Source organism: Amblyomma mixtum, chromosome 9 (assembly GCF_055824585.1).
Source record: "Amblyomma mixtum isolate Tamu chromosome 9, ASM5582458v1, whole genome shotgun sequence".
In the NCBI taxonomy this organism is placed as follows: domain Eukaryota; kingdom Metazoa; phylum Arthropoda; class Arachnida; order Ixodida; family Ixodidae; genus Amblyomma; species Amblyomma mixtum.
Window position 1 is genome coordinate 45,045,562 of NC_143020.1, and position 144,179 is coordinate 45,189,740.

Sequence of the window (144,179 nt, forward strand, 5' to 3'; positions counted from 1 at the left end):
ACGACTGTTCAAACAAACTAATTAGATCTCGGAAACAGCAAAAAGTAAGAAGAAAACCAGGTAGTCAGCGACTGCTATCAAAACGTCACCACCAGAATTGTCCCATATTCACACCTGTAGAAATCGTATTTTCTCGCGCAATTGAAAATTTCTTCGTCATCAGTTTTCCTGGCCAGCCAAGCTTCTGTAATGTTCAGCACGTCAGCTGGACAACATCTATTAATGCGGATTGATTATCCCGTTTGTTACTAATGCTCCTTATACAGCAAAGACGAAAAAAAACAGCTGCGTCCTCGCGATCGTTGTCCGACAAACCTGCGGTATGGTTCGTTTTCATTAATCTCAATATCAGCGATCTGGAGGCCCATGCATTGCAATGAACAGCCGATGCATGAACCGCTAAACAAAGCAATACGTAGAAGAAAATGATTAATTTTGGGGAAGCCGTACACCTGTAGTTCCCGCAACGGTAAAACTAGCAGACAACAGCAGTAGTGCAGGCAACGCGTCTGAGTTCGAAAACAGTCTGATAATTGATAACACAAGAACCTAATACACAAAGAAACCTCACGCATCTTCACTTGTCTCTTTAGTACCAAACTTTTAAAAAAAATTCCGAATTTGAAAGCAGAAGCCTCAGGTGGGGTTCGGTTGCTTCATGACGTCGCTAACGCCGAAGTGGGCGTGGAAGTCCCAGCACCTGTCTTAGGTCTGAATCAGCCTGATACCTTTTGCCTTCCGCCTAAATGACGGATAGCGGGACTACCTGCTGGGGGCAGTCCGACATCAAGAAACGAGCTTAGCCGCTGGACAGGTTTGCAGAGGTTTATTAGGAACACCCACTACGGAAGTAATCGCAGGCCACACTAAACACAAGCGGATGAAACCATCGCAGCTCTTTCAAACTTTCACTGCTTTCTATTTTTGGTCGTTTCTACCTTAAAACTGTAGAATTTGAAGTTTACGCACGCGTGTGTTAAATTCCTGCACTAAATTCCCCACAGACGCACGTCCTGTGCATGAGCAAATGCGTCTAACATCCACCTATTTCTTACTAACATGCTCAGCAGGGAGGAACCGCTCGTAGCCACGCTAATAACATCGGCGAGTAATCAGTGCCTAATAAATAATTTCGATTTACTCTCGAAAGCAGACGTAAATATGGCACAGATAGAACGCTCACCAACCGCGCTGCGAGCTTGTCAAACATTTAGTTAGTCTTTGTTGAGCATCCAAATAACTTCTCTTATAGCATCATCATATATAGGAAAAGTTATTTCAGTAGGTGGGCACAAAAATAGAACTCTGAACTCTGGTTATTCCCATAAGTGCACGCAAAATAAAATCCCGCCTACAGTCGCAACAGTTCTATGTTTATGAACTTCAGTAGAGGTTGCAATGCCGGCTTCTGTCGGTTGAGAACGATACAAGGCCATCTCATAACGCATATATGCAGAGGTACATAAATCGAACAACACGTTGTCGATTGAAAACCCTTCGTAACGGCACGGTTAAGTCCAAGAAACTTAAAACTTGAAACTAGAAACTCAAAATAAACCTTTCCAATAAAGCACTTGCGATTGATGTGCCTACATAGTGGTTGGTCGATAGAAACACTTGACGTTAAAACAATTGCCAAGAGCAGTTTCACATGCGGCGTACCCTTGTTCAACTTGCACGCTAAACCGGAGGCTACCTTTGCGTTTTGTTTTCTTCATATATACTTGGTGTAATGGTTTGGTTTCGCAAGAATCAATTGCGGCAGAAAATATACGCTCCATGCACCTACGATTTATTATTCACGCTCTCAACGCCTTCCCTCAGACGACGTCAACAACAGATCGATAGAAGCTCCTGGGCAACATTGGGAGGGGCGCCGACTCTGCAGGTGCACTGACCTTGCAAGCATCTGCTCAAGGAGATTGGAACATATAGGCGCGGCACGGACCGCCCAGATAGCCACGGCACAGACACACACGAAAAACACTAAAGTACCTGAGTAGCAGACTTTGATAGACTTATGCGTTTACCGTTTTGGTCATTGTTGCTTTGCAGAATTCTCTGTCTGCAAGAGTTACTCTCCGCGAAATGCCTGACAAATATTAGAAACAGTAAAAAAAAAGCAACGCAAAATGTAAGGGCCTTAACACATTGCGTCGTTGAAGCCAAACTGCAAAATAAATCACGTTCCGTGGCATTCACCTGTGCTTTATTGCTTGAGTCCAGTCCGGCTTGTTGTCTGGTTGCTTTCTGGTGCCCACCCCTCCCTCTTCACCTCTAGACAGAACGCGAATGTTTGTTGGTACACTTGTTCCACGGTTCTTCGAGATATGTGGAAGTGATGATAATGTTTGTTCAGAATAGCCTACAGGTGCCGTGTCCTGCAATTGTGCGCTTTGCTACTGGACAGTTCGGGTTTATGCCTGTCCTTAGAGCGTCCGTTGTCGGCGCATAGATGCACAGATTACATAGAAAAAAAGAAGAGGCTTTATCAAGGCTATTTCCAGATACCTGGGATCAGCTTGTATGCAATGCATAAAGTGTTCAGCGGGGAGGAGTATACAGGCAGGTAATAATTTCTGCTGTATCAGGCCTTTCGTTTATGAATGAGCGTGTTTATGAGAAAAAGGCGAGATAGATGTTGAACACACAGATCAGAAGAAGTGTGCAGTTTCTTCAAAATGCATATCCACTCCGAGCTTTGACCTAAGACCAACAAGGAAACAAAAGCCAGTGAAGAGAAGTAAAGGTATTCTATAGTCAGGTGCAAAATAATCCGTGACAGCGTTGTTGTGTCTTGCGCGGTTGTCATTTCGCAGCGGGTTATCAAATTGATGATTTCGTACTCATCATTTTGTTAGCCAATGATGAAGTTTTTTTTTCGAAGATTTCACTGCTTTCAGATGCACATTATATTGATTTTTTTCGAATAATACATCACTGTTTTGGTGGCATAGTCACACTCTGGTATAAGTAAACAAAAACATGGTTAAGTCGTGTTTACTTAAGGGACCAAATGAGTCTAAAGGTTCACACTCCATATGTCACATGTACTCGACATTTTTAATAGCATTTTTTGTGAAAGTGGTCAGTGCGGCACACTGACTCATATTGAATTGCTCATTGAGCACTTTAGATACCTTTAAACCGGTTGAAAGACTACGACGAGAATCTTTGTTCTAGTGCCATTTACAGCTGGACGAGACGTTTGAACGCTCGGCTCAACGGTTTAAAAGCAAGCATAGTAAAAAAATTGCGCAGAAGCACAAGGACTAAGCCGAGACAACAACGAGGACACAAGGAAGGCTGCTAAGTCCTCGCGTTGCTGCGCAATTTTTTCAGTATCCATGTCAACCCAAATGCACAACTATCTGCTCTCTTAAAAGCCATTCCTGAGGCCTTATCTGCTTTTACTTGCAGTACACTTATCACGAATGAAGGAAGCCATATATATGTAAATGCAGTGGATTGCGAACTCTCCACAAGAGGCTTAGGAAGCTACTCCGGAATGCACATAAATTCATGCAAGAATGCGGTTCTTTGTCAATGGTTACCTCCAGTTTGTTGTTTAATTGTGATAACTGCAAATCGTTTGAAAGTTGTAGATTTTAATAAATTCCAGTTATTTTGTGTGGTTGTGCATAAAAATAAAAGAACTGAAATCAAGTAAAAAAAAACGCAGTATGGAAGGGAAGAATTTGCTGAAGGTGGAAGCACACAGTACTCGGCGGCAGTGGAATGAAATGGCCATAACTTCCGGCTTCCAGTTTTACTTTGTCGACTCGTTCCACACTTTTCCACATGCATCATAGCACTTCTGAAAAATTATGCGTAAAGGTTTCAGAAACGATTTTCTGTAAGAAATAAAATGTCCATGTCATTAGCGTGTTAAAATTTTCCTTGTCAATTATGCAGTCTGAACAATCCGCTGAAAAAGATTTTAGTATACTTAGCTTCAACGAAATGCACAGGTGTTAGTGTTCAGATTATATGTATTATGATTTCACAACTATTGGAGAAGCCTGGGTACATCAGACGACAAAATTCCTCCTTTCTTTAGCTGCACCTTAACTAGTATTTTTGTAAGGGTATCAGTACGACTACATTTTTTTGTGGTGGTATATCTTCCTGTTGTTAAGCCGCTTTACCCGTAATTTTCGGTATTGATTGAATTTGTTTCAGGCACTACCATTTGTGAGCTTTTGCTTTGAATTATGGTACGAGTGCACATATTACAGCAAATGCGAAGAGCTACATGTTACCTTCCTGAACTCGGGCCATGCTGCCTCTACCGGCGTAAAAACCGTACTCGCACTCGCACTAACTACGGAAAGCAAATGCTTCATTTTCTGCTTACCAGTTATTGAAATAGCATTATGTCAGCTGATTTCTCTTTGTGAATTTGTATTTCCTTCTTTTTGGTTTCAATTTTATATTCCTGCTTGCATGCGGGCAGTGTGTGTAAATTCCTGCACTGTATACGATTTCCTGCTGTGTCAGCCTATGTCAGGTGTAGAGGGCCGTGGGCCTCGTCAAGCCGTTTGTGTGCCTTTTAGTCTACGGCCCCCTAGTATCGATGTAAACGATGCTGAAATAAAGAAAATTTGAATTTGAATTGAATACATTGAAAATAAATAAAAACTAGGAGGACGCCTAGAAGTGATAGCGCCTTCTCCTTCTTTTTCCTCTTATTGTGTCTTTCCTTTCTTATTTTCCGCTCATTGCCAATCCACAATCAGATTAATGTTTATGGTCAGCAGTTAGAATCACAATTGCCAATCACATTACCGATTACCATTTACCAAACACAATTGCCAATTACCAATCACCGATAAGTATCTAGCTTCCGTTGCACGACATTCTGTGCCGCTATGTACACACATACATACCTTTAGTTTCAGTAATATGCACCATAACACCTTTTTTTCCTTTGACACAATATATGATGCGTAGTTAGCATGTTATCATTTGGTTTTATTTTCTAGTTACTCTACGATCAGTCCAGATCCCAAACACACGTTGCTAAGCCACACACCGCACAACGCGTTCACTAGGTGCCCATCTTGCATGCTTGAACCAACGACCTTCGGAGCCTCTGCGTTTCCTGCCCGCTTGGCACGTAGAGGGCCTGATCGCGAATGCCGTTTATTTTAGCTTTGTATTTTCGTATTTCAGGTATTCTGAGATTTTTTCTAAATTACACTGGGCGGCGTATGACGCCACGTTTTCTGCAGAACAAGCTCCTTAGGTATGGCGTGAAGAATACAAGTCATGTAACCGTATTATGTACGCAACTGAACACGGATCCTTCCACCAGTTTCCTTTTACGCCTGCCTGACAAGATGACATGGGATACAGCCTTAAAACACTTGCAGACGTTGCAATTAGCTTAGCCTCTAAATACCTTAATGGCTGTGCCATTTTCCGTCAGCATGCTTTTCCGTCAGCTTTCGACATCGTTGGTGAAACCAGCTGGGAATCAAGTTTTGTTTTTTTACCTTTCTGACGCGAAAACAAATGGTCTTATAAATAGGAGAACGTGAAAGTAAATTTACGGTAAAGGGCGTTCAGAAACGTCCTGCTGAAAAACTGGTTCTTCCACTATATCTCGGTAGGTTCTTCGAATGAGTTGAAGAAACACAAAAGCGCGCCTCAGTCGAGCAGCGCCTCTGAAAAATTAATACGAAGATACGCCAGATTGCAGCATGAGGTTGCTACGGCCTAAATTTAGGGTTCAGTTCTGACAGCTGCGAAAAGAGGATTTTTGAAGGATTACTCGAACGAACTACCCGTGAACTCTCGGATTTGGCTGCCCATGGATACTTGATGAGGGAAGAGGCACGAACAGTTGATCCATATTTGAATCAAACAGGATCATATGATTCGTCGTGTATTTTATCCTCTTTCGTTGCTTTTCTCGAGCTGCAGATTTCCCCCGAGATCCTTGTTTGCCTTTAGGCCATATCCTATCTCCGAGAAGAAAGCGCCGCTTTTGTTTCCTGGGGTCCAAGTTTGTTTCCAAAGCTGTCTGGCTTTCGGCTAGGCGGTTTTATTTAGCACACAGCTCTTGTATGAAAAAGAACATAATAATGCTTTCTATCAAATTCAGTTTAATATGCTTAGTGCTTCGTTGTTCTCAACGCGACAACAAGTGGTTCGTTAGCGTGTCCATACATACAATGGGAAACGCAAGAACTTCTTTTAAACCTTTTTTTTTCGAACCCGCTGTTTGCTTGTATTACAAAACTTTGTAAACTAAGTAATACATGGTTTACGTGCTTTATTACCTATCACTTATCAGGCTCATTCAGAAAAGTTTGACCAACCTGCGGGCTCATTCAAACTGAGACTCACGCAGTCCCCAGCGCACTCGAACTCATGAACTCACACTCATTTATGCTTACAGCTGATGTGAACTCTCTCTAACTCACGGCTCATCCGGGCTCAGTTATTTGTAACGACAAGCAACTCACTTCGGCTCACAACTCATTAGGGCTCACTTGCTAATTTGTAAACGACTCGTCTGGCCTCACTAATGCTTTTCGTCTCACGACTCATTTGAGCTCACTGCCTCATCTTAACATAAGGATTTTTTGGCTCACTCAGTCGTTTCGATTCAAAAGACATATAGTCTGACTGAAGTGCTCAAGTGGCATGCCCTGGAGCCGACTGAGACGAGCGAGTGACAAAGGACCTCCTCCCCTCGTGCAGAGATATGGTGAAACTCGGAAAAAGCTTCCGAAACATCCCCATGCGGCTCATTACCGCACCAATACCCACGTAAGCTAGCACTTGGGTAAGCCCACGATGCCGTCTTTCTCATTTCTGTGTAGTCCTTTTTTGTCTGCCACTGACTCAGACAAGCTGCCTCGCCCTCAAGCGTGATTGGTCGCGGCAGTAAATTGTTCCTCCCTTCCGGGGCCAGCCGACGAGGATAAAAAATCTAAGCACATGCTGTCTTCACGAAAGCAAAGACCATGATCATGACTATGATCAGACCATAATCTGAGCCTGAGCCCGGGCTCACTCACGACTCAGATCATCATCATAGTGCGAGCTCGGACTCATTATAACTCAGACCATGACCTGCATTTGAGGCCGAATTCACTCACGACTCCTATCATAACCTGAATGTGAGTATGCGTAAGCACCAGAAAGTCGACTGATTAGTGAGCTAACCACCTATGGTCGATCTGCTCTTTCTTCAGCTGCTGACAGAGTGCGTGAATCGGTCTGCACAAAAAAACTAAAACATTCTATGATGCAGCAAAGAAACTATTATTGGTTCTTACTTGCTGACGTAAAGCGAAAGCCCTAAATGCAGCTATCACATTTCGCAGGTCCTACAACAGGATTTCAAATCATGTGTTTCTGTTAAAAGATTCAGTGTTTGTAAACCTTCGCTTAACCAGCGGCGTTGTTGAATGTGGCGTTTCCTGGACCACCTCCGAAATGCCAGATAGAGGAAGAGCGCTGGCGGATTCTGGCGCTTCTCTGCTTAAGGCCGATTCACACGACGGACCGTTCGTCCGCGGCCCGCGCAGTACGTGTGCATACGTCAGCACTTTGAGAGGCGCGCTAGATGCATGGATGGATGGCGGCCGACAGCGCGCCTCTCAAAGTGCTGACGTATGCACACGTACTGCGCGGGCCGCGGACGAACGGTCCGTCGTGTGAATCGGCCTTTAGCTGCTTCCCTGAGCGGACTTCCAGTGTACTCTGGTTTCGGGGATATGCTAGGCAGATTCAGTTGTTTCCATATTTGTTGCCGGTAAGGATGCACTGGGGAGACTAGTAATGAAGTTTTTTCATTAAATGATTCAGTTAAAGAATATAAATATTTATCGTAATTTTCACACTCACTTTTGTTTTCTGTGCCCGGCACACCGACTCTCTCAATGAAATTGTCCAGTTTTTTTTTCTTTTTGGGGCAAACTCTCGTCTTGTTCTGTTTGCAAAGAACTAATATTGGTCTTACCAGTGGGTGGATACGATAATCTATAAGCAACTTGTAGATAAACTAATAAACTAATAAAACCGGTGTTGTTTTGTTACTTGATGATTCTACTTACAAAGTTTATATGGTCGCTTTATCTACCCAGATAAGCAATGAGCAGTTGCCAACGTAACGGTGTCCGAATCTTCACTTGAGAAAATGCGAAATTCCAAGATATGCCGATATAACTTTTACAAAGGCGTGGCCGTTCATGTAACATGGAAACTTTATTGAGTTTCTTCTTAGTTTGTTCAAAAGCTTACTCAAGCGACTACATTCGCGGCAGCTGCTATTAGATGATTTTGTAACATAGACCACTGTTTCCTCAGAATAACGACTCCATCGTTTTACGCCAGCACTCTTCGCCGACGAAGTGCAGAGGCAGAACTCTAAATAAAACATTGCAACTTACCTTAAAATAGTTAAGTGTACACAAACCCAATTGAGTGCTGACGGCCCTGTAGTTTTCGAGTTATAAGATTGGGGTGACGCAAAAGATGACGCAAAACATCAAGAAAAGTCTCAGACGTAAGTTCCTACTTTGTCGATAAAGTTCGCAGAAGGTTGCATGAACAAAACATCCCAAGAAATATTTTCAGTTCTTTATACGGGCATGCCATTCAAGGCCACTTCACTTACCTCAGGAAGCACGTAAGGGCAATAGGTTCTCCTCCTTTTTTTCAATCCGCTTTGCACACACCGACGGCCAACTGTCATGAAGAGTACGTTTTCTAACGAGCTAGTTTGGGCTTCATAACAGCATACATGGCGCTCGTGGAATGATTCAAAGGAAAAAAAACACGAAGTGGCCACGCATTGACGTGCGCGACCATCGGTCCGCTTCCCAAGACTGGGCTACGCCAAATTCCAAACCCCCGACAGCGCTTATAGCTTTTAGCGAGTGTTTTTGTCGAAAGATGTGCTGAATGCTGGCTAGCGCTACAAAACCCGACCGGAGCAGCTGTAGGTGGTTAGGGAGCATCGACAGAAAATAAAAAAGCTTCCTATGGACATAGTAAGAGCCTCCATTTCCTAACGGAAAGTAAACTTGATCATATTAAGCCATATGGAGCTACAGATTCTTTTTGAGGGTAGCCGCATCATTATCGCAACTCATTTGAGATTGATGCATCCATCACTACTTTTTTTCCGAGTGCGTTAATATACATGCTATTGTTTTTTACTTAAACTTAAATCTCTTTCCAACCGAATAGACATCGAATGTTTTTGTTCCGAGCCTAACTGTCCTCATTTAATAAAGGAAGCGATTGCTTGTTTGCGTCACTAAATAAATTATCCTGAAGTCTAGTTAGGGAAGCATCATGGCGAGGGTAGGGTTCTTTATTTAAGACCATTTTTGTTAATATTTTTCATTTTTAGAGGTGTTATTGGGAACAGAGTACCCAAACTACGTTGTTCACGATCGCATGAGATGAGTTAATGCGCTTTAATTGCAATAGAATAAGCCACAGAAACAAAGATGATTGTTTTCTAAATAAAAGGTGAGCGGGAACATGGGGAATATATGATTATCAAATATGAGCAGCGCGTTGGTTTTCGTTCTCTGGTGAGCGGTCAATATAGAGGCTACGTTTCAATTCACAGATGCTAAATGCGAATAAACCTGGACGCATTTTTCAATATTGCCTATGAACAACAGAAAACTCCCGAGAGCGTCGAGTTCTAATATTGATCGAATTGTAATGACTGACTCAGCCAGTTTCCGCCAATATAGGCATGTGAGACGGACTTCAAATATGCTGTGTAATATGCCCATTAAGTGATCCTTTAATAAGCAATGTTGCTTGAAATGGAATCATTAGAGATTGTCGGTTCAACATGCACAGTTTAAATTGTGACATCATTAGTGTTCCAAAAGCAATGGTAAAGATACTCAAAAATTAACACGATGATAAATATGTCCTACTGAAATCGGCACTACAGTTGCCTGAGTTTTGGACGGACACCTTTATTTTTTGGGGGGCTAACATGAGTGCTGCCTTAATTAGTCTTCTTAAGAGCATTCCCAACGTAATACGTAGGCTGCCGCAACAAAAGCGTGAGAAACAAGTTATTATTAATAAGTGCTGGCGTATTGAGTGGACGTGGACACTAAGGTGACCTAGGATACACCGATTGCAAAAACAAGAACTAATCGAAAAGCGTGTGCAACATCTGTAGCAGGTGGTGAAGAAACTACACATACAAAACGAAAATTTCATATGGAAATCCAGAACTATTGAGAGAACGGACTTCCGCCGGGGAACAGGGCCGGAGCAGCTTCATGACACCCAAAAAATCGATCGGCTAAGGCCTCTGAGAAGCCGCAGTGAGCAAGGTCAGGGTCACTGCTCCTCTTGCAGGCCAGTGTTTACGGCTACCAGCATAAGGAAGATTTAGGTGTTTTGTCCCCTTGGCGACCCTGGCCATCGATCTCAAGAGGACACGGACACTTCTTGGCCGGTATTCCACAACGAATGTGATTCTTATGGTTCTTGTAGACATGTATTCAACACAAACACAAACAAATCATTTGCTCGCCGCGCTCACTGACTAATGTTTTTTCTCCTTACTCTTGTGCTGCGCAATGGTTGTTATAGAGCCCTCGCAGGCACTGCGGACAGAAAAAAATCTAACGGTGCTCTATGCTTCTCGTACTCCGGTTTATAAACACGGAGCGAAATCATACATAGGCCAGACACTCAAAGCTTTACACGCTTACTGCAGCGCCTTAGGCGTTGGAGTTGGCATTTGTCAGGGCCTCTTTGGCACACTGTTGATCATAGTAGAGAAGCAAGCTGGTCTATTTGATGCAGCTACATCTTTGGAGCTGGGCATACTGCGAAAAGAGACAAAGAGAAGACTGCAGGGCGCGAGTCTAGTATACGCTTGTTTTTGATGTTTGTTGCCCAGTCAGCGCAGTCCAAGAAGTTCCAAATATGGTAATGGTATTATTGTTCAGCTGAAACCGTCACTGTAAACCTATGCTTGGGGAGATCGAGATATCTGTCGATTCACGGCTAAACCAGCGGCATCACCAAAATTGTGGCGGTATTTATGTAGCACAAACATTTCCTTTAATTTTGTTTTTAAATATAATGTGGTAAAAATTAGTTGTGATAAAATTGAGAATTGCGATCAAGTTCTAACAATCGGAGATAAGGGGAGCGTTCAATAAGGTTCATCCAGCATAGCATCATGAACGCTGGGACTAAGAGCTGAATATACTTTGAAATTTATTAATCGTCTCGAGCAATAGCCCTTCGCTGAATCGTTTTCCTAACTTCTCTGTTTCCTAACGATGCACAAACTTCGTTTAAACACAGAAAATAATACTCTGTGGCTATAGTGGCCATCGTCGTTGCGAAAAATAATTTCTGAATAGGCAGTTTATTAAACGTCTGAATTAAAAGCCAGATGCATGAAGGAAGTTACGAAAAAAATGTTGCTGAGATTGATACCTCCACAATCCTGTACGTCTTACACAATGTTTGATGATTTGGCTGATGAATTATAGCTAAGACAAGAATTTTTTATTTAGATTTCACCCCAATTTTTATCAAACCGTGACGAAAACAAAACTACAGGAGGGCTCATTTTGCTTCCGTTCAAGTTGTTCTTGTTGATAGATATTTATTACTAGAATATTATCGCTATCCATAAGTTGACTCAATATGGTTCTCTCAAGTTCCTCTAAAGTGAACTTCCGAAGAGAAGTACAGTGTTTCAACGTCATTATATGCTTGCTGTTTTGGTGTCACTGGCACCTCCATGTAGAAGCTCATGAGTGCTCTGAGCTCATCTAGATTATTCTGAGCAACATTTAAAATCCCAAATCCAGACAACTATAATTTTATCCATTTTGAGGGCCAGCTTTGTCGAGATACCGACCGAAGCCACTTGCATCACCCCCAAACATTCCTTTTAGTTTGCAACTGAATATCCAATGCTAAAGCTCGCTTGCAGAAAGCTTAAGAAACATAACACAACTAATAATCTGGTTATTCAAACAGAGCCTTATGGATTATCCCTGCAAACTTTAGAATAATCGTCGCATTTAGGGTGAGAGCTTTACTCCTCGGGGCACAACTTCCGGTTGTAATGTGGATGCGACAATGACCCTAAATGCTTCACAAGATCAAACCGAACTTAACTCCGTGGTTGTATGGCCCAAGCTATGGTAGTATGACCACGTTATAATAAGATTATGACCATTGGGTAACTGACCTTGATGTTTGACCTTGACATGGACATTTGATTCGAGAGAGTGGAGACCATGATTAACTGGGATATCGCTCTCATAATTATGTGCAAGTGAACAACAGCAATTTTTTTTCTTCAACATTTTCTGATGACTAAAAACAGACTGAACACAGTGGGGTTTTGTTAACGTCAAAAATAAAGAGCATATTTTATTGTTCATGTACGGCAAGTACATACACTTTAGTGGATATTCACACAGTGGGAGTGCAAGCACTGGTTGAAGATTTTTGCAACAATATCTCCCCAACAGTCAACCATTTCGGCGCGTTCTTGTCTGAAAAATATACATCAGTGTCAGCAAGCAACCAACGCGTGCCTGTGTACACACGAATACATCTTATTGGAAAGCGCACTCAATCATACACTCCCATCGAATCTGTACATAGTGTTGCTAACGGCGCATTCAGTTTTGTACCGAGTAGCCAAGTATTATGCACAAACCATACCGACTTGCTGTAGTGGGAGGGGTTTTCTGCATCTTGCAAGAAATGGATGCTGGGGCGGGTACGGACTTACTTTTTATGGGGGGAACAAAATACGTGCAACATCGAATCCACCCAATATGCAGAATCTATTTCCCATCGAGCACAATGGTAGCAGGCCTGAACTAGTTGAACTCCGCCGGCATTTTAACGCAAAAGGGCGTGCAAAAAAGATTTGGTGATCCTAAATGCAGAAAATGCACACATTGCGTCGCCACAAACGGGTGTGCGCATTTAGGTCAGTGGTGCGCTGTTTCTGCAGACTGCTTTACACAAACGCAGCATGACGTTTTCAGGGCTTAACTCACAATGTTCTGATGCTGTCAACTGAAAGTCAAGCAAGAAGAGCGTTTATTAAGAAAGAGATACATCGCCGATCTGTACAAGAAATGTGGCCTTCAGGTTCGCAGGATGCATTACGCGCGAGCAGCATATATACACCGATAGGACCCCAAGTGGCGAGGTTTGTACGCAGAGTGCAGGAACACACAATAACTGGACTGGACAGAGGTATTCCGGTTATGAAGAGCTGAAAAATATCCCACACCCGACAATAATATTTGTAAAGCCTTACTTTTTAAAAAAAATTCGTAACGGATGACAATGTCTGAGTGCTGCGATATACAGCAAACTTTTTTCTCTTTCATGTGGACTCTCTGCCACTTTAATCTCTCCGGCACCGTCGCAGGAGGCATCTGAGCAAGCCTAGTATGCTCAAAAAATGTATGGTATTTATTTGAGTAACAATGGGCTGCAAAAGGGCATTATCTTTCTGTGGGTAATCTCCTTGCAGCTATGTTGTTGCCATAGTTTTGTGTTGGGGTTTACATTCCACGAGCCAAAGATCCAACTCTCCGCGCGAGATTCACAAAACTGAGCTTATCGGAGGCATCTGCGCTGTTGAAGTGCAGAGAAACATTGATAAATGTTGCGTGTTTCTAGCAAAGCCTACTATAGAAGATGCATTCACTCTTCTTGAAGTTGGTACACACCGTGTAGTAGCATTTGTGTTATTTTGATTGATTCGAATGTCTCTGATAACGGTGGGGCTGCAATTAACATTAGCTGAAGAATAATCGCTGCTAATAACAGTAGCGAGACGTTCTAGTTTGTAGTTAAATTGCAAGAGGCGTAAATAAGCAACTATACAAAATGCTCTTTCGAATTCTTTTCCATTACATCAGAAGATGGCGTGAATGGCGGTACAGGTCGCCTCTAAGAGATGAATTAGAAAATCCGTAAAAAAAATGAAACATGCATTCAAATCGGCTCTGGTGCTGACCACAAATATGGATTCCACAAATTCCACAAATGCGTGGATTCCAGTGCACTGGGGGAGTGATGCACAAAAGAACTCAGCCTATGGGAATGTTCTAGAAATTGGTGTTGGAGAAATGTACTTTCGCAACTCAAGATGAATTTTCTGCTCGAGAACTCTTTGTGAAAGGTGAGCTCTGTCGGCTGGTTGCAACGAAATTACACCTTGTCACGCGTTCTGGTGCAGAGAAGTAAGTTTCAAAATATAAGCATACAATATGTCATCAGCCTTCACATATAACTGCACTGAAGTCTTGTTTAGGGCGAGAATGAAGAGGTATCTTTTACAGCGAATCTATTGCTCGAATAACACCACCCACCACACTTCCGGAAACCGGCCTTTTACTCTTCTTTTTTGCAATAGTATTGAATATCAGGGTTAGTTTAAAATATGGAGTGTTTCACTGAGGGCCCTGAAAATTAAGAGTCCAATAATAATAACAACACCATGTTACAACCAACGATACAGCCGCGGTAAGGCGAGAATATACTGCACACAGATCTCTAAGATGTCACGCTATTCATCTTTATCTCTTTAGACAGATGTGATACAGCGGCGTCCTGTCTGCACGCAATGTGCCTACCGACGCGCGCTCTATATTTTAATGCCTCTATATTTCCATATTACCGTATGTATGTGAAATCTTCTTCCCCGCTACTTACGACATAATACCGTAACAGAGGCTTTGCCGGCAGCGAGTGATGTTCTAAGCTGCAAGCTAGTGCTGCGAGACCACCCACATGCATAAACAGCCGGAAAAAAGTCATGATAGCGCTAGATGAAGGCGAAGCCATTAAAAAGGGGAAAGACTGTCACCAGCTTTCCTCTGACAAGAAGAAATAAAATAAGTGATCGTCTCATTTCTTCTCCAAAATTACAGCTGTCGAAGCGCCAAGTCTATATCTGGATTGATGCATCAAATGTATCAGGTGAATGCGACGTGAAATCAACCTTTCATGACAACACACCACAATATCTAAACTACACAACGGAAGTTCAAAATACAGGCATCACTACTACTAGTCGCTACACACATAAAATTGAAAAACTAAAAGTAACCTTAGCACAACGCTGAAGTATAACAGCACAAAATTGTTTCGCCGTTTTCATTTACAATTGTGCCACTCAACATCACTTGGCTTGCTCTGAGATCACACCTCTTACATATGTACAAATGTGCATACAAGTACCCCAGAATTTGGGTGTGTCACAAAAAATTAAGCAATTGTTTTAATACTCCCAATAAGGCCATTAATAAGTGTTGTTAGAGGTGTCTAAATTTTATGTCATATAGCAGTGAGTTCCTCTTTTGTATTGCAAGCCTACGCGCCAGCGCATACCACAGTCAACCATGTCATTCACTAGCTTGCACTTGTGACATGAAGAACCATCTATAACTAAAGCTACAGCACCCAGGTGTACAAGAAGAAGAATAATTAGCAAGAATAAAAGCATTTAAACTTGTCTGATGTGTTTGTCTTTAGATGCCAGCTAAACACTGAGTTCTTCGCAGAAATTAACTCTGCAGCTTTCTGCTTTTTGTTGGCAGATTCATTTCATCAAAATCTGAATTTTATTGTATCATTTGCAAAAGCTGCACTCTCACATATTCACAAACCAGACCATGTATGAATAGAACTTCTTATTAAGTTTTTGCATACTCTCAAGTATACTAACACGCCAATATGTAGCGTTCGAAATTAAAGGCATGAACATTTCTCTGTACACAACACGCAACACAATGAAGCTTAGGACTGTGCAAACAGTGACAACAAACCGGGCCATTAGAGCAGATAGCGTATTCATCAGCTTCGGGCCCATGCTCTCTAGTGACTACACTGGAAGACATTTATATAATAATCATTTTTCTTGCGTTTCTTCTGTAAATTCTGCACCGCACAATGCATCATTCACTGAAAATCAAAAACATGAAAGAAAGTTTCTCCAACGAATAACTTGCGTGATGAAACTGAAAGATCTTTAGGCATTCCATTTAAACGTAGCACATAATTTTTTTGGTCCTTACTTTGTTTAGAGAAAACAAATCAAGTGCATCACGCTTTCGCCTGAACAACTGGCAATGATTCCGCATCAAAGAAAAAGGTTATCTCTTTGTCTTGATTGGCGTCTGGTATGTGACGATGTCAGACAGGAATGTGCAAACACGGAAGAAGGCAGCATGTACATATTTCTGGGTAAAAGTTCACCTACATGCACAAAGAGCTAAAACTATGTGCCAGAGGGAACACCACACCAAATGACGACGAAAGGACGTCATCGTGATCATTCATTCGTTAAGCTCACTTGTCGTCAAAAAAAAAAAAAAACCAAGACATCTCCTGTGGAGAATATCAACACCATGCTTAGGTGCCAGGGCTAAGAACACAAAAATACAGCAGGGAAACGCTGCGACATTTCAGTTTTCAGTGGCATCTCAGGACAGGTAGAGATGGGACACAACTTGTGGAACATGCTGTGTTTACATGTACACGAGGTCTAGGTGACGTTACTGTTTCATACTATAACAAGAATAGTGCTTACAAAATGGTTTAAATGCTTGAGTGTGCTACATTCAAAAACATATTCTCTCTGGTGTCTACATATCACAATGTATACGATCACTGACAGATGTACACGTAGGCCTTAGGTATATTCAGCGCGCAATTGCGGTACCGGTACCACTTGTACCCAGGACACATCCTGATGGTCCAAAATCATTGACAAGGAAGGCCACAGCTCAAACAAAGTTATTAAAAATATTGTTCAACTCGAAAGCGGCCACTCTAAGCACTTCATTTTTCAATGACCTCTCAATAACTAGAGTTTACGCTTGCACATCTTCATTATGGCTGCTCGATCAGCATAGCGAATGCTACTTGTGCGTATAGTTTGAGAAAGCATAAGCTTTGGATATATTGAACTTTTCTCTACATTTGTTGTAAGTTTAACTAAGCTGATTGCAAGCGAGTAAATGAAACCGAAACCTGCGCACGAACCGTGGGCACCTGACAGCGCTCGTCATCGGTAACCCTGGCTCCTCAAGAAGTGCTACAACAGTCTTCGCACTTTGGTCTCTCCCTTGATTACAACATGCACATGTCCCACTGATGAGTGTCAGTGGCGGAATAAAGGTTACACCGAAGTAGATTGTTATACTTGTCATCTGTCTTCGTTAGCCAAAAAAACGCTTTAAACGAGCAGCTCGTGGTATTGTCAAATGCATTAATTAAATCAGACAAGGCATCTTTAGTTTACCTCTGATCAGAACGCCGTTACAACCACACAAATGTGCGAGATATTCAAATTAACAGAAAAAAAAATCTTTACAAGTACAGAGGTAACAAATAAGCCATGATCAGCTCGAAGTGCAGGACATGTTTGTTGCTCGTCATAAAAGTAGGCCGACGAAAGGGTAGGGTACGTTACCCCAGCCTAGACATGCATCGCTCCCGCCTTTGTATGCTTGAGTTTTACGCTGCAGCCTGCAGGTCAGGCTGTTATTTCGCTCCAAATATTGCAGGACGAGAACTTGGGATGTTCGCTGCAACAGGGCCATGAGGTGTGTGTGGAGATGTCATGTGCGGTCTATCACAATTTGCGCGAACATTACGATAATCGTCTAATAGTCAACGGAAGTAGGGCGCTTTTTCATGATCAGATAGGATCCTCTAGCAAAAAGTATAACCGCTGGGAGGATTTGTATTCCTTTATTGCCCTACGTTTTGACAAGATGAATGCACTGCGCACTCTCTTCAGATTAAACTCCAGCAATCAATAGGACATAATGAAACACCGTTTTAGAGCTAAAAATGTCATCTCAGGAATCATGCAAAGCACCGTACGTAACCTTACAGCTTCATCTGGTTTCGGAGCTATGAATATGTTTCTGACTTTAAGAAGCATATGTTCTAGAACGCACTTTAATGGGTCTCGAAGACGATAAAAACAAGTGTACTTTTCACGCGTCATACGATTCTAGCGCGAACACGATTTGACATTTCATTATCGTATCACCACTTGTACTCTCAAAATTATTGTTTAAAGGATCATCAAGGCCTGTGTTAAGCAAACAGAACCTCAGCTTCTAGTAAACCATGAACCATGACTTTCTGGGAACAGCGTCTAGTCCAGGATTCATCTCGTCTGCTGATCACATTCCGCTCTCGAACTTTGCATTGCTCACTCCGTAAAGTGTTCGCCGAAGAGTCGGCGGTTTTAACAGCACTGCGAGTGATGCCCCGTTCTGGACATTCACACAAAACTCCGTCCTTCCCACGTAGATGGACTCATGGAAGAAGACGTGACCAGCATGTCGAAGTAACACCACGTCGCCCCTCAAGGGCACACCTAGGAAAACAATCATCACCATATGCGCACTGGGACAACAGCTGGACAAGTAACAGTTGGTCATTCATGTTTCTCTCTCATGTTGTCTTCGCCAACTCTTCACTTTAAGCAGGTAACCGACGGCGTCCGCGGGGGATCCAGTTCGGCTGGGAGGCTGTCAACCAGAGGATACCACTGGGCAGTGGGTTTCCGGGGGTTGTCCATTACGGCAAGCCAATGGTCCCGCCCAACACCCGCGGCCAACTGTCCGACGGCGCAGCAACCCATGAGTTCATTAGGTCCGACCCTGGAATAGAATGGACATGCCGGAAAACACTCACACCTTTAAGATATAACTTGTATATTACATAAATAATAATAAGTACTCAATAATATATACACGAAATACATTCACTGCTTATGCGATTCAGAAGGTATTGGATCAGATATATGTAATGAAAACTGTTCTCTCTTCAATACTTGTACTGCATACATTTGCGGCTCCTTTTGAACTTTGAAAGTAAGTTAAATACGCTTCATTTTCGCCATGAAAGCAATTGAGCTAGGAGAGTTTATTGGCGGTACTTTTTTCCCGGTCTAATCCATAAACTTGAGCTGTCGCGTAGCCTCCTCCGTTCATTCGTCCATTCTGCGCATTTCCAGTGCGTCAACACTATGCTCTTCTCAAAATCATGGGACCAAGAATCAAAGAAGAAGAAGCGAATCCGAAAGATTTTAGTGGGGAGAGAGACAAGAAATTTAGCGATGTAGCAGAGAAAGCACAACTTACATGAACAAAACATTACCTACAGATAACAGTATTTTTGCAAGCACCGGCGAAGGCATCAGGGGAGTGGGTGCAGGAAGCGAAAACACAGAGCATGAGTCTTTCACGCTCGTCAACGTGTTTCGCTTTTGACGCAAAGCTCGACGATTAGCATGTGCCTGATCGGTACAACATTGCAGCGAAGTCGTTAAGAAAAATTTGTCTCCCGCAAACATGTTTTCATTGTTAGCCTGGTCTGCCTGTTGGCCTTTCCACACCAAGCGGAGCGTTCTGGTAGAAAACCAACGAGCACATTGAATGCTATAGTGGTGGTGAGCTCATGCAAACGCTGAAGCGGTTGCACAGTATGCTCTTTCTCAAACCACATGCCCTTAGCACACTTCTAGGTTTCATAACGCGCTCCGGTCGACCATTAAAATTACATGAAAAATTCAGATTACACATTCCTTGTATTTGCGAATTTCTATCCGTGTACTATGGCGATTTAACTTGACTAGATTTTCGCAGTTGTTACTTTTGTATCTTTTGTCGGAAGTAATTTGCGTGCGTGTTTATTTACCATGGAGCCATTGAATTATCATATTACTTCTGTCGTTTTTGTGCATCTGTTTCCTTACTGGGTATTTGGTAAACTAACACGGGCGTGTCATTTCTAGAGCTTGCTGACTTTGATCCATGCCAATGCAGTGACGCCTACTCACTAGTTATTAGTTTGAAAAAAAGAAAGGTGAGTGCCGCTACAATGCGCTTGCAACTTCAGCCCTTCTCCTGTCTTGAATAAAGTAAACCTGGAACTGAAATGTGCAGAGAACTGCAACCGACCAGCTGAAATTTTTGGTCTTATGTGCGGTGACAGCGCGCTGAGTGATGACCAGGCACAACCAATTCCCCTCTGAATTTAATAGATTATGTATGCGGCACCAATCGACCGCTAATATACATGTATATTAGCCCTCCTCTCTGGCCACAGAAGATACGGAGCCGGCACCTAGGAGTTATGGTATGCGTGTACTGGAGTGCGTCGCTGGTGAGAGGGAACCTTCGAATATCAATCGTCAATTACTTCCTCACCTGTATATCTATGTCCGTTTACGATCGATTAGATGTGTTACTGATAGCTTTTCAAATCTTAGTAATTGCAGAAAATATCAAAGTGTATGCGTAATCCGGCTTACTATGTATTCTGCCACAGATAAAGATTAACGAGGACGACATGAAATCCTTGCCATTAGAAGGTGTTGTGTAAGCCGAATTCCGCAACCCCCCCTGAAAAGATGGGCCGTACTCACCGGTCATAGTCGACAACCTTCACTGCGAGGTTGACGTCATCGACGTTCTCGGGGGGTACGTCGAAGACGAGAGCCTCGTTGAACACTGGGTTGAGCGTGGACTTTTTCACGCTCGTCTTTTTCTTCTTGATCCGCTTTCCTTCGCAGACGAGTATGACTTTGATGTACGGGTCTGCGTCACATAGAGCAGCGGAGGAAAAGAAGGCCCGTATGATAATCGTAAGGAGGCCACGGCAAGATGGGTAATTACATTTACCTCGCTTTTAAAATTTCTCAATGTAGCTTCTCAGCAGAGCGTTTTTGGGTATTACTTACTCATAAGCATCTAGAATTTGGGTCATTGGAAAACTGTTCTTAATAGTAACTTCTTTCGTTATATTTCTTTCGTAACAGTATTTACTTTATAGTAATTTGAGCTGCCTCAACAATGCCACCGCTCCGCTTACGCTGACTTAATTCTGTTCGAAATTTCCCTGTGCCTAGCTGCATTTAATGAAAAGCTCAATGTTTCTTTTCTGGTTGAATGAAGAGTTTGTTTTGGAACTGTACAACTTTAGTCGTATTGCAAAATAATTACGCGCTAATACTGTCGCTTGTAACAAATTTCGAGAAGTCGAAAGAGTGGGTGCAATATGGTGAAAACAGCCAGCTCCTCGATTACTGCAGCCCATGGGCCAAAGCACAATCTCAAATTAATCAGCGCTGAGTAATTATGACCAAGAGTGGAGGTTGCCTATTTCATCCCCCTTACGTGTATGGTATACCTGCAAGTGAACCAAAAGAGCTAAGAGATAAAATGATTCATTTAAGCATCAGGCAGCTACGCTACGATTAGTGGGCAACATTCAGAAATGCCTGCGTATTCGTGGCTAGAGATCAAGCTACAATATAAAAATTCAGTGGTACTGTCTAGATAGCAACCTACTTGTGACGTAGACTCTGTGACGCCGAAAATTCTGTTGTTTTCAAGTACATTCTAAGTTGCCTTAATGGACTGCTGTAAAAGACCTGCCTGTTGTGGCAGGAACTTTTGAGAAAAACTTGTGCTCACATTTAAGTTTTCAAGCCAATTGCTGTGATGCAGTAGCCTGCGGAATATTTCTTAACGGCAAAATTTTGCTGCCTGCACGTAACCTTAAGTCATGCTCAACACACCAAGAATCCTACACTGTGTGCTAAATATTTAGTGCGATATTAGCCATTTTTCTTCCAATAGATTGAGTCTTCCTTGACAGCATGGAAGCAAGTACACAATTGCTGCCGCTTAGCGGTAGAGTTTCAAAAGCTCAAACCCTGAAATTCTCATAAATAATTCTAAAGAAAACCTCAGTCGCGTTCTATTCAAATGCCCAGAGGACCAGCCACATCTGAGCTTCGAAATCTCGAATCAATCTCACTGGGAAACTGCGTTGCTCAGCCCTTACCTGGAGGGCCCAACTGGGAGTGGGGTGGGTCCTGGAGGTCTCAATGAAACACGGACTTCAGGCCTCCTAGCTCTGTCGAGAGGGCCAGAAATCTGTCTATCCTTTATCCCTTACCTCTGCCCTCTTTATCTTAAGATAATTAACAATTTGTTCATCCTCCTCCCCACTGAAACTTTAAGCTGTATCAACGCACTGAAAAACATTGCCGTCTCCCCAGTGTTCTATTCCGTGGCGGGGATGAAGTTACATACCTGATGAGCCGCTGATGTCCATAGGTTTGAGATTTCGGGCTTTGATAACAGTAACTGTAAGCCTTCCGGCTGTTGGCAGGTAGCACAGCGACAGCATCACTTCTCCCAGCTTGTCCATTTTTTCCTGCAAAGAAAAAGAAGGTTCCAATAACTTAAAGGGAAGCTGAAACGGTTTTTTGAGAATTCGAGGTTATTCAAGAATTCGAATATATAAAGCATCTAGATAAAGCATGAAAAGTATTTTTGCATTACCATTTAAAATGGTGTCATAATCATCGAATAAAACCGCAACGATGTTTAGGCTTCTTCTCACTACGTTGAAGGAGTGCGGGGAAACTCGGCAGTGATGTCATTGTTGCCGATATTTCAGATGTCCGCTGCTTACGCCTGCATGCTGCTGTGTGTCGTCAGATGGCGGCCAAACAATGCATCGTCAGCTTCACCTTCAATGGTGTCGGTTTTCTTTCATGGAATAACCATTTCTTCCCTGGAAACGCACTGCTGTCATGTGTGACGTCATTATCGGGGCCTTTGCTCGTCGCTGTGCACTTCAGCGAAGCCTGAACGCCGATGACGACTTTATTCTGCGATTACGCCACCATTTCAAAGGCAAGAGGAAAACGATTTAGGAGGCTTTACCAGCACATTTCGCACATTCGGCAACCTTAAACTCATCGAATTCTAAAACCGCTTCAGTAGCCCTTTAAGCATCGTTAAGGTGATCACTACGAAAAGAAAGATGGCCTACTTAAATGCAAAAACTTAAACATCAATTTGTTACGGCTAACGTATTAAGCGCGAACTCAAGGCATTATTTCCTACTTAAGGGATTTATAGCTGAAATCTAAAGGGTTCGCTATCTGTAGGCGCATTGAGTAGTGATAATCATCGCAGTAGAAGTAGAAATAATAGGAATAAGGATAAAATGAGAAGTACTACTGTGTTGATAGGAGCAGAAAAAGTATTATTGTACTGCTAGTGGTAGCAGTATGTTTAAAGAACTAATCATTTAGAATAACCGCAGTACATATATGCGCACGAAGGACAGGGCGATAGGTTCCTTATCGCTACAATTCGCCAGTATAATTTGTATAACAACGGCACCACTGCTATTTGTTTAGGTTTCCGTACTTACACCTTAATGCCTAAGCAAGGTTCGAAACACTTTCTAAGGTCTCATTTTCATCATCAGTGTGACTACCCCCCCCCCTCGCCCCCCTGCAGGACGAAAGCCCCATTCATGTCTTTCCAATTAACCCTGTCCTCTGTCGACCACGAGCACTTTATCCGAGCAGGCTTCTTAGTATCATTTTTCCAGGTACATTTCTGCCGACCTTCTCTTGGAATCCAGTCCGTTACCCTAACGACCATCAGACATCTTTCCTTCGCCTTGGACGCCCTGACGAATCCGATATGTTCTTGATTTCAATTCGGATGGCATTATGCCGTGTTTTTCCCTTAAGAACATTCCTGTCTTCCTCCCTCTTAACGTGACAAATGCCGTTTTACATTCCGTGGTTCGCAGTGAAGTCCGCAGTTTAAGTTTAAGCCTTTTCACTAGCTACCATGCCTCTCCCTGAGTGGTGGGCACTCGAACGATTCAGCTGTTATGTTTTCTTTTTCTTGAGAGATATTGGTTAACTGCAATACCCAGCCTGAAAGTACAGGTGCCCACAAAGGTTTTCGGAATACGGAACTTGCAACAAAGCGTGATTATTGGTGGTGGTGAAAAACTTTAATATTCAAAGATAGTTTGAGGGACAAAAAACCCTGCTGCATGGTCGGTATCCTTAGTCCGGAACACCCCACGACGAGGCCCCGTCTCGCGCCCGCTTGACCAGAGCCCTTTGAGACTCCAGTGTGGATCAGTTGAGGAGGGCAGTCTCCCATGCCTCTCGGATGGGGGTGGAGGAAGGGGGAAGGTGAGGATTCTGAGTACATGCCCACACCATCTGAAAGATATCGCAGATCTCTCCAGAGTGCGGGCAGCGCCCATCTGTGTTCGGATCGAAGTGTTTTGCTATGGCAGGACAGAGAAGGGTTCCTGTCTGCAGGCGCCGCAGAGTTCGCTCCTCCGCCTTACTCAGCCCCTTGGCAGGTACTGGGTAGAGACGGTGGCTGTCGCAATAATGAATTAGGATTTCGCGAAACCGCAGAAGCGGTTTATGAGCTTCTGAGCCAGGAGAGCTAGGATTAGGAGCCCGGTGTGTGAGCGCTCGGGCGGCCGCATCAGCGGCCTCATTGCCTCGTAGACCCTGGTGGCCAGGAGCCCAGATCACTTGTGTGTGAGTTGGATCGGCGGGAGCGTGTCTTAGAATTTGGGAGGCAAGAGGTGATATTTCGCCTGCAAGATGATGTTCACAGGCCCGGCGAGAGTCTTTGATAACCGTTCTCGATTTTGGATCGATTGGGCAGCCTAAGCACGCAGCCATGAAGTGAACTGTTTGCTTGGCAGTTCACAGTGAGACTTGGAGAATGCATCCCTCAGTGCTTGGCAGCACTTCTAGGCAGCGAGGAAATTTGTTTTTCGTGATATGGGTGCTCCGAAAACTTTTGTGGGCATCTGTAACTTCTTAATGCGCTCTATCCCATTGTTATCTCAATTAAAATCTTCTGGTACAGATTGCCGACGCTACCTGCCAAAAAGGTTTACTCCACTTCAAAAGGTAGACGGGGTCTGAGGAAAAAAAAACAGCTCAATTATAGAGCCATAATCTCGAAAAGCGCCGGATCGGAGAGAATCGGTAGCAGAAGAAAGAAATTTTGTGACTTAACCAAACCCTATTTCTTTCCCTGCATGCTTCATTTGCGTTTCCTGCTGCTTTCATCGCAATTGCCGCGAATTCGCCTCCTAGCACTTGCTTCATTATACTCCTTCCTACAAGAGATCGAATGGTACTTTTCACGTCAATATGTCCTCAGTAGAACGCGCTTTTCAGTCTGAATGGTATGCGGCACTCTGAGTATGGTTGTCGGAGAGAAAAACCTGAAAGCACGCCTCCACACCGCGTTGAATAACTACTTGTCTCTAATTTTTCACAAACTGCTCAGGGGCGAATACGATTACATTTTTTAGCGAACAAATTTTTTTCTTTGCCTGGGTCTTAGTTCAGTGGAGGCCTTCGATTTGGTATTTCATGCAACTCGTACTAGTTCCACAAAACTGGAGGAAATGCCGAATTCTGCTAACTGGAGTGGTACTGATTATGTCATATTTTATCGCTGCTAGCAAAGCTTTTATATTTGCTTTTGAATGTGTGCATATCATATAGCAGTATATAAACCTATATAAAGCGACTGCTCCTGTGAAGCGGCGGTCCCGCGTTCGGACCCCGGACCAGGACGAATTTTTCGTTAACTGCGAAGTTTCTGAGAAAACTGTATAGCTTTCTTTTGTAGCCGTCTGGCTGCGCTTACGTGGACGTCAATGAGTAATTGCTCCCTTATTATATAAACCTAAAGATATGGTTCCTTCAGGCTTCTTCAATTTGAACAATGGACGATTAATTATGTTTAATTATGGGCCTCACCTGCGTGCTCGCCCGATAAAAAACTGGTAGAACCAACGGACATGACAACCTTGAAGTGCACAAAGGGAAAAAGCTATACCAGCATTTTCTTTCGTGACAGGCAGCCTTCAGCTCGCCACGCCTAGTAATAAGGTTTCACTGAGAAAGTGCGCACCGACAAAAGTTATGACACGTTCGCTGGCTTTCGCTTTCGCGTGCAGCCCAGAGGCATCCACATTATTACCATGAATAAGCGCCGGGCGTGTCTGCGTGCCTGGCATGAATAATTAGCGTTGATAAAGACGCGGACACGGGTTCGCTAATTTGCGGCGCAGGTCCTAGTTATGCTACCTGCATCACACAGCGCGACTGTCTTCCCATCGTGGCACTTCACATGGAAGGGTTGATACCTCGGCACTCTATGGAAGAAAGCTAAAACTGAACCGACGCAAGAAAACCTGCAGTGGTAACTAGCATCGCACCCGAGATAGACCCTTCACATTTATTCAATAGAATGGTACAACGCAATCAGTATCATCCTTCAATGAAGGCACAAAGAAACAACTTCCAATATTTCTTGAAAACAGAACAAATGACTGAAGGAATCTGAAAGATCTATGCTTTAGTAAAACACGTTTTTGGGCAAGTTGGTAACATTCTTGTTTCATATTGCAGCGAAGAAGCACACACACACAGAGAAGGAACACGCAAAAAAACACGGACGAACGCTGCACTCACAACTGGTTTACTGCGAAAAGATTTCGAGCTTAAAATGGCTCACGCATCTGCGAACTACAGAAATAAAACCATAACAAACACGTGCTAAGAACACGGCTAGGGGAGCACCAAAGGAATTTAAATAACAAAGAGAATGTGCACTTTTTTAGGCACTGCCAGTCATGCGTGACATGTTCGCCACGTTTCGATAGTGTTCGAATCCTAGGCAGAAGCAAGTATAAAACGGCACGTGAACTCCTGGAGGCCTTTCACATACAGGAAAAAGCAGATTGCTGCATTAGTGATGCATCCTTTTTTTGTACGCTTCGGAATTCAACCTTTTTGCGGCAATATGATAAGATGTTATTTCTTGGCACGTGTTTGTTATGGTTTTCTTTTTGTATTGCGCAGATGCGTGAGCCATTTTAAGCTCGAAATCTTTTCGCAGTAAACCAGTTGTGAGTGCAGCGATCGTCCGTGTTTTTAGCGTGTTCCTTCTCTGTGTGTGCGTGCTTCTTCGCTGCAATATGAATCAAAAATCTATGCTTTGCTCATGACATGCATCAGCGTAAGAGCCAGAATTCTTGAGTACTTGAAGAAATATTTCATAGATATGGTTTTCTTTTGGATCTCGAAGCTCCACATTGAAGTATATCCTGTAAGTTATTACATTAAACAGTTTGTGACAGTGAGATCACGTTCCCCATCAATTTTACTGGAGAGTTTCACTCCGTTAATGCAGATCGGCCACCTAAAAGTAACTAGCCGACTGGGTCACAATACTGACTCCCTGTTTAGCTAATGCAGTTGCTTTTTCTGGATGCTCTTCTCGTTGCCGTAATGTTGTATTTCCTTTTGATTTTTTAAAATTTGTTGCAAAATATTTTACCAAATTCATGAATTAAGCATGAAACAATGCTAAATTGTAACGAAGTAGAAAATAATATTTACTTTGCGAAAGAATCATTAGCTACATCTGAATGCTCTTCGCTTCTAGTATAGCAAACCTTTTTACAGAAGACGATTTACGTGAATTTACGCATTCTAACATTCCTCTTTGTGAAAAATGTCTCCATGCACAAAACTACTAGCTCTGTCTTTATTATAACAGCGTGACACTTTTCACACCTGCCACTACTTTCCAAATGCTCCTTGCAAAACTTTATAGCGTGAAATTAGGAATCTGGGGTTCAGGTACACATCCACAGCACGGTATTTCAAGCGTCACAACCTGCGACGAGAAAAAGCACTGTAAACGAATTGAACTAACTAAAAACACTAATCGTGCTCACCTGTGGGACGCCCACGATGTCCATAGTGTATTCCAGCTCGTGCCCTAGGTCACACAGCTCGTGCAGGTGCTTCACGATCACGTGACCGATGAGGTCATTGCGCGAGAAGCGGTCGAAGTCGTAGACAGAGAACTGCAGGGTTCTCTGCCGGAGTTCCTCATAGGGCATGGCGAAGACGAATGACTCGTTGAACACCGGGTTCAGATTCTTGCGATGAACCTGAGGTACGGGACATGAAAGTTCGGCACTTTTCTCATTTCTAGTTCAGTGCACAAGATAATTAAAATAAAATTATATACGTGGTATATTGTATATACGCCTTCTCTCCCCATTACAGCAGCAGGCAGATGGAATTAATTTTTTGTTTTAAAGTGAACGTCACATACTCTGTTCTCAATCTTGCCTGAGTGATTAAGCTTCATGTTTATTTCAAAAACGCAGCATTTTCTCCACCGCCTTTATTGGCAGAAACAAAAGTGGACGCCTTGTAAAAGAATCAAAGAATACTCCTGGACGTTTCATGTAAAAAAACTAATACCGCAAAAAAAAACGCAGCACATAAGGCAACCGTTCTTATGCCAGAGCACGCACGTCCATGCTTTATTTCACCGCGACATAACTATCTTGTATACTACGGCATTCCCCGATATCATATTTTCTAGCAACCAGCAATATGAGATCGGAGACAGGAAAGATAAAATATACCGAGGAGCTTGCACTGCATAACCTAAACATTTTTTGCTATAGCCTACTATGCAGCTGCCTCTATTTTCAAGTGTATGACTAGTAATGTATAGATTCAGTCAATTTGATACAGGATGGTCATTTTGCGGCACTACAGGAAGACACAGACTATAAAAACATGACAGCGGTAACTTTAAGCAACGTTTCATTCGAAGAAAATGTACATTTCTAAAGCGCGAAAAACAAAGGCATGACCATGCGGTAAATTATGGGATAGATTTGTATCTAGCAAATAGGGGCCTAATGCCCGAGTTGTGTTCAGTTATTTCTAAAAAAAAATCACCACCCTCCTCGTACAATACAGAAGAATACCGCGCTTGCCAAGATAATGCTTATATGAGAATCACCGTGTGCTTAGCGCGTTTTGATGAAATAAGCAAATGTTGATTATTTGCTCTCTTCTTGGCTTGCTCTTGGGATGTGTACAAACCAAGACGCCAATATAAAATGGTGGTACGATTCTAGAAACTAGTTAGCACACATGTGATCTGCCGGAAAAAAAATGTTTAAGACAAACCACATCTTCGAAGCACCAGCACAGTTTGAATCATTTGCTTACGCGAGTTTGGAACTTCTTCCGCCGCTCAGGAAGAAGGTAAAGCTTGATGTAGGGATCTGACGAGCCCAGGAAGTCCTTGGAAGGCAAATCTTTGGCCTGGATGATCTAGAAGGAAAGAAAAAAAAATGAGTCAAGTTTTGTCACAATGAAAACTGGAAAGCTTTCAAAGAAACACCCGTAACTTGTGAGATTCGTGATGACGTCTTATTTGTGGCTGCAAAAACTTGTATGCCAGTATATCTGTTCAGTTCTAAACGCCTTTACTCTTGAATTACTAGGTGGAATGATTCCCCCAATAAAAGATAAAGGGCATTTGACATTTATTTTCGCATATGTCGGTGAATCTTACATTCTGTGTTCTAATTTAAGCAATAATAAGGTACGTGCTACTCTGCCAGGTGCACTTGTGCAAAATTACAAGCTAATTTCGGCTGCCGACCCTTTTCTTATTTTCCCATCCTGCTTATCATTAACAATATCAGAATATAGAGCTTCAAAATAGAACAATTTTGCAGTGAAACATCGCCCTGCTAGTAAAACTAGCGGAGAAGAAGTAGCAGATAAAGTATACCATTGCTAATCAGTATGAGTGAAGTTTCTGAGTAGTCTTTAATCCGCTTGTGAAATGAGCCAATATTGCCGAAAAAAGATTCTCAGAAAGAACACACAGTGGATCACTAGGCATTGATCATCGCTTTTCTAGTTTTCGACTTCTCACCTCTTGTCCCATTGTGACTCTATTTGCAAAGAGTGAAACTTGCTCAAGAAACAAACGAAACACTTTCCTTCTTGACGCAAGCTCAGAGCCGCCTGGCAAAGAAATTGCGCAAGACGCTCACTAATCTGCAGCTTCCTGCATAAAATAGCCTCCTTTCAGCAGTATTCTTGCTTTCCGCCACACAGAGGAGGAATAAATATAGAAAGCAAGACGCCATGAGGGCGACGACGTTCTGTCGCATTTGTTGGGCTAGTTTCTGCACTGCGTCTTCTACTCATCACGGCTCAGTAGCTCACATTGCCTCCTTATGGCATGCTTTCTTTGGGCCAAGAAGCCAAGGCAAATCAGTTGATGCGAGAAATCCGGCCTCAGACTCGGGTACCCATACATGAAGCTGACATTAGCGTTAAAGAAGTGAGAAAACAAAATAGAAAAGATGATCCTTGATAGAAGCCTCTGGAGGAAATGTTCGGCCACGCGAAAGACCTGAGTAGAGGACAACGACACATTGCCTCACGCGCCTGTTTAAGGTGTAGATTAATGACTGCACCTCCGGATCCTTTCACCCCGTCTACCGGTATTGGCGAGAACACTCTGTTGAGTAGCACTTGGAAAAGTACACAGAGCACTAGAGCGGAATGACGGAGGGTGGTAGGGAAAACGAAAGCAAGGACTTGGCCGTAGCTAAAAGCACATATATATAAGTTTGCTTCCCTGCATGGCATAATTTTTGCTTTTATAGAAGGCAGTGTTCGCAACCACCGGCGCGGAACGGATTCAGTTGAAGGCGCCGTACTGTCTCAGCGCAATGCCTTGAAGGCTTTCGGTCGAGCGTAACGGTGACGATAAGTGTAAGGGTAGCTGTAATACAAAACCTCACTGATCTATAAGAAGGCCAGTGGCCTTCATGGTTGGAACCTGTAAGGGCAATACAAGAGACAGTAGCCGGAACATCAACAGTTACAAAGGAACTTTTGAAGCACGGATATAAACTGCATGAAAAGAACCACGTGCTATGTAGCAGCTTAATCATTACTCCAAAACATTTCAAGATGTATGCGGAAATTCGCTCAGTCTCCTCATGAGGCGTGTATCACGATTCCGACATAACTCTGTGCATCGAAATAACTTACTCAATCGCTTAGTTTAATACAGTGCAGCTGTTAATGGCTCGTATTCTGATTGAATGGCATCGTTGGCGCCGATTCAGCAGAACACATGACTCTTACACATGTACTTCGCCATACTTTTGTCATGTTTGACAAAGGCATGCGTACACACCTAATCATGTGAACACGCTGAGCGTTCCCCATTTTCAGATGACTACCTCTTGTACGCAGGCCGCGTCCCCGGATGTCAGAAAACATCTGTTGTTATCGCTTAGGTGGCGCTGTCGTAGACGGCCGTGAAACGCATAAAACGCGCCTTGGATGCTCTCTGAGCGTCGGTCGGATTTACACACCTTATGGACACCCGGACAATACCGCGAAGGAAGACAATACGGAAATGGTGACAGGGGGCAGGATTACGGTACTCGTAAATTTCTTATTACAGGGCAAGTGTTTTGAACTCAAAGACCATGACGGTATTCGGTAAAGCAAACCGTAAACGTGTGTCACGGGCAGCAGGGCAGCGCCGTCACAGCAAAGTTCCAGCTGCTTAAGCGAGTCGATTTGTTAATTATAAATGAAGAGAAAGAAGAACAAGACAGTGTTTTTTAACAGGAGAAATGAACCCGAGCAACTCCGTTTTGATAGGTCATCAACTAGTGTCATAATGGTTCAATCATAGACAAGGCACATGTATTTTTATTTACTTGTCTCAGACAGCTTTTCTTTTTTTTGTTCCCTGTGGCCAAAAATGCGCTGGCAGAGTCATTTCCCCCGCTTTCTTTCCCTTTCGTTTTGGCGCGCCTACGGTATGCAATGTCGCAGTAGTCGCTCACATGCCACGTACGAGGGCAGCTGTAGTGAGCCTGACGTTGAGGGACGTCAGGAAGTTGACGCGTCTTTCGGGTTAGCAACGAGCGCCTTAACCATTGAGCCTCCGCGGCTGCCAAGGTAGAGGGCTCCCTGATGAATTATTAAAAGCAAAGTGCAATAGTTCCAAGACACATGTCAGTAACTTACTTTTGTCATGTGTTAGCTGCTCTCACGACGGGCTGTTGTCGTAGAGCGCGTGCATATTCCTTAATTAGAAAAGCACAAATCAGGAAGACACCACGTCAAGGGGGAATGTGGCCTACTAACAGAGGAAAAACCGTTTGTATTGTTGCTACTCTATATCTTGTACACTTATCTAAAATTCTTTGTAACCAGCCAAGGAGCTCTTAAATAATATTTACAATACACGCTTGCCAGAAACGAGAATGTTTTCAAATTCAGTGTGAATTTGTGTAGTTTTCTTGAACTGCGTCTTAATAAAGGGCAATTTCTCACACTACGCCGCCATACGTTTATACTGAATGAAAAATAGCAAGCTCTACGGCTCATGTAACCATAGGAAAAAGCGTTTTTGCGAAGGCACACCTTATATATCTTCAAGCTGTCAAGTTTCAATCTCTTATTTTTATCAATTCGAGTTCACTGTAATCCTCAAAGATTTCTTCCTTGTGATGCCTACTTTGATATTTATTCCACAAGGAAACTAAGGATTGTTATTAAAGAGAAGCGATAATTTTCTTCACAAAATCACGCCACTCATTAATGTAGAAATTCAAATTTGCTTCCATTAGATCCTCTAATGGATGAACAATGTAGCTGCTAGCAATTAGGGTTGATGATGCATGGATAATGGAGGCTGTATCGCAGCTGCGGTATTAAAGCAATGCTATGCGTGAATACCCCCAGTGCAGAGTAAATTTTATTCAGCGAGCCATTGCTGATTCGCCTTTATTTGAGTAAGTATTGATAAATAGTCACCTTTACCTACCCATTTATTTAGCTCACTATTTAGGCCACTATATATCAACACTTACTCAAATAAAGGCCAATCAGCAATAGCGCGCCGAATAAAATTTACTCCGCGCTGGGGGTATTCACGCACAGCATTGCTTTAATAACGTAGCTGCGATACAGCCTCCATTATTCATGCATCATCTAGCCTAATTGCTAGCAGCTACAGTGTTCATCAATTAGAGGATCTAATGGAAGCAAATTTAAATGTGTTCATTAAAGACTGGAGTGATTTTGTGAAGAAAATTATCGCTTCTCTATATGACCAATCCTTAGTTTCCCTGTGGAATAAATACCAAAGTAGTAATCACAAGGAAGAAGCTTTTGAGAATTACAGTGAACTTGAATTAATAAAAATAAGAGATTGAAACTTGAGAGCTTGAAGATATCTAAAGCGTGCCTTCGCAAAAATGCTTTTTCCTAATGGTGACATGGCTCATAGAGCTTGCTATTTTTCATTCCGTATAAACGTATGGACGTGTAGTGTAAGAAATTGCCCTTTATTAAGACGAAGTTCAAGAAAACGGTACAAATTCACACTGAATTTAAAAACATTCTCGCTTCCGGCAAGGGTGTACTGTAAATACTATTTAAGAGAAAAACTGGTTATCTGGTCGAAGGATGAGCTGCTTGGCTGGCTACAAATAATTTTAGATAACTGTACAAGGTATACAGTAGCAACAGTACAAACGGTTTTTCCTCTGTTAGTAGGTCACATGCCCCGCAGACGTGATGTCTTCCTGATTTGTGCTATTCTAATTAAGGCATCAGTGCGCGCTCACGAGAACAGCCCATCGTGAGAGCAGCTAACACATGAACTAAAAATACTGACATCTGTCTTAGAAACATTGCACTTTACTTTTAATAATTCATCAGGGAGCCCTTTACCTTGCCAGCCGCAGTGACTCAGTGGTTAAGGCACTCGTTGCTAATCCGAAAGACGCGTCAACTGTCGTTCACAAATGAGCTAGCGTCCCCCGAGGAAAAAAAGGACGAAAGAGCTCGCATTTACTAATAACTGCCCATTTAAAGCAGCTGTTCTTAATAGCATCATTGCCGGGCAATCGCTTTTACTCCGGCCAGAATCCGCGCCTTGATGCCAGGCCTAAAATTTCGGATAGTGTCGTTTTCTGTCCGTATTTTTTTTTATGAGGGAGCCTGGGATGCACGCATCAAGCGCCTCCTGCGTGCCAGAATGCGGGTAGGCTACCCGATTACCTAACCTGTCAGCGCGCACCTGTTCCTTCCACTGCTAGAATAGGATTCGGGCCTAGAAAACGACCCGTAGTGATGGTTCAATAATTAAGGAGCTCGTCTACCGACCCGTAGTAGCTGGGTTCAATTGCAACCGCGGCGGCATCGCTTCGATGAAGGTAGAACGGAAAATGCGCCCGTGTGCTGTGCGATGTCAGTGGACGTTAAAGATTCCCAGGTTGTCGAAATCATTCTGGAGACCCCAATACGGCACCTCTATCTTTCCTCTTTCACTCCCACCTTCCTCTCATCCCTTACGGCTCGGCTGAGGTCTCAGAGATATGCGAGACAGATACTGCACCATTTCCTTTCCTCAAAAACCAATTAATCTATATAAAAAACGTTGTTGTAGGAACGGTAGAGTAGGGGAGGGGATATACCTATTAGTTGTCTTTAGCTTCGTTTTCTTGATATTGAAGCTGATACAGGCCTCAGTACTGACGGACTGCGGGTACCGATTTCGGTTCGCTTCCTCACATGACGGGAAGACACGCTGGCCGCAAGAGAGCGGCTACAAGGCACCGCCTCGTAACCGAACTGTCTTGTGGTAGAGGATATGTGGTGTTTAACCCAAGATTTTTATAAAATATTTAAATTTAGTGTTTGTGAGTTCGAAGAGCGCTTTTTTCAGCATAGCATTATCAGTGGTGCAATACATCATAATACAGCTAAGATGTGCGAAATAGACAATGGTTAATATTGAATGGTTAAGCTTTTAACTATTACTCTTATGTACTAATTATTGAGAGGTGTGCAGCACATCATAAAAAACACTCATATCAGTTTATAGAATTTCGAAAACGCCGTTACCATTGGCACTGTGGACCAACAAATTTTGTCTATCTCGACGAGTTACGTGCAAGGTTGTCGAAAGTGCATGTATAGGTTTGGTTTATATGGTTTAACGTGGCAAAGCGGATAAGGCTATGAGAGACGCCATACTGAAGGACTTCGAAAAATTCTACAACCTGGGGTTCTTTAACCTGCACTGACATTGCACAGTACACGAAAATTGTGCAAAATCTTAGGTGGAGCACCGTGTTTATTAGACCACATTTTGTTAAACGGAAATAGTGATGCGTTGCAGTTTTACACCTTTGTGTCTCATCATGACTTTGTTAGATTATTGGGATTCAACAGTGTCAAGTGCACTACACGTACCTCCAATCAGTCACACCACGCTGTCACATCACCCCTGTGATGAACCATGAGCTAGCTTTTTTTAGTTTTTCCAATTTCATGCTACAAGTATTAAACAAAAATAGCGGCTATAAAGTGCTTACCTACACAGCCCTTAACAATTAGATTCTGAAAATATTTTGTAAAAAGCGGTAATTTCATTAATGATTTCAGGGCACGCGGGATGCATTACTTTGTGCGTTGTGCAGCGTCATTGCGTTCCGCAGCATTCGCTTCTTTTTTTCAGTAGAAGATAACCTCATCAGTGATTTCTAATAAAGCTCTGCAGTAGGGAGATTGAAGATAGCTGGTAGCCTCGTTTTACTTGAACAGAAGTTATTGTAACTGCAGCCAATATTTTTTTTTCTCGAACTCAGGAGCACAGTAAGCATTTAAAAACATGCGGAGGGAATGTCGCCATATCATCCTCTTCGGCACGGATATTGTTTACTCACTCAGTAAATAAGGGTAGAAAATCTAAGTAATGTGAGTTTATTCTCACGTCGTACTCTTGTTGCTACAAATATTGCGCTGACATGCCACATTTTACTTCAAGCTTGGCAGGAGGAACTTTTGAGTGCCTAAAGATTCTCTCGGAGAGATTGCCTCGAAGGAGTTGTAAAACACAACTACCACTACATTCTCTCGTATCTCGAGGTACTGAAGGTCTTCTTTTAGCCTGCTCCACAGAGAAAGAAAGAAAGAAAGAAAGAAAGGAAGAAAGAAGGAAAGAAAGAAAGACAGAAAGAAAGAAAGAAAGAAAGAAAGAAAGAAAGAGAGAGAGAGAAAGAAAGAAAGAAAGAAAGAAAGAAGGAAAGAAAGAAAGAAAGAAAGAAAGCAAGAAAGAAAGAAAGGAAGAAAGAAAGAAAAAAAGAAAGGCAAAAGACAGCATTGGCACGAAAAGCATACTCAGCCTAACGCACTGTTTCCCGAAACTGCTCCAAACGTTTTTTCCACAAACAAAAAAGCTCGCATAACACCGCAGACGAAAACAGCACTGTCGCCACCATCTATCGCTTCCGATGGCCGTCGTCTCCGTAGACTGGTATCTTTCGGTGCATCCTCAGAAACCCCTCACAGACCAGTGTGTCTGATATATTACTGGCTTTAGTTGTTGGTCATGCTCTTGAATTTCGTATACCTCGACGTATCTCGCCCTAAGTGTTGATGTACATGTTGGGCGACTCATCTGGCAAGAAAATCAACACGATATATTTTTGGGGGTCCCAAAGCATAAAATTGACTTCGAGGTTTCAACTTTAGATTGCAGCCGCTTGCATAACGTCAAACTATATCCTTCGAACACCCTTAGATCATATAGTTACTCATGTCGACTAAAATTGATTTCACAACAGTTTTGAATAACCAATATACCCACTAGGTCTACCATTCAGGATATTTTTTCTTGCATTGGCATTCCCTTCAAAGTAGACTTAAAACTATCCATTCCTTACCGGCAAAAAAAAAAAAACAGTGGAGAGGCTTATTTGCTATTTTTCTCTTGCGATTTCTTTCCCCTGTTAAAGAAAATCATGACTTCCATTTCTTTTTTGCAACCAGCATGAAAGCAGCTTTTAGTATCGTTGACTTGTAAGCCCTCCTTTGTACGCCGACTAAAAAGTAAAATACGCGAATAAAATTGTCTGCATCAGCCTGACTACGCCTACTAGAGGACAAAGGCATCTCCTGCATCTTTCCAACTGACCATATCCTATAATAACAACACAAAAACATACAATAAAAGTCATTTAGGTCAATGTATGCTACCTCCCTGTTCTCCTTGACCGGTCATTAATGAAGGTCCAAAATAAACCCTCAGTTGTGCACTGGCCTGTAGTCTTGGTTCTCGCAGTACAGTAGTAGAAACATGATTTGGCTAGAAGTAAAAAAATGCCCCTATTCTTTTCGAAAAAGAAGGTCAGCGAAGTCCCCAAGCCTTCGGCTCTGTAATACCTGTATACCTATCACATATGCTGTCTTGTCTTGATCTGCACTACACCGCGCTTGACTGGCTTCCATCGTACGTTCAGGGCCACACACAGCGTAATTTGATTACTGCAACTTCGGGTCCATTGCAAAGGTCAGGTCTGGGAGCTCTTCTGTTCTTTATTTTTATCAAGGACATTGCTTTGTGTGTTACCCTGAGAAGTTGAGCTTGGTGGTGAAGTTTGTGCGAAGTACATTACCATTCGGGGTTCCTGTTATGTACTGAGCCTTCGGGCTAACTTATATTCGTTTCAGTGCTAGAGCTCTAAATATTCAGATTCCTAATTTATCTCGCTCACAAAGAAACGCAACAAATTCGAAACTCGCCGTCATTATGTAACCGTACTTTAAAAATCTGTTCAATGAAAAGGATGTCGGCATCCTCTGCTCGTCGAACGGTAGATGGCAAGGCATATTGAGTACATTCCGTCGAAAGCTTACCGAATTCTCAATATCGTAAATTGTGATTTCAATAAAGCAGTACTTAGGTTCAATTTATTTAGTCTGCTCACATCAAACCTATTTTTGAAAATTACTGTGTAGTGTGAGCCCCAACCCCCCCCCCCCCCCCCATTCCCCCCTTCTACTTCATATGCTTGAACACTTCCGTAGCAGAACTGCCAGACTTGGATCTGGCGGTCACAACTTTTTAAATAGTGTCACCTTCAGCTTGGACATTATTTATACTACCTCTTTTCAAATGCTGAACATTGACAAAGACCGCCGTTTTCTACAACAAAACTTCATCGGTGGAAAGTCTGTGTGAATATACGTTGAACGGATATAGCTAGAAGTTCACTTTGTTCACTCGCTCAAGATGTGTCATTGCGATAGGTTTTTTGTTGAGAACAGTTTTCGGTTGGCTTCGTTAATGTTCAACTAAACATCAGTTCCATACAGGCGGACCAGATGTCTGACGTTGCGCACAGTAGTCGTCAACTCTATGCTTTTTAGTCTTTCTGTCATTGCATTTTTGCTTCTTATTTCTAAAAGAACTACAATAAAGTAAAGGCACCATTATTAAAAGTGCAAAACGTCGACTCTTATTCAAGTCGCCGCTGAGCTCCATACTGGCTACCGCGAAGACATCCCTATGTTCCCACTTTAGAATGACATGCGTACATTTGGATTTACATGCCAGTAAAAAAACACCGACGACCAGAGAAGTTTACGCTGTAAGCTGACAAAGCGCTGCTACATGATTTCCACAGTTTTTTGAAAATGTGAAAAAAATATTTTGATCTTCTTGAATACAGAACCCACATTCGCCTCTATGGACGTCGCTTCTGGTCCTGTACGCCAGATATGCAGATTGTCCACTAATCCTCGAACATGGCAGTTAGGCTAGCAGCCATGAAAAGTTTTCACGAAGCCACAATGCGCCATCATTACATGGAAGGTGTAAGTTCTATATGAACAGCTGGAAGCATATGTTCACATATCCTCGAAAAGCATTACATATTGCCGTAATTTCGCCAAAAAATAACAAAAAATTAATCTACGAAAACGCGGCGCGTGATCTGAAAGCGAAAATAACCATCATAAGGATGCCCAACATGGAAACAAGCCGTGCGACCGAAACGCAGGAAATCAAAAGAAGTGGGAGTTCGCTGGCCTCTGATGCTTCCTGGGGAATATTTCGCAACGCTTTCAACTTCTTTAAACGCGCTTTTCAGACGACGTACAGATCATTTCTCTTCTCCCAACTCTATATAGACTCTAAGGGCGACAGCTGGAAAGATCTCACGGGGCAAAGAGTATAATAAATGTAAACGACACCATTTAAAAGGCGAGCAAAGAAAGTAACCGCTTGTAGATGAATGCACCGGTTTAAATGGTATATCAGAGCTCGAGAGGTTTCATAGGCAGCAATCATCACTGATCAACTTCCAGAAAAACTAGCTTTGATAATATCGCGCTTATAATTTTTCTTTCCAATTTTTCGCCACTTTAACCGTAAGAGCTGCTCTTGAAAATAGCCAGTCTTGGTTGCATGACAAAACAAATACACATTTCAATTGCAAGGAACATGTCTTCAAGGCGGTTGAAAAATAAGATTACCCTGTCCATGAAATAGCTACCAAGACAGAGTATGTTATTATAAACGCCAAGCAGTGCAAAAAGTCGTGATTAAAAGGCGCGGAGCGCATACGCGTTTGTGCAGGGAAAGCAATCAACTATTTCAAAGATCGTTGTCATGTGACGTTTTCTTAGAGTTTGAGAGGTTTTTCAGAATGGTTGCCTGGTTCACCAAGCTTCAGAAATCCGGCCCAAAAATTTCATAATCAGAGTTTCCTTATTTCATAAATAAAGGACTAATTTCCCTTGAGCCGTAGTACCGAGATCAATTTCGCTTCAAACATTTCGAAAATAATGCCGCTTATATTAACTGTCAGCTACATACTCGCAAATATATTAACGATCCAAAGAAATTCACCAAGTGTGCTTTTAATTATAAACAGTTACAAATTGATGTCTCTTTTGACTTTCGTCCAGACCAACAGAAATTACAAAATTAAACTGAAGACACCATATCATTGAAAAATAATGCCCTTCGGCCGTCCTCTCTACATCTCTCTAAAGAAAAAGCTCCCTGAAACAAAGTAGGTTCGAAATGCGCTCCAAATGACTACCTACAGTTTCCGGCCCTCTTGCTATGAGCATATTTCCAAGCAAAGAAATAACTTCCTTTACAAGCTTTCGTTTTCTTTCAAAGCTGATTTTATTTTTTTTTATTCACTGGCTCAGCGCAGCACACGATATAAGAATTGTTCCGTAGATTTATTTTTCAACAAGTACGCCTCGTTCGCAAAACTTTGCAGTGTACTCGCATGAAAACTCGAAAAAAAACACAGAAATTGGATTTCAACACTTGTGGCCTGGCGTTTACTTAAATATGTGTTTCGATGGCTGCTTCTATGAGTTCTTTAGATAGGGAACCAGATTGTATAACAACATCAACAACACTGCGTTAATCAAGAGCTGTCTAGACTATTTTGTGAAGGCGGCCGCCGCGGTGGCTCAGTGGTTATGGTGCTCGGCTCCTGACCCGAAATGACGCGGGTTCGATCCCGGCCGCGGTGGTTGAATTTCTTTGGAGGAGAAATTCCAGAGGCCCGTCTACTGTGCGATGTCAGTGCATAAGAACCCCAGGTGGTCGAAATTTCCGCAGCCCTTCACTAACGCGTCTCTCATAGCCTTAGTCGCTTTGGGACGTTAAACCCCATAAACGAAACCAAACCATTTTGTGAAGGCAGAACGCATAATGTTTCTTAGATAAATGAGAGCGAGAACTTTCGGTAACTCTCAATACTATGGACCATGACTTCAACGCAGGATGTTCTTTTGAAAACTCGCGTGTTGAGCTGGGAACGTTAAGTTATGCATGAGAGTGTGCCAGCGAGGCATTAGCATATATTGCAAGACTCCGATGAGCGTAGCGCATCTGAAGTAAACCTCTACTTAGCGCTATGGAAATTCCTCCTTATGTTGAGCAAAGATTATCGGCACATCACAGGCCGAGATGGAAATGAAGCTCTTATCCTAAAATGCCACAGTAATGCGCGTTATCTGACATGGCGATATCTTAATGGATGGGCTTCGAGAACGTACAACTGTCGAAAAATAACCGATGGAGCTCAGTAACGTGAAAGACGATGCGCAGTGATCCATTTTCCTTTTTCCCGTATAATATAAAACTTGAGAGCACTCAGCGATATAGCTTGCTATACAAGGCAAGCTTTTCCTGCAACAATAGCTCCCTTTCATCCCCAAAAACCGAAAAAGGAAGCTTTGGAGGGTATTCAACAAGGGGAACAAAAAGCAAACCAATACGCTGCAACGCAGCGCACAAGGGGAGCAAAGAAAACAAAAGCACTGTAAACTGGGGTTTCTATGGCTTCGAACGATAAAAGATGCGGTTCTTTCAACAAGGCAGCTGAAGGAAACAGTGATGCCCTCAAGAAAACAGGAAACTAATAAATGTGATTTATTCGCACGTTGCAGAGCTATGGCTGCTAAGGAGCCAGTTCTGGCATAGTGGTTAACTGAATTTCTTTATTCCATAAACCATAGCAAGTCGTCGTACTTTTAGCAAATGAGAAATGACGGAGTCAGTGAATCTTGTTAGTAATTTTTCAAGTATTTCGGAAAAGCGCATCTCTCAATCGCTGCGAGACCTGGAATCCGTAGAAAAACAGAAGGTAGTGGTCACTTTTACCTCTGAACTCGCTTCAAGTTACCGTGTGCACTTGCTACATGTAAAATGTAGATTTCAGATGTGATGCACGGAAAAGCGGTAAGGTATGCCGAAGTATGCGAGTTTGAACGCCTCGAAGCTTAGCGTTTCTTATGATACGGAATAGTGGAGGGTGCCGTAAAAGCATTCTGTACGCCTGATGTTCTTTCATGCGCACTGATTTTCACAGTGTATGAGTATGTTTGCATTCGTTTCACCTTCATCGCAGTGGAGTCACGAAAGGAGGGATTCAATCCTGCTATCTTTAACACATCAGCCTAGGGCTATACCAGCAAATGTACCTCTAAAGGTGATATATTCGACGGGAGTGTTTGCTGAAGACTTTTATTCAACCAAGTCCATACCACTGTTTTGAAGTGAAGATCGGTGGGAAACAAGTGTTGCATTCATAACCTCAGATGGTCGGCCATTCGATATTGCTTTCAAAGAGCACTTTACCATCACGACATTTTACAACACTAGTCTCTCCAGGTCCGCCTAGTTGTATTTATTCATTAGCTGAGTTTAGCTTGTGCTGTTTTGGGGTTATGTTCCTCTTTTCGACAGGTAGTATAAAACTGCTATTCTTAACATCGAGTTATGTCGTTGCATACCCAGAACTACGCTGCTTGTTCTTTATAGTTTGTTTTCTTTTCCACCTAGATATCTAGTTTCCTGAAAAATTAAAAGCAGGCACCCAAGAGTACTGAGCCCGCCTCATCCCCTTTAGCGGTGTTTCGTGGACCGTCTGCAGTGTGGAGGCCTAAAACACTTAGCACACCCTGGCTCCAAGACAAACTTTCGCAGAAGACAGACAATGCATGTGTACAAACGTGCTCCCTTCTTCACTCACAGCATGCATAAATAGTAACTGGCGGCAGTCATTCGGACATAATTGAACTATTGGGAGCATTTGGCATGTTTACGAAGCGTGCCACTTGCACCGGCAATCTATGTATGCCGTACGCTTAGCAGGAAATTTTCTTTTGGTTACTTCTTCGGCGCTTTGTATGGAATCAGCACTTCATTATTGTAGCAGAGGCGTTTTAGGTGAAAATATGTGATTGAAATTTACGACAGGAATAGCCATCCGATGAAAGGAATTTGTTTATTTAGCACACCTGAAGAAATGCCGAAGCTCACGTAAGACATATCGTTAACACTTGGCTGGCCTTAGTCTTGTATACCCACAAACCAGTTTCAAACCGCGAGGACTAAGGAAGCGAGTTCATCTGTATGCAGTCACAGAAATCATTTACAAATGATATATTCTCGCAAAATCTCGCAGACTGGCAGACATAACGGTTTACTTTCCTAATTGCTCAACCGTTATGCATCTTGCCACATTCGTAGTGCTTTAGAGAGGCGGCATTACGACAAGCTTCCAGGACTCCGCCGTCTTGAAACAAAGTTTTGCAGAGTTAGGTAGCCGGCATTGGGACATGCTTCTAGGACGCCGCCGTCTTGGAAGAAAGTTTCGCACAACCACCTCATGTTAGCCCGTAGAGTGGACATTTGCGATACACTGTTGAATAATGGCGCGAGGCAGCGAGATCGGGAGGACTTAGTGAACTTCTGAAATGCTGGACAAGAGCTGCCACGTTCTCGAAAATAGCTTCAGTGCGTGCGTGATCGAAGTTACTCCCGAAAGTATCTACGACTGAATAGATGAGTACGGAAAGCAGGGGCACATGGAAAGCGTTGTTGTCAGGTCTAGAAAGCTGCTTGCTCAATTACGAATCAATAATACCTTGCCCTGCCCTGCCGCGATAGCTGAGTGGCTACTAGATTGGGCTGCTGATAAAAAGTTTATGTATCGATCTGCGCCTCCCTTTATAAATAAAGTCTGCAGAGTGTCAATAGAGTGCTTACAGACTCTATTGCCTTCCTATAGATATTTCCGTTCGTCTGTTCATAGTCACTAGACTGTCTGTAGAGACAAATTTACTAAACGTGTTAGGTCATAAACCTATTGATCGTCTTAAGACTTTGTATAGGATTTCGATTGCCTATCGACTAGTCCATAGAATTTGTTTACAGAAATTCTAAGACAGTCAGTAAAGCACATAAAAAATTTCTAAGGGGCGGCGCCACATTTTGACCGAGATGAAATACAAAAATGACTATGTGTTGAGCTGTGGAAATGTGCGTTAAGGAATACAAGGAGGTTTAAATTAATCGCGCACCAACCGCTACGACGTGCCTTACAACCAATGTGCGTTGCTTCTAAAGGTGACTGCCGGTAAGTTACAGTATACAGGCCGTATGCGGCCGTTCACTTCGGCCGGTCAGCGGGCACGCTCCGTTTGCTCGAAACGCCGTTGGTAGCGCTGCAATATGGTAGCGCACGAGCGCAGTCACGTGGCATTTTTTTTATATTTCGCGGGCTTTCTTTAGATGCCGGAAAAAAAGGACACCGCAGGAGATACGATGCTAGAATAAACTAAATCAGTTCTTTCTAAACCTTCTCTACAGCCTAACTTAACGCTCTTGGCACTAAAATGAATATTTTAAAATTTGCATAATTCATCTTAGTTAGTTAACTAGTTAAGCGGAATGTAAAAAATATTCGGAGGAGCGCCACATTATGGCAAACATGTTATCGCTTGTTTCAGTGGGCTGCGGTTTACCGCTTCTTTTAAATCCTTGGTTCAAGCTACGTGAAACGCTCTGTATAATATTAAATTTCTTGCTAAACGCTCCGCGGTTGATGCCACTCACCATTTGATCGCACTCACAATTGTTTCGAGTGCGCGCCTTTCATTTTAGAAACCAATCTCAGAGGTGCTTATGCGAAATGTGGATAGTTTTCTTTCGAGGGAAGGAAGCTGAGAGATGAGGAAAGAGCCGTAGAACAATGAAACAACGCATCTGAGCATTGCAACTGGTAAATTGCAGAGATATCAAACGTTCCTACACTCACCAGTTTAAGTTTCGAAGCATAAGCGTGTCTGTGCTTGTTTCTCTGCGTCCGTGCCGGCTCACGCGCGTGCGCATGTGTGTGTGTAGGGGGGGGGGGGGGGGGGGAGTGTGTTTCTCCTGGCCTGTGTTTACAATCGTAATTAGTTCGATAAGCCAAAAAACTGACGTAGCCTGAAGATTTGAAGGTGCCCGTTTTTGAACAGCGCTATTTATATGCATGTTGCTGGAACGAACAGGAAAAGTGCAGCGCAGATGCTGTCTACCCGTCCAAGCCAATAGCATATTCTAAGCGAGACATTTGCGAAGAAAATTCTGGAAGAAAGAGGCACAATTCAGTACGTAGTGACCAGCCTACAAGGAAAATTTTTTGGAATCCCTGCTGCTTCTCTGCTGTCTACTGCAGCATCGTCATTCCCTTGGCCAAGCTTTCTTTTGCGCGGTCATGGGAGCCTGGTTACTTTCAACAAACACGGCAGAGCTAAATTGCCGGGTGTTCATGTTTCAAGACATAAGCACCAAAAAAAAAAAAGAATTGCAGTGCAGAGCAGTTTCCAGCGCAGACTCCGATGTGTTTAGTTTTCTCGGTTGCTTTATATCTTACGCGAGGAAAAGTGGTCAGGTCCCAAGATTTCTAACCCGATTAAACAGGACGCTGAGAGTACCTGACCTGCTTAACGAAGATAAAGTATTCTTTCATACACTAGACGGACAAGGCACTAGGGTGAAGCGCTCACAAGGCGCTCTACCGCAAATCGCCTTGATGCGTTATGGCAACATTTTTTTCTCCCTTCGTGGTAACTCTACTAAATTGCACAGTGTGAGATATTTTCGCTATCTCCTGTGTGCATTCTGCCATCTGCCGCGACAGACTACCCCTAGTTTGAAATAGTAAACACGCTCCGCAAAAATATATATGGTAAGAGAAAGCAGTACGGATAGCAGGCACTTTCACCAAACCTGTCAAGAAGAGTGCGTACTCTCGGTTTATTTACCAGGGGTAAACAAAACGCGGAATAGCAGTGACATTTAAGTGTCCTTGTAGCTGCCGGTCACTCGGCATGCCTCCCTTGGGTACGTGGTTCGCAGAAACCCTGGCTACATGGTGAACGGTTCTCTGCGTATTTCTTATCTGGGGACAGGCGGCAATTATTTTTTTTTATTTTCTTGTCTCCCATTCTCACTCATCACCCTCTCACACACTCCGATTACTGTAACTCAGATACTGTTTTCGCTGAGCTTACTGAACAAGACATAGAGGAACAGGGGCCCACAATATTTTATTTGTGCTTTCAATTGATGTAAACCCTATCTAAATAAGTGAAAGAGAAAGTGCCTGCGGCTGCTTTCCGTCTTTTTTCTAATGTATCCAGCAGGCAACAGAGGCGGAGGCCAACGAAAACATCAAGTCAAAGATAAAAAAAAAAACTAAGAGCTACAACAGTAAGAAAAAAACAAAAACTCATAACATATATCTTGACGTTGTATTATGAGATTTTTTTGCGCGAAAGAATTGTCAAAATGCATTTTCTATTAGTGCCGCAATGGTGCCATCAAGAGAGTAGACTTGTTTCTCTTTTTTTTTTCAGAGGCCTCTGATTTTGACGACAAAGACAGCGGCATTCTTTCCTGCCAATGATACATATAAATTCGCACGCCAATTCGTACTTTCAGAACTTTTCTAAACGCTTGTCCTAGCTAGTCTGCATTTATCATAATGAAGGCAGTACCGTGCGTCGACGTGAAACCATCGTGCCCAATGCACTAAAATTGTGAAAAGCGAAGAAATTTTCAGTTTGCATGCGTAATCATAGTTGCCATGAGCAGTAAACACACATAAAGCTCCAAAAGTTGTGTTAACAAACAACAAAAAGAATTCCTGAAAGAATTTTGAACCCGCAGATATTAGTATCACATGCTGTAGGACTTTCTTACCTTCGCCAGCGATAAAGTACGGTGGTATAATGAAGGCGTGAGCCTATAGCTCCCATTAAAAGTCGGCTGCTTTAACGCATTTCAAAAGAATACTGTTCACATTGAATAGAAAGGAAAAATGTATTCGCCGAAGATGTGCTCTATTTTTGTGATATATTTTTGTGAACGGCGTCAGGCAGATTGTAAATAGAAGAGCGACAGTTTCTGTGTCCCCAGAGCGTGTTACCGCGTGCGGATCACCCCTAGGCAGCACTCAGAATAGCTTGGCACGAATTCCCTCAAGCTTTCGGCAAGCAAACGCGAACCGGAAACGCCGTTCAGAAATCGATAAAAGATTCTTTCTTTCTCTCCGTATGCACGGACCGACGAACATGTACCCCAGGGATGTCAGCGCCGAGTTATGTTTTGAGGCGTTTACCCCCCGAGAACTCAAGCGGGCTTTCAAAGACTCGAGATGAAATTCCGGACCGCTTTTGATGCATGATAAAGTAAAATGGCTCTAACTCGTAAGTCCCATAGAGCATCCAAGTGTGGCACATAAATACGAAATTCGAATTTCCTTCTCTACAGGACAACCGGACGATTTGTTATCCAAGCTTGGCAGCATGAATATAGTAAAGAACGACTTGAGCGTATTTTGTTCTTTTCTTCTCATTATATGTGAGTTCCTTCTGTTTATCGCGTTGGCTGCGACGCTTAAAGAAAAGGAGCACATTTAAGCGAATAATAAATCAGGGCTATCCCCTTAAGCATGCTATCTAAGGCAGAATGCTTTGTTGCGTTGCCTCGAACTCGAATGCCCTTAAGAGGATATATTCTCGATGCAGTGGCTTAAATTCTTGGGCGTGGAAAATGAATTTATGCAGAAAAATACGTTTCAATTGAACTTCGAGAAGAAGCGAACAAGAAAAAGGTGGGTGAAATGCATTACTATTGAAAGGTGATGTGAGCCTTACACATGCGAAGGCATACTGCCTGGTTCAAGAGCTAAACGATATGTTTGACGTCAGATTACTTACTTTTGCAGTAAATACTTTTGGGGGACCAAAGTAAAGATTAGTATTAGCAATAGCATATAAACAAGCATATCTGCACAATTGCCAGTTGGTCAGAGAACCATTATTGTTGATTTATTCGGCATTTAGAGGAAACACTTTTTTTTTTCACATGAATGTTTTTTTTTTCTTATCTTACGAAAAGTGCGTATGACGGTCTTCTAGCTTATGACACGTTTCACAGATGGTATACAATGCGAACTCCATTCAGCTATTACCGAATACCTCAATATTTTCCCGCCACTCGCTTCGTTTGCGAAGAATTCTAAATAGTAAGTTTGAAATTCTGCATATTGTTCTACAGCCTAACCTACTTGCAGATTTGTACATATCTAAATGTTGTTTATCGAATTCGACGCTAAACTGCAGATTCAAATCAAAGGCAATTGAATGTCGCTACTTCAAGCGCAGAACAGTTTTCCTCGATTTGTAACATCGGTTCTAACTTATTTTTCCTAAAGAACGTTTGATTAAGAAATACCTGAAGGATTTTTATTTACACGCAGATGTTATACAAGCCTGTCCAAGAAACTTTAGCGAGGTCACATATAAATTAACAAAATTATTTTTGTATTTCAAAAAGCAAGCATCGCCAGGAAAATAATGTTGTGGGAGTTAGAGAGCCTGATTTTTAAAGTTTATTTCTGCTATTGAGTTTATTTGGTGAATAATCTTATTCAAATTAGCCAGGAAACTTAATGCCATTGCACCTCCGTGCTACATGGCCCTGACAGAGGCTGGAAAGTTCGCCTCCGTTCTTTATTCATCCCCCGTGAAACAGGAGATGTAGCGAGTTTTTGCTGGTGGTGAAGACTGAGGTTTATTTTAGAAGCCATAAAAAAATAAATACGTGTTATTGACATATAGTAAAGGACGATTAGTCAACATAATTCTAAATTATGAACTTTTTATTTGTGATTTAAGGCGGAAAACATGTTGCTAAATGCATGCACCTCAGCACCGAAGGATTTTACATAATAATTTTAAGTGGATTTCCTACATTGCAGAAGCATAAAATGGTGGCACTTAATACGCTCTGTTCATCAGAACCATGTCACCATCTTCTACATTATAAGAAACAGAAGTTCGTCTGCACTTCCTGCATTCAGAATGCTAACGCGGCATGGGAGCATGTGACTTGCAGCAACGCCTAGGCTTTCGATGTGAGGCTTGTTTTTTGCAATACACATCTCCATTAACGATGCCGTTTCAGAACTTTTTTAAGCGGACCTTGCATTGGATGTTGCCGGTCTTAAATTTGGCTACATATTTTTGCACTCCGAAACAAAAAAATTCGATGACTACTGAATCCACATTTCAATTACGGCTGTCACTCATATAACGCCCTATCTGCAAGGCATCCAAAGCGCTGGCTTCATTAGGCGCAACTTGCATCTGGCCAACTCGTCTACAAAACTTACGCCATACACTGCATTAATCCGCTCAAAACTCGAATACGCGTCGCTTATATGGAATCCACATCAGACCTATCTAATAAATAAAGTTGAATCTCTTCAAAACAAAGCTGTCCGGTTCATCGTAAAGAACTACTCACGCACAGCAAGCGTATCTGAAATGAAAAGGTGTCTTAACTTATCTCTGCTCGAGAAACGCAGGTTGCTTCAGCTCATGTCCTTCTTTCACAAACTTTACCATAGTCATTCACCCTTTTCTGAGCTACACGTAGTACCAGCTAACCAAGTATTTCCGCGACTGGATCACGAACAAAAAGTACAGCCCATTTTCGCCCGCACAAATCTGTTTTTTCAGTCTCCGCTTCTTGTTGCCATTCGCAACTGGAATCAGCTCCCGGAAAACGTGGCGTCCATCACTGACCACGTCACATTTGTCGACAGTCTGAAGTGCTTCCTGGGGCTGTGAATGTTGTTGAGCCGCATATATCTAGCTACAATGAGGTATTTGCTTCATGTTCGAATTTTGTGTGCACTCGCCTGTTTGTGTATTTTCTCCGTATTCTAAACTTTTATTGTACCCCCCCCCCCCTATGTAATGCCCACACGGGCCTTTAGGGTAACTGAATAAAGCTCACTTCGCGTAAATCCCACCTGCCCACGAATCTTTCTCGGATTTCGAGAGATAGATCAGCATACAAGAATAAAAAATCTGGGCCGGCTTGCACGAAACAAATAAGACCGGCTTATTTCCAGTCTAATCTTATTCGCGGTCTAAAAGCTCTCTCGATTTTGAGAAAAGAAGATGCGCATTGATGGTTCACTTTGTCGCTGAGTGCCTCAAGTGCGCACGACGCCGACTAAAACATTGAGTTACCGAACTTTCAGTCGGAGTTCGTGGGGCATTTGAGGTGTCCACTGACAAAATGAACCAGCTATGCGCCTTTCCTTTCTTCAAAACCGAGAGAGCTTTTAGACCGCGAATAAGATTAGACTGGAAATAAGCCGGTCTTATTTGTTTCGTGCAAGCCGGCCCACTATCTTACTTCGAATTGAAGTTTAGTCAAGCTGGAGCCAAAATGTACAGCAAATGAAAGCACTAAAATTCGCAGTCTACTCACCCTTACGACGAGGCCTTCTATGTCGACGTCGTATTTGAGGGTGAAGTGCAGCTTTCCGCATGTGGTGGCTGTGAGATCAGTGGAGTCCCGACCAGACTCGCCGGATGCGACCCCTTCCTGGTCGTACAGTTCGGGTTGTATGTTGCCCACGGTTCCATGACTTTCACGTTGTTGCATGTTGCATACTGCGAGGAAGGAATTTCGAGATTTTGGAGTCTAAGCTCGAGAATGCGAAAAACACATCTTTGCAACTCCTACCTAAAACTGCTTCACGTCTATCGTTCTTGCGAAATGAGCCTTATAGCTCTCTGCGTAAGCAACCATTTTCAGCCTGCATCTTTCTTCTACGTAGAACAAAGTGAGGTTATTTTCTTATTAATGACTGCCCGACATCCTTGCAGTCTCCTCCATTTTTTTAGAGCTGGAATCAGAGCCATAACTTCAAAATCTAGAGAATACTTATTAAGTGATGTAAACGTACGAAGGCTCGCAGTCAGTAGCCAAAACTTTTTCCTTCTGGCTTGATATTAACCTACCTGACTATGCACACTTAATTTTACTTGTAGGCTCTCTTCCTTCAAATGATTCGTTAGGTTTTATAGTAATGTTGAACCTCTTTATAGCGAAGGGGCAGGGCGATTACTCCGTTATAGCCATACCTTCATTATAGCCCGTGTTGAACAGGATTCTAAGAGGAATCATCATTTCTTCATTATATCCAATATTTCGCTATAACGACGTTCCACTTAGATATATCACTGAGGTATTCACTGTGGACAGATAAACTATCTATAACTGAATTACTTTTCTCATTCTACTTCAGTTTCAGTTGCATCAGCCGAACGATGGTTCTAACGTGCAGTTCACACTTCGGCAACACGAGGCGCGGATAAACCTTCAAGATATGGGCAGTTACGTAGTTTTAATTCCTACGAACATTTAAAAAAGCATACTTCAAGAGCTGAAAGGACAACAAACGACATAGCAGCAGTTATAATGCTTTTTTATTCCTACAGAATTACTGGCTGCGGTGAGCAATTCAAGCCATATGTGTGTCGTCCTTCAGCTCGCAGAAACACCCCCCCCCCCCCAAAAAAAAAAAAAAAGTTCATCGGGTCGGACCTAAAACCAAGAATTTTACGCGGGAACATAGGACGGAACCTCGTAGCCCCGACGAGTGCCGTGTTGCTTGATGGGTAGAGGTGAATATAGTACGTGCGGCAAGGCAGCAACAATTAAAAATAAAGAAAATAAAAGCAACAAGTGAAGAAGCATGATGCATTGTGAATAAGACGGTGGTGGCAGCTATTTAGTCGTACTGAAACGAGTTTAGAAGTCTTTAGTGCGGTAAACTGTGGACTAACACATTCAAAGTTTATTTTCTTGCAGAGCATGACCTGTCAGTTTTTTTCGTGCCTCATAAGACCTTAGTGTCAACTGCACGTCTCAGCCATCGATTGGTTGACGAATCCGAAACCAAAGAAGCGTCGAGAAAAAAGTTCACCAGTAATTTTCTACCAGCCGTAGGCGAATACAACGCGATGATACACGTATTCTAGTGTTTAACGCATCACTTCAACTAAGACGCAAACAAAAATTGTGTTTATTGCCCTTTAATAATAAGTCCAGGTTATCATTAGTTTGGTTATCTTTTTTACAGCCGATGGGCTCTATTCTCTGTCTTTCTTTCTTCGTCCACAAGCGCAACTGCTAATGTGTGCTCGACATAAAAAGTTTCTTACTTTTCATGCCAAGGCTTTTAAGTCCCAATGAACTTGCCGTTACTAGAGACAGTGGAACTTCTCTGAACTTCACCTGAACTGAAAAACCCATCGGAGATACTGAGAAAAGCATTGCGCTACATTATTGAAGAAAAGTCAGACGATATACTGGGATCTTAACAATGACCTGAGAGCAAAAGGGGAGAATACGAGTCTTCCTAATGCGAGCCGTGCCAGAAGGTGCGTTCCGGCAGTCTTATACTATAATTTTTTGTGAGTGAATCCGGGCCACCATATTGCTGTATCATTTCCATCCTTTACTCCCACTTATTAATTCGCAAGGCGGCACATCAAACCTGGGCCTTCTCCTTACCTCGGTTCATTAAAGCGATAAATAGAACTTTAGCGACCTTTAGATTCAATCGATGCTTGCCTTTACCGCGTTATTCGAGTATAAAAACTTGCTTTACCTCTTACTAATTGTCTCGAGAGAGATTAACCTATAACCATGTGAAAGGCTGCTGAGCTGCCGTTCACCTCTGAGTAGGCCGCAAAATGGAGGCCTCAAAATCTGAGGCCGCAAAATGGAAGCGGCGCTGGCGCCTGGCGCAGTTTACCTTCGCAGTTTGCTAAGCAAAGCCGACGCTCACGATATGCCACTTACTCTGCCCGCGACCTTTGATGAAAGCCGCATAGCGTAACAATAATTAGGTCTTTTAGATCTGCCTCCTGGTCGCGCTCAAAAGAAGGCCGTCAAAGGAGGAGATAGAAGCTCACCTTCGAAGGGCACCGTGGTGGATAGGTCCAGCCGATGCGACAGCTGCCTCTGAAAGGTGAGGTGTCGAGTGGGTACCGCTGGAAGAGTGATCTGCCGCAGAGGAGCCACCTTCTTGCCCGCACCATCGGGAACCGCCTCCGACACTACGTCCTTCATCTCGGGAAGGCTGTGGCTGATCTTGATAGATGGAACGTTCGAAGAGCTCGGGGACCTGCGAAGAAAAGACCGGGACAAAGCTGGTGTTGTCGCGTGAAAAAGTACCATTAGGGATCCCCGACATCCGCCCTCTCCGATCGCTTTCAGTGTTTCGCTGTAGTAACCTTTTTTTGTGACGAAATGAAGGCAAAGCGTTGAAAACGGCACTGACTGAGCCGAAGATGGTAATGAAATGAGGGGGCTGGTTAACACATACATATAAAATAAGCACCCACTGAAACCGAAGAAAGCTTAAGAAATATTTTTATTTTTGCCTACTCCCACTCTGGATCTTTAATAAATAGGTAGTCCGTTGTATCTTTCTACACAATTCACTATTTCAAAAAGTCGGAGTTTTCTGCCTGTCCACTGCAAACAGCAAGAGAAGAACCTTGGGCCAATAACATTGTTTAGGAAGTCGTAAAAACTAAGTTTCGTTGAGAACTTCTTCAGGGAGAAACAGTGTAAGTGCATTTTCGGATGTACAGTCGGGGACAAAAGTCTCCGGACCACGTATCCTTCAAACGAAGCTTATAGCTCTACTATCAGACAGCGTCTGGAGACCGCACTTGAGGAGATGAAAGAACAAAAATTTAACATTTACCTCCACAAATGTGGTCTCCAGCCGCCGACTAATAACAGAGCTATCGGCTTCGTTAGAGGAACACGTGGTCCGGAGACTTTTGTCCCTGACTGTACACTTGCGGAGTATATGCAGCGTTGAACTTTTATGCTCATAGACCAGCCTTAAATTACTTTTACCCCCCGCTGCTGTGAAGGCATTCAGATTCATCTCGCGTGTACGATCGGACAGACACTTCTCAAACAGCACAGGTAATCGGCCCAATACTTGAAATATCTTGGCAAACACCGGCCCTGTAAAGAACCAGAGTGAAGCCAATCATTTCCAATATTTGGCAAATTAACTGTGTTGCTTGGGTTCCGGTCTCATTTGTGGGAAACATGTAGGAGCCTTTCGCATGCCTCTTTGTGATTTTATTCATTGCTTACCTCGGTGCGATCTTGACGTGGACGGGACTGTCGTTCAGCACTTTCGGCTTGAACTGCAGGTTGTCGTAGAGGCGCCTGTACGTGAAGTACGTCACAACGAGCACCACGGCGAAGACAAATATGGCCGCCAGAAGAAGCAGGAGCAAAGACATGTCCTCCGTTTCTGCACCCATAAAGGAAGAGAGAAAAAAATTGCATTGATTTCGATTTCAAGTAAGCTATTTGATAAATTTATGGAAAGAGAACGGTGATATTAATCATCATTCAATTTATTGACGCAATCCCACCATTACCAAAGGGCGCCACAGCAAATGTCTTCGGTATACACGTGGTAATGATGTGAAGCAGATGTGAATAAAAAGGCAGTTTAATGACTTGTCCTTCTGGATGGGAATGTTGGAACTTCAAAAGAAGGAATGAAACGTGAAAACGCAGCAGCACTAATCTAGATCTATGGCATAGAGAAGAGAAGGCAAAGTGCAATTTATGTGCAAGGGATTACATTTCTCGGAAATTAATCGTTGCAATTTTTTCAAGTGTTCAGAAGAGTTTATGCAGAATGTTTCTTAAGAGACTACGGCCATTCTCCTAAATATCGCGTTTCCTTTTCAAAGCACTGGCAGTGCTAAGCTGAATGAAGTTTTATTGGAAAGAAGAAAACGCAGTGAATATAAGAGTTCTTCGTTCTGCAATTTCACATTCTTGGGTAGCGCAGTCAAGCAATTCCGCACAAGGAAGACCTTAATTTTGCTCGGGTAATAATATTTTTTTATTGCCGTTTTACGCAACGGCAGAGGAAATAAACCGTGGTACATTTTACGGTTGGAATGATTGATATTAGAGGCGAAGGTTGGAAAAAAAAGGAAATTAAAAAATTAGACCCAACCATTGACGTCCTTTCTACATATGACAGATACCTTTCTTCGCACTATATTATTCTCCTAAATGGAATACAACAGCGCCGGACTAAGAGCTTTGGTCGCGGTATGCAGGCCGTTAAATAATAAAAACCACGCAACATTTTGGATAGGTGAATTAAACCAGTTGGGCTATAGAACATCCACTTGTGAACATATTGTTATTTACAGCCAGGAAACTCTTCCAGCGACAATGCCGTAGACAAGGCAGATATTTTCCAGCTCAAAGGGCATGGCGATTGGCGAGGAAAGAAAAAAAAAACGAGATCGCCAAGATCCGAGCCGAAAGTTATTTTTTTTTTCTAGATAGCATTGCACGGTGTGAAACGCTGCCTCATACGAAGAAAATTTGTTGGAAGGTGCAGTCTTGTATGACGCCTGCCGAAGAGTCGACAGAGAGAACTGAGAACATTGTTGCACTGAATTTTTGTTTTGGAGGTATAATATTAGGTTAGAGGTGCACTGAAGAGGAATCTGAACTCGTCTTTTTGCCGCGGGAACTCAATCTACACGTTCCGAGTATTCTTAGAAACTGCGATTTATTGCTCTGTGTGGCCTATGTCCCTAATTAAATCGAATTAACGTCCGGCTCCCGCCTTATTTATTTGAATTCTCCAAATACGGAGGGCGGAGTCGACCAACGCGTGGAGTGCCTTTCAGCCAGTCCCGTGGCGGCTTGCCGCTCTGCTATCAGCGGAGTAATGCGTAGTAATCCGTAGAAGCAAATAGTCCGAGCGTATTTTTATTTCTGCGGGCTTATTTTGAGGCTATATTAGCTCCGAATTAAAGTATTTGTTCACGTAAACATAAAAAACAAAATAAAGCGAAAGCAAAGCCTCTACGGAGCTGGCTGAAAGGCACTCCACGCGTTGGTCGACTCCGCCCACCGTACGGGGAGAATTCAAAAATAAAGGCGGGAGCCGGACATTAATCGAATTAATTAGAGAAATCGGCAATACAGGGCAATAAGTCGAAGTTTCTAAGAATGCTCGGAACGTGTACATCGAGTTCCCGCGGCAAAAAGATGAGTTCAGATTCCTCTTCAGTGCACCTTTAAGGGCGCCAGAAGGTCCGTGTTGTCAAGCAAAACCCGAAGTAAGAATAGACCACAGGCGTAAGCAGGAAGTTATATTGAAATCCAAAGAGCTGGAAAGGCACATTTTTTTGCATTTTGCGCTGACTTCACAATGCCGCGATCTCGATGCGTTTCTCTTGCTAGATGATGAGAGTTATATGAATTCTGTTCGACACGCTCAACACGCTTACCAATGGAGACGTAGGTCACGAAAGAACCGGAGCCACTTCGAGCCACTGAGCCATTTCCTACCATGCTCGTTGCTTTCGGCGTTGAGGAGATCACGCAAACTATTTTACTACTAGTCATTTCAACTCACGCCGTTTTACACGAAACGCTTCGTTATAAACTTGTGGCGCCGTACGCAGGAGGTTTTATTCTTCTCAAGGGTAAATTTAAAATACAACTAGAATTTCTTCCAACCCGCATGTCTTGTGTAAAAACGTATAGTGGTGATGATAATAGTCATAAGAATTACAGAACTTTTACGCCGGATTTTAAACGCAATTCATTTCGTCATGAGTATTTTACGCCCTCCGTTTCCTTTGCATCCCGCCAAAATCAACCCATAGTTTTTTTAATCCTCCTTGTTCCATAACTCTATGAGGAAACAGACTATGAGAAAACGAACTCACTTTACTATGGCTTTACGGCACTAAGAACTTCAAGCCCCAGTTTCTTGACACTAGGCTTCAGCTATCACGATCAATATAGATTTTCGCTAAACTATCGCAGAGGGGCGTTTCTACAGCTCTAATAAAGCTAAATGTGAAGAGAAAAGAAGAAGGCCACTGTCGTGTCCTGAGTATCATTTAGGGGGAAGCCTGAGAGTCCTCCCCCAATATGGTTGCAAACATGTGCCTAATGTACGAATCGAAATATAGCAGAGGAGCAACAACGCATATCGCCTTGAAAGCAGACGCCGCTTTTACTTTTCAGCGATATTTTTCTAGGAAACTGTGGGAAAACAATAAAAATGAAGGCTTGCAGAAGGCCTATGGGTAAGTGTCTCCAGGGAAGCGCTATTACTTGTCGTGCACAAATACCATTCAGCTACAGAATAATAAAAATACGCGTAAAAGTAGTCACTATCTCCTGTGCGCATGTACGACTGTCGTACTTTGAAAAAAAAAGTCGTGTAACGTTTTCCTCGCCGTTTTAAGAGAAACGACCTTCACTGGTTCTTCCTGAAAACAGGCGTAAAGCATCACGTCCTTCCTGGCGTGTGACCCAGTGTACGTTTTCTCTGCAGGCTGCGCGCATTTGTTGAATAAAATGTGATAAAGAAACAGAAGCCATATTCTGGAAGCTCAGCAAGCAATGATTTTGTTGCAAAGGCGCTTTAAAACGGCTTCTTTTCCTTGACTCCAATGACCTCAGCTGTGTGTGCTAGGCTTCGCGAAGAACGACGGCGCTGGGGAACAGGCCGCATCAGGAAGGAATGCTATGTGAGGCGGTATGGGAGGTAGCATTGACATCACTGTGTAAAGCACCGCTTTCTATTTTTCTGAGTTTTTTTTTTTCATCTATAAGCTGCGGCCCTCGGAACACAGTAGTACTCTACGGTTGCTTGGCCGAGTTTTGTTGCCTGTTTTTTTTATTGCATTAGTTTGATAGTATTTATTGCAAAGCTCCATAACCTCTTTTGTATATGGCTTCCTTATGCTTATTCCTAGGTATATGCGGGCAATAGACTTCTCGCGCACAATCTAAAGGACCTGAGAGCGTGAAGGCCAACTATGCGACTTGTTTAGGACCAGGACCATGCTTGATATTGAATTATTTCTAAATTAGCTGTGCTTTTTTTTATTTCGCTACAACTTAATGAAATAGAAGGAAAATGTTAGAGAAAGCAGGACCTCACCATGACGACAAAAATCTTGAAGCTAGACTACCGTCAATATTCTAATCATTTACAACTTCCGAGAAAAACTCGGTGAAGGTTACTTAGACAGGAATTTCAAAAGAAAACTAAATTCCCTAGCGCTTACTGAACGGTGTGCAGTAAGCAAAAGATTGAAATGTTACCGGACGTTCGCGATACAGCTTTCTGACGCACATCGACCATGCCAACGAGCAGTAACCAGGGATCCTTATTACGCTATATTATATTGCAGTCATTGGATATGACCAAAAAATTACCGCCCTTGTAGGCAAAATAAACTGCCGTAGTATATGCCACGATGTGTAGTATGGGCACCTAATACAGAAAATTCACGCCTCGACAAAGTTTAAATAGTAGCGCGAGAAGTAGAAGGGCTTAGAGTCAAGAGTTTCGCGACGTTAGTGACGACAATTGTTGGCGCTGCAATTCGTCAGCATTAATGAGGCGCACGGATACCGGGAAAATAAGGCTGTGTAATTGCCTTGGATGTTATTGGGTAAAAATGTGGATTAAGCCGTAACAATACAAATCTTCTCGGGGCAAACCTCGAAGAAACGCTGTGTAATTTCTATGCCAGCCAAATACCGCAATTTCATTTCCAGTAAAATTGTTTCATGAAATGAAAAACGCACTAATAAAATGTTGGATACAGCGCGCAGAGGAGACAGCGCGACGCAGCTGCCAATTCAGATGCAGAATGCACCTTATCTGCCCGACACTAAAAAAACAAATAAGAATCATCGTCTTCCGAGCGTTCCCGCGACGGATGAATTTCTCTCTGAGAAACTCGCATAGACGGTTAGCGACACTTTTCTATTTCTGTCCTCTTGAGGAACTCTGTGCTTACAATGACAGCAGTGTGATATTTCTGTGGTTGAAAAGAACAGGCAAGTTTTGATCTATTCCTTATATTACTCAGTAAGGGACAGAAGGTGGATTTTTTTTTTTGTATAAACCATTACAAATTCCTCCACACATAAATCTTCTGCCGTTAAGAGCGAGGCGCATCCTAAGAGAGAACGTTGTTCCCCTCTAGCAAAAAAAAAAAAAAAATGTGCATGTTTAAAGGTAAAGCACTCTCCCCAGTCATTCCTGACATGAGTTCATTCTCAAATACTAACATCGGTCTGGAGTAGTGACGTCAATGCTCTCTGCTGCACACAGCCTCCGGGATATTTTGGGAAAGGACTATTTTTGATAATTTAGGAGGTAGAGCTGGGCGTAATGTAAATTACCTGTGCCGAGACCTCATTTTTTGTAATCATACTTCTCGGCGAATTTCAGCAAGGCCTGGAACACAGAAGTACGCTTAGTGTACCGCGCCATTACAGAGCACGGGGGAATTATCCGCCAACACAAAAATGTGGAAATTAACTAGACGATGTGATGTGTGGAGCTAAAAAGATATAGAATTGCCTAACACCTTGATGACACAAATGCATAGCGAAAAAAAAACATTTTGGCTGCCAGTATTGACTGAGCTGAGCAAGCTTTTCAAAATGAATATGGTGCTGTGCATGTACACACTAGACAGGAATTTGCTTATATGGGACTAAATAGGTAGTAATCTGTTTTTTATCGCACTATCTTTTATAAAAGGGGGTCCGAGAAAGGACCTCTTGCTCTCTCTTTACTCCTTCCTGTTTATAGTGTAGGGAGCAAGCCTGCTAACAAGTTACATAAACCGGCAGAGGCTGCGCTCGGCCATCGGATGCATCACAGCACCTCATGCAGAGCATGTCGGCTATAGAATTCCCCAGCAGCTAATGTGACAGGACAAAACTTCACTCCAAGCTGTCATCACCTTTTATACACTGAATGCGGTAAATGCGCCATGGAAGGTGTAGAATGTTGCAAATTCGAGCTGGTTGGGTAAGCTGCTGTCGTATGTTATACAGAAACCTGGTTCCGAGAAAAGGGATGACACTGTGTGAAAACTGTGTAGCTTGAACTGTTTGTAATTTAAAGTTCATAGGAAATCAAATTTTGGCTGCGTTTTCTATGCTTGTCACTCTGTCTGAATGTACAAACCACTTTCCTCCGTGTGACCAGCAATGTCACCGGCGTGGGTGTAAAGCTGCTCAAGCGAAAATCCTCATAAACCAGGCGAAGTTGAAACAGCCGAATATTATGCGGGTAATCCTGAGCTATTAGGTGCAAAGTCGTTGCAGGTTGGTGCTCTCGGAAATGAGGCGCTTTCGGCCAAGTGATCCCTGTCGTGACTACACATTAAAGCTGAACGAAATAACTGGATGTATTCCTATCCTTTAACATCCGCAGCGCTACCCACTCCAGGTATTTGATGCGTAGCCCAAAAATAATAATAAGAAGAAGATCCCAATACCCGAAAGAAGGGAGCTATCGTTAATTTAGTATTTGGCTTTTTTACCAGTTTCTAGCGCTTTAAGGACTTTCTCGCAGAGCATACGCCATGTCACTTGTGTATTTGTTTACCTCCCCGCAAAATATTTAGCAGCCAGTCATTTTGACATGCCCTTAAGAAACAGCCAGCCTCTTCCATACCCTTAGTTTTGGCTCCCTTGGAAATGTTCAGTTTAGGCGATAACAACGTTATTAAAATTTTGCACCCTTGCCGGGCTAAATGCTTGGAATTCAATTTTCGGTGCTTCCATCAGCATTCTTTATGAATGCGAAAAAATGCATATTGTTTGAAAAAAAAATGAAGATTAAGCATTCGAAGCATACGCTGCACTTAATCGTACGTGGGCAGAAGAGAAGATGTAACGTTAAGCTGCAGTTATTTTAAATCAACATGAATGAACGCAGCCAGAGTGTTTTACACTTGTTTAGTATGTGCGGTAGGCTAATAATTTTTCTAAGAGTACAAAACAACAAGCGCATAAACTCGTGACGTAAATGCTAGATAGCTGTGCGAGCTTGGAATGAAAGAGACGGGATGTATATTAATATTTTCTACGCAGGAGACGGAAAAGAAGGGATTGATAGTATCGTCTTATTTTATATTTTTTGTCCGGAAATTAACGGGAATAAATCGCTTTTGTGGCTTTCGAACACAACTGCAACGAGCACGCGCAGAGGAAAAATAGACCATATGACGAAGTGATAAATATTGTGGTTCTATGGTTACATTTCAAATTGACACATAATAATCAACACATCTCCTTCTGCTATGCTTTAATAATTGCCACTTCAGGGCACATAGCCGGCAATATGAATCATGATGTATCGAGGATATGGATCACATGGTCTGGCATTACAGAATAAAAGAAATATTATGCATCATCTGTGATGGAGCAAGTATTGTGATCATGTTTCACAGCCACTCACCATCGCAAATTATAAATGATTATAAGGACTCATGACGCTCCTGCATGTCATTCTGCGTGACATATCAACTGTTTCAGCTACGCCATGTGTAATAACTACAGGCTGCTGGTCGTGGGTTCGAACCCCGGACCAGGAAGAATTTTTCTTTAACTACGAAGTTTCTGAGAAAGGTGTATAGCTTTCCTTTGTAGCCGTATGGCTGCGCTCGGGTGGATGCCAATGAGTAATTACTCCCTTATTACAAATTCTACTCCACCTTGGGGGATTCCCCTAAACATTTGACCAACACTGTTCCCACTTCGAGTTATTGATCAATTCGATCTCGCCCTACCATAAGCTTGCCGTCCTGGTTAGCTCAATTGGTAGAGCGACTGCTCCGGTGTAGCGTTGGTCCTGGGTTCGAACCCCGGACCAGGACGAATTTTTCTTTAACTACGAAATTTCTGAGAAAGCTGTATAGCTTTCCTTTGTAGCCGTATGGCTGCGCTCGGGTGGATGCCAATGAGTAATTACTCCCTTTTACAAACACTAAGAAAAAGGTTCACAGAATTCCCAATTTTTACCTACTTTAAGTGTAGTCTTAATCTATCTCTATGCTTGGCAAACACAGACAACTCAAACAATCCCGGGTCGGTGCCGGACGCGTTCATGATCACGGCTTACGGCGTCACGTCCGTCCGCCAATGTATGTTTCTTTAAAGAGGAAGGATAGCCACAACCAATTAATGTACACATTTTCTTTTTCACGCTTAGAGGGAACACGAGAGAGCATGGAAGTTCTCTTCGGAGGTCCAGTGGGTCTGTTGCAGCCGCACTGGCGGGCACCGTGGCAGAAAACTGGAGACAACACTTCCAGGTTCCACTTCGGCTGCGCCATTTAGCTTCAATGCATAATAGTGTCAGACGCATTGGCACTACCATGAGAGTGGTCTCATCCTCTCGAGTTACCTCTAAATATGAGACAACCTATACGCACCATGCTCCATTGGGCAGATCAATATCCCAAGCTGCACAGATAATCCTCGAAAATATTGGTAACGTATGGGCAATAACCGGTCCTAAAAAAAGAACAGAGTGAAATAATCCATTTCTAATATTGGGCCAATGACCAGCGTTGCTTGGGATGTTCCCTGCCCTTGATGAACACTGCATGGCAAAGATTTAGTAATTGCAGCTTCTTCTGCTTTTTCCAGAACAGCATGTTCAAAAGCGAATAATTACGACACGAATTGCTAATCAAAACGACGATGCAGTAATAAATATCGGATATCTTTCTGACGTTTTAACAGCCTCGCACAGTTTATAACCTTGTACGCCAGTGCAGAAAGGGATGGGAGAGATGAAAGAAAATATGGCTTTTGCATTAGAGGAATGAGATGTCATACAGTAATGCCGCATAGCTTTTTTGTGGAAAGTACGGCTGAATGTAAAAGAAAGAAGAAAAGTAACTCAGCACTCTTCGAGATTGGGCGCAGGCAATCTCGTCAGAAGACAGGTGCTATTTCTTGTGAAAGAACCCGACAAAAATTGGTGCTGTCTCGATGCCGACGGCTACACTGACATGGGAATGGCAGCTCGCCATTTGTGTGTGAAGTCATTATTTTCTTGTTTTCATTAAAAGGAAATGGAGTCGTAATGAGTGGGTATCACTATTTATGGCACATAAGAGAGCTGTCTGATGGAACTCGAGTACTGCGACGGACACTAGAGAACGACAGCTTCCCCTTGTAAACATGAGCCGATAAAATATGCGAAGAGATATGCACAAATTGACTGCAAACGCGAAAACCTTCATAACAATTTTCTGCAGACTGCGAAACATGAAAGCAAAACATCGCGTCATCCACTTCATTCGCGTAAAGTTAAATCGACTCAGTGGAAAAAAGGGTTTCTTATGGCGGCTCAGCCACCTACGCTTACTAAGCTTCATACTGAATGCATAGGCTTTCTCTTAGTTTAACCAAAGGCCCTCCCTACAGGTAGCGATTGCCATAGCCTTCAAATAAACTTTTTGACTGTGTGCAATGCTCTTGCGTGTTGTGGACAACCTTCGGGCTCTTTGTTGCTTTCTCTTTTGTTTTAAGCATACTACAACGGCAACATCAAAGCTTTTCTCCTAAAGAAAGGCACTATCAGAGATATAGCTGTGAACAGCTGGATTAGGACGCTAGTGAGCCGTTCAGTAACACCCGGAATCACAACTATGGGAAGAAAATGTTGAAATGTATTGTAACATTTTTCCCACTTTGATTTGAGCGGCATTTTACCTACGAAACGCACAAAATTCACCATTTGGGAAAACACTTCTTCGCTGTTGAGTTGAACGGTAATCTCGTTTTGCAGAGTTTCCGCACTCAAAGACGCGGAGCGAAAATCGAGTGCCATAATAGGAACCTTGCACTTTGCCATCCTATTCAAGGATGCACGAGAGCGCTTTGCATGGAAGAAAGAACGTGCAAGCCAAAATAATGAGCAGAAAAGCCGATGGCTGACGTCACGGAGAAGCGGCAATACAGCCTCACTACACGAATCTAGGGATGTACGCGCCGATCTTGTTAGTCGGCTTCGTGAGAAAGGCGTGTTATTGGAGCCGGCTCCGTTGGGGGATTATGGCGCTCGAAACGATCGTCACCTATTGCTCGCCTGAACTAAAAAGCAGGTAGTCTTACTGCGCGCGTCTTTTTTTTTTTGCGCTCAGCCTTGACGTCACGCCAAGAACAGCGCTCCGCAAAAACAAAGGGGCTGTTTTTAGAGGCAAAGCTCTAATGCGGAACTTCAGAGCTTAGAAAAACTGCCTCCTACGTGTATGCGAACGTCTCTTGCGTGCATGAGATTTGTGCGAGCGCTCCTCATCGTCGTCTTCTACGCAGCACTGCTTAGCACGAGAAATCCGACTGCCCGCTCATCGTCTTCTTATACGCCGCACCACTATTCCGACTGTTCTGACCCACGCAAAATAGTCTTGCCTGTTCGCATCCTGTGTAGTGATGATGATGATATTCTCAGGCTAGTGCGAGCTGTCGTGTGTCGCGCACTGCCCGCTCATTGTCGTCTTTGCAAGTATAATTAGTCTGGACGTTCTGACCACATCAAAATCGTCTTTTGCGTGTCCGCTTAAAAAAAGGCAGAAAATTGAATAAGCTGCCATGTGTGTACGTTATTTCTGCCATTCATGTATGAAAAATCAGTAAAATGAGTTGGTAAATAAAGCCGTTGTTTTGCTGTGAGTTGAATGTTGTCACCATATTCTGTAGTTCTTGAATAACTATCAACTAGTAGCGTGGGTGCCACGATCTGTTGCTAAGCGCGTGAATAAAGATATATTTGAGGTTCCAAGAAGAATGCAGAAGCAAGAGAGAATCTTTTTTTTTTAAATGGAGAATTAATCACTGCAGCCACAAGAAACTTGTGGCAAGTGTAGAAATGATGTCATAACAGCCCGATATCAAAGTACTCAATAGCATGCTGCTTTGATAACCAGTTGTAAGGCCGGTAATAACTCAACGCGGACATGTCCTTGTCCAAGCTAATTTAGGCGGCTTTTGAAATTTTGAAATGAATGGACGATATCAATGCTTGTTTGAGTGCTCTCCTTGCTGGTAGCGTCAATAAACTTTCATTATTCGAAAGCGTAAACACTTTCTCATTAGTGCAAAACGGTAGGGCGTTTGATAGCGAAGTTGTATTATTACCCTCTAGAGCAATAGGGACGACGCTGCTCACATGTGTAAAAGCGGGCATGATGCTAGCGCAGACCAAAATTTTGTGGCACCAACACAAAAAAAAGCTAATTGATGCGCTATGTATTGCCGGTGTCAGGTCACGGCTGGACGAATGCACTGAGCTCTCTGTAGAAAGTCCAGTTCTTCAGAAAAATATCACGTTCATGTTCCTTAAAGAGATATACCTAGAAACACATCGCTGAGTTCGCGAAGATCACATTGCTTATTTACTGATTGATCTTTGCGAAACCAAAAACTGAAACCCAGGAGGGTGCGCTATGCCATAATTGTGGCATTCGCAAGCACATCTTTCATACAATCAATCACTGTCCTCTCTCTCTTTCTCTCTCTCTCTTTCCTTCTCTCTCAGGGAACGCCAAAACCGGCCCCAGGTGACCGCCGACACACAGCATTGGCCATCAGAACGCCATTGCAATTGTTGGACGAGTTGGCAATTATATTTCATGAATAAAGCGCAAAGAACGAGACTCAGTAAGGAATTTAGAAAAGCCGCGCGTTTTGTTACCTCTGACAGCGCCTCGCCAATTGCGCTGTGGTGATCATTCATCAGTATCATTACCATCCTGGCTACGCCCACTGCAGAGCAAAGGCCTCTCCCAGTCTCTCCAATTAACCCGGTCCATTGCCAGCTGCACCCACCGTATACCCGCAAACACCTTAATCTCATCAGCCCACCTAACTTTCTGCCGCCCCCTGCTACGCTTGCATTCTCTTGGAATCCGCTCCATTACACTTAATTAAGGACCAGCAATTATCTTGAATTCCCATTACATGCCACGCCCATGACATTTCGACTAGGATGCTATTAACTAGCATTTGTTCCCTCACCCACTCCGCCCGCTTCCGGTGTGTTAATTAACGTTCCACCTGTCATTTTTCTTTCCATAACTCGCTGCATTGTCCTTAACTTAAGCTGAACATTTTCGTTATCCTCCACGTTTCTGTCCCATGGGTGAGTACCGGTAAGATACAAGTGGTATACAGCGCAGCAATACGCCCAAATGCAGTCACTCGGGGCTAAGGTTTTCGCTTATATTCGACTAGGATGCCATTAACTAGCATTTGTTCCCTCACCCACTCCGCCACTCAATATTCCAAGAGAACCTTTCCAAGAGAACCTTTCATGGAATGTTCCAAGAGAACCTCCCAAGAGAATATTCCAAGAGAACCTTTCATGGACGCCTCACGTTGAAGCACTGCGTAGGGGCCTTGGGCGAGCCGTGGGGATTTTAAACAAGATAAGATACCATGTTCCGTCTGCTGTCAAAAAGCAAATCTACTATGCGCTTTTACATTCACGCTTCTGTTACTGCTTCCTAGTATGGGCTACAACGACTAAGACAAATTTGGATCGTCTTTTCTTTTTGCAAAAGCGAGCAGTGAGAGCAATAGGCAATTTAGATCTTTCGGAGGACACTGCACCTCATTTTAAAGGTAATAAAATAATGCCCATTCACAAACTCCATAAACACAAACTGGCCCTGGAAATTTCGCGTCTTCACCAAACAGATACAACATTTCAAACTAAATATCATGCGCAAACTGGTCCTTATTATCTACGACAAAACTTAATACCAAGGCCCCGTTCGCGTACAACATACGGTGATCAAAAACTAAGTTATTTGATTCCGGATTTCCTCAATGCGCATCCTGAATTAGCTGAGATACTGTTTACTGCCATCAAGATGCAACGACTGAGAAGAACACTTAAAGATTTTTTCTTAAATGAAAACTAAAGACCATGCTGTGCTGATAACTTCGTTCGCCTTCACTCCGGATCTTTACCTTTACTGTGATGATTGAAGACGTGCGCACATACGTCACTGTTTTTCATAACACCATACCACTGATCCAACTTATTGTTTTTATGTACCTGTATTTTTTGTGTTTTTTCATGTCCTTTCATATCATGCAGTATTGATGTTCCTTTTGCTTTGTAATTATTGTGCTTATGCTTTGTTGTTTCCGCCGCAGCCAAGGGGGGCGCGGCCCCGTCAGGCATGTCTATTGCCTTTTGTCGCGTCCCCCAAGGCATTTCTGTAACGGAATGCCTTAAATAAATAAATAAAGAAAGAAAGAAAGGTGCCGGAAGTAGTAAGAGAATATGTCTATTTAGGGCAGGTAGTGACAGCTGATGCAGATCATGAGAGGGAAATAACTATAAGAATAAGAATGGGGTGGAGCGCTTATGGCAGGTTATCTGAGATCATGAATTGCAGTTTACCAATATCCCTCAAGAGAAAAGTATACAACAGCTGTATCCTACCGGTACTCACGTATGGAGCAGAAACGTGGAGGCTAAAGAAGAGGGTTCAGCTTAAGTTAAGGACAACGCAGCGAGCTATGGAAAGACAAATGGTAGGTGTAACGTTATGAGATCGGAAGCGGGCGGAGTGTGTGAGGGAACAAACGCGGGTTAATGGCATCCTAGGTAAAATCAAGAGGAAGAAATGGGCTTGGGCAGGGCATGTAATGCGAAGGCAAGATAACCGCTGGTCCTTAAGGGTAACGGAGTGGATGCCAAGAGAAGGCAAGCGTAGCAGGAGTCGACAGAAAGTTAAGTGGGCGGATGAGAATAAGTGTGCGGGAACGGTGGCTGCAACTGGCGAAGGGCAAAGTTAATTGGAGATACATGGGAGTGGCCTTTTTCCTGCAGAGGGCGTAGTTAAGCAGATGATGATGATGACGATGAGCTTAACAATTGCACCGTTCCGCTGTCAGCAGGCTTAACACGAAAGCTCGATTGTACCTCCTGCACTGATATTACAGCCCCTGATCGTGGACGCTGAGTTCAAGACCTTGTTGCATGGTGTATTTGCGGCGGTTGGAGATAGCTCACGCCTTGTTCGACTATAATACGGTCTAGGGCCCAGCGGCCGACACCCAGCGGCGCTCATGTCAGTAGAAGAGGCGCGCTCGAGCGTTCGTGTTAAGCGTGCTGACAACGGTGTTGTTGCCTCGTGAGCCTTCTCACTCCACTGACAAAATGGCTACTGGCAGTCAGACATTAACAAGGGGAATAAGGCCCTGCGTAGTGAATTTTGATTCTCTACTGTAGAAAAACAGATTAGAAATACACGAGCCTTTCTTCTAACCGCGAGCGGTGCGTGTCCTTTCAGGCACCAGGCGTGAAACATATGCGGATATACATGCTTTCTTGATGATTTCCCTCCTTGGCATCATAAATAACGGGCAGCCGTCAGGGACCCTTCCTTGACGTATCGCCTCCCGACCGGAAAACACCTGCTCTAGTTTCTGCTTCTTCGGAGCTATAAAAACGCCACTTACACGCAGGTGCTCCCAACTTGCATCAACTTGAGGCAATGAAATTCTGCATGCCCTTTCGTTTCATTACGCCGCTGCGCGACACATCGTCAAACACGGATCGCTGGGTTGAATTAACCTGCGATTAATAAATATCTAGCAACTGAACATCCATTCCCCTGTAGTTTTTGTTTCGCTTCAACTAGCGAACGGCTATGACATTACAGAAACCGCGCTTTCCTTGTTACATGCTCATTTGTTGCCATTGGAGCTCTTTAAGCAAGGCCGCTGCTGCCGTTGGAATTAATGCAAATGATGAAGCGGTGAATATACTGTAAACATTCTATGCATAACCTGAAATATACCCGAATATGTGCCATGATATCCACAGTGCGACTTTGGAAATATAAGATAAAACTGCGTGGGAGAAGGTGAGCGATTCTACGATTTGAAATAGGCGTAGGCGGACTCCCTGGGGCTGCCTGTGTCATTCCAATTTAAAGAAACACGCACAGAAAAAGTTCTTGTGCTGACTGCTCATAGAACAGCGGCAAGTTCATAGCTATCTGTCCAACCATTATCCCACGCTATTCCTGCACGGCTCCAAATGGTTGAATAGTGCACACTTTTTTGATGCATTATCTGAATTTAATTGTACTTTGGCGATGGAAAGAAACGCGACAGAGCGGAAGCTAGGAGCTGCGCTGTTCGCGTTTGTTTCCATCACTCCTCCACTTCTGTGGCATCAAAAAGACTCTAGAGTCGTCCATGATGCATTCTAGTACGACTCTAATCTCGTTTTCTTATCGCCCAGGTAAAAGCCCAATGAAAATAAATTCGAACTGCGGAACGCGAAGGGCCGCGTTATTCGCGTTTCTTTCTATCGCAATAGTGCATGCGCATGTTATCAAGAGAGGAAGAGAGGGTTTATTGACGGCATAAGCAGAGAGGTTTGCCTGAAGAATGAATATCTGGCCTGCTGCTCTGCAGTGGGGAACGGGAAGAGGAGAAAAAAGCGTGTCACGAAGGGGGATGATGACGATGATGATGGGAGGAGGCAGATGAAAAAAGACAAGGCACACTGCACATGCGCAATGTAGCGTTGTTGGGCTCATTGCAAAGAAAAGAAATGCTATTGCTCTAATAAACTAATATTGCGTAATATACTAGTGGAAAGAAGCTTATAAAAGAACGAAACAATTGATCCAGCTTAGTCACACTTCGTAGATTGGTATGGAATAAAAATTTGCGATTCTATTCCTCGTTTGCATGCGCACTACCGACACTGTCCTTGGTATTGCTGCTTCCATGCTCCTGCGGTGCTCCAACGCAAAATCCCACCCCATCTGGAAATTCCATGGCCCATAAAGGGCACACAATAAATACAAAGCCCACCAAGCATAAATATTTCCCTTTTCGCTCGGCCTTCGGTGTTTTTATTCCGCATGCGCTACTCTTGTTGGATAAGCATAAAATTTTAAAAAGTGTGAAACATAATGAGGCCAGGCCTCAGCCTCTATTTAAATATGTATATTCCATTGTGGTCTCGCACCTCTCGTTATAAGGCTGTCGCCCACTGGCTGAGTGAAGAAGCCGCATCGCACGACTTGCGACATTCAGAAAGTTCCTTTTTGTGTCAGTCTCTCCCTTGCATACTTAGAAGTTTGAGGGGACCGAACAAGACTTAGAGCCAGTCTGTTATTCTTATGAGCAAGGAATTTCGAATCTTCCGGAAAGATCTCCTCAGCGCAAACTCTTGATGCGTTGGAAATGGCTTTTTTTCCGGACCCGTCACTGAGTGGGTGTTTGTCGAAACCATCCTTTAGCGAAAGATCGATATTTGATCTATAAGTTGTTCTCAACGTTGTGCTTTCCTTAAGGGGGTACACTTTATGAGAAAATGTGATATACAACAGAGAACTATCACGTTCTCGCGGTAAAGCTCTCTAGTAATACTTGTTGGGGGGCTAGTTGGTGCATGTTTCCAGGAAAGGGTTGTAGCGCCGAAACAGACAACACACAGAAAGCTAGACGGGACTGGCTCAAGCGGGTTGCGCCAGTCCCGTCTAGCTTTCTGTGTGTTGACTGTTTCGGCGCTACAACTCTTTTCTGGAGAAAGCTCTCTAGAAGTAGTTTGTAGGCTACGAGGCGCCGGCGTTTGTTTTTCTAAAAAAAAGATTACCAATGTTTTGAATTCTATGCGCGCATTAACATTCGTCAGCAGGAGCATTACTTGCTTCAGAAGTAGTGTGCGATAATTTTCCTTATAATGGAAAATAAATAGGAGCAATGTATTTTAACGTCCAGAAAAAGACCGAACTCATTCATTCCATTCAGTCGTATGTTACATGGAAGAAAAAAGAAATGAAGCACGTCGTAAGTTATGACTAAACAACGCAGTATAACGTGAAATTTCAACTGGAAATCATTGTCATGATAACGTCTTATTACGGCTAGAAATCGATTTCATACTATTCAGTCATTAAACTTGCACACATCACAGTACATTCGCGTGAGAGTCTGGAGTGGGTTTGATGACGCTTCTTAGAGAAATTATAACTCACAAATGTTATTTTGCACGGCTGTTAGTAATCGACAACGTCTGAAATTATTTAGCGTTGCTTGTATAGTCCGGGACAATAGTTATATCCCACAGGACGCTTTGGTACTTCGTCGAATTCAGACTCGTCTTTCGGTAGCCCGGAAAAAGGGTGTTCCACTCCTTTTCGCGGTTCCACTGATGTTAATTTTTAGAGCGCGCTACCTGGATCCCAACATAAGTGTACAATTAATTAGAAATGCTGCTTTATGCCATCTTAAACAATTTTGTTAGCATGCAGTTTTGTTTTACTTGCTTCCCCTACTATTAAGACGTCAGTGAGCTCTACAGAATGGGAAAGTCGCACGTATCACTCCTTCCCAACTCTCCACTAATTTCGTAAAGGTCTCCCTCCAATTAGGCTAGCCGTTAAATCCATAGTCGTTGTATGTAATCTTTGTTCTTTTTCAGACGGTGTCTAATTTTTGCTCCCTCGTTTAATCTGTCTAGGCTAATTTAGGCCTCGCTTATTTCGCCACTTTTTATTCCAAATTCTTTAGTTCGCACGCACCACTTCATTTCATTTTTATTTTTCATGCCAGCGACAGCTACCCGAGTAGATATGCTTTGACATTGATTGCGGTTCTTTCGCCGCGGCTGCCCATGAAGTATCTTTTCTTCTTTACTGCGCGAGAAAGCAATGCGCCATGCATTAATGAATAAAGTGTTGATAGTGTAGGAGCAGCTCGGGTGTTCCTTCAGAAAACTGAAGGCTAGGCCATTTTTTGTAAATTCTCCCCGACAGGAAAGGTTTTCGTTTCTCCGTACGAGGTGCCTAACCATGAGCAAATATGTTTTTCATTACATTCTGCAAGCTTGCCCTTAATTCGCGACTACGTTAACTTACGAACTGATTGCAAACTCCAATGTAAATAAGGTCAACATTCCGCCCGAAAGTTGCAAGTGAGCTAAAAGAAATGAGCTGCGATTTATTTCAACCAGCGTAATTATGTTCCGGGCTTTTCCTTCCAATATGCTTAACTGGCGACCAAAGGGCACGTGTTTTAATATCAGAATTTGTTTTCTCTTATTCACGAAGTCCACCACAGAGCATACATTGAGAGAAAGGGTTGCGTCCAGGAAAGTAGAAGCAGCGCTAAATTTTACACAAACCACACAGAAAGACGGACAGGACGTCCTGTCCGTCTTTCTGTGTGGTTTGTGTAAAATTTAGCGCTATTCTTACTTTCCTGACCACAACGTCACACCAACTAGCCCAACAAAAGGTACTGTTAGAGAAAGGGAAGGAGATGTAAGATGAAGTTAGGGGGAGAAGTGGAGACTAGTTTTGCTACGATAGCCATAAAGGCTGCTGACGCAGCTACTTTCCATGGTCCAGTTTTGATGGTCGCACTCGCGATTCCACAAAAAGGTAAGCCCCTCTGAGGAAGCGTTTTCGTGAATAAAACGCCAATCCTTTGAATATGTGACTAAAATAATGGCCACGCAGATTGCGCATCTGATAACGAATAACAATTGGCATCTGTAGTGGTTAGCCCGATGATTAGCGACGTGATCGTCATAAAAGGAGGATTGAAGCAACAGGTGGGAAGCGATCCAGTGGATTGCCTTCGGTAGGTTTCTGTGCCAACAAGGTAATGTAATAAAGCGGTTTGAGTTGTAACTAAAGGCGAAAAAAACAACCGAATACGGGTTGAAACGGGAAAAAGCTGACACCAATTCACAGAGCCCAAATAGTTCCTTCTGCCACAATACAACGCAACGTTGGCCCTCCGAAGAGTTTTATTCTAGCGCCTAATGAAGATGAAATGTTACACAGGAAATTTTTCGCGTTAGACACAAAGCAGCAAACCTAGTTAATTGTCTACAGTTGAAAGCGCGGGTGTAGCAAAATATTTATAATCACCTCAAAATTGCGCAGTTTCATAATCAAAACAAGACATGCTGTATTAGCTGCCTCATGTCGTCGAAGATTAGCCATACCTTCTTTCTCATGTTATATTATAAAGTAATTTTATACTTTCTCCTCACCTATGCTTAGTTCCAAATATTTTTAATCATCTCATAATTGCGCAGCTTCATAATGGAAACACAATATACGTAATTAGCTCCCTCCTGTCATCGAGGATTAGCCAAGCCTTCTTTCTCTTCTCATATTTTAAAGAAATTTTATACTTGTTTGCCACCTATTCTCATCAGAAAATATTTTAATACTCTCATAATTACACAAGTTTGTAATCGAAAGAAAACATGAAGAATTAGCTGCCTCATGTCGTCGAGGATTTGCCATTCCTCATTTCTCTTTTGATATTATAAAGCAATTTTGTACTTTCTCGTCACCTATTCTTTCTATATCATGCGATCATAAAAAAACAGCTGCAAATAGCCTTTTCTAATAATATTCCAAAACTATTAGCTTCAGGACCCTCATGCGCAATATATTACTGTGCTCAAGGATATCTGTGGACGCGCATTTTTGAACTTCGAGCCCGACTTAGTTGGGGTTTTTCTGAGCAGTGATCGTACCTACAACATCCTGCTCTTTAGCTCAGAGAAACAGTCACTGATTGATCAGCGCTGGCAATCAGAACATTCGGAAAGCAGAAAAATCACTAAGAATTCAAGTTTTATTAAGGGCGCGGGCTAACTGGAGCCCACGAAACAGCATCTGTTTCGATACACAGCATGCTAGCAACGTTATGTTCGCAAAACTGCTGGAGAAGAACTTTGAACATGAGCGCCGCTCTAATAAAGTATTCATACAGGAGACATGGAAACGAAAGGCGGTAGGCGCAGTTGATCAGCCATTGAAAAAAAAAGCAGCCTGTTTCATCTTGGCAAAAAGAGAGAAACATATGAAAACGTTGTTTTCGCAACTCATGAACGCAATTCGCATAAAGAAACATGTTATTGCTCAGTGGCGAGAATTCCAAGTGGGCATCCGCTACAAATACTCGAGCGAGCAATGCTAAATAATCCACTCAGAAGAGCCGCACCTCTTCGGCGCTCATAAAAAAGAAAGTTTCGTTGGTTTACTTCCGCACCTAACCATGGTTCGCTAATATTGCCGGTAACTCTGACTTGTTTAAACTTTTCAAGCGCCCTTCTTTTTTGCTCATATCAGGGTGGAGAGCTCCTCATTATTTCACGCATACTGCTCACTGTCTATAATTCAAGAACTGAGGTCAGCATATGCGATATTAATATTTGTCCCCGCTTAGAGCGGTGAAGGTTTTTCAACCAAGACTGAGAAGCCATCGGCCGTTAAATTCTGGGAGGTGTTTTGAGATCTCAAGACAGTGAATAATCAATAGCCATCAAGTTTTCATGTACAGGGGCGATGGAAAGAAACGCGAGCAGAGGAGAGCCTAAGCGCTCTGCTGTTCGCATTTTTTTAATCACGCTATTGCTTCGGTGGCAGCAAAAAAAGAAAAAAAAACACTAGGCTCGTCGTAATGTGTTCAAGAACGACTATACCGTATTTTTCTTAAACCCGCGGAAAAAGCGATTGCAAAGAAATTCGAGAAGCGGAGCGCGTACTCGCCGTGTTGCTGGCGTTTCTTTCCATCGCTATAGTACATCGAAGGAACTGTGATGAAGAAAAAACGTTTTAACCTTACTCCCAGCCCCATACCAGGAATAACTCCTGTGCATTTCATTTATCGTCCGGCGATTGTGAAACACAAAAATTTAATGGCATGATCCTCTCAAAATAAAATGGATACTTTGATGCGCGGTGTGCTGAGTGTGCTTTGAAATTCGCAGTCGTAAATATTTGCGCCTACTTACGACTCGAGAAAGTTTTACGAGCCGCAATGCTCTTGATGTTCAGAAAGAAATGAGACAAAAAAAAATTCTTAAACAGTAATTAGCCTTCAGATGCCCACACTTTGAGTGGAAAATAAAAGTTCACTCTACAAAAGTTCTCCTGCCAAAACAAAAGCAGTCGGGTGGGCAGTTTGTGCAATACAGCAGTGCAGAAATAAGAGTTCCGCATAATTTTTATATAAGCGGCACCCGCGCCTAAAACCTTGAACCCTAAATCAAAGCCTACTTTGAGGAGTAGCGATGATTCACTGAAACATGAGAAATTAGAAAGGCAGTTACAAATGATGCTCCTCGCCTGTATTAGTTGTCAGTTAATTACCATATTTACTGCCACCGCTGTGGATAAGTGGTTATAGCGCTGAGCTGCAGACTAGAAAGACGCGGGTATGATCCTGGCCGCAGCTGTCGAACTTCGATGGTGGCGAAAATCTGGAGGCTAGTGTACTCTGCGATGTCAATGCATGTTACAGATCTCCAGGTGGTTGAAATTTCCGGAGCCCTTCACTACGGCGTCTTTCATAGCCTGAGCCGTTTTGGGAAGTTCAACTCCCATGAACCACGAACCGTAATTATGATCTTTTCATTTCTGCTTGTATCCGACGCTCCGTGACCAGTACATCTTTGTTCACCTGATATAAGCGGCTTTATTTGTATTTTTCTTGATCAATAAGTACGTATAGTCACATTTTTACCTCTATAGAGATCTTTAACAGTCACAGCTTATAATTATAAGAAATTTAGGCTTCCTCGATCTCGGTTCTGCAGCCGATAACCTGCTGCAGTAAGCTCAAGCACACAACATGTCGGAGAGATATATAGGCAAACGCACTACATTAGTCACTTCTTTTCCATCCGCGGCTGCAGTGATGTTTCTTTTCCTTACATATATACGCTTCTTTTTTTCCAATTAACATTGTTTTGAATGCGCTTTTTCTTAATAAATAGTCAGTACTGCAATCCACAGAAGCTGCGGAAACGAATGTATCTGGCACATATGCAGTTTTCGTTTTACGTTCCCAAGAAGAGCGCGTAAAACTCTTTTGTATGCATCCAACAATGTGTACGGCTCATAGTGGTGGTTTCACAGTTAGGGAATTGGATAAGTTTGGTATCCAGGTTATGTACTGGAATGAGCCCCAGATTTATCAGGACCTGCACCGCAAACCTTAATGTGCACTAAAATATTGTGGTAAACTATATTATTGAAATATTGAAAATATCATAATAAATTATTAATAATAATATCATTACATTATAAAAAAATTGTCTGTTACATCGTGCCGTATAACTTAGGGCTATGAGCACTACGTATGTTTGCAGGGCACAGCGCAAGAATGAACTGAACACAAGAACAAGGAGGATGACAGGACAGACAGCTGAACTACCAACTTTTATTTTGAAATGAAGCAAAGGCGTATTTAAGAGGGGCACATCAGGGCACAAGAACAAGGAAAAAAGACAGCAGGTAACCCACAACAACGACTAAAAGACAAAAACCCGGTTGTACCAAAAATCCCTTGGCTGAAGCAAACGAGAAGTCATGACCAAAATCCAACTGAAACCCTAACAGGGTGAAGCTGCGATAAAGGATGACGCTGCAGCTCAGGTGATAATTCCAGACCCAGCGCCACTCCCATACACAGCAACGAACGTGGCAAACTTTTTCTTTGAAGAAAAACCAAGATTTAATCAGTGCCAAAAGATCATTTTGGAGGTACAAAACATTGAACATTGGTACAAAAAAAATTTTAGAAAGATGAAAAACTAGCATGGCTAAAAATTAAAAATTCTAAAAACAGCAATGAAATCACGGGTAACAATACCAATACTAAGAATGAAGAAACCCAAAGAAAGAACATCCTTTTTCAGAGCTTCACTCTTTTAAAATTTCCATTGGCTTGTGGTCATGGCTTTTCTTTCGCTTGAGCCGCGGATCTTTGTCTTTTTTGTTGACCTTTGTTGCTACAGTTCCTTTGCCTTGTTCCTGTGGCCTGATATATCACTCTTAAACACGGCTTCACCTATTTTCGAAATGAAAGCTTTTGTTCAGTGCTCTATCCGGTCGTCCTGCTTGTTATTGTGTTTATTAATTCTTCCGCTGTGTACTGCAAACATGGAAACAAACCAACTCGCCCAACTGCAAGTGTTTGAGAACAAAACAGAAAACAGAATAACCCTTAGAAATAAAAATGCTTGGGCATGTGTTACACCTTAAATAAGGGATTCAATATTTCATTTAACTCTGTCAGAGTATACACCCATCGCCCCAAAAATGGAACAGTTTCGTTACTCGACAACTTTAATATACCGTTGTCGCTCCTTTCGCTGCCTCCTTTAGATGAACGCCCCCTGAAACCTCCTGCGCAGCAAACATTTTTTTACCCAACCACTATGCAAGACTTTTGGCTCAGCAACTCACCCGATATTTAGAAATTACTACAAAACCATGCCGAGATGTCCACTTTCTCGCGGGCTACGTCACAAGGAATTCTCACCACCGCCTTCTAAATAATTTAGCCAACGGACAACAGTCATGGCGTGAGTTCGCAAAGCCTGATTGAGCCCCTCTTCTTATCAGACAGCAAACAGTTCCACGCGCACCACCTTAACTGCAGCGAACGGCTTTGGAGGGTCCGCCTTAATTGAGGTCGGCCTTGAGCGCTGCTACGATGTCGTATCGACCGGTCCGTGCCCACTTGCGCAGGACGAAACGAAGAGGAAGGGGAACAGAGAGCCGACGTAATGGGCCCAGTTTGTGACAGGAGTAAAGCCTGATCAACGGTCTGGTACGCCGTGTTCTGACTCTAATCTGGCAGAATTAACGAAGTCTGAAGAGATGCGCGTGAACTACTCAAGTGGCTGCCCAGGAAGAAGATTTCAGCGCAGTTGTCTCTCCGATCGGAAGTACTTTTTGATCGATGAATTGCTTACTGTGCTTATGAGGATATAGTTTTATGACAAGCCTAACACAGTTAGCCGCCCTTTAAACATAACTGTCCTCTCTTGGTGTCTGTTGCAATCGCGTAGCTTGTCTCAGCAAGAGCTCAGTACTTTTGGCTTTTGTCTGCTGTGTCCAAAGTCAGAGGACTGAGTCTCAGCCGTAGCTCGAACTGGATTTCGATGGAGGCGAAACGCAAAGCGGCAGTGAGCTGCGCGATGTTAGTGCACGTTGAATAACTCTCGCCCGTTTAATTTAGTGACCAAGGCGTCTCTTTAAAGGACATGGAAATTTGTAATGCTAAGCTACACGTAACATATAAAACAATGGCATGACATTACCAAATCAGTCCAAAAGTGGTCCTTTCGGCGGTTTATGAAGTGATTGACAGCGCAGATAAGTACACATCAAACACAGAAAGTAAACATGGAGCAACAGTTTCGGCCTGCACGTGTCAGGAACGATCTGGGTCCTGCGTAGGAAAGTAAAATGCTAGTCTGTAATCTCTACAGATAAGAGGGAACCCGCATGTTCTAGAGCTGGTGCCACTAAAAGTCGACAGGGACGCTTAGCAGTACTACGGTAAATTTCTTCCCGTGAACACCCATCCCGCAAACTGCTGCTTCCGACTGTACATCGTTACCAAATCGTCGCGGTGGCTCAGTGGTTATGGTGCTCGGCTGCTGACCCGAAAGGCGCGGGTTCGATCCCGGCCGCGGCGGCTAGAATTTCTTTGGAGGAGAAATTCTAGAGGCTCCTGTACTGTGCGATGTCATGCACGTTAAACAGCCCCAGGTGGTCGAAATTTCCGGAGCCCTTCACTACGCCATCCCTCATAGCCTAAGTCGCTTTGGGACGTTAAACCCCATAAAAACCAAAAAACAATGTAGATCGTTACCACTCGTAGTTTCCATTCCTTGTTTTACCTGCTTCACCTGCCGCAAGTGAGTGTGCCTTTTAGCATTGGTACCAGATTTGAAAGAGGCAGAAGCGCTCCGTAGACGCAGGTAGGCAAGAGGCTAATGCTGCGAACGTATGAATTATGGTATTTCAAACAAGAGCGCCTCTTTAACGCTTATTTAAGCGCGACGAAAGATATTGGTGGCTGAATAGGTAAAAAATTGGCACCCAGGGTGATAAAAGAAAAAAAAAAACATCCGCTGCTACGACAACGGGGTATCGAAGTGAATATTTGGTGGGCACTAGTGTTTAGTTTGACAAAAATTGCAGCCTGGATAACCACTTTTAATGGCGTATAATTAGTTCTACACTTGCTCCCAAGGTGTTCCATACGGTGGCATTAATTTTTTTAAGTAGATGCAGAAATTCTTATTTCTGACCTCCTTTTCAAGCAAAAATTTGGAAATTTCAGCAATTTAAAAGATACCTGAAGTATTCCGTTATCTAAGTTACTTGAATTTCCCTCAACTTCCCTGTTCGCCTATATTAAGAACAAAAATTATCTGAAAAAAATGTACCATTTTCCGAAAGTAACAAAGTTAAAGTTTTGCTGGATTGAGCAAGCTTCTTCTCATGCAATGGAAAAATGTTCTGCAGATCATAATGATGAGAAATTAAATATTGTATGGCACATCAGTTTGGAAAGTATTCTTCCTGAAAATCGAACAACAAATGCTGAGCGACATGTAAACTATTCCTGGGAATCCGGCAGAAGGCCTATTACAACGTCGACATTTGTTTTTATTTAAACCAGCTGAATACCATTCGAAGGAGCTTGTATTCGGTCTCGTACTACTCCCTTCCGTCCGTGTACAGAGATCCCCGATCCAGCGGTATTGTTGAGTTCAAAGCCGCACCTGAGACCGGAATCGTTTGCAGAATATATTTGAATGTTCAAACTCCCCACAGGAATGCAGCGAAGCATTGCAAACTTGTCGAAGAAGCATGTAAAAATGCAGCATGTAAAAGTGCAGTTCTTCGCAACAAATGCAACGTTCAGAAGTGACCGCGGTTGGAAAAACAATGCCACAGCAGTATTGCTGCCTCACTCTTTCGAACGAAGACCTCGCTCTGAAGTGTGTTCTTTTTTTTTTTGTTTCAAGAGTTCTTTCGTTGCTGAAATATTATGAATAATAAGTGCGAATATGATGAAAGACAGGTTTTCGAAAAGAACGGAAAGTGAAAGCCACGCTCTGACTACCAACTAGTCTTGTGCAACAATGACCTTGTGCACATAAAACTTAACCGACAAACAAATAAACACGAAATAGGTGCTGGTTTCTAGTACACCACAACAAAATTTGCAACGATCGGGGCTTAGGAGCGGGGCTTTTCATTGTTTATGTCGGTAGGAAAAACTGTTCAAAAAACACTTCATCAACTTCAACTTTACATACGGTAAAAAAAAGGAATTCTCACACTTTCATGCTATTTAAAAAGTGCGCAGCATGGGCCACAATATTGATCAATTGTGTCGCTGTTGCATGACTTAGGAACAGCTCTTTGATTTCTTTCTTTTTAGAATCTTGCGGATATGCACACTACGAAAGTTGAAAAGAAACAAGGAATGAGTTATACTCGATTTTGTTCTCAGCGAATTTTCGTAATTTTCTTTATCTCTTGTCGGCCGAATTTTGTGTAATCTAAGGACGGTTCTTTCTGCTGAAAAACGATGAGGATCGAAAACAGCATCAAAGCAGCTCATCAACGAAACATGGAACTTACCAGCCAAACGGATTGTCTTGCATAGTGAGACCGCTAAAAAAAATATAAGCAACTACCCTGTTGTGAGTGCGAAGTCACTGTTCTTAAGTAGCCTTGCTGGTGTACTCTTTTAGTAGATAACGCTTCTCTTCGAGCGCTTTCCTGACACTTGCGGGTAAAGATTGAAGGCCAGATTAACGCTGATTATTTCCCTCCGGGGAAAGCCCTTTCTACAACACCCCTTTTGTTACTTCCTAAAATGCGGCTCTTATCAACGGTCTTTCTGCATTCATGTCGTTTCATATTTCAAATTGAAGTTCTTGGTAGCCTGAAGCTCCTCGGCCTTCCTAGTTCCGTTCCCACATCTACCTACTCCTGTTGCAACGGCCGAATGCGTGCAGGCGAGGTATAAACGAAGAAAAGGAAGGATGCCACAGTAGAAACACATACAAAAAAAAGGAAATACGATAGTTGCTCCCAAGAGCCATTTCGTCTGAGCGTTCCTTGCTTCGCAAGACGAGGATGAGAAAGACCAAAGAACAAAGTACCGCAGCCAGGCTTCACACTCCTTTTCTCCCGACCACGTTCACATGTCGTCAGTAACCGGTCGATACAAAGCAGGCGCGGAGAAGCAAAGAGAAAAACAAGGCTTAAAGAAAAAAGGAGCTAACGCGTCGGGCGTCGCCGCAGGTGTACTGACCTTGCGAGCCCTAGGCAAAGCCGAAAAAGAAAAGCCAGACACGCGAAACTATATATATTGAGCTACGCCCGGGGTCCAGCAGTGGTCGAACCAGAGAGCAAAGCCGCGGCACTGCTGGGCCAAACGCAGACTGCTCTGCTGTTTTTTTCCAATAGCGGATCTTTTTCTCTCCATTCTTCTTGGTTCCTTCTTTGGAACCCTCGTGACTATATTGCACGCATAGTCTGAACCCAAAGTCAGAAAGGACTGAAACTATAGAGCAGTAAATATAGGAGCTAGTAGGTGCATAACACGACAGCCCGAGTACAATGTACGGCACCGCCCGTGGTCAATTTCGACCTGGTTGTGTTTGGTTTCCTTTTCTACATTCTTATTTGGAATATTTCTTCTCCTGGTTGGCGGGGCTATAGCCCGAGGTAATGGTTTCGGCCGGTCGATCTTCTCCACGAGGCCAATCCGGCTATGCTATCGGTTCGCTGTGCGCTCCAGACCTTGTCCCCTGGAATTCCAGGGACTCGTTTGGGGCAGTATAGCTTCCGATATGCCAGAATCGTAGGGACCAAAACAGAAGAGGCAGACGAGTGAGGGATGCGTTGGCGTACGATGTCAGCATTCCGAATTTATGGACACTGCCCGACGTCATCCCTGATAACGCGAAGGAACGTGCTGGTTGAGACGAGACCTGCTATAAACATGTGACTAGAAGGTCACCTTCGAGTATATGTATCGGCGCTTGGAACCAACAATCCCCATAGCTTTTCTCTGAAAATATCTGGAAGGTTTTTGTGCTGCTTCCGTAGTGTTGAGTGGGAGTTGTTATCACCAAGAGTGCATGGGGGGGGGGGGGGGGGGCACATGCAGCAAGAATATTAAGAGAGAGCTGGATCAAGAGTGGAATTTTTTTCAGAAACTCCCACACAGGACTACACGGTTCCCTGCGTTCACTGAAACGCGCGTGCCTGTCTTATTGATTCCTTATACAGACGAAAGGTTTCCCCGCAAGAGGACTGAAGGCTGTAATGATCGAAGGTATCTCGAAAAATTTCGAGACGATAGAGCTTTGGAAAAATTGGAATGCTAAAGGGGTTCAATTCTTGGCTGTGCCGCCGCGGTGGCTCAGTGGTTATGGTGCTCGGCTGCTGACCCGAAAGACGCGGGTTCGATCCCGGCCGCGGCGGCTGAATTTCTTTGGAGGAGAAATTCTAGAGGCCCGTGTACTGTGCGATGTCATTGCACGTTAAAGAACCCCAGGTGGTCGAAATTTCCGGAGCCCTCCACTCCGGAGTCTCTCATAGTCTTAGTCGCTTTGGGACGTTAAACCCCATAAACCAAACCAAACCAAACCAATTCTTGGCTGTGCGCTCTACATCCTTAGATATTGGCAGTGCTTCATTCCCTTGATGATGAAAGGGAGCTCTTGTTGGCACAGCTCTGCAATTTAAAAATTTCATGTTTAATAGTTTACAATGGTCCTTGCTACACGAATTAGATGCCAAGAATTAGGCCTTTTTACTTTCAACAAAAGCTGTATAGACGCAAGCTCGCGATTGTAACTATTTGCTGGTCAGAATTTCCGCAATTCGTGAGTGCTAACTTGAGCGCATGGAATTCTTATTGCGCTTTTTTGTGCACCGTCAAAGTGTTGAGGTGGAGATAATAGGTTATTAGAGTTTGAAAGCCTAAAAAAAGGCAGCTGGCAGCTTTGCATGAACATCAGAATATATTCCAAAAGCTACTGGAATGAATGGAGAGGGAATGTTTTATTTCCGCTGAGTAGGCAAAGCATGCCAATGTGAGAGGCCACTTTTTTCTTCATTCGTTCCTGCCACTGCTTGCCTTAGCATGGAGGGAAGTCTAAAAGGTCTGCTATATATATGGAAATATTGATGCTCACTTAGAGAAAAAAAATCGGAACTACCCTTCACAACAACTCAGAACCGTGAAAAATTCATCAAGTTAGCCTCTGCTCGGCATTTCAGAATTACTGTGTCAGTAACAAGCAATATCGCACGGAAAAAAGCCGTGCACGGTTTCAAGAAAAGCAAAAAACCAAATGGCCTGTTTCAAAGTTTCGCGAAGCCTCATGCCAAAAACTTCACGTTCACTCGAATCATCTGTGCTCAGATGCATTGAAAAATGCCTTCTAAAAAAGTGATGTTTATTCCCATAAACTTCCAACCGATACCCAGAGCATCGAACATATTTCCTATGCAAATTACGCTTTCTGTATTCAAAAACATGGCTGCGCGACTGTTCGGTTTGTTCAAATGTATGCCGCAGACGCTTTTGCTGTTTTCTCCATCAGCACTGCCTGCGATTAGTGCCAAAAGCACGCCGACACATCAAGCATGCAAAACTTGCCGCAAAAAAGAGACCAAAACTGATATATCTCAGAACTGCGGGACTAACTAGGGCCATTCGGCGACGGACAGCTGTAATATCTGAGTCGTTCACAATTCGTTTTCTGCCAAGGACACTTTTCCGCGCAGTGATGGAAGTACATCTATCGGCGACAGCGGAAACGCATATGCCGGAGTCGTCGCTATAGCTCGCCGTCCTGATCTACATATTCCACATACCATACGGTTCTTCGCTGCGCATTTAAAAATCATGGCCAGTGAAACATGTAGCTCTGAGTTTTAAGATTATGCCTATTATAGATAAACAAAGGGATAAGAATTGCGTTTAAATTCCAATGAAGAAATTATCCATCGTGAACTTTCCTTTCAGAGAAAAGGTAGTTACACACTAAGCACGAATATGCCTAAAGGGAGTAAAAAGATGTAGGTAGTCCTCAAGTGCACTCTCTTTTATGAAATGGTGCAAGAAGACATGTAGCTTTACTCCCTTTTACTCTTTTCTGCTTAGATTGTAAATATGTACAGTTCTCGCAAAGAATATAGCAGGGGTCACAGCACTTCAGTGGGCCAAGCTAAGCTGATAATGATGAAGGTGTTGATGAACAGAAAACCAACTAGAGGGTATGAGAACTATATTGTATCGGACCATAGTAACTGACCGCGCAACAAGCTGTCCTAGAAATACGCCATAGTTGCAGCAGCTTTCCAAAGTTTGGACATGCACAATATCGGCCGCGCAGGTGCGTGGCAGTCGTGCATTATACAAGCCGAGATGCCTAGTTTTGCATACTGGCAAAAATTCATCGGACAGCTTTTCCACAGTGTTATTACGATACGACGGTGCACGGGACACCTACATTGGTCATAAAAATTCACGACGCAGGTAAATCTTAATTCGGGTCATGCATTGCTAACTACTACGTAGGCCACGGCAGTAAAGCACATGAAGTCTATCATAAAGCATGCTATGTCCCAACTGAGCGCACACAGCCTCAAAGTTTTGTAGTGAACGACATTTGCATAAGCTAGCCTACGAGTCGCGCTTCCCGATGCTAGAAGGGAGGAATGGTGCAAGTTTTTGCGTAAATCCAGCATAAGCTCCGGATCAACGTCCGAACACTCTGTGATTATTTCTCTGCGCTAATTGCCTATGCTCCGTGCCCCAGACATGGGTGGTAAATAGTGATAGCGCAGTGCAGCTTAATGTTGTTCACATAGAAACATAATCAGCAGGTCTTCGTTCCTTTGAAGCCTAGTGATCCACAAACCCATCGTGGACACATCTTACACAGGGCGGACGACAAAGTTAACAAAAAATCATCCTATGTGCTTATTCTATCCTGCGGAAGTCGCGGAACTAAAGAAGAGCAACCATTTATGTAGCTTGTTTATTTTTTTATTATTATTCTCTAGCCCATTTCCTATTTCGATTATTGCTTTGGTAAAAAGGTAAATAAGGTGAGCACACACTATCAGATGCACTGTTATCGCGCCTTTCATAAGTGCACTCGTAACCTGCAGGCAGATGCTAGGATATTGTTCGAGACGCGTTTTGAAGCATTTGGCGGCACCTTACGTCCACGCTACACGGCTAATGACAATGATTATGAGTAATAAGATAATACGGACGGCATCTGCAAGCCCAGAAACTTCAAGCGGAGGGCAAGAACATATCTTTGCATTGTGAACACTTCTCCTGGGTATAAAAGTACACAAGTAATTTCGACGTTTAATACATACTGGCACCCTGTGAAAACGGCCAGTTCTTTAGAACTGGCCGTTTTAGAACTAGCCAGAGCCAGTGAAAGTCTACAAAAACACTATGGTGAAAAGCGTTATTATTGTATAAAAGCTGACTTTAGAAAAAAATACCTTTGCAGCAAGGAAACTTTTGCGTCTGAGATTCAAGAAATTATTGAATACTGCAGCTAGGCACTAAAGGGCTACTTAAAATGCCAGTTTGAAACCGACGGAGCAATTGAGACACCAACGAGCAACGATCGCGCAGCGGGGCTCAGAATCAGATCGAGAACGAGGAGAGTGCAAGGTAGAGTCCAAGATTGCATTCCTACATTAAATGAAAGAAATGAGCATCATGGGATTATACAGATATCTTCGTTGCGAGGACTCGCATTGCTCCTGAACACTCCGGCCTCCTTCCTATTCTTAAACTAACGAACAGTGACGTTTTATAGTGACTTCAATTTTCTGTTACTCTCCTTTCTCTTTCTTTTTTTTATCCCCTCACCCCCTTCCCCCCGTGTAGGGTAGCAAACCGATTATTATTTCGGTTAACCTCCCTGCCTTTCCTCTTCTATATCCTCCTCCGTTTACTACGAATCAGTTGTTAAGGAACAAAAAAATCATATATTCGCGTGAATAGGTAGCAAACGGTGAATCTCATTGAAAAGACCATTAAAAAGCAATTACGGCTTCACAATCCAACGATGTTGTAGTCTTCAGTGAGTCTGAATAATAATGTCAAGCATTTTGACATTCCTATTGTTTTCATACATAATAGCGCAACTGCTGCTTTATGTTACTTTGTGTGCCTTCGCAGATCACATGAACTTAAATCTGCGCCATCATGGGTTCACCTTGCGAAGCACTGCTTTCGTTATAGCAGCGGTTTAACTTCTCGACTTCTCTCCAAAATAATAGGCCTTCGAAGAGTCGGCCTAACCTCAATGTCAAGCGGATTATGTGCTTTGGTGGCAGCCTTTTTACCTTGATGGAGCCGGCAACTGGATGCATTCTCCGCTATGTCCCAACATATAAATGGAAAAAATGAACATATAAATGAATGAAATGAAACAAATAGCGGAAGTATTGTCTCCAATGTAGCCGCTGATATTACTAATTTGTAAATGTGCAGAATTTATCCTATCTGCCGATAAATCCTTGTTCCGGGAGGGCACGAGGTTTGATTTAAGTCTAGGGGGCATCAAACTTTCTGTTGTGTGTATTCAAAGCATAATGCCTTTCGAGCACCAATGGCACCTCAAAAGCTCTTGCATTTTTTTTTATTTCCTCAGTATTCTATATTTATTATCATGGTGATTTGCTAATTGGCGGGAACTGAAAAAAAACACCCCTAAGAACATTCTTTGTACGTGGAAGCATTTTAGCACTGCGGAAATAAAATTGAATGTATTCTCATGCCTCCAAAAAAGGTGTTCTTGAATATGAAAATTCAACAATCTTCTATTATTTCTCACCAATACTTCAAGAATCGTGACAACCATGACGGATCATAGGGTTGTGAAAATTTCTTCCTAGATGTATGTTCTAACTTTGTATATCATCCATCGTCATTTAGTTCATGAGAAGTGGCCATCGAAAAATTCTAGAGCATAAGCGTCCACGTCATCAGTTGTATGCGGCAGGAACAGATCATACAGTAAACATAGGGTGAGCTGCGGAATCGTTCTGTGCGAAGCCCACATGCTCCTAAAAAAATAAAAGAAAATCGCAGATCTCACCACGCAAACTTAAGAAGGTGAGCAACAGATGTGTCCTTCAAAATCCCGCGTGACTTTCGCCTTTTTTCAACTTTGATGCAGCCCCACTCTCACTCAGTCGTTTAATGTGTATTATTAAGGGTCATTCTGCCACTAAGGTATTACAGTACAAACTAGAGACTAGGGAAAGGGACTCTCGTAGAATATAGCACACCGTCCAGCGAATCATGAGATTAGACTGCTTCCCGGCCATTCACAGTGGGAGCCAAAGAACGGAGGAAATTGGCATTCCATGTCCTTGCAGCGTATTATTCTCTGCCGAGCTCCCCAACAAAGCGCTCACGTACGCCTTGAATGTCTACGCCTGCTGCGTTCCTATACCCAGCCATTCGGGCGCAACAAATGAAAGCCACCCAGTACGGAGAAATGGCTCCACTCACCGCACCAATGGTCGGCTGAGTATAACGCTAACACTGGTTTGTTCGATCCAGGCCGCTACCTCAGTCTCCTGTTTTGTTCTTCTTTTTTTCGAATCTCGTTCCTATTCTCCGGAAGGAGTCAATCTGCTCTCCGCCGCCCACTCAAATGGAGTGGAGGGGGCCAGGGTCACTGTCACTGCTGCTTAGTTGTTCGCGGCGGGTAAAGGGCAGCGGAAGTTGTGCTGTCTGGCTTCTAGAGGGCACCGCTATGCTCTGGTCCGCCACCGGAAGCGGCCATCGTTGAGATAGTAGATTTGCCACTCTACGGCGGTGCGGTGAGTTGAACATACGAAGCGAGATTCAGCATTAAATGACTGCTGGACTGCATTTGCATTTGGAAGGACGAAACGGGGGCTTATGTAAAGTTTCAACTCGAGTACCCATCATTTCATATTGATTTGCAAGTGCAAGTAATTATTGCACGACGCAGAGGCTTCTTTTTTTCCAATTTAAATCACTGACCTCCATCTTGCTGAGTATATCTGAGCACGAAAAACTTCATTGTAAGGCTGACTGAGTCTTTATTGGTCCTCATACATTAAGGTTAAGGTCTCAGCAATAATCATTTTAAGTCCGCGATGCTGGGTATGAATGTCATATCGTCCTTTTTGACAGAACCCTCAAAGCCGGAACTGCACGACCTAACTTTTGTTCCAGAAAGGATGGCGAAAGACGCTGCATTTTCTCAGCCGTAGAAATGACATAATGGGGCGATCAACTTACACGCGGCTCAAATGAAACCCACAAAGCTTATAACACTCGTTTAAAGCGTTTCTCAAGCAGCGACACACTGCAAGCGTGGAGTGAAGGAAACTGCCTCCAGAACGTCATGGCCATGTATTTTTAGGCCAGAAAAGCTAGAGTAAGTGTGCAGAACTCTCGATGCCCGCCGCTCGTTTTGATCTAAAATAACACTAAATATCAATAACTGGTGGAAAATCAAGCTCTCTGAATTTATACCACTGTAGCTCAATTTTACATTAGTTTTAGTGCTGTCAAATTTGTCTAACTAGCGCCTTTTCTAGCAAGTTCGCAGCCATTGGCAAGGCAGACCAAATGATCAGTTTTTTCTTGTTTACCGAATAGACATATTCAATATAAGGCTTATGTGCTTCTCAAATGACAATCAGTGAAAAAGATATCGTTTTTCCGTATATATCTAAACCAAGATGCACGTCTTTGCATGGTGACATCTTGGCATTTCAACACCGTTTGTATAGAACACTGTTTGAACAAAAAATATCCAAGTCCATGAGGTTAAGCAGCAGGCCACGTTTTACAAAGAGCTGCCACGTCGAGATGCGGCCAATAATAACGCTTTTCCCGGGGATGTTGGTAGCCTCTGCACCTGAACAACAATTCAAACGTTGTTTAAACTTTACCACTAGAGAAAAACTAAAAACTGAAAGCTTTCGACAGCACTCTCAAAGTCTGCAACGAACAATGCTGTGGCGATTTCAGCGAGACACGACGACTGCTGCAAATGGAAAACACAAAAGTAGCACAAACTTTAAAAGCGTGCAGGCGCTCTATTAAAAAAGAAAACGCATTGTTATACTTTTGCTCTGTTGACCGTACACGTGTACTGCGGATTTCTACCTTTCGCTTCTGAGCCGAACGCGTCGGATGGCCAGCACCTAATGTTCCTTTCCATTCTCTCCGATTTCTTGCGCGGTCTGGTCCCGCTGTCCTCACAGATGAGGAGAAGAGTGCTCCTAAGAGCTCTTGTTGTGGCGGAAACAGCAGGGGCATGAGGATGGTAAGAAAGACACGCGCCGACCTTGTCCGCCTTTGGTTGTTCGTTTCGCTGCGTCCTCGTCCCGAGAACGTCAGCAACACGAGGGGCCAGGAAGTGGCAGCTACACACAACGAAGTCAATACCTCGTCTACGGAGGGCCAGCGTCCCGTCTCGACCTTGGCTCGTTATTGCCGCTGACTTGCGCGCCCGTACCCGCGTTCGCCCTCCACTTTCACGTTCTTGTATATTCTTCCGGTAATCGACAGAAGATGTCGCCAGTGTGCTGAAGTGAGCATTTTCTCTTTCCGTCTCGCCGGCACTTCCGGTGCAGAAGGACTTCCGGCGCAGAAGAACGCTCCGCCTGTCGACTAGCAATGAAGGGATGGTTTCAGAGAAAGAGAGAAAGGGGAAATAAAAGAGCGCTGAGGAAATGGGAGGTCGGAAAAAGCCGCAGGTCCTTCCGGTTTGAGTGGAAGCTTTGGGATGGGTCACTGGCATAACTGCGGTGCACAGGGCTAAGTGGGTCTGTTTTTCCCGTTGCTTGCCCTTGCATTGCAATCGTTATCTTTCCCGTCCCTCCTTTTCGTACGAGTATGCGCCTTCCGGCCTACAGCAGCATCATTTTGAAACCTTTATACTACCATTGTCTTGAAGGACGTTTACATTCCTGCATCTAGAGAACTACTTGCGAGGTCTTTCAGGCTGTTCATTGATACATGTTTTATAAGAGTACATACAGTTCACGGGGATGATTTTTGTGCCTCGTTGCAAGAACTTGACAACCTGCTGAGGTCCTTTCTTGCGTAAGACTGTGTTGTAATTTTCCCGCGCGTTTGCACTTGCTAAAGAGGGAGAAAAATAAAGTAAGCCCTTCATACCGGAGCTTTCAACACATATGTCTTGCATACTATGTCTTGCACACATATGTCTTGCATACTATGTCTTGCGCTTCAACACATATGTCTTGCAGTTATGCTACTTGCACAACTGATGTGACCGGTTGTACTGGAAAAAGACAACCCGAAAGTTGAATAAATCGCAAAAAGGACCTCATGAAGACAGGGTATTCTGGCTCATATTTATGACGGTCATTCAAACTTTCTATCTCACCCTGAAACCCCCGGAAACACGCTTTGCACAAAACAAGGAAAACATAAGCATTAAGACCTGTGTTTACTGTGAGGTCTGACCGGTGTTTTCCTGTCAAAAGGACGACGAGATTTCATCCGACGGAAGTGAAAGACATCATGTATTGTAAACTCAGCAATCACGAAGGAACAAATAGACTCACCAGAAAATCTATTACCCTGCAGAGTGAAGCAAGGGAAAAACTCTGGTCTCACCGCTCTCCAAGAAACGAGACCTTCGTGCGTTGCTCGCTAGCAATAGCGTCATTGCCAGTAACTCCTCGTCGGTAAACCCTTCATTTTAGATCCTTCTCAATGGGAAAGCGATATTCATTTCAGTGCTGCCGCAATGCTCAGAGGGTAAACGAATGGAAGGAATAAGCGGAAAATGCGGTGCTAAAATTGTTCAGTTATCTCTGATCTCCTACGCGTGAGTACTACGACCGTTCATAACAGCTTATGAAGGGCTCTTAGATCGTCAAAGCAGCTTGATAGCTCGGGCGCGCAGGCACGGTATCTTGCAGAATTAACATCTATCTCCTACTCGAAAACTGGGCACCGCCTTGCAGAGATTAGACTGATTTCATCGATGCCCCAATTTGCAAAACTTCTCGCACAAAATACAAATTCAAGGTTCACTGGGCGCATGGGCAGTCGTTGTTTTGTGGCAGTTTATCTTTAAGAATGAGCCCAACATACCGCGCTACCATAGTGACTCTGATGCTAAGTTCTACCACACATTATGGAACAGCGTCATAAATGTATATTTTCAAAACAGAGGCAACGAATCTTGGAGGGCACTTTTCTTGGATATTGCCTGCAAGTTCCCTCAAAGAAAAGAAGTTGAAATTTTTTTGTCTATTCATTTTACTGTTACTCATAAGAAATTCGCTGAAAGCTTATTCTACAACCGAAAATAATTTCAATACCTCTTTTTACGGCACAGTACCTTTCGCACCGTAATAATTATTATCTTTTTTTTTTCCTTAGGCACCATACACAGCGGGATGCTGCAAAACGTATTACAGCGAGACCAAATCAGCACAGCAAACTTCTCGGCTTCGTAGCTGAACAAAGCTAGCTAACCAGATATTGCTCAACACCGTGGCAAACTGTTTCTGCACGTTAATTAAAATGCCTTTCGCGCGCCTCTTTTTGCCGGTCTCTAACCCATGGAAGAAAATAGACGACAAATATCCCGGTGATAGTTCAAGGTAGAAAAACAGCGTCTGCCTGAAAAACAGTCAAAAGTTTAATATTGAGCAGGCGGAGGTTTCGAAAAGATTAATAACAGGTGGAGTCGACAGGCCCCGTTAAAACATACTTGACGATTTACGTTGCGCAATCCATACTGCTCACTTAGGGTTTCTTTATAGCGAGTTCTTCATTACATGCTGTACTCTCCCATTTGTCGATATTTAGAGCCGGAACATGCGTTATCCAAATTTAGTCGTTCTTTTCCGATCATCTATATTTTGTGTTTATGCTGCAGTAAATTGTCGTGCTATTTTGATGTTTAATAATGACGGCTGAAGTGACTCTTACCAGTTGCAAAAAGCTCTTCATTCGAAGCAGAAGGCTTTATAGCTTACTCGAAGGTTACCGGAATCTGATGAACCTCTTCTTCATCCGTTCCTTTTTCATACAGTAATATAAAAGTTTTAAAAAGGTCTAGAGAAGAATTAATCGACATGAGGATCAGTTTTTGAGAGGTAATAAAGCCAGGAAACTGCGGCAGGAAAATAAAGAACTCGGCTTTGAAAGTACAATAAGTGCTAATAAAATTTTTTCTGTTCCGATCAAAGCAACCGACAGAAAAGGGAGCCCTACTCCTTGGTGGTGATGTTCAGCGCTTTTTTCTCGAGAACAGATTTAACGAGTTACAGAGGAAACACAGTGCTCAGGGCAAACGAGCTTCACTATCCCACTGCAGGCGAGGCGCATGCTTGTGCAAGCTTCCAATCTAATTAGGGCGTTTGCCCAACGGTTCCAGGTGCCCACGTGTGATCTCCGTAGCATGTAGGGGCGTGCGGCGCTTAGACTGTTCAAAGTTACTGAAAAAGCAAGCAAACACAAAGTCACACGGAAGCGCACCGCTCACATCCCTATTGAGCGTGGTCAGAAGCAGGGCTGAAGTGTCGAGGGGCAAAAGACGGTCTAACTTCCTCCCCGGAGAGGGTAATGAGGGAGGGAGAGAGACGTTTTCGCAATCCGCGCTAACCAGATACTCTCGGCCCAGGCCACTCTTCTGGCCGTTCTAGGCCTTGTGTGCAGCAGCATAAATGAGACAGTTTCCGCCAGCGGAAGCACTCCGCGCTTAAGGACAGCCCTGGGGAAAAGTTCTGAATACCATTCAGCTCTACTCTCTCTTAGACTAAACGCCGGGCTGCTGCAAAACCTAAGGCCAGCAACGGCGTTTCAGAGGGCAGATTCTCATAAATACCTGTAACTTAAAGTGTTTAACTGTCTGATGATGCCCGCAAAATTAAGAATCAGAGCGGTGCAAGAAACCATTGTGGCAAATCTGGTTTCTTTAAGAATTCTGTTTCAAAGCTAACTTTCTGATGGGCTAGTTTATTGCAGTTCAACGTGGTTATAGCCGCCGATAGCGTGAAAAATATGAAGAAAGAAAATAGATCGAAGGGCATCCTCTTATCATCTTGTTGTGCCCGGTATTGGCGTCTTACACGAAGTTTTCCCTGACTTGGGGACAGCAGCTGTACCTTCCACAGTCCTGCATAGAATGCAGTGAGCCGTATCGTTCTGACCCCATCGAGAGCAGCCTGCTCCGCGGATATTGCGCCACACGATGACCGAGGCCTATAGGGGACTTAGTATGAAGGCTTCCGAGCAATGATGAAGCCAGATGGCGCTTGGGTTTCCTGACATCAGTGATCCTGTTTACGGTGTCGATAGCTCAGCAACTTAAAGTACGGACCGCGCAGCGAATTCGGCAGAGGAGCGGTGGTAGTTTATCAGCGACAGTCTGCCGTTCTGGCGATACGGCACTTTTACGGTCCTTGGTTTTTTTTTTTTTAAATTGTTGTCTTTGAGGTTAAATTAGAGAAGCGGGAATCGTGCTGAACTGAATATAACTATGGGAGTGATGCTGCAACGAAACGAGGTTCACCTTTTGTAAGAACTAGCAGGTATCGACGGCGGCAGCTGCGATTTTTTGTTCTTTTCGCGCTCAAGTCGTCAGAAAATTGTGTCTGCAAAAACTATCGAGAGAAAAATTAAACAAACAACGCAAGCGCTATTAGATTTATATTCGTTCTAGCCTAGCGTAGCAGAAAAAGTTGCCATGGTGAGTAGATGGTCATTATAGGAGACGCGTCTGCTGCGCTCATTATTTTCAAGCTGCCATATTCTTCTGTTTTCGGATGAAACATTAAAATACTACTTTGGCTCATTCGCTTTTCGCGCATATAGTATATGAAGCAAGGTGCCTGTTTCAATAGCTTTATCCAGGCCATACACCATACGAGAATTGTCCAATCGTCACGCACTCCAATAAAAAGTCTGGCTGGGCTAGCTTCGGCATGTTACACAAAGGAGAGCAAACACGAACAAGGGCTAAAAGCGGCAGGGAAAAACGCTTACTGACAACCGATTTTTCCCTTAAGGAAACACGCACAACATATAGGTGTGCAGTAGCTATGCTAATCATTAAATCTGGTTAGCGGTCCTTCAATTCTCCTCGCTTTTTATTTTCTTGTTATTGTTTCTTCTGCGCTCGCACTGATTATTTAAGACTACCATTGAAAACATACAGCGCACATGATTACAATAGCGAAAAACTGCCAGCACACCGAGAAGACATCAGCGGATATATTACTTTTTTTTTTCAGTCATCCAATAGGCGAAAAAAAAGCGTTCATAAACTAATTTGTGTTGAAAAAATGCGCTTGTTCAAATTTCTGCGTATGTTTCTACGGCAATCTTTGAGCATACTTTACAGGTGTGAAATGTTACGTCAGTCGATTTCAGAAAAATGGTTTCACAGAATGCAGCGACAGACCGTTGTGAAATTTTAATTACTTCAGAGAAATGCCAGACGCTAAGAACCCGATGTTATTACGCTATGCGCTTTAAGGCGGCCAAAGGTAAACCGCTTACGCAAGTTTCAAAGCGGAGACATAATGAGCCTGGCCAAGTCGTACTGCGATTCAGTGGGATGTCTGAGCTATGTCCACATGATTTCCTCTCTGCTACCTCTCCGAAGGTTAATGGGTACTGAATACTAAAGTGTTCGTCCTACATTAAGCGGAATAGTGATAACTTAAGGTTCATGGCAATAACTTTTCTCAATTGTGTTAGTATGTTAGGTAGTAGTAGCACTGACCTCGCAAATATGATGTAGAATTTAATGTTATTTGCAGCCAAATTATATAAGCTCTAAAGCAGAAGACGCAACTCTCCGTTCCCTCGAGCGTAACTGCAGGGGCTTGTTTTTCTTGTTTTGAAAAGTGCTATTTAAAACGGAAACAAAAATAAATCGGACCAACAGACAAACACAGTCGCATTCCTTTTTGAAGCAGCGCAAATGCACGAGAGCAAGAATGAGAGGAGAATACGAGACAAAATAATTTGCCTCATCAACTCCCCAACCGGTTCACGTTGTACACAAGTGGAAGACGTAACGCTCCGTCCTGCGGTTCTGTGTTGCTCCCGTTAATTCCTGTTTCCGTTAGCAAGCTAGCGCTTTTTTAAAAAGGGCGGAACACTGACTTGCCTCATATATTTATTTATTATTTATTTATATATGCCGCACAGCCAGAGCACACCGCACACCATATTGAAGACAGCCTATTAAAGGTTATGAGCTAGTTGTCTGAGCTGAAAGGAATGTAAACTTCCTGCAAAGATCTTTTTGTTGTAGAGATATAACAAGAACAGACTTCAAAGCGGCTTTGTGAATAAAATCATGTTCGGTGTAAATTGCTGCAACTTTCAAACGACAAAGAGCTTTTTGTCTTGTAAATAATGAGCTCCTGTCAAGTAGAGAAGAAAGAAAAAGGTAATTATTCGCACCACTGACCCTGCAAGAGAAATGCAATGGCTTCTGGTGAGATTCTTTTTGTTTCAGAGAAGGAAAACTAAAAGTGCACGCAGATGATCAACGCAAAGTTTGCATTGTATTTTATATTACTGCTTTATTAAACTAGGAATAAGAAAACAAAGAATTAGACATGGATAACGACAAAAAGGCAAACTTAGTACCTTCCTCTTCTCTACCAACGTCAAGAGTTTCAGAGGCTCTGGTGTGAAGAAACACGTTTTTCGCCTTTAAGTCATTAATAAAGCTGTCTTTTTGTGTCTAAGAAATCCGGCAGAGTGACGAATGTTCGACCTGTTTCTTTACATTTCAAGCATATTTTGAAGCAAGCTAATTTTCACAAATGTCCGTCACATCTGTGATTGTGGGCAAGCCACTTTTTAACAAAGTTACGAGAACACCACGCCGCTACTGTCCTGGGGAGTAAATTAGGTCTTGGGTTTTTGCCTTATGTTTCACTGTAAATTTAAGGACGAAGTGAGAAAAACAAGGCACAAGTGGCCTTTACCCAAAATGAGGCCTTAAGCTGTTTGCCAGGAGAACAAGCCAATAACCCGTCTAAGTAACGGCGTGGTCCAAGACCCTTTTCTGAAGCAGCCAAACACCCGCTTTATATTATGTTGCGTTGTAAAGCACTGAAATAAGGGCTATTGTTCCCATAAGAAACGTAAATCGGGAGTAGTGAAAGGCGCAGTTGTTCAGCTTGGACTTGGATGCTCAGCATAAGCTGGTCGTCCGAGCACCGCTGATAGCTTGGACCGCAGGGGTCTTGAACAAAGGTCTCTTCCATGTAGACTCCAGCATCAACCTCTATCAGAACAATACGGTTACTTTCTCTCTCTCTCTCAAGCTACTCACCCTAGAAAAGCCGAGCGCCAGGCCGAGGGAAATCTCTTACCTATCAGAAAATTGCAGGCTAACCGGCGGCAATCCAACCAACCACCTCCAAAATCCGAGGCGGATGCTCTACCTCGAGGCCACCGCTTCAGAGATAACGCATAAACAAAGCTTGCGGCCGATATTTTCTGGAGTTAGTCTACGAAGATGGTCGAGAGCTCAGGATAATGTGCAGCCCACGGAGCGTTGTTGCAGAAATTATTTTGACTTTAAGGACGCATACCAAGACTCAAGACCTAGAAGCAAAATTATCTTCAAGCGGCGTAGGAAGCAAAGAAGATCACAGCCAACAGAGCATTCTTGGAGCTCCTGCCCCAGAGTTCAGCTGCAAAAAGTACTTTCTAATGCTTGCACCTATAATTCATTTCAGACGGTGGGTTCAGGCCCCACGGGTCATATTGCTGCATAAGGAGCGGAGCTGTGCGTTTTTTTCTCCTGAAGTGACCGAATGGTGTGCGTAAGAGAGAATAATAATAGTGCCTTTCGAGAAGGCAACGGTGTAATTAACAATTTTTCTGGAAAAATCCTGTCATTCCGCAGCCGTAGTCTAAAAGATAGGGCGTAAACACAAGCAGCAGTAAATCCCATACAGAGTTCTTTAATTCATGCGAAAGTGCTGCGATCACGGATTCGTGATCATGAATTATTCAAAACCTCTATAAAAACTATTATTTAGTGATGGCTACTCCCATGGAGCGAAGCTAGAAGGATGTAAGACAAAGTGCAAAGTTTAACGGCTGGAGAGATGGTGCAAAAGGATAATTTCAGCCGCTACACGTCGGAAGATTTTCGGATCGTTCTCTCTCAATTTTTTATCTTCCTAGCCTGCCTGGGAGGAACGGCGGGGGGCGCGGAGCGATGGGGTTAAGGTTCATCTAGGTCCGCGAAGAGCTCTGGCGTTGTATTTTAGAAGCTTCAATACAGAAGTTGCGTAAGATGCGCTGCTGGAGGCTTTCTCCAGCTGCTTCGAAGGAGACACACGAAACACCGGAGCTCTGATGGCTCGAAGCCATCTGCTTAGTTTCGCACACTACTGCAATAATTCTCTGAAGCAACACAGCGCCGATTCTCGTCGACGTACTGTAAGTGCGATATTTGAAGAGGAGGCGGCAAAGCAGTGGAACGCTTGCCGCAAAATCCGTTTAACACGCCCCCTCCCTCCCCCCCCCCCCCCCCCAACGCACACACACAAATGGTCCACTGCAGCATTGTGTGATGGTGCACTCTGCCTAAGGCTGCCGGCACCGGTCAATGCACTCCCGCCGTAAGCCGTGCTCCTGTAGTCACAATGTTGCCCAATCATTTCTAAACGGGCTATATACGGGTATTTCTTAAATCTCTCAGGATGTTTTTTTTTTTCACTCAAATCACGAACAGCAGGTTCCTTACAGCTCAGGGCAGACAGGCCGTTGAACCTCGGCAAAAATGGACATTACCCGCACCCGAGTGCCACCAGCAGTCTAGCTGTACATAACATGCGAGCTCGATAATTACGGTTGTAATTAGCAGCTGGGAAGCACTTTGGCTGGAGTTGCTTTTAACACCGGGGTGTGGAGGTGTTTACTGAGCGCCGTCGCGTCTGTGCATGCACATATTTCCCAACGAACAAGCGTTTCGCTAAGTGAGGATGATGAAGATGGGTGTTGTCTGCACGGTCGTGCTTAGCGTGCCTTTGGGCGATGATTCTATGGGAAAATACCGAGCATAACATTTACATACTAATCACGATATGATGTCGCGAAGAACATACTCTTTCGATTTTTGAATTTGAGTGTGTGAGGCACAAGAAATTACAGCGAAGTTATGTTTCAACTTTCATATGCAGTTACGACGTGGTTGAGCCTCCCTGTGCAAAACGTGCAGAAATTAACAGGGAACAGCATGCGCAGCATTTGTTAAGACAAGAAAAGAGCTGTGCAGCACTGAGGGATAAATAGAGTATCTCGAAAAACTGTAAAGCTCGAATTGATCGCAGTCAGTCTACTTGAGGACGTGTACGTACGGTACTTCTGCGGGTGCAAATTCTTGAAGTGTGATCGGAATCCACCCCTTCACAGTCAATAAAATTTTGAATCTATTGAATTTTGAAAATTTTGAGAGGACGCACTTCGGGACGCATCACGAGATTGTGTATGATATTCATCGATCACTATCATCGTTGTGGAAGCCGTCACATTATTTAACGGATGCCTACAATTCTTTCAGCAGGCTCCTAATGATGCTAGAAGGCTGAGCTCCCAATCTAACTGCATTTGATAAATACATGTATTTATGCACAACAATACTAGTCTGATGGGAGCAAGTAAACCCAAAAATCTCCAAGACAAACACCGCTCACTTTGATCTTCATGTAGCCCTGTCCAGTGGCAGCTTTCCTGGTGTGGTGAGAATTTTATTAACAGAAACCTAGGCCAGGCCACTCACACTTCCCATAAGCACATGGCGTACAGTGCATACAGAGCAACTAAGGTTTGACTTATTTCTATGGTACTCTTAAAGCCAACACGTTAGCAGGGGAGCGTTTGAGCAGGCTCACTTAAGTAAAATATTCACAAAGTAACCGCTCATAAACTTTCCTCGCGGAGTTTATTCATTTTGTCCCTTGTTTCCAAGTTGAAAAATGTCAACAAAAAAATGTCACTAGTCTCTGATATTCATGCGCGTCCTCTAAAACCTCCTTTGTCGAAAAGAAAATGCGAGCACTGGTGGTAGAACTGGAAAAAAAAAGGAAGATACATCGGCTTAAAACACTTAAGCCTGATGACATCATCATCATCATCATCAATTTCCAGTATAGCCACACGCACGCAAGGCTTCATTAAGCTGTCCTAAAGGCTTGTTGTCGGCGCGTACACCGAACTGAACCATGTCCATTTTCCTACATCACCCTTGTCGCTACGCAAGGCCGTGTTCCTGTGTCTAACGATGTATTCGCCAAAAATAAGTGCACAAGGCTCTGTTATCTGAATATCGATGAGCAGGCTTGAATGCGGAACAAGCTGCTTTTGTTCTCTAAGAGCGCTTAAGTGAAGCCATGCGCTTTGGAAATGCTGTCGAATTTCCAACACCCTATTAGTCTCTAAAAGGCATATCGTTAGCATTACGCCATTACGAAGCATGAGCTGCCGTCTGGGAAGACAATAAAGACACTTCTGCTGTTGAGTTGAAATCTGTGCGAGAGATGGTACGGCTGATAAAAAGGAAGGAGTGTAAGGGCATTTTGTTTCAACTGACTTTTTAACGATGGTGCAGATAACGACGTTGCTTATAGCCAGCATCCACTGGCACTGCGTTTTTTAGAAAAACTTACGAGGAAGAGTGCTAAATAATTACTCCCCGAAAGCAGCGCTCACTTGTTGCCTTTATATAAGATTCAAAAAGGGCACTGTCGGTTAAAATGCTCAAAGGCTCTCGTCTTCAAACGAATGGAATGAAAGGAAGTTGCCAGTTCAATTTTTTTCTTAGACCTTTTGGAACGAGAACTTATGACAGAGATAAGCTCCCAACATTTCTCGTTACTGTTTTATCCGAGCAGGCTCACTTTAAAGACTTATGTATCGGCTGGTGACAAAAAAAGAATGAAGATGTTAAAAGGTACGGGACAGCCACGTTGACCAAAATAAAAAGTCAATACAGAAAAAAATCTAAAGAACGCTGAGGGAAAAAAAACAGTTAAACCATTTTCGTTCCATGAACTTTCAGCAGCACTCTTCTCAGTGTACCTCAAGTCCAATCAGAGGTGTCGGATTCAGTTATTAAAACTTAGGAGGTCGACGTTCGTATTAGAAGGAATGAGAGATTTAAAGTTCGTTCAAAGTGTCTCCAATTTCTTGAAAAACGAAAACGAAGGAAAGTGACGGGCGGAGGAGCAGATGAGTTCTCGAGTCCTACAGACGCTTCAAATTCTTAGCAAGCAATGATTTACTACAGACGCAATGGAGGAGCTCTACGCCAATATTTACCATAGCAACAAAGGTGATGTTTATGAAAGTTCGCATCCTGAACCTGGGGCAGTTCAGCACTAAAGTTTCTTTTTATTCTGATAGTTGTTGGACTATGAGCGTTTCGAAGCAACAACTTTCAAGCCTAGAAACCCCAGGCTCGCTTTTTGAGACAGCCAATAGCAGCCCGCCTATTTTCGCTGCGCTAAAATGAATATTAGGTCCAGGAGTGCATCTCTGTTATTAGCCCTACTTCTTTGGCACCAAACGTTATATTAAGACTTCTAGGGAACTGATTTCAAATCGCTACAGTTTCTCACCGCCGCGGCAAAGCTTGAAGAGGAGTGGAACTATAGGAATAAGAACGGATTTGATTGAAGTGCTATTAAGCGGAGCGGAGAGTTTTAAGTGAAGAAGAGCTGATGAAAACTCTTTAAATGACTGCGTCAGAGCAGCAAACGTAAGCAATAGGCTGCTGTTTTGCAATGATAACCTGGCTCCCCCCGCAGCACATAGAACTCTGTGACTTGAGCTATTAAAAAAAAACGAAGATTAAAACGGATTCGAAACGAAGCTGTCGCTTCGTCAAACTTACTTTCGCCACTATGGTAAAATGTGGGTGACATACGCTGACGTTGATGAAAAGGAAGTAATTATTAGTGGAGTCTCGATGAAATGATTTTTCAAGAGTGTTAGCACTTCAGAAAAAAATATTTAGTGGAACTTTTAGACAACAGTTAATTATTTGGATACAATAGGAAAATACAACAACATAGCGCGAGCGACGAGCTCACAAGACCTTTTTCTACAAAATATGAAGTGCTTGGGTAGTAGAAAACTTCACGCAACATGCGGAGGTCATGTTTGCGGCTTCATACGGCGATACGAGGCTATATTTTTCTCCGGGTTGCGCTGAAATTACCTTGGACCTTCAATTTTAAGGCGAAAGCCTTTAATGCCTCATCGTTGTCGACAGAAGGTTGTCAGCAGAAGGTTGTCAAGCACAGGTGTCACGTTTTTCTAGTCAGACCAGAAAAAAAGAACTTTGTGCCCGATGGGATTCGAACTACAATCCTTCCGTTCGGCAGCCGAGCGTGCTAATGGCTACGCTACTTTCTGCCAACGCATATGTAATTTTCCTGATCTAGGACGCTGGAGAGTGTTTGTAGAAAGGCGTCGAATCAGATGGATGCCTCCCAAACTGCTTCCAGTGTCTCCAGCATTTATTATTCACAAACATTTGTGTACTTAATTAACATCTTAACCACACATCAGTGACACAGGCAGCAACAACGCACTTAATGTTTTCGCCTCATCGAACTTTAGGTCAACAAAGTGCCCCCGAATTTCTTACTCTTTTTTTACCGCGAAAGGCGTTAAGCGCCCATTTCCGGGTTTCGTGTCGTAGTAGTCTATCGCAGTCTGTCACGGTTTGCCGTATGTTTTTTTTCAATAAACGGTGGGTGCTTTTCCGTGGGTACCACTCGGAGAGTGGTAACCGTGCGAGGGGGAAGGTATGACGCGGGCGGAGAAATGCGTAACAGGTAGGTGGTTACCATGGATGGAAAGTGTATCAGGAGTGTGGAAGAATCCCCAACCGGAGAATGCCTGCCCTCGAAGAAGGAGGGTATGGCTATAGTGTAAGAGGCCAGAACTTGCCGGAGTTTTGCGCGGAAACAATCTGAAGGGTAGTTACCCTCGAATGACGAAGGTGGTTACCATGGTAGGAGGCTTTATGGCGAGAGAATAGAAAGGCGTAACCAGAGGATGGTTACAACGGCTACATTCTGGAAGGGGGTTAGCGTGGAAGAAAGATGATGTAGAGGCAGCACAGACATCTCCAACCGAAGGATGATTACCGTGGAAGGAGTATGGTAACGCGACAGCCTGAACGCGTAAGAGGGTGAAGGTTACCGTAGGAACCAACAAGAAGGTAATTAGCCTAGAAGGAAAAGAATTGTTGCCGTGGAAGGAAGGCACGTTGAGACGAGCAGGGTATGGCGAGAGTGTAGGAAGGTGAACCACCGTAACCACGTCCTGGAACGTGGTTACCATGGTAGGAGGAGGGAGAGTATGGCGAGACAAGAATAATGAAGCGCGGTTCATCTGCAGCAGCTGCTGGCAAACGCGCCTCACACGGACTGGACCATCGGCGATCCTGCGCTTCTAGAGCTGCGGAGTGGAGAGGACACCTAGAACAACAACGACTGTCTGCAAAACTAAAACGAGCCTACTACCACTATACTGATGCGATGTCGCTCTTATATTACCTGCCACGACATATAGTAAAATATAAATACCTTAACGGCTGTCGCTGAGTCTCGCGTAACCTAGAAGGAACCGTCCTGGATTTTTTTTTTCTCTGTTGAACGCTACAGTGATATAAACTTAAATGCATTATACACCTATGCACTGTTTGGTTGCAAATATTGAACGCTCTTGTCGTATTGCATGTCTCCGTCTGCCCTTCATCTAGCCTATTCTTTTAATATCTCTCTCTTACTATCACTACATAAACAGCCGAACAACCCCCTTATGGCATCCTCTGTGGTTGCTACATTTGTCAAGTTTGTGTCAAAGCGGTTGATGTTAGGTGACCGAAGACGCACACCTTTGCTCATGAAGTCTACTATTTACTTTTCATACATTGCTGCTAAAGCCATGGCATACGCGGCACATCTTTTGGCCTGCAAAATTGCGCTAACGTTGAAATCCACTTGCTCTCACAGAGCTTCCAGTGTGACACTGGAGTACAACGTAACAACGTCCGTTCTTGAGTTTCTTCGCTTTCTGACTGAATCCCCACTGCCGTATTTGATTTTTGCGCGTTCTATCTGTCGGAAGGATTAGGTTTCGTTTTTGTACATTTTTCCAAAAGCTCTAGGTTTACAGCCTGCCAGAAAATTGCTGCGTGTGTGTAGTGCCTTATCATCTTCCTCTTTTATTTTTCTTCACTTGCATTTCTTTGCGTTCAACATAACGACTCGCATTACGCTTTCCCAGACAATCCGACACACGTGCCGACGCCCCTCGTTTGTGGATTAGGACTACGCAAAATTCAGAAATAAAACACAAGCCATCACGGCACTGAAGCGGCACACCTATTATTTTGCTCTAGCCAGACCAGCACGTGTCCAATATTTCAGGTGAAATCACCAAGCGATGAGATGCGTCCCGTCTCGTGTGGGACCAGTTTAGAGGCTGAAATAGAGCGGCAAGTGGCATGCTAATGTGCTAGGTCGGCACTGCGTGCATTAAAAAACAAAGCAAAAAAGTGCGCTGCTTTGTGGGTCATTAACGGAGCGTGGTGCTTCTGCTCCGATTTAGGGCGCATTAAGCAGGGCGCAAGAACATTATCCGTAATTACATCTCACGGTTTTCCTTTACGAACATAGTACACCGCGTTCCTTGCCATTTTGTTTCCTTTTTGTGCGATAATTTGACGCCTGAACGAGTACTGCGAAATTACCTCGCGCACTTACACCTCCATCAGTTTCAAGGGCATGTTGATGTTCAAGCTCCTCTTTCATCTGTATAAATTTCATAACTGAATTTCTTTCACAAGCCCAGCAAACCTCCTAACTGCGAGGTTACTATGATTACTTCTGCCGTGCAATGTTTAGCAATTAACTTTGCTTTAACAGTGACGTAAAAACAGGGCGTTCACTTCTTCGGAGACATATATGCCGTTCAGGGCAGGCGAAATTTCACGGTACCAGTACTGGTTCAATGCCTTAGAAGGCGTTTTTGTGAATAAAAATGAAAATTACAACCCTGGCAAAGTGTCGCAAGTCTACCTGGCCCCGTTTATGGACGCGCTCTGTAACGAGGGACATCCAGGATATTCTTTGTAATGGAGAAGAGTGTTTTTTTTCTTGATTTCTGACGTTCAGAGTCAGCGTTCGCGTAGAAATACGCGTTCAATGATGAATAATTACTATATAGTCTGCTTTAGGCAAATACTAACAACTGCAAGCGGGGACTATATTTTCTGCGTAGGAGTGGAGAGCCTTGCTACGTGCGATAGCTGAAGGCTCGTTGCCGGAAAAATTTGTCCTGGGGTACAGTAACTACGTAGAAAGCTGGAGTATCTCACCAAAACATACAGCCACGTACTTCTTTTTAATCGCCAACCTAGTTTGAGATGACGTTAACTTCCCATACTCGTGATCGCGTCTTGCATATGTACACAATGTGGCTCCTTCACAAGTATCACGACCGGAAATGATGATCTGTTAATTTCAGACTGACGTCCAGCGTTGTAAAGGGCCATTAACAATCGCAATACTGCTAAGTTACGACTGTCTATGTTAGAAAAATTGTAAAGGCGATTTGTACTCTCAACTGAAATTTTGTTTGAGATCAATTTATTGATAAAAATGTTCTATTAAGGCAATGGCATTCATTAAATATGCATTCTTCCGACCGCGGTGAGTACGAAGTGTTTGACGCAAAAATAAAAAGACTAAAATAAATAAAAGGATGCCTCAATATAGATAAATCCTCTTGACGGTAGCTGCGCCGCTTCCATTTCTTTCATAGCCTTCTTTCTTTACTCACAATTTCCCAATGCAGAGAACACGCAGACATTAAAAGGAAAAAGTTGAGCACTACGCCGGAGCCAGCTGCTTTGTCCGAAAGTAGCCTAAGTTAATTTTGCCCGTGTGCCACCGGTAGCTTCTTCGAACGCATGCGTCCAAAAACCAGCGCAAAAACAAAAAAAAAACTAAACAGGTTGGAGCCCGAAATTCATTTCTACTCAACGTAAACAGAAAGGCCTACATCAAAGAGGATTTATGCTCTAACATTCTGCAACATCCACATCAACCATGCACATAAGAGCAGGTACAGCGTACGCAGGCTCCTCTCTAATTATCCCATATTTCAGTAGGAAACCTGCGCGCATAAGGTATGTAGAGTGTTCCACATTGGGCCAATTGCTGTGCCAAATAAAACAAATCAAAGAAGATTTTTTTCTCACCAGGCAGGGCAAGTAAATTCGCTATCTGAAATGGCATTGGAAACAAAAAAAAATAGTTGCCTCGGGAGGCCAGATATTTCCTTCCCTTTTCACAGGAGCAATAACATCGGTGTTGGTCAATTAGTGGCTTGTAATAAGGGAGTAATTACTCATTGACGTCCACCCGAGCGCAGCCATACGGCCACAAAGGAAAGCTATACAGCTTTCACAGAAACTTCGTAGTTAAAGAAAAATTCGTCCTGGTCCGGGGTTCGAACCCGGGACTACCGCTACACCGGAGCAGTCGCTCTACCAATTGAGCTAACCGGGACGGCAAGCTTATGGTAGGGCGAGAGCGAATTGATCTATAACTCGAAGTGGGAACAGTGTTGACCAAATATTTTTAGGGGAATCCCCCAAGGTGGAGTAGATTTGTAATAAGGGAGTAATTACTCATTGACGTCCACCCGAGCGCAGCCATACGGCCACAAAGGAAAGCTATACAGCTTTCACAGAAACTTCGTAGTTAAAGAAAAATTCGTCCTGGTCCGGGGTTCGAACCCGGGACCACCGCTACACCGGAGCAGTCGCTCTACCAATTGAGCTAACCGGGACGGCAAGCTTATGGTAGGGCGAGAGCGAATTGATCTATAAATCGCCGTATGGCTGCGCTCGGGTGGACGTCAATGAGTAATTACTCCCTTATTACAAATCTACTCCACCTTGGGGGATTCCCCTAAAAATATTTGGTCAACACTGTTCCCACTTCGAGTTATAGATCAATTCGCTCTCGCCCTACCATAAGCTTGCCGTCCCGGTTAGCTCAATTGGTAGAGCGACTGCTCCGGTGTAGCGGTGGTCCCGGGTTCGAACCCCGGACCAGGACGAATTTTCTTTAACTACGAAGTTTCTGTGAAAGCTGTATAGCTTTCCTTTGTGGCCGTATGGCTGCGCTCGGGTGGACGTCAATGAGTAATTACTCCCTTATTACAAATCTACTCCACCTTGGGGGATTCCCCTAAAAATATTTGGTCAACACTGTTCCCACTTCGAGTTATAGTTCAATTCGCTCTCGCCCTACCATAAGCTTGCCGTCCCGGTTAGCTCAATTGGTAGAGCGACTGCTCCGGTGTAGCGGTGGTCCCGGGTTCGAACCCCGGACCAGGACGAATTTTTCTTTAACTACGAAGTTTCTGTGAAAGCTGTATAGCTTTCCTTTGTGGCCGTATGGCTGCGCTCGGGTGGACGTCAATGAGTAATTACTCCCTTATTACAAATCTACTCCACCTTGGGGGATTCCCCTAAAAATATTTGGTCAACACTGTTCCCACTTCGAGTTATAGATCAATTCGCTCTCGCCCTACCATAAGCTTGCCGTCCCGGTTAGCTCAATTGGTAGAGCGACTGCTCCGGTGTAGCGGTGGTCCCGGGTTCGAACCCCGGACCAGGACGAATTTTTCTTTAACTACGAAGTTTCTGTGAAAGCTGTATAGCTTTCCTTTGTGGCCGTATGGCTGCGCTCGGGTGGACGTCAATGAGTAATTACTCCCTTATTACAAATCTACTCCACCTTGGGGGATTCCCCTAAAAATATTTGGTCAATTAGTGGCTTGCGATAAAGGTACTTTTTCAGGCAGAGCTTCAAACAAGTTTCACATTTGAAAGGCACTTTTTGTCCTCTCTAAAAGAAAACACGAAACATCAGCACAAATGTTAACACGTAAATGTAGCAGTTTGAAAAAAAGAAGCTTCGATCAAATTCTGAAAGGATATAATGCCTACCAGCGAGCGCCTAATCATTACACTTCTCTGAAGAAAGGCATCAGCAAAAGAGGACTGATAACTGCTGGAACCTGATCTGTTTTTCGAGCTGAAGAAGGGTCTCTGTGGGTTCCAAAAAATAAATCTGTTTCCTCAGCCACAATTCACTCAATAGAAGAGACGCGAGAAGCAGTAAGTTGTCTTTTCACGTAACAGCAATACAGTGACCGTTTCAAAACACCGCAATTTTCATGAATGCCGAAATTGCAGGCCGTGGTTACGCACGCCGTAGAACCAACTCATCCAAACAAACAAGTATCCCCACTTTTAGGTTAGGATAACTAACCCACTCTGGCTCAAAGTGCCTCTGGTGGGGTGCCTGCCTAACACTTTCATCATATCACGAGGTGCACAGCCAAACCACCAAACGTAACACACACAGGTCACACATTCCAGCAGTTGGAGCCCGCACTGGTCAGCGGGGCCTTAGACGAACCGCAACGAGTCCGCAGTCCGCAGTCCCTTGCAGTCCGCGAAACAGCTAAAGACAGCGCAGCCCTGGACCAAGGGGACTGACCAAAACTGCGCCAACTCCCGCATCTCTTTCCCTTTCCTTATATAAAGATTTCTCTCCTCCTCCTCAAAGCAGATTATGTAGGCCGGACTGTGATGGGACGCTAAAATTTTACACCAACCACAATGTTGCTTCATTAACAGGATTGAACAAATATGCGTAAGAAAAGGTGAATAATATTGTTGAAAGCTGAAATATGACAACTAACGAATGATATAAACAAAAACTACTTAGTAAATTAGTAATACCTCAAGAACAGTACCTGAAGCATTTTGTTTTATTTTCGGCTCAAGACTCATAGACTCACCCCCTCGCCCCCCCTAGCAAATAAGCGAAAGAGTGTTCAGGGCTCCGATTTACACCGCGTTGCTTGATTGCTTTGAAATGTCTGTGGAATATAATCACTGTACATAAAGAAATCCTAATGCAATTTATGTTTCTAGTTCACAAACTTTTTACTCGATATCAAACACACCTGATGTAGGATGCGTATCATCTCTTGACACGGAGTCTCAAATATTAGAATGTTTGTAGAGATCATAGGTCAGGAATTATCTAATGTTTTTGCGATATCTTAACAAAGTAGTCATCATGGATAATCGTTGCTTTGCACCTACTGTAGCATTCATAAAAGTCGCCATGAATAAGTGAAATATTCTGTATGTGTGTGTGTGTGTGTGTGTGTGTGTGTGTGTGTGTGTGTGTGTGTGTGTGTGTGTGTGTGTGCGTGTGTGTGTGTGTGCGTGCGTGTGTGTGTGCGTGCGTGCGTGTGCGTGCTCGTGCGTGTGCGTGCATGCGTGTGCGTGCGTGCGTGAGTGCGGGTGTATGCGTTCAAGCTGGAGATCAAAAACGCGTACTGTTGCTGTTTTGCATGCTGCCTGCCATGCATGCTGCCTCTCGTTATGCGTGTGATGAAGTATAAGAAATTGATGGAACTTTCTTAGTGTACGCTAAAGCGTTGTTAACTTCACGCGACTGTACGCAAATAAGCTTTGCCGAGCTCAGAAAGCCTCCAGCACCCCACCAAAGCAAGATTTACTATGCTTTGCGATGTGCAAACAAGAATCGCGCAGCTTCGGGGCTCGGATAACACGAACGGACGAGTCCACAGGCACGAGTGGCGCGCAAGGAGGGAGGGACGCCGTAGTGCTCGCACGTTCTTACAGGAAGCGCTCTTCCGCCGTTCTTTATGCATCTTGACATATAGAAAGCGGAGGCACATTTACAACCGCCGCCCCCTCCTGTTTGCTAGTCGTCTTAGTACCATTCGCAGCAGCCAAAAAATACCAATGCGAACGTGAAAACTAAGCTCAGATGCATGCGGACGTTCCATGGAGTATAGCAAGGAGAAAGAAACCAATAAAGTGAATGCTGTTGGTATGTGTCAGCCATGGTCAAGCAACCCGCAAGGCTTCATACAAGAATATGCAGGCAACATACAGAAACACAGACGGCTTGGGGCGTGTGTCGAACAAAGACGGCAGGACAATTCTGAGCACGAATCGCTAACGTATGGCGTTCTATCTAATTTCTATGCGCAGCACGTAGAACACTCACTCAGACGGAAAAAACAGTGGTAGAAACGATATGACGGAACAACTGCAAGAGAAACGAATTGATGGAGAAAAAATGGAGGAGGACTATACATAGACTTCTCTTATTTCAAGAGAAGGATGTGGAGACCATTGGCACTGACATCTTCCTGTTTGCTGTTCCCAGCACGGAAAAAGTTCTTTTTTTTTACCTGAAGTCTATGATCTTATGAGTCTTTGCATGGGCAACTTCAAATCAAATCAAACTTAATTCAACATCACAACGTACATAGCAACGCTGTGGGTGCGAAAGCCTTTTGGAGGCTTGACATGACCTACACCCTACTAACAAACGCTTCACAGAAACAGCAGTGATGATCACTGCCGTGCGGCAGTTCATAATTTTGAAACAAACTCTATTTTGAAAACTACAGAACCTTTCAAACCTCACTGATGTCAGTCTTGGTCGCCAAAAATATACTGAATACTTCACGCTGCAGTAAGGAGTCTTTATTGGGTTCATTGCAATGGATGGTGGGACTCCATTCAAGCAAACTGCTTTCCTTCGGTCGCGGGTACAGGGAATGTCGTGTATGTTTAAGGACGTATAAATAAACGACGCGCTGAACGACCGTACCCAGTCGCCGAACGATCGTACCCGACGCTAATTGAGAGTGGCCTCCGCGGGACCGCCTCGGCCTCCCATGCGACCCTGATCGGCTGGAAGCGTTGGTGATCCATCGACCGCCCGCTTTGGGACAGGAAATGAACACGCTGCCCAACGTCCCTGCTCCCTAACCACTCCCAGGGGCATCATGACTGCATGCTATTCGTCCATTGACTGCCACCCTTCGACAGCATCAAAGAGTAGATGTTATGTCGCGAGACTTCTGCAGATGTCCTGCCTAGTTTATAAATATGTTGTGCAGCACTCGTCTTGTTTACTGGTAAAAGTCATGTGATGCGGCCTCGTATTTGCTTGTCTCCTGGCAGCGTATGCGTTTTCCTATTTCTTTTGCGCATTTGCAGCCGATGTTTTCTGTGCACTAAGAAAATATTGACACATCTACTGCATCACAAAACAGCCTTGTTGGCCACCACATTATCCGTTATGGTTGCGCCTTATTTTGTATCGCGTATTCTTTTTTTCCTGCTGTTATTTCCACGCCATTTCTTCTTTTCTTCTAATTTCTTTATATGTTGTTCATCATGACTGTGTTTTTCCCTTTTGCATCCTTTGGCTATTGATGCACTGTATTGTTAATTTATTTTTTTATCATAGTCGTATGTTTCCCTTTTCTTTGTTTTGGTTAATAATGCACTGTACAGTATCTTTACGCCCCCTTACACAATGCCCAATGGGCCTGTAATGTATTTGAAATAAATAAATAAATATATATTTTTGAGCAGCAGAGAACTACGAGCTGGGCTTAAGAATATAATGTCGGTGCGCATTTGTGGACAGGGAGAAAGAGTTGTTTCCCAAAATTTTATCCATGCACGCTGCGTAACGACCAAATACATCGAACAAAGAGTGCACACGAAGCAGTAGGAGTCAACAATGCCGCAGAAATTTCCCTTGCCCATTAAAATAGACTAAATATCTAGCTTCAGAATTCGGGGAGGAGCTCTGTAAACAATGACACGTGGCACTTAAGATTTTAATCACACCATGGTCAGAAATGGTCTTTTACCTGGAATACACGTGCAAATAGATGGGCGAATTTTGAAAACTTGAAAATGAGAGACACCAAAATCAGTACTAAGCATAATTTTTTTCTGAATTTTTCAACAAAAGGAATAGGTTTCGCGGTGCTTCGTTTCAAATTCGGACTGGACTGCGATGACGAATTAGTGCTCTTTTGTTCGGCCCTAGGCTTTAAAACCTTTCCTGCATCTCACATAATTTCTTCACTTTTTTAAGCATTCTAGTTCCTCCCTTTAAGACTGCCAAACAAACAAACAAATGCCAATTTTGGTTTCGTAAGTGCTGCGATCAACGCCGAGTCGAGAGTTCACAATCTTTTAATGCGGTTGAAGGTATTACTTCTGAAGCAAGTTACTCCTGTTGTCCACATAATATGAATCTACTCATACTCGTAGTAAAAAGAGACAAGTTGGCACCCAACTATTAGAGGTATCTCACAGTGGTATGTCATAAGATCCGACATTTCAGCCGAGCATTACAAACAGAAATATCGCGCTGTACCAGCTACTTTCCCAATGAGACTTATTATGATCATAGTGTGTTCTTAGCAAGTACTTATTAACAACTTCAGAATTTCTGCTGTTTATTCTCTTCGTATTGCACATATTGGCGCAGGGTAATAGAGTAGCACTGAAGGATTGGTAAAATTCCTGTGGTTCGTGTTTCGTGTGTTTTCTCAATCTTTCAATCTGGATCTTCGTAGTTCAATTTCTTTCACCTATTTTAAAACTGCCCCAGAGACTTTTTCAAATGCGGTTGAAAAGCATAGGACCGAACCCTTTTTCACTACGTATTCGGGCCTCCTACGCTATGATTAAGGAATTCTGCGCTTGAATTTGAAAAAAAAAAAGAAACCAATAGAATTTCTGCGTTCCCTGAAAACTCTCCGCGTCTTTATTTGCTCCGAAAGCGCGTTTTAATTACACTGGCCTATTTCAGCAGCACGTGTGTTGGTGTGAGCACCGGCTCCTGCGTCGATTAGCATAGCCGCTGGCGTTCCAGGAAATGAGCCGATCAGAGAGTAGTGCTAGGCGTGCATTAGCTCAGCATTGCTTTGCGCAGACCCGCACAGTGAACAGCAGCCGTCCAAAGGGGCTTTGTAAGCATACGAGCGAGCACCCAACTACATAGGGTAGGGAATTAGAACCCAGTTGTTCGTAATGGGTCGTAATGGGCACCGCATAAATAGAGCTTTTGAACAGTGCGTAGCAATGGAGCAGTAATACGCATTTCTTTTAAGGCGGAAACCTTTAATGCCTCATCGTTGTAAGCAGGAGTTCTCCACAGATATGTCACGCTTTTCAATTGGTCGAAACGGTCGTAACGTCGCAGTGCGCGAATGTCAAACGGGGCCAATTGTACTTTGGCTAGTAACCATGCAACCATTTAAACGGATCGTATAGTGATGCTCCAAGTAAGTGGGACTGAGTTTAGTGAATTGCTTAATTACCTAAATAGCCTAATTACCCTTTCTTGTCAGGCAAGGTAAATAAATAAAACCGAGTAGGAAATTGGTCGAGCTCGGGAATCGAACCCCGGTCTCCGGAGTGCGAGACGAGTATGCTAGCCACTCCGCCATGCCAGCTCGATGGTTTGGAATGAACAAAGGCGCGTCTAGCGAATACAGTGTCTTCGCTCACTCCCATCTTCCTTCCTTCCCGTTACGACGAGGTTTAGGTGTCCACCGAGATATGAACGACAGATACATTTCCTTTCCTCCAAAACCAATTTACCGACGAGCAAGGCGTAGAACCGAGCGGGCGATGGCGTTCTATGGACTCCCTGGCAGCGTTGCAAGACGCTGTCGCTTTCCACTCTTAGAGTCGAGGCTTAACATCTTAACCACACATGAGTGACACAAGCAGTAACACCGCGCTTAAGGCTTTCGACTCACCGCACTTTAGGTCAACAAAGTGGCCCCTGAATTTTTTTTGTCTTCGTGAGTCACAGAATTTATATATCAGTTTTGTTGCATACCATCTTTCTATCTGTTTTCTTTATAAAATACAGGTTTAAAAACTTTGTTTCAATGTTTTCGAAGTGTTGACTACAGTATGCAGTTCGTGCAGATTTGTTACTTCCTCTGAGTGCAGTAACAAAGAAAATCTAGAATGACTGCGCTGCACGCGTCCGCAACAGCCTGCAAATAAATCCATTACAATTTTCGTTAAATCCCGTGGTTCTCTGCAGTTGTGCAATAAAGCCGAAGCAGCCAGTCAAAAAAAAAAAATCCCATGAAAAACATGCGCTATGAGATGAACGAGGACTGTACGTTAAAAGCAACAGTTTTAAAGGCAACCTTGCTTCAAGTTTGTATTACTTTCCACATGACCAGTGTCTCAAACAAGGTACGAGAGGCAAAGGGAAGCAAAGGCTTCTGCGATTCGCGTAAAGCAAAACGCATTTTACTTCAGCCATAAAAGTGTTTTCTTCGAAAGACCTCATAATATTCAAACAAACCAGCAGCATTTCAGCTTACCTTCACTTAGGTATGCGTTCTGCTCAAGCTGCTAACTGGAAATTCTTAATGCTTATTTCTTGAAGTTTTGGAGCCTATAAATGTAGCATTCTAGGAGGGACTGGTAGCTGAAGCGGATAAAGTAACTGAACCTACCGTGCTTGTTACCGCGGTGGTCGAATTTCGATGGAGCTGAAATTCTAGAGGCCCGTGTACTGTGCAATGTCAGTGCACGTTAAAGAACGACAGGTGATCGAAATTTCCGGAGGCCTTCACAACAGCGTCTGTCATAGCCTCAGTCGCTTTGGGACGCTAAACACCACAAACCATAAACGACGTTTGTTACAGCCATATTCTAGTAAAACTTGTTTCGCCTCCTGAGAAAGGTGTAAAGAATCTCAGCTATTTACTCCACTATATTTCAAGGTTTTCCTAGAATGCGCGCCAGGTATCCCACTTTAGGAAACACTTAAAAACGACACCCACAGACGCACACGTACACTCGCTCAAGAGCTAGCAAACGCTGCCCTCAGAGAAAAGCGTCCAGTCCCATCGCGAGCAAATCAAGGGCATCAACACACCAGATCCTCTTCGAAAGCAACTGCACATATCACTACTAAAGGAGAAAGGCCAAATTGTACTCACATATCAGGACAACAAGGATTGTAGAACGCGAAACGTCTTCCGCGCCTCTTGTTCCTCCCTAAGATTCAGGTGGCAGTTCCGGTCCAAAGTTCAGCACTTCAATATGATTGTGACGCGTGATTGCAACGAAGAGCAACTGCACAGCGAAGCGTGGAACCTGGCAGCGAGGACAACCTGTAGTGGGTGTTCACCGTCCCACCCCTAGAGGCTATCAAGATAAGTGGGCGAGTAGACGCTCGGAAATATTGACCAACTCCTGACAGTATGAAGAGCCACTGAAAATTGAGTTGAAAGACCCAAACAAACAACCAAGATTCGCCACGGGTAGCTTCTAAGCTCTGTAGGTGCGGAGCTCTAGGCTATAACTTCTGAAAGCAGAAGTCTGCGTGTGGTAGATATGACTACCCGTCGTAGGCGGCAAAAACTTGGCAGTAAAGCTCATTTCTGGCGGTGAATCGCAGCAGAAATTCGGAAAGGAGTCTACTCACGGTCCACAAGTTTTAACGGAACCGGTGTCGGTTGAACAGGAAATCCAGGAAGAGGTTTGCACAGTCTACGTCCCGAATAATCTGCCGATAATGTATACCGCTTTTGAATAGTGAAGCTCCTGCACTCAGTAGGAGGTCATACAGGTGGAGATGGTTGAAGAAAGTTCGGAACAGCAGTGAAAATGTTCACGACAACTCACGTAAGCTCGAGAGTTCAGGCACTCTCTTCCACTTTCTCCAGGGAGCCAATGAACACGATGGTTATAAGCTCATTTACTTCAAGAAGGCCGGAAGGCACCTGCCAGGGATAACTCCACACAAGAGCCGGGGCGAGACAGCACGAAGAGTCAACACCGAGAGTCACCGCTAAAGACGGAGGATAAAGACAGCTTGTAACGAGGGGATGTCAGCTAGCTGATTACGAGTGTGCGCGATGAGTAGAGTACTGTCAACAGATCAGAGTTAGAGCAGGGAAAGCGCGCGCTGAAGCGAAACTTCCGAATCCGACAGGACGAGCGAACCAACAATCGACAGCGCGGCGTTGTGGGTCGATGAACCGGCGTCAGGATCCCACGTTCGAGCGGCACGGCGGACGCCGAACGACTAAACTCCGGCCTAACCCGGGGCTGGCTCCGGCCAGCGGCGCGCGAAACTGAGAACCGCCGCGCGGCGACCTTGTCATAGGCGCCGCCGTGCAGACCTAGCCGGCAACCGCGCGCAGGCGCAGTAGCACTTCCCTTGTCTTCTTTCGCGCGCTTTTATACCCTTTCCGCGCCTTTTTTTTTTCCCCCGCCGTTCCTCTCTCGCTCTCCTAAAGCTTTCGCTCCGTCGCGGCTTACCTCTCACATGGAACCGTCTGGCACCGAATCTGTAGCGCGCGCGTGCAACAGATGGCGTTTTCGATCCCGTGTCCAAGAAAGCAAGCGTCGAAGCGCCGTGGACGCTCGCCTGTGCGGTAGCGGCGGCGCCTCCCCCCAGCGCCGAAACGGCGACGATAATTCAAAAACGCGTCTCCTCCAGTCGCACCTGTTGCGAGGCGCGCTTTGGCGCGTGTTCTTCGCTCGATACTGCTTCCGCACGGTCGGCGAGTTTTGTGCGCCGCGCCTCGCAGGTATCCACGATTTCTGATATCTTAAGAGCACATCAATCTTTTTATCTATTATTGCGAAAGCAGTACTAGTTGCACTTTCAGCCCGTCGCGTAGCGAGGCCGGTAGCTACCATATTAGCATATTGGATTGGATTGGTTTGAAAGGAATTGAATTGGATTGGATTGGATTGGATTGTATAACCGATGCATCACCACAAGTGTAACCACAAGCACCACACCCAGCTACACTACCAGCTGAACCATGGCGTATGTACGGATATTGCTTTCGCAATTACCGGGCTTAACCAAGCTAAGCCACAGCCATTTTTTTGTTTTCACTGCCGTGTGTTCACATAAATGAGAGCCAAAGTGACGAATGCTACTGTGGAATGCTACAAATATATTTCGCTGGACGCGGTCAGCCAGGCGGGAACGGGACAGCGCGCCGCAGGTATGCAGTTAAGCACCCACGAAATCCAGTCTGCGCGTGCTTGGCAGGCGTGCTGGGGCTGTCGTCGTCTTCTGTGACCGGACCACGATGGCACGCTATACTACTAATGCTTCTAATTCGTCTCGTTTTTTTCATCAGGAAAAGCAGGAGCGACTGAACGCAGTGGCACGTAAAGCATTAAAAGCGAACAAAGAAGCCAAGCACGCTGCCTAAGTAAGAAACCCGTCTGATAGCTAGCAAACAGGATCTGAGGAGATTATGCGCTCTTCTCATCTCGGTGAGCAGTTTCGATCGAAGACATAAGCCCGCTCAGTAGCCAAAAGCACCTGGCGTAAGCAGCTGACAGCCATCTGTCATCTAATCTGGAATGAGCTGCGCTTTCCTAGCAATGCATTTGTTGCATGCACATGCTCTTCGAGAAACGAACGACTGCAATAGTTCAGCCCCTTCATCGTCCCATTTCTCTCGTCACACTTCGGCTGTCCGGGTACGATACTTTTGTGACCACGCATTTGTTTATAACCACTCCCATGCCTCAATATGCATTGCTAATTTAGGATCAATAGGAACAATTTATTACCTTTCGGATCAGAATCGTAAGGAGGCTCAGTAGCCCTCATATATAGTTTCAGTCTCTTGCAACATGGCACAGTAACTCCAAGCTTCGTGTATAGAGACAGAGAGAAAGTTTACCGCACAACCCGGAACCAGGTCGCCGTCTGCGGCCGGTTAGCTGGTGCCGGAGCTTGTCGCGGCACCATTCTTTACCAAAATGTGGGCGATACGGCCCAATAGCAGCGCCATTTTCGTTTTGTGCTTGAGCTCGCAACCAAGCAATGTGACCACTGTTCGTTGCCCTGTTTCTAGGTAAAGCGCAAAGATGGAACGAAATATTTTTAATACTCCATTTTCTACAGTTGACGCTTACTTAATGCATTGTCAGGGCGCTAACCTAATTCGGAAGCAACCTAAAGGGAGAGAGATAATCATGATATATCGCTGGCTTCAAGCAACGAATGACGTTCAAATCAACACGCCTTGGCTTGTCAATGTGGATGAGCGTTTCTTTAAATCGTCCGTATCTTCTCATGACGTGCTCGATTTTCGAGCTTAAGCCAGGATGTCCACTGTACCTTTCTTTTTTTGCTGAAGCTAAGTTCTTCCATTACAATAGACACTGAGCAGATAATTAGTGCCACATTTTGGTCGACTTGAATGAGAAACGAAATTCCGTGCCAGCTCCTGTTCTAGTTGGTTTGTGCTTAACGCAACAACCTCTCATAGATAAGCGCAGTGTTATTGTTCTTCCACAGAGAACCGAAACACATTTCTAGTTATAGATCCAAGAAGTACGTTGGACCAACCCACACACTCCAGCAAGGATATGAACCATACAATCTATCACAGCTTAAAGGCTCAAGGAAAGTATGGACATAAAACACATTCCGCCCCCCCCCCCCCCCCCCCCCTTAAGCGGATTAGAGCTATGTCGAGAGTGTAGGATTAACGGGACTAAGCCCAGCTCTGACGAATGGCGCCGCAATGTTGGCTGTAGCGCCCACGAAGGCTGAGAAAAAAAGTCGCCAAGTGCCTGCGAAGCAACTGACGTGACTTCTTTTGGTGACTGCGGTTGCACGAACGACATAAAAATCGTGGCCGTAGCCTTGAAGGCTGGAGCATCTAGCAGACAGTGGGTAGGAGACGGATAATCTCTTCAAGGAGGCGTCTTTGCCATAACTGCGGTAAAATCGGCCGGTGCAATCATATAGTGGATATTGCGCTGCGAACAATCTCAATGCAGCTAGAGTCGCAATGGTTGCGTCAAGGATTGCAATCTCTAAGGTGAGGCATGGAGTGCCTCATAATTGTGAAATAATGCACCCGAAAAACCAAGCAAACACCTGAAGTTATTCTTTAAAATTCCGCATGTCATCCGCTGTGCACGATTAACCATAGGCCCCATTTCTTCATGCCTGTAATGAACGCAATATTTCTTCACGCATGGGTTACATACCTGTATGAACTGAAGACCAACAGAAATCCAATGTATGCTTCGCATTGTACTATGGTTGATGCACGACCAGTTATTCACTTCATTCAAGCCAAGTAGCGACACAATAACGGTTCAAACGGCACAAACTGGCTCATGTTCCAACGAGAGAATAAATGAACCTACATGGATAATATACATGTGATGAGCTCTTATATTTTGCTCAAAAAGGAATATGTGAGTTTATCAGGAGGATTCTTAAGCCTTTATGGACCAATGTGGAAAAAACCCTCTAGAGGCACCGGGTTGCACAAGCACCTCCGGGGCAGCATGTGAAATTGATTTAAATACAAAACATTCACCTTGTCATACTGTGCGCTGACCACTGCCAGTAGCATGTATCTCATGGTTGCAAAAATCAACCTTTCGTGCTGTATTACTTTTCTCAATTCACAAAGTCACAAATTCGCTCTTTGGCAAGGACTACACGGATTAAGTACTTGCAGCTGAAAACCCTTCAGTACTCTTCTCCTTCATGCTAAATGATGAAGTGAAAAGGGTACATTCACGTTTCATGCACTATTCAAAAGCTTTATTACATAGAGCCAAAACTCTCTATTTCGGTCCCCTTTTTCCTGCAGCAGTAAGAAAATTTCCTCGCATTATCGCCTCCGTTAGAGTAATTTTTTTCTCGAAGTTCTTTTTCCATAAAAATTGATCAAGGTGTCAACGACTCTGCCTTCTGCTACTCATTGGGCGTGTCTGATTTCTTTTGTGCGCTCAACCATATAATTTTACAAGGGGCAACCTGTGAGTAAAGCCTCCATGCTAAAAAAGAAACATAAACCGGTTCGAAGTTTTTATTTGATTCAAATTCACTTCTTCTGCAATCAAGACAAGGAAGCACGTACACGACTAATGTGAATTCGTATCTCGTTCCCAAATTCTACAACCCACGTAATATAAAATCAACGTAACTACGTAATTACTCCTTACTTCTTGTAATCGTCGTGAATGTAAGCGCGAAATTTTTTGTGAAAAAAAAATGTTCTGCTTCAGGCGGCAACCTCATATAGGAGCTTTCTGAGCAGTCAGCATGTAATTTAGGTGACAGGCACAGTGCATATCATGCCACGGATGCATTTGCACTGTGAGACATACGCCGCTATAGAGAGCGCTATGTTTGGGCCTAGCGCAAAGACTACCTTAAAGACGCTATGTAAAGCACGCGCGAGAGAATAAGCGAAATGGAATTACCTTTTTTCGTTCAGATTATCTTCGGGAGAAAGCATGAACGTCCGCAGTGCATCTGTGTGGAATATAACGAGAGTGTGTTTAGTAAATATAGCAGAAAAGAAATTTCGCACGTTATCCCGCAAATCTTTAAATTCGGCCCCCAAAAGAGCGTTGGCTCAAATTTAGTTTTCGTTTCCGTGGTGGCTCAGTGGTTATGGCGCTCTTTTTCTGACCCGAAAGACGCGGGGTTGATCCCGTCCGCGAGGGTCGAAATTCTATGGAGGCGAAATTCTAGAGGCACATGTACTGTGCGATATCAGTGCACGTTAAGGAACCACATGCGGTCAAAATTTCCGGAGCCATTCACTGTGGCGTTCCACATAGCTTGAGTCGCGTTGCGACGTTGCGACGGGGGTCCCGTGACAGTCGCTTGACTTTGGGACCCTCGCCTGTATACTGAATTTTTGTAACCGATTTGTACACAATAAATTCTTATCTTATCTTAAAAAAAAACCTATAAAACCAATCAAACCAAATTTAGTTTTAGGCTGAGCTTTAGTCCAACGACTGCCTGAAAATCGAAAATGTGATGAATGCAAGATCCCTGCAACGATGGTTGAAATATAATATGTTAAAAGCTTGCTCACTTTATGGCTGACGGGGTTCCGTCTAGCAGAGCTATGACGAGTCTAGGCTCTTCCTTGAGCCAGAATAAAGCACTTCCAATGCAGTCGTTGCATGAGAACAAAATGCTGTGCCGGCTCCAATTCGAAAGCGGGGGCATCCCACCATGCATCGCCACCAAAACAGCGTGATAGTCAAATCCCGAGCCTCTCTTGAAGTCTGATACGTTGTACTGCGTATGGAGTCTAGAATGAGGACTGGAAACCACAATACGCTGACCATCCGCAACATGCTGCATGCCTTATATAGTTACTGCAGTGCGGAAAACAAGAAGGTTATCCACTGTAGATGTGCTGTGTTGGGACATCATGCTGCGACTTGTATAGCTGCTACATACGCGGTATAAAAAGGCACCTATGAAATTCGAGATGAACCTGGGCTATAGCGAGGAAATGTGCTTCAAATTTGGGTGCGCTTCAGTAAACATGAACCGCGAAAGCAGCTCCATGGCCAACGACGATACAGCGCCTTTCTTTTAAAAAATAGTGCCTATAGACTGTCATGCAAAATGCTGCGGATAAAATTAGCGGACCGATTTGTCGTTGCCTTTCTCTGCTTTACTGTCCGATCATGTGAACGCATCGTGCACGGATATCAACGACACGAGTGATGATATGATTTGACTGAAGACTCAGAGATCACGCCCGTCGTGGTAATCTGCCTACTACTCGTGCCCTGGCCAACTTACGTAATGTCATGAGTGCAGTTCCACATTTCACTGCCACCTACTCCGCGTCTACACAAGTTACTCCATCACTAGAGCCGCTAAGACATACTTGAAAAAGAGCAAGAGGGCAACATTTCTGTACGGCGCTAAAAGTTACGCCAGCGTACTGGACATTAAGCAGATTTTCTACCCAAGCACAATTCGGGCGTGAAGCACTCGACGCTGTGTTTTGTGGTGTCTGATACGAACTTAGTGCCGCTCATTTCTTCTCCTAGCGCTCTACTTGGTTCAGAAAGAGAGGGCGTAATCCTTGCGTGGGATGCTGAAATGTCACACAGCGTGGGAGCGGAAAATTGTTTAGACGTGAGGCCAATACATGATCACTAAAGCAAAAGTTACAAAGGCTGGCACTTTGGACATAACACGACTGTGTGCTGCCACTGTAGAGAAGTACTCGCGATTGAGAGTGAGCTTCTGTTATTAAGCAAAACCAATTTGAGAAAAGTCCGAAAATTTTCCGAGGTAATGCCGTTGCAATAAGTCCTTCCTCTATGCGAGTAAAGTGCTTGTGTTCTGTTTCGTTTTATTAGGTTTTCTAGCGCAAATGGGGATGTGCCCTCGTGCGTAAACAGGGCGTCCAGTTCGCCTTTTTGAGTTTTTGAGCAGCCAGTTTCTCGGAGTTCGTAGAAAACTTATGATCTCATGAGGATGCTTGGGCCTCTAAAATTGTTATTCATAAGAATTAATTACGCGGGCGTGCAATCAGGAAAACCAATCAGGTTGAAATGAGAGTTTTAATTTCAAACAAACAATACAAACAAGCATTTGTACGAAAAACTTTCTGCATGAAATTGAATCCCCTGAAGAAAATGAGCTTTTAATCATGGCATAACGGATGATTTTTAAACTTATGAAGTTAGTAAGCAGCCATCTGCATCCAATAAGAAGAAAGACAACACAAGAAGGCAAGACGCTTGTGTTGTTCGACAATTGCGCTTCTCTCTCTCTCTCTCTTTCTCTCTCTCTCTCTCTATATATATATATATATATATATATATATATATATATATATATATAGGCTGCATCGAAATGTACACACGCACACACACAAACACACACACACACACACATATATATATATATATATATATATATATATATATATATATATCTATACATTTTGATTGAGCCTGTAGCGGGTGTTTGTATATAACATGAGCCTCGCAAGCTCCCTCTCATATCTGGCGATTCCTCTAGTCTGGACTGACTTGGGTCACTCACTGTGACAATCGCGTTAAGGTGATTCTTATATTATTATTTCTCCCCCTCCTAGGATATGTTCTTTGCGCCGTGCTCAGAACATAGAAAACGCTGTTTAAACTGATGATGCATAAAAAGTAAGTAAGGATGCTCGTTGAGGCAGCCTTCGGGCTTCTTTTGTCTGCGCTTGGACTACTGCGATTCAAAACATGGATTCGTTTCTGATCCACGCGAATAAATTTTTATTTACTTGTGCAATTATAAGTCGGAGAAGAGTTCCTATGTTATCAATTTTTTAGGAGTTTATCATTTCAAGTGAGGTATTGCAACGATAAAACGTATTATGGGGAAAAGATATCAATCCTGCCTGGAATTACTATAAAATAATATTGTCAAGGGCAACACACAGCAATACAGCAAAACTGGCAGTAATTTTTAAGGCGGAAGCCTTTAATGCCTCATCGTTGTAAGCAGAAGTTTTCGACAGAAATGTCCCGCTTTTCAATTGGTCGAAACGGTAGTGACGTCACAGTGCGCGAATGTCAAACGGGGCCAATTGCACTTTGGCTATTAACCATGCAACCAATTAAAGGGACAGTATAGTGATGCTCCAAGTTAGTGGGACTTACTTAACGAATTAGCCTAATTAACCTTTCTAGCTAGACCAGATAAATAAAGCAAACTGACTAGGAAATTAGCCGAGCTTGGGAATCGAGCCCCGGTCTCCGGTGTGCGAGACGAGCACGCTACCCCTCCGCCATGCAAGCCCGATGGTTTGGAATGAACAAAGGCGCGTCTAGTGAATACGGTGTCTTCGTTCACTCCCATCTTCCTCCCTTCCGGTTACGGCGAGGTTTAGGTGTCCACCCAGATATAGGAGACAGATACATTCCCTTTCCTCAAAAACCAGTTTACCGACGAGCAAGGCGTAGAACCTTTCCTCAAAAAGCGTCGCGTCCAAAGGGCAAGGCGTTCCGTGGTGGCGTTCCGTGGACCGCCTGGCAGCGCTACAACACGCTTTCGCATTCCACTCCTAAAGGCGAAGCTTAAGCGTCATTAATTGGCAGTTAATTAACGCACCAACAGAATCTGAAGTGAACAATCGCGTAGCAGAATGCAGCACTCAGGCTTTCGCCTTTCACCACTTTAGCCGCTAAAGTTCCTCGTAATTTTTTAGGCTTGCTGCATTCGTTGTGGCAAAATGCTTTACTCTTACTCATGACTTCGGCTTCTTGGATAGAGCAAATTTCTTGCAAATAGAACACTCAATAATGTTAATAAGGAGACCGTCTTCTCTTGCAGAACTACCGCCCCATATCATTGACGTCCCCGTGCTGTAAACTATTAGAGCATATAGTTGCACATTGTATGAACGCATTTTTAGAAAAAAATCGCGTGCTAACTAGCTTCCAGCACGGGTTCAGAAAAGGATTCTCGACGGTAACACAGCTAATTACAGTAATAAATTCATATGCTTCTTGTATAGATAATAAAGGCCAAATCGATGCAATATTTTTAGATTTTAGCAAGGCATTTGATAAAGTTCCTCATGATAAACTAATTTTTAAAATGAAAGAAATTGGCATTCCTGGTATTTTAGTGACATGGATTACTGCATACTTAAAAGACCGCAAACAGTTTGTTGAAGTGGGTGGACAACGTTCGGGCTCTCTTCCAGTTTCATCCGGTGTTCCCCAAGGAAGTGTTTTGGGTCCTCTGATTTTCCTTTTGTATGTCAATGATATTGTTCAAGTTGTTAACCCACCAGTGCATATTCGATTGTTTGCTGACGATTGCATTCTATACCGAGAAGTTACAAATAAGGAGGATCAAAGTGACCTGGACAGTGCCTTGAACAACGTTTTTGAATGGTGCGACCGATGGGGCATGGTTCTGAATGCTGACAAAAGTGTATATATGCCGATAACCCGAAAAACCATACTTCATAGCTACACATATAAATTAGGCTCTCTCCCTCTTCAACAAGTATCCAACTACAAATACCTAGGAGTAACAATAAGTAGCAATCTATCGTGGAACTTGCACATAAACAATATCTGCTCTGCGGCATTTAGGAAATTGTGCTGCTTAAGACATAAACTAAAAAATGCTCCTTCTAAAATTAAGCTACTTTGTTATTCTTCAATAATTAGACCTAAACTCGAATATGCATGCATAGTGTGGGACCCGTATACTAAATCTAACGTAAAAAATCTGGAGAGAATACAGAGAAGAGCTGTCAGGTTTATCTTTAATAAATATGCAAGGTCTGACTCCCCCACCACTTTAATGGAGATTAATAAAATTGAACTACTTGAACATCGGCGAAGAAAGCTTAGGTTAGAATTTATTTCTCTTTTATTACATAACAAACTTGGTTTGGATCCCTCATCATACTTAACGCCGGCACCAACCAGACTAACTCGTCAACACCATCCCAGTTCTCTAACCCCTATATTCGCTAGAACAGACACTTACAAGTTTTCGTTTTTTCCACGCACAATAACAGATTGGAATGAGCTAGTTAAACCATTATCCCAAGAGTTTTAACCAATTATTTTTTCTATATTGTGTTGTTCTTTTTCGAAATGTTGCGTTTTTTTTTTGTCTCTTGATTGACTTTGTTCGCCCACCCTGCTTGGACTCAGTGTCCGCAGTATTTTGTAAATAATAATAAAAAAATAATAATGTTTCGGTACTGGGACACTTCACATTTATTCTTCTGAGAGCTAGGAACATAAACTTTAATCAAATTAATTTGTCCTACATAGCAGCTGTTGGAAAAAAGACGAAAAACAAAGGATCTGGATTTATGAAAACTAATACCAATAACGGTGGTGTATTTCGTATTGGCGACTTACCTACAAGATCTAGCGAGAAATTTACCGCGAAGTTAAGGGACCCTCACGTGCAGTAGCAACGCACTCTAGCTTCGCGTGTTTAGCTGATTCGGCCTTAAGTGACGTAATAATTGATCCTGGGACCGCACTGGAGGCAGCAGTATACTTCCACCTGCAGGTGTTGTGCAATAGGCAGACAAGCGATATGGTGGAGACTGGGCAAGCTAAAGTTCGTGCAAGAATAAAGACAGCTTACGGCTGTGTTGAAATATCCCTGCTGATCTGTGACCTGAAGGGCGTTTCGAATGACGTCATTAAAGGTTCCAAATATAGCAGCAGAAGTACCTCGGAAGTTCGGAGCTTTCATTATGCCTAAAGAATGGAACGCTGGTACCAGTTTCCCTAGACCCTGAAAAGAGACATGTAGTTGCAGGGGATTGCAACAAAATTCTGAACGTAATTTATTAAAAAATAGCATGAACTTCTTCGCCAATGTGTGAGATGGCATTTCTTTCCACGCTGCAAGACGGCTCACTGTAATGCGTGCAGCCACGCCTTCTATCACTAGAGAATTAAAATTGCGAATATTTTCGGCAGGCAGAGAAACCGTAGACAGGAAAGGAGTTCCTATTTTAAACGAATGCCGAATACGGTAATTCCTATGAGCCGAGGATATTACGTAGGATGATTTGGTTAGGAAATTTGCTGGGTTATGTGGCCGCGGTTGCTCTTGGTACAGGTAAGTCGAGGACACTGAAAGGTGCCTTTGTGCGGTCGCAACTATGCTAAAAGAAAGGCGGAAGCAAGGCGGAAATTCTTCATTATATGAAAGAGGAGGGACCTTCATATTAGTTCTAATATGGATGCAGCTAAAATTATTATTTTCTGATAAAAGAAGTTCCCGGTAAAAGATATAAAGCTTCTCTACAATTCTTCTGGCTAACTGCAAATCCATGTATTCATAGAATCTGTGTAACATCTCTTGCCCACGATGTCTTGTAGCGTACAACCCACGATCCAGCGACCATCGTAACAAGGCAGCTACAGGGCGGTTCTCTGCAAATGAACCAGGCATATTATTTTTGACATTTGTTTCCTGTTTTTCTGCTAAGGACGAAGCCACCTACCTCCTGTGAAACACCAATCAAGCGTAGAAAGAAAAGGGGCTGAGATCTACACTCGGCGATTGTACTTGTATGCGCTCAAATAACGTTACAGATAATAACGTGCTATCAGCAGCGCAACCCTCCTTCTATTCGTTTTCGTTAGGCATCATGCCCCTCATAGGCATTGCACTCTCAGCCCTTATGTCCTAGCCACCTCGGTAAGACACAGTAGCTAAAGAACTCCATGCTAGTTCACATCTAAAGGTAGGGGTAGAGCACGTAGCTTTTCATGAGTCACTCCGGAGGGATGAAAATCATCATACGATGGTCCCCATACTCAAATAGCTTATCATGTCAGACATCCTTTTTAAAGACGCAGGCCTCGCAAAACGGTTCTCGTTGCTGGATTGAAGGCAAGGTGAGAATGCACAACTTACTAGATTCAGCAATGTCGACCTAAAATAGTAATAATGTCTGGCTGTCAGCGATGCTAATAGCTCATTATTTCTAACCCTTCTTCTGCTTTAGTTCACATAGTGTGTGTTCATCTTCTGTTATCGGCTGCAAGTAAGTTGGAGGCACTATGGTCAAAGAGTTTGCTAATGTAGCATGGAATTGTATAGACTACGGCACAAAGGAGGGCGCGATGACAAAACGTTTTTCGCGCGCAGTTTCCTGTACACGAGTGCCGCCAGTAGTGTTTCCTAAAGTGACAAGAAACTTTGACACAAAGCAGTCTCCGTTGTAACAATCGCCTCTAACATCGGTGCGCATCGAGCTCGCGTACAATCTTTGTCAGAGTTAGTCCTCACACACTCCCGCGCACTTCGAGCTTATCGAAGCGCATAGCGCAACTTTTGTAAACAAGCACGCCTCACATTTTCCGGCATGCTATCGATCCGTAGATGCTCGTAACGCCTTTCGGGATGAGATTCTTCAGCTACATGGGAAGACAAGTTGTGCTCCAAGAATTTCGTTGTGTTTAAATGTGCGTACGCGTGGTATAATGGCGCGTGCGATAACGCACCTTCTCTGATTCTGGCGCAAGCAATGCCGTGAAAGGCAATTGTTTCTGTAAGGCCGTAGAAATCGCCAGCATAACTTCGGCGCCTCCATCATTGCTGCGTGTGACCACGGTAAAATTGCCCAGAACTCGATGATATACGTGTCTATCAGTTCTTTATGCCGAAGAAACGCTGTCACAAGGTAAATATTATTTCCTGCCACCTCATCACAGAGCATCGCATTCAACGAGATTACTGCACTGAATCACTTCTAGTTGTTTCTAGAAAATCGGTAAGCCGTGCCCCTAATCAGGGGTGCACAGCAAAGCTTCCGAAATTGCCCTTCACGTAACTTGCGCTTCTTCAGATGGATATCACAATTGTTTTGTAATCGTCATTGGAAATAATAAAATGACGCTCGAAGAAAAGTATACTTTTAATGTTCTAAGGGAATCTAGTGAATGGTTCGACAATTCCTCTGGGAGAGAATGTCGCAGAGTTTATGAGGCGGTGGAGAAAAAGCCCCTTGTGACTACCTTTACGACTGCAGTTTTCATTTCAACTTTTTCAAAGCAATGCAAGTGAATACCTCGGGGATTTGATGTCATCACATCGTAAACTCACGAAACTATCGACTTTTGTCGAACTGTTTTTTCACGACGCTTCTTGCGCAGCCGGTTAACCGCGGGCACTTATGTGTTTGAGAAGCATCATACCGTAGACGCAGTGCTATCTTGCAGAAGCTTTATGTTAACGCCGTGAAACATGTTATAAGAGCACTGTAACAGAATAACATAGTGCACAGACTCATGCGAAGAAGAAAAGATTGTGCGCATCAATATCTTCCACTTACTAATGCGTTACATTGCGTTGAAAGCTATCGTGCGCGTGTGTCGAAGCATTAATTTAATTTCCCGCCTTCGCACTCGACGCTGTGGCTCACCCTTTCAAGCTGCTGCATTTGTTTGCTGCTCAAAAACTCAACGCTTTAATTTGAACCATGGCAGGTGCATTTTGATGTCCGTTCAAGTTAAGCTTTAGGTGATATGAATTTATTTTCAGCTCTGTAGTGCGCCGTTCTACACACGGCTTCAAAATATGAAACACCCCATACAAGCGCTTTACCGACTTCAACGACATCCGTGGCATGAAGACGTGCGGGATGATCGAAGCCCTTTTTTACTTCATTGAGTGAAAGGCACCAAGCAAGAAACGGGGAAAGTTTCTAAGCTTTGACGGAAGCCTCAGTAGCTGTAGAGAAGTGGACACAGCTTAGCAAAAAATACAGAAAATAGTGTCTTTTTTATTCTGATAACTAGCGATGCTCAGTGGCCTGAGGTAATGACTGCAATCTGGTGTTAGCATGAGCGTCTGAGATTATTTGCTGGAGGATGAATTAAAAAAAACGTGATGGAAGATTCAGAGCGCTGACCATTGTATAGCAGGACAGTCGGGCTTCCATGAAAGAACTTAATTAGTAGCAACTAATAACGAATGTTAATTAAGGAAACAAAGGTCAGCCAATATCTTGATGGCACTTGTTCTTACAAACCTCGAAAGAATAGAGAAAACCAGTTTTCTGCCACTGTAGTGTTAAAAGTTTCATCTCTGTTGAAGACTTTTGTCTGCTGTGCCACGGCTGCAACCACTTTGCAACAAGCACAAAATGTCAGCCACATCATAGTGCGAAAAGAACGCGGGAGATTTCGACGGTTCGTTTTTAATCGGAGATTTTTATGTAGATGGTATTTTCAAAACGTTGCATGCAGGTAGTTTTGCTCTGCCATTTTTATTGGATCTTTCCTGTGCTCTCACACCTTTTGAAGCTGTTTTAAAAAGGCATTTTGCATGTGTATCCTACGCAATTAGATCCCCCTCATCAGCTTGATAGGTACTTAAAAAAATTATAAATAATTTTAAGTTGGCTCAGTATTAATTCAGGGGATAAAATTTTGTGCTAAGCTCTATTATTATTTTTCCTTGTCACGCAAATCCCCCAGATTTGAGTAGTCCTAAACCAGTGAGGTGCTCTGCCTCTGAGTTTCCTATTGTCAACGTAATTGTCTTATCATACAGTTTTTGTGGGAAACATGATGCAAGCATGACGTGTGTCATAACGGGCTCCGCTTTTCCCTTCTTTTGTCTGCTCAGTTTTTGCGGGAACACTTGTTAGATGATTGAAAGCATTTTACACACAATATTAAAGGGACGACAGCGATGATTGAATATTCGTATGCGTTCCTCTAAACAGAAAATCAAATTATAACTCGTTTGATTCATGTTGTCAATGATATGAGATAACTCTTTACGCGCCTTGACCAAGAGATGCACTGCGTTTATATTTTTATCTCATTTGCTTTAAATGTATTCCGCTGGCTTAGAGTGAACTCTGAGCAAGAGGTTCCTTCTTCTAAGTAGGAATGCACCTGTCCTCCGACATTGCCCCCATACCGCATTCCTCCCGTGCCAGTTTGAAGCACTCCTGTCAAGCACAGCTTTAGACGACCAGCGTGACGTCATCGGTCGGACCAGCGAGACAGCTACGGCATCTGGGGCCCTGGACTAAGGGCTCCTCCCTATGGCTCGTCCCTGCTTACTACTGCTCAACATAAGTTTTTCTCTCTCTCTTTCTCTCTTCTTTGTTTCACACGGCTTGTAAGCACTGTGGGTGCTATAAAAAAGTTATATGTTTAATTTCTACATAGCGACAGGCAGCGTTAAATGTGCAGTTTCCCTTAAGGCGCTTCGTCGACACTTGTATGTATGTGGATGCATTCCTCATGTAGAAAGCACAGTACCATATTTGTGTACGCTACGAAATGTTTTGGAAACATGAAAAATCACGTTTAGTCTGCACAAGGAGACGGAACGCAGAATTTTGCTTTCGCGCAGACATCTCCGGTATCCGCAATTTTCCGTATACTCCTGCGACATCCATATGATTTAAGTTATTTGTTTTTCATGCATGACCAATTAATACCCAAACCAAAAGAAACAATACAATCACGATCAAAGCACCAAAAGTGTTGTTTTGTCGTAACGTCGTACATCTTTCCATTGTATTTGTTTTTTTTTCATGTACTGTCGTAATTTTATGTAGTGTTGCTGCGACAAAGGAGAGCGTGATGTGACAGAAATTTCGCTTTCTTAGGACAGATATTTTCGCTTTTACTGCAAGTTCATGGGTAAATAGATAGTATAAAAAATCTCTTAGGACAATCAGACACTTTCAGTTGTTATTTTCGACCGCTAAGAGCATTATTCTGCCGAGTCGCTTACATAGTGACTCGAGCTGACAAAAGAATCGTAGTACAAGTGAGACCTCTGCAGCAGTATTAGGTCATGACGTAAAATGATCCGGATCTCAAGGAAACGGCGGTATTCTCGATGTGAGAGCCCTATTTCTTCTGTGGGAGGTTAAGCTGCTCCGTTCAAAAGCCTGAAAATTTAGAAATTTTCCTTACACAGGGTATTAAGTGGAGAACGAAGGATACCCGATGTGAAAGGCAGCAACAAATACAGCATTCGTGAGAAAGATTGCACATGCAGTGTTTACCCTACGTGACCTCCGTTACGTTGAAGAGAATCCCGCTCTTACGGGTTAACCTAACAACACCATCACCTCTGTACATCTCGCTACTCACCCCACCAGCCGGCAATCTGCTTACATCCGGCAAACGCAAACCAATTTCCTGCTTTCCAAGCTCTGCAGCCGTGCATACAGCTGTCCACGCTGCCCACGCTGTCAAATCTGGAGCACCTCGCGTCATAACACGCAGGCATATTACCTCTTCCCTCCCGTCACACAATCACAACAGGGACTCCGACGCATCATTAGTTCTGCCCACGTCCCTGAAGTGTGGGGGAGGAGGTGCAGTCTGGAAGCCTGACTCCAATTACCAGTATAGTCCGTTCAGTCGGCTATCATCACGTATGTTCGCAGAAATATTCACATCACCCTGAATTCTGGTTCCTTCATACAAATCTCTAAACTCCAGCAATTGAACCCGAGTTTTAAAGCACAGATATTTTCTCGTCTCAGTATTTATGACTCTATACTACTTTTTCATTATTCCAGCTTTTGAGTTACGATCACCCAGGAGTCTTCTATTAAAATCTGTGCAACTGCGCCCTGAAACTGTCATGCGATGCGCGGGACTGTCCTGATGACAAATGCTGCAACTGCAGCTTTAGTCCGCACCGGACTGACTGGGAACAACGGCTGTCTGGGGTGTGACAGCAACAGGACATGGCGACCCCTCATTTAAAGACATCCAGTGCGATGACCGTAGGCGTAAGATGCCCTTTTGAGCAGGCTATGAAGCGCACGTGCCATGAGGTCATTGCAAACAGTTGGCTAATTCTGAACTCGGTAATGGAATTTTTCTTGTTGTTCTCACAAAAATAAGTAGTAGCCGTAGACACAACCAGGGAGGTTGCAGTTTTGTAATTTAACGCACTAGTGATAAAAGAAATAACGGAACAAGGATCGCGAGTTGATCGATGAGAACGACTTGCCTAAAGAGAGGAAACCAATTGCTTGTGCATTCACTGGCGAAGTACAAAGGGAGGACAGGGATGTTGCTATGTAATCTGTTTATTTTTTTATAAAGTGAAGGAATACCAATAGTGAGAAGTGCATGTGCAAAGTTTCTGCAAATTAAAAATAAAACAATTGGGGCGTAGGTAAATTTTGTCTACCACAAGAAATCTATTGCGTGCATAGTGGGGTTAGGGCAGACCAGCTTTTAGGAAACGCCTGTTTCGCATGCTACAGATATGGACTTCGAAATAAGAGTATAAGAGCTCACTTCAATTCTACTTTTACTGACCAAGATACGTTTACAATTACTTAGAAAAATCTTTCATAATTATGAAAGGACGTTTCAACTGCCTTTTCGGCGTTCAGGTAATGGCGGGGACCTATTAATATTTTTGTCTCACTTTTTTCAGTTCCGTAAATCCAGGTCCTTTTACAAAACAAAGTGACTGTTTATAGCGTCAGTGCTTTGGCAAAGGCTATCACGATTTTTCGACGAAAAAATTGTCGCAAGAATTTGCCCGTGGTGCGCAGATGGGGCCGAGAGCTCTGCAAGAGTCCACGCAAGCTCATGTCCCTGAAACTGTACCGGGAGTGTACGCTGTCACTAGACGTCGATGAACGGCACAGAGCTAATGCTACGTGTTTGTCGCCCGCAGGAGTGTGAAAATATGAGACAGCAGTGTGTAAGAGACGCAGTATGGCTCGTCTACAGCTCCTTGTGCTGAACTGATGGCTGGCGATTAGCTATCCTGGTTTCACAGCATTATCTTGGGGGTTCAGCCTTTATCGGTTTTTGACACCGTGCCATGTGTAATCTTGTAATGTGGGTGGGTGTCTCCTATATCCGCGTAGACCTACATAATAGGCCCTCGTGGTGGATTTATGGAACCTTTTAGGCCGATTGGGGGGGGGGGGGGGGGGGGCGATAGAGGCCGCGGTTCTTTTTGCGTAATGTCATTCTTTATTTTTTTTTTAATTTAAAAAGGCGATACACCCTTGTCGCATTAAAAAAATAAATAATTAATTAAGAGGAAAGAAAACGCGCACTGACTGTCTTCCTTGCTATCGAGGCCTCAACCGAGGCACACGGGAAGCAGTTAGTAAACGAAGGACGTAAGAAGCGAGCGACCACAGCCTTCATGGCGGCCCCCTATCTCTCCGTAAGCTTTAGATCAGCTCCCAAGGAATTCAAAGTCCGCCCTCGCAAGGGGTGCAAACGTGGTCACGGCTCTTCAGTAGTAACTGTCGCTCTTGAATCGGATCTATAGAAAGCTCCAAAAATTCTTCTATTCTTATCACCATAAAAGAAACTTACGGTACAAACTAAATGCGACAGGTAATTTAGGACTTTCCTTAGGAGGAAACAGCTTCGTCGTCGGCTCATCATCATCGCCATCATCTTCAGCCTGACTACGCCCACTGCAGGGCAAAGGCCACCCCTGATGCTGAATAATAATGTTCACCTGGTTAAGCATCAGCCATGAAAGATATGTACGGCAGCCAGATGCAATTATGAGAAGCCTTAGTCGATTGCCGCTTGGTCCTTGGTTTTAGAGTGATTACACTCAATGTGGTGGATGGGACAGAGTCGCACAACTGTCCACGCCTACATGGAGGTTCAAACTTATCATGAGTACGAAAGTAACGCGTGTTCATAAGTGGATTGGTTACACTCGATGAGTAATAGCCAACACTTGGTTATTTCGGGCCAGCAACAAATGCACAAAAACATCATAGAAGCATTGTTCACGAGATAGTGTAAAGATAATAGTACGATGCCGCTGGAGCGAAGCCATGGTAACAGCAATACTTCCTCCGCAACCCGGTCTGGGCTGTCCCAACAAAACAACGCGATACTAATAGCAGCTCAGCGACGTAGAATTACGGTGCTGCTGCAGACGCAGCTACTGACACCTGATGTTGCATAAAGTGTTTGTTTTGAACGTGATTACAGGTAGACCATTCACACCGGGCCGGTAAAGCCACTGTGGCGCCATGCAACAATACCACACGACTAAACAGCATGCGTCAAAACAGTGCAGCGACAATACAGCCCCGCAAAAAACTGCACGCGAAAAAAAAAGGATGTCGGAGAAAACAGCACAGGGAAAAAAAACAGCACGACGACAGAACAGCAGAGGGGAGTACAGTACAACGCTGCTGGAGGGTGCACTATCAGAGCAATGCCCACAAACAGCAAATCAAAACACATACGTACGCGACCTGTGGAGTTAGTGCTCATTTCGCTTATTAATTAAAAAAAAACAAGGTAGGCCAATATTATCGATGTCATAGTTGTTGGGGTGCTAGTTGGTGAATATTTCCACGCGCCTAACGCGCCGCGCAGCCTCCGCGCTGAGTCGAAGACGACGACGAAGCGGCGGTGGGCTCTCGAGGGCGCTGGTTCTGTGTCCTGGGACCTGGCTCTGTAGTAAAAAAGAATGCTCCCAGTCTTGGGTTCTTCCCGACGCCTACCTTCGCGGCTCCTCTGGTCGTGACAGTATTTTCAGAAAAGGGCTGCAGTGCCGAAAAGGACAACACAGATGGGACAGGCGCCTGTGCCGTCTCGGTTGCTCTGTGTTGTCTTTTTCGGTGCTATAATCCTTTTCTCGACGTCAAATTTCTACTTTTTTTCTGGCGAGTAATGGAATAACTAACCCGGAAGATTTTGTTATGGAAGCACTGATTGTGCGGGTTGACCATAATGATGCTGAGCGGCTCTGGGTGAACACAAGCTCTTATTCTTCAAATCTCTTGCCTTAGGCAATTGTAACCTCAGAAAATATTAACACAAGAAATAAACAAAAAATGAACACCAAATTTGATCACATTCGATTGAAGTGGAGTTATAAGACAGCTAAGCTACGAAAATGGTTCGCTTTAGTCGCTTTTAAAGAACGAATTATGACTCGTCATTTTGGATTGATTAAATATGCACATTTGACAGTGATTTCAGTGCTTGCGCAAGCATGTGTGTGTTGGTTCTTAAAGTAGCCTACGTAATAAATTTACGGCGTTCCGTGTATATCTGTCCGGGTTGCAAAAAATTCTGCGCACACTACTCGCTTAATTTGTCTCAAGCACAGACCACAGGACAGCTTATGATAGTCTGAGTTTTCCGATAAGTAATTTAACATCGGAACTTACCTGGATTGACTGGAGTCGGCGAGGAACTGCAGTCGTCTGCGCAGAGAATTTTTGTCTAGGCAAACGGAATAGCCGATTTGAGAGGCTGCGCCATCCGCGGTACTGCGAGACCTGCACCAGCTCCAAGCAGGCACATTGGTTGCCTCGTAGTTCGCCAGATGGCGGAGCCTCTCAAATCGGCTATTCAGCTTGCCTCGACGAACAATTTCTGCACAGAGGATTGCAGTTCTTCGCCGACTCCAGACAATCCATGTAAGTTCCGATATTAAATTATTTATCAGAAAACGCAGACTATCACACGCTGCCCTGTGGTCTGTGCTTGAGACCAAATAAACCAGTAGTTTGCGCAGGAGAATTTTTTATAACCCGGACAGATAAATACGAAACTCCCTGTATACTGCCAGCGGCACGAAATCCCACAGCAACGTTGCGCTCCCTAAGCCCACTAATATACCTACTGCATTCAGCACGGCAGTTGAGCTGCGCCGCCATAGGGGCCCCGTAGTTGTAAAGCGAATAACGCAGCGCTCATATACGATGATCACGTGTGCGTGAAAAACAGCGCGCGAGCTAGCTATATTCCAATTCATTCTAAATAGCTCGAGTTTACCTTAAGTTACTTTTTCTATTTTATGTTTATTTCGCACGATAGGCGGGCGTAAGCTTTAATACTCAAGCATACCTTAAGCTGTGGGCAACCGTTCTGTGTTTCGTGACTGAAATAGCGGATATATTTGTTACAAGTAGTGGCGATTGTTTCAACAAAAGGAAGTTCGGATCGCGGTCCTAAATCTGTTGCATAAAATTAAAATTATCTTTCTATTGTCCTATACACGCTTTCGTTCGTCTTTTATTTTCTATGTCGCAGCTGTTAGGTGCCATTTTGATGCTTGCAAATTTCTGAAGTATTGCGTGACAACTGTATGAAGCCTAAAAAATGATAATACATCATGTGAATTCAAACTAGAGAAGCGCGATGCTTCTCTATCCCTTGGAGCACAAGGCCATCGTAGCTGTCTGTCGCTGTCCCTGTTCTAACTGGTAGCCTCTGTCCTTGTGCCCTGGAAGCCGTCATCGCCACGAGTGTTAGCTATAGCTGCTGAAGATCAAGGGAGGGCTATGACACGTCAAAGAGTGAAATCAAGCGAGAGACACCATGCATGCTGCCTAGCAGTTGAAAAAAAATCGCTGTGGCTTAGCTTGGTTAAGCCCGGTTACTGCGAAAGTAATATCCGTACCTACGCCATGGTTCAGCTGGTAGTGTAGCTGGTGGTGGTGCTTGTGGTTAGACTTGTAGCGATGCATCTGTTATCCAATCCAATCCAATCCAATGAAATCTAATGTAATCTAATCTAATCTATTCTAATCCAATCCAATCCTATTCAGTCCAGTACAATCCAGTCCAGTCAGGCCGACGGTCATGTGCACCGCCATCGCACAATGACGGCGCGAGATCGCGAAGCTACGTTAAGCCGCTGGTGGTTGGCATAGATACTGCTTTCTAGCGACGTGAGTCGAGCCTAATCTCTTCAGCGTAACACCACAATCGCGCTCCTAGCGGAGAGCGCAGGAGTTAGGCGCCCGTGGTGGCACCGCCGCGGCATGCGACGGCGCGAGTCGGTCGCCCTTCTCTTCGGCGTGACGTCACAAAGCACCTGTTGCGCTCCTAGCGAACAGCGCAGGAGTTAGGCGCCGGTGGTGGCACCGCCGCGGCTTGCGACGGCGCTAGTCGGTCGCCCTTCTCTTCGGCGTGACGTCACAAAGCACCTGTTGCGCTCCTGCGGAGAGCGCAGGAATTAGGCGCCGGTGGTGGTACCGCCGCGGCTTGCGACGGCGCGAGTCGGTCGCCCTTCTCTTCGGCGTGATGTCACACATGACGTCACACAGAGGTCAACTAAAGGTCAATGGTGGCACCGCCGCGCCGCGGCAAAGGCTGAAAGTGCAAGTAGTAAAGCTTTCGCTTTAAAAGAAAACGGCTGCGTGCTGCGTCACGTAATGCACAGGAAGCAGCGAAGGAAACCGAACACAGCTACAAAGTAAGACAAGATTACCTACGTGGGAGATTTGACCGCAGAGAGGATGCCTGGGACAATTTCATTTTTCAGTTGCCCAGATTCTGCTTACGTAATACAAAAAGAAACTAAATCATTGAAGCCAAGCCAGCAAGGACAACATCACCATTACTTCTGCGATATGCACCATTCAAGCAGCGCTGTTCCGGAATAAATTACCTTGCCCTGTTTCCTAATGAGTCAGCGAAATGAGCATTCGCTGACTCTAAAAGTGACGTCCGTATGTGTGGTGGTTTACATTTTGCGCTTATGGCTATGAGAGTTCACCCCTACAGCAACGCTGCTTCGTACTCCGTTGTGCTGTTTTGTCGTCGTAATGTTTTTTCCCTGCGCTCTTGTGTCGTGTCGTCATTGTGTTTCTTCGCCATGCTTTTTTGTAGTTGTGCTGTTTTGACACGTGCTGTATTTTCCATGCGCTGGGCTGCCGCCGTGCTGTTTTTTTCCCTGCGCTGTTTTGCCGCTGTGCTGTTTTTTGTGCGCTGTTTTCACGCGTGCTGTTTTGTCGTCTGTTGTTCTTTCGTGTCCCCAGCCGCCGTTCCCACTGGCATCGTCCAGGAAGTTTTCAGAAGCACCACTGTGATGTAAAAAAGAAAGCTAACGAAATATATTTTATTTCGTTTGACTTGATTTGAATCCAAAGTAGACGTTAATTGCCAGAAATGCTTAACACGAAACTAACATCTCGGGGCACGCCTACGGTGTATGAAAGATCGGAGCCCAAGATTTCTCCTTAAGTAATTTCTGAAGCCCTGAAGCAGCACGATTTCCCTACAGGGTTGGGGATGTGTCTGAAAAATGACCAAAATAGCGGCGAGGGAACAGCTTGAGGAGCGTCAGAACTTCAGTTTATTGCGGAAGCGAGGACAATTTACTGTTTCATTTGCAACGCATGCTAATTAAGACACGCCGGTTGCTTAATTATACACTTAAAACACGATTTCACGAAGTTCCCGATATAACGAACAAATACTGATTCCCCGGCAAGCGCCCAGAGGGTTCTGTGTTGTTAACCCGAAATATCGAATCAAACCACTACTGAACCTGGTTTAGCACAGTTTTTCCTGAAATAAATGAGCATAAAATAGGTAATTTTTAACGTAGTTTCCCCACGATATCTCGCAGCTTGTTGACAGCGAGCCGGCAGTATCTCTAAGCGTTCAAGTCACGGCCGTGGCTTCGTTTTCAAAGCACAACAAGCAGCACCGATGCGCGGAACAAGGGACTCGGCAATCAGCAGCTCTTCCCGTCATGGCTTCGAATCCGGTTTAATTAATGATATTTATACACGCACAAGCGATTCGGGCAGAATTCGCGCACTTTTCTTACACGCAGGCGCGGGCTGTCGGCGAATGCGGTGCCCCGGTATCTTCTGGGTGTCGCTATGATACGAGTTTAGATTTGCACATGCTGAGAAATGCTTGACTGGATATTACAAATTTCCCGATTCAACGAAATAACTGGTGGCTGCTCTTCCTTAAATCGAGTATAACTAACCGAGCCATTCAGGGCAGTACTAATGAAGCCGCCGCGAAACTTCGTAACAACTCCTGCGCAAGTTGTGTGGAAGGTATTACGTAACGACGCAGATCATGATTCTTTAGCTCACTGCGTTTTTACTCTTATGTTATGTGTGTTCACACCACTTGCGTCTATTTATGTACGCAGTGACGTGCTCGTAGAGCAAATTGACATCCCCTCCACCCTCCTTAAATATTTAGTTGGTGTGGTTTATTACCACTCTTCTTCCCGCATCTCACTCGTCCTTTTGTCTTTTTATAACCCCCCTGTCACTTCCTCTTTATTCTCTGCTCTGGGTAAATTCCTTCACTCTCTTCCTTCTACCTCCCATATCCTCTTTGGTGGTGACTTTAATGCCCCTCACACATTCTGGGGCTACCCACAAACCCTCAAACCCGGCCGCCTCCTCCATTGTCTGTCCCAGGAACGCGACCTCACCCTTCTTAATACTCCTGGCTCTCCTACTCGAGCGGGCACTGCCTCACAACGCCCCACGACACCCGACCTCACTTTCTCTCGGGGTTCACTTTCCTTTCACTGGCAGGTGACAGCCGAAACTCTTCTAAGTGACCACTTTCTCATCCATATCACCGCTTCTCTTTCCCACATCCCTCGCTGTCATCCGGTTATTCACACTGACTGGCATGCGTTTCGCACTAATCTCGCCTCCGACTCCTTTCAATCCTACGACGACTGGACGTCGCGCATCTCTGCAGCGCTCACGTCCAGTAGCCGTCGCGTTCGCTCTCGTTACCCAATCCAAGACCCAGATCCTCACCTTCTCCGTTTATGGCGTCGCCGTAAACGTCTTCAACGCTCCTTTCGCTCCCAACCACACAATGCCCAACTTTCCTCCCGGATCACTGCTCTGCGGGCCGAGATCGTCGCCCACTGCGCCTCCCTCGAGCACTCTCGTTGGAGTGCTCTTTGTGATGGCCTTGATTCTTCTTTGCACTCGCGTTCCGCATGGTCTCTCTTTAAATCCCTCCTTGGCACTAAGCCTGCCCTTGCTCCCACTCTAGCTAAAGCCCTCACTCAGGGGACTCCCTCCGAAGTTTTTGATCAACTCGCCTCTCTCTACCTCCCGCCCCCTCTGGCACCCTCCTACCCGGTGTACTCAGGTGGACCTAACCCCGATCTGGACCAATGCTTCACTCTCCGGGAGCTCGAATCTGCTCTGGCTGCTAATGCTACACGCTCGGCTCCCGGTGAGGATGCCATTACATACACCACACTTCGTAACCTTCCTGACTGTGCCAAAGAATTCCTCCTCCAAACCTACAATGAGGCCTGGCAGAGCGGCTGCTTGCCGAGCTCCTGGACATCCTCTCTTATTTCTATGATTCTAAAGCCGGGCAAACCTCCCTCTCTCTCTAACCTCCGCCCAATCTCCCTGACGTCGTGCGTTGGTAAGACCCTTGAGCGAATGGCTCTGACTCGCCTCTCTGATTTTCTTGAGGCACGGGAGTTCTTCCCCCATTCTCTCATTGGCTTCCGACGCCGCGTCTGTGCACAGGACATGTTTCTGATTCTCCAGCAAACGTTTCTGTCCCCTACACCCACTCAAATTTACGCACTTGTGACCGTCGATGTTCGCAAGGCCTTTGACGGTGTTTGCCACGATCACATCCTTTCTCAACTCGCCTCTTTGGATTGTGGCTCCCACATGTACTCCTATATCCGCTCATTCCTCTTTAAACGTGTGGCTCGCTTTCGAGTAGATACCCACTTGTCTAACCCACACGACGTCACCCGTGGCACTCCTCAAGGTGCTGTTCTCTCTCCTACCCTTTTCAATCTCGCTATGGCCCCTCTCGCCTCCCAGCTAGCTGAAATTCCCGACCTGCATCATATATTTTACGCCGATGACATCACATTCTGGTGTTCATCTGGCTCTCCCGGTCACGTACAGGACACCCTGCAACGTGGCCTAGATCTCATCGACTCCTTTCTCACCACCGCTGGCCTCTCTCCTGCTCCTGAGAAATCCGAGCTTCTCCTTCTCAACCATTCCTCCTACCAGCGCTCACACAACCATTTCGTCTCTCTCCACCTTTCTGGCTCTCCCATTCCTGTCGTCACACAGTGCAAAGTTCTTGGCTTCCCTTCGCATGCGACTAAGAATGTGCAAGCCCTCCACCGAGCTGTCACCACCTGCCACTCTGTAACTCACCTCCTGCGGCGCGTGGTCACTCGACGCTCAGGTCTCCACGAGGCTCACGTGTGCCGAGTTGCCCACGCGCTGGCCCTCAACAAGGTCTTGTACTTTGCGCCCTACGCTTCCTTCACTCAGACTCAACTTAACGCTCTCGAGACTGCCCTTGTGGGCCTCTACAAGGCAGCTCTCAACCTCCCTATCACTACCTCTACCACTAAGCTCTTTGCCACAGGCCTCTTCCATCCTCTTCGTTCTCTTCTCAGTCTCCATCGTGACTCGCAGCTTGCCCGGCTTTCCCTTACCCGTCAGGGTCAGTGGTTATTGACTCAAGCGGGTATCTCGCCCATTCCAATCTCCCCGTTTACCTCTCCTATTCCCACCCCCGCCCCCAATCTTCGTATCCTTCCCCTCCAGACCAACATGTCCCCCGTCCTGCACGCCGGACGTCGTCATGCGGCCGCGCAGCACCATTCCCCTCTCTTTGATACCCAGGGTGTAGCTTACACGGATGCCTCTTTCGTGGCTCCTCGAGGTTCCTGCGGCTACGCCCTGTACCATCCACACCTCCCTGCTCCTGAAACCCACACCAGCGGGCCGTATCTACACCCTCCAGACGCATTGTCCCTCGAGGTTCTCGCCATTGCGCATGCCCTCCAGTCATTTGCCCTCCTTCCCTCTCTCCAAGAGTACACAGTCTATTCAGACTCACAAGCCGCTATACACCACATACAGAAACGAACCCTGACCCCTTCTCTCCAACAGGAGGTCGAACGAGCGGTCTCCGCACTGCAGCCTTCCATCGTTTTCCTCCGCTGGGTCCCTGGGCATTCAGGGATTGACGGCAATGAGCTGGCCCATCAGCACGCCCGCGACACACTTTTCCGGGCACCGTTGATCCCCTGGCCCAAGCCCTCGGAGGACGGTGGGAGACTCACCCTTCGCCGCACCATAAAAGAGGTCTACCTTGAGCTCCGCCTCGACAAACGCCTTTACCCTCCCCCTCATCCATCACTCACGGTGCCGGAGTCTCGCCTTCTTCGGCACATTCAGATGAATGCAGTTATCAGCCCGTCCCGCCTCTTCCTCTATCGCTATCGATCGGACCCTTCCTGTCCCAACTGCCCCTGTATCTATGCGGACCTGGCCCATTGCCTCTTCTATTGCCCGGCTGCTCAGCAGTCGGGTTCCTTCCCCCCACCCTCTCTATCCATCACCACCTGGCTCGACTGGCTTGGCGCTGAAGGGGAAGAAGAAGAGCGGCTTCTGGTCGCCCAGGCGGTCGAAATGCTCGGCCTATAAATTTTGGTCGAATAAAAGTATTTTACTACTACTACTACTTTCTTTCTTTCAGTTTTAGCCGCCGCGGTGGCTCAGTGGCTATGGTGCTCGGCTGCTATCCCGAAAGACGCGGGTTCGATCCCGGCTGTGGTGGTTAAATTTCTTTAGAGGAGAAATTCGAGGCCCGTGTACTGTGCGATGTCAGTGCACCTTAAAAAACCCCAGCTGGTCGAAATTTCCGGAGCCCTCCACTACGGCGTCTCTCATAGCCTTAGTCGCTTTGGGACGTTAAACCCCCATAAACCAAACCAAACCAAACCTTTGTTTCAGTTTTCGTTTCTTTGACAGATGGCTTCACGGTAAAGTTCCCGCCCAGAGCGCGACGGGCTCAGTTACTAAGTAAAGTGCATGACCTTTTTTAGCGTTGTAACGGGGGGTTTGTTACGAGATACTGGGGCGACGGGAACGGCAACGGCAGCAGTCTGGGATCAGGTCGACAAAAGACACACAAGCGTTGCGCTGGCAAAAAACTCTCGAGAACACTGTCACCTCGTCTTCGTCTTTGCAAATCATCCGACGCATCTTCTTCTTTATCCTTACAGCGTCTTCATTTATTGAAATTACTTCAAAAAACAAAATTGAGCTCCAACTTTGCAAGGTCAAACAGGCAACAGAAGAAATAGGGGTCACTCAGAAGGGAGAAAAATCGAGTGCCCTACCGCAAAAAGCATGCTTTCAGCTTTTTGTTCTTTCTCGAAGTTCTGTGAAAGAGTAATTTGTGCCCGAAAAATTGTACATTTTCAATTCGGTCATATTGTTGCTCATCGCAGGCGCCACTGAAGTAGTGCGCTATAAACTAGGTCAGAATAACATGCTACTTAAATTTCTGCTTTTAGGCCCGTATGTCCGCCGACGCAATCAAGCATCCTAACAGTAAAGCAGTCTGACAGTATCGTACACTGAACCGCGAATAAACCAATACTGTCTCACAGTATGTTCCTACGATGAAATGAGTACTGTGGCCCACTTTAGACAGGCTAGAGTGCTTTGAGCGACAAGTGTCCAAGGAAAGTTGTCTAGGTTCGTGCGAAATGGTAACAGACAAATAATTAACAGGGTGGTTACTAACCGGTTACGCGTCATTCAATGACAGCCATTTTTGTACCGAATGTTGGATGCTTGCTCTTACTTGTCCTTTTCACTAGAGGGCTGTGCGTGATGCCCCTACGCTTTAATCCTAATGTCGTGTTCGTATTGTTCAGGTGGCACGAGGACATGTCGCCTTACAATAATGTCATGCGTGACATCACTGCAAGCTGACCAATCACGAAGCCTACGCCTACGAAACACATTCTCATGACCCGTTTCAATGTTTTATGCATGCTAACCACTTAGCGTGGTGCAGTGTTCGGCTGCCAACGCTGATGCCGCAGTACCAGAAAACCTTCCGTAAGAGATATCCCTGTAATATTAATCACGCAAATGAGGTCTGATACGTAAGAATGTAGAGATGGTAACGTGGTCTGCAGGTGGAGAAATGGAGAGAAAAAAACTGTAAGAAGGGGCAGCTAGTGACTCTTTTATATTATGTTCCCTGAATATCTAAAAACCAGTTGTGTGTTTTTATGCGTCACATTTTCGTGACTCTGTATATCCTATGTGAGGCTGTTAAAATTCCTTTTAGAATTCTCTTGCATTATTTCATTCTGATAGTATTTATCAGCCATACAAGAACAATTTTTTCCCGTTGCATTCAAAGCTGTAGGGTAAAATTTTAAACATAGTCGCATAACGCTGAGTGTTATGGATACCAGGGAACTATCCTAAATTGCAGTAGCCATTGAGTTTTCACCATGAAACATAGCATTGCATTTATTCGAATCAAGTCAGTTTGCTTCAAATAATGCAGCGGAGATAATATAGATATACATTTACACCTGGTTAGGTAAATCTGAATATGGATTATTGGTTTATCGGGATTTAACGTCCCAAAGCGACTCAAGCTATGGGGGACGCCGTGGTGAAGGACTCCGGAAATTTCGACCACCTGAGGTTCCTTGATTTGCACCGACATCACACAGTACACGGCCCTCTAGAATTTCGCCTCCATCAAAATTCAGCCGCTGCGGCCAGAATCGAATCAGCGTCTTTCAGGTCAACAGGCGAGTGCCGTAACCACTGAGCCACCGCGGCGGGGCTAAATGTGAATGCATCTTTTATTGCGAAAGCAATACTACGCTAGGTTTTGAGCCGTCAGCGTGGTCCCGGCGGTAACCACATTTGACCTTAATACGACCCCCGTAGTGACGTCACACCGAGCGGAGTAAAAACTGGAGACCAGCTCGACTCGTCGGCGCGGTCCCAGGGTAACCATGGCGCGCCGCACATCGGCTGTGCTCCGCAGCCGCGTGGAGGCGCTTGCTGTGGTGACGTCACACCAAGCGGAGAGGAAACTGGAGACCAGCTCGGCTCATCGCCGCCGTCCCAGGGTAACCGCGCCGCTGCTGCTCTCTCTCTCTCCTTCCCTTCCTCCCTCTGAGAGAAGGTTACGTGTGGACGTGTATATACAAGGTGTTTCGACCAAGGCCTCGTTTGCTTTCGCAACCTACCGGGCTTAACCAAGCTAAGCCTCTGGCAATTTTATATACGCAATTTTACTTCCTGATGCAGGAACTTTTACAATGCTGGTTATACGCATCGATAGTGCATCAAGGCACTAAAACTGGCACTCCAGATGCGTTGCGTTTTGTGACTTTAGATTTATTGCTTAGCAACGACATCACTAAGCCTCATGAGTAGCGGAAATGTCAACCCACGACAGTGAAGTTGGTCTAATTAAGTTTTGAGCACGGAGGAGTTTCGAGAACATTCTGCTATACCACGGCGGGTTGACAGAAGTAGAAAACGAAGTTAGAAGTCAGTAAGCGAAGAAATTCAATCTGCTACCTTTTTATCAGACTTAACATTGTCGGCGTCACATTTCTGTCACGCGGCCTTCACTGCGTTTTGAGCACTCCATTTTGTATTCTCCAAAAAAGAAAATGTAAGAAACGTCTTGCCTTCCTCCATTCTCTTCTGACCCGCACCAAACAGTGTGCTTAGCTTTTGAAAAGGCTCCCCCACATGGTTCTCGAATGCCGTCGACAATGAAATTTGATGTGCCCTTTCATAGTCACTCCAGTCAGCATCTTTTTTGCCCTAGCCTCTTGACTTCTCTTGACAGCTAGAACGCGATCAGACCAGTGTCATATATTTGCCTCGAGATAGCGATCCCGTCAATTATTCGCCTCATTCAGTCAGCTCCCACACATTTTTTTTGGTGTCCTTACTATCCTGTTAAGAATCTCGACCCAGAGTTCTCTGTGCAGTTTATATTCATCCGAAAAATAAACGGGTGCTCTTGTCCAACCCACGGATTCAACAAAAGGCACTTCATCTGAATTGCGAAAATGGCTCACACAAGGAAACTTCCGGAGGGCTGTTTCACCAAATAAGGAGCCCTGGAAACCAATTTGTTCGAGCTATTCACTGCAATGACTTTCTGCGGGGGAGTGCGTGGGAGTAGTGGAGTCTGCAGTCCATAATTAGGACTCCTGAAACGCTCACAACCTCTTCGCATTGTTGCACCCGTAC

General features: G+C 44.0%; 1 protein-coding gene across 1 annotated transcript; it reads right to left on the bottom strand.

Moving 5' to 3' along the window:
• Nucleotides 1–12,384: 12,384 nt before the first annotated feature.
• On the bottom strand, nt 12,385–114,161 carry LOC149328873 (synaptotagmin-10-like). Its single transcript, XM_089559866.1, has 9 exons — nt 113,016–114,161; nt 53,433–53,595; nt 52,226–52,437; nt 49,728–49,912; nt 28,958–29,062; nt 27,655–27,873; nt 22,137–22,260; nt 20,462–20,633; nt 12,385–18,692 (listed from the first exon to the last, which is right to left on the bottom strand). Exons 2-9 carry the CDS (start codon nt 53,582–53,584, stop codon nt 18,506–18,508), a joined length of 1,356 nt encoding a protein of 451 aa, XP_089415992.1. The 5' UTR covers nt 53,585–53,595; nt 113,016–114,161; the 3' UTR covers nt 12,385–18,505.
• Between the last annotated feature and the right edge of the window lie 30,018 nt (nt 114,162–144,179).

What these genes read in the sequence shown, in the direction of transcription:
- LOC149328873 (XM_089559866.1), bottom strand. Translation starts at nt 53,584, where the DNA reads ATGTCTTTGCTCCTGCTTCTTCTGGCGGCCATATTTGTCTTCGCCGTG. An exon ending in ACATCGTGGGCGTCCCACAG is followed by an intron (nt 22,261 to 27,654) that starts GTGAGCACGATT and finishes TTTTCTTTGCAG; the next exon opens with GAAAAAATGGACAAGCTGGG. An exon ending in AAGGTTGTCGACTATGACCG is followed by an intron (nt 18,693 to 20,461) that starts GTGAGTACGGCC and finishes ATTCTATTCCAG; the next exon opens with GGTCGGACCTAATGAACTCA.